We start from the raw sequence: 144179 nt of genomic DNA, 5'->3' as shown, positions 1-144179 counted from the left end.
GAGCAGCACTGGATCACAAACGATAAGTTCCAATTTTTTTTCTTTTTAATTGCATGACAATTGTTTTTTTTTCTTTCTTTAATTATATAATTTGTTTTTATTATTTTATATATACATATATATATATATATATATATATATATATATATCATTTTTAATATTTCCTTTTTCTAATTAATAATAAACTATTTATTTTCTTTTATTCTAAACTTCTTTTATACATATATATATATATATATTATAATATTTATTTATTTATTATATTTATATATTTTTTTAATTACACATTTATTTAATACTTATTATTTTTATTTAATCCATATTTAAATCTTTAAAAAGGTATAATTATTTTATTACACTCCAAATATCATAGAAAATTATATTTGCTCTCGATTTAATTTTTTGATACCGATTTAATTAATTAGGTCAGGAGACCAGTAATTAATTAAATCATTCGTGTTTTCTTGTTTAAATTCGAACCCTAATCAGGGTTCATGAGAACATTCCAATACACTGATATATTTCTTTTTTTTTCTGTGCCTTTTCAGGATTGTCTTTCCAGGTGCCTTCCTCTGCCTTGTCTCTTTTCAGGGTCGACCTTAAAGCGTCCTATCAACCATATCAGATCAAATCCGAGCTAAGTACCCTTACTTATTTAATTATTTTTATATATGCCTATTTATTCTTTCTTTTAGGGTCAATCCCGTTCGCCTCTGAATTAGTAATACACTCACGCCTTATTTGTTTCTTTGCTCAGAGTCGATGCTTCTGGCAAACCTTGCCCTCAACCCTGTCAGGCAAATGCCAAGCTAAGTACCTTATCTCTATTTCTACTTTTAATTTATTATTCTATTTTCTTTGTGGTTAATGAAATTTGCCTTCGAACTTAACAATGCACTCACCCCCTTTTTTATTGTTTGCCATGTTTCTTTCTTTCCAGGGTTCGCCAATTGCCAAAGCTCGAATAGTCGGTAACCCTAAAACCTCGACCCTATTCAATTATTACTTGTTCAGACCTATTATTTTATATCCGCTGGTTACAAATCCCCTCTCCTCCGCTGGTTTCATTTTCCCCTTCCCTTTATTGCTTTATATTATTACGTACTGCGTGGTTAGTAAAATAGGGAGTGGCAACCTTAAACTGACTTAGAATAATTAATTAAAAGATAAATATCCGAATTGAATCACGTGATTGATGCACACACGCACGCTTTTTGGGTAACCCTCTCTGTTGCCTGTTGCCTGTTGCCTTGTTGCCTGTTGCCTTTGTGTTTTTGCAGAATAAGCCACGTCCCTCGAATTCGAGGATACCTCAGCCATGTTGCCTCGATAAAAAGGTCACGACCCTAATGATGCTGCCTTCGATACACAAATGACCTCGACCCTCGGATGTTGCCTACGGAAAAAGGCTGAGGTATCTTCTTGCTGCCTACGAAAAGGCTTATTCTGATCCTTACCTTAGACTACCTGCCCTTCTATGGCATGGGACAGTCTTATGGCAAAGGATGCTTCGATGACCCTTCGACCCCCAAACGAAAGGCTTCCTGCCCTCTTATGGCAAGGATAGACCCTTTCATTCTGAAAGGCAAAAAGAGACCTATCATCTGAGTTTAAGGTAATTGCCCCTAATTGCCTTGCAATGCTCAAACCTTTTTATTATATTCTTTCTCATAATTTTTCAAAAGGGCAACGCTTATTCACAAGCTAAAGTCCCTATCTCTTTCATCTACATTTTCTAAACAAACGAGCAAGCAAAGCAATTAAGAGCCCATGGAAAACCATGGATGCAAAGGGTGCCTTACACCTTCCCTTTGCATAAATTACCCCCCGAACTCAGTTATCTTTAAAAAGGTTTTTTTTCTGTTTCTTTTTGCCTTTCCGAATATTGTTTGGATAAAATAAAAGTCGGTGGCGACTCTTGCTTACCGCGACATTCCGATTAATAAAAGTCAGTTCACCGTATTACACATATGAATATGTCTCCCCCTGAGATTAACAATCTCCCCCTGAGATAAATAATCTCCCCCTGAAATAAATACTCGAAGAACTTTAATAAAAGACTTCCCTGATTATTTCGGTAGAGACGATCATATAAGCTTCTGTCTTTAGAGAATTCATAGCTTCTGACTTCTGCTTCCATAGGACAGCTTCAGAACTAGAATTTCTTTAGATCCCTAGAACACTCACAGCTTCTGATTCCTGCTTCCATCTAGGACAGCTTCAGAACTTGAATTTCTTTGATCTTCTGAACATTCACAGCTTCTGATTTCTGCTTCCATTCAGGACAGCTTCAGAACTTGAATTTCTTTGATCTTCTGAACATTCACAGCTTCTGATTTCTGCTTCCATTTAGGACAGCTTCAGAACTTGAGTTTTCTGGATCTTTAGAACATTCATAGCTTTGAATTTCTGCTTCCCTCGGATAGCTTCAGAGCTTGAATTTCTACCAACATCTCTTCATGCTAGATTTGTATCAGAACATTGTTGAATGTACCAGAGCATCATCAGAGCATCTCTACATCCTGAAATGTTACAGAACAAAAACTAAACGACAAAAGTCAGCATGAACGAGTCAGAACATAAAATGTATATTCGAACACATTATATGTATCAGAGCTATAACATTATATGTATCAGAGCCATATAGGCTAAAATAATGTATCAGAGCAAATAGAATTTTGTCAAAGTAAATAGACAAATATAGATCAAATTCTATTATCAGTGCTTCTGATTTCTGAAGCTTGATAGCACTCAGCTTGCTTCAGTTTCCATGGTTTTGCTTCTGTGTTTGCTTTGAAGATTCTCTTCACTTCTTTATACCTGCAAAACACTTAAACCATATAGAACTTGCAGTTCTTGTTAGTGAATGTGTGGGAGCTTTACCCAGCAACTGATAGATTAATCAAATCATTTATCATTTATCTTCTCCCCCTTTTTGTCATAACATCAAAAAGAATATTTCAAAAGATTCAGATGCATAAAACGACAAATAAAATCACTGGAATGTAAAACAAGGAAAGTTTTTCATTGATAATTAAAAAGGATTACAAAAGGTTCCTATGTTTAACAAGATGAGAAACATTCCTAGCAAATACATAAAAAGTCATCCCAAGAGGAAATGACTACAAAAATTAAAAACAGCACCCTAGCAGGACACGCTCTGTGTCAATCCATCAAGAATCCCTGTGGACTCTTGTCTTCCAGACTAGAACCTCCACTGTAGGAGAGATCCAAGTGACCAAAGAGGAAGAGAGGGACAGTTCACAGACAGAGAGCTAATGTTGCAAACGGGGCTTTCCCTTAACATAGAAGTTAAGAATATCATTCTTAACCTCCTCCCATAACTCAAGAAAGTCTTCTGTCTTTGGGTGAAAGTTGATAACAACATCAAAGAAGAGGTCTGACTTGAGAGGTATTAGGAGAGCCATCCCGAGATATGCAGAGATCTGTCGCCTTTGAGTCATAGATCTTCAACAGGCTTAGGGTGAACGCTAGGTTTGAGCTAGGATTTTAAAAAACGTTTGAACAGGAGACGAAAACGGAAAAGAGAGAGAGAAAAACTTGATGAGGAATGCAAAGAGATAGAGAAAGATGAGAAGAGTTTGAAGAGTATTTAAAAGAAAATAAAATGAAACGAATGATGAATAGCATTTAATGTTACGTGACGTGAGGAGAGGTAATAAAGACGAATGAGGTGACTAGCACAGTTACCTATGGTCGGCGTCCCTTCAACTGCACGCACGCTTATCCATGAATAGTAACGACAGGTTTACCATCCCGAGATAAAACGTTACAGCTGTTTTGCTTTAAAAGAGGTTCTGAATCAACTTAGACAATGAAACGTTAGTAATAACCGAATCATAATTTCTAAAAGATTTCAATCAGAACTTCTTAAAAAAAAATAATCCATTTTCATTTCAGAAGATACTCATACATAAGAACTTCTCATCTTCTCATTCTAGGCATAAATCCATACTGATGTTCTTCAGAATGAACTTAAACCTATCTTCAGCCAGGGGTTTTGTAAAGATATCAGCCCATTGATGGTCTGTATCAACAAAGTTTAAAGATATAACACCCTTCTGAACATAGTCTCTTATGAAATGATGTTTAATCTCAATATGTTTAGCTTTTGAATGAAGAATAGGATTCTTAGATAAACATATAGCAGAAGTATTATCACAGAATATAGGAATGTTACTCTCAAATATCTGATAATCTTCTAACTGACTCTTCATCCAGAGCATCTGTGTACTACAACCAGCAGCAGCGACATATTCTGCTTCTGTTGTTGATAGAGCAATAGTTGCTTGCTTCTTGCTATACCAAGAGATCAAATGACTTCCAAGAAATTGGCAACTTCCTGAAGTACTTTTTCTTTCAATTCTGTCTCCAGCATAGTCAGCATCGCAGAATCCTACTAAGTTGTATTCTTTAGATTTTCTGTAAACTAAGCCAACATTAGTAGTACCTTTCAGATACCTTAGAATTCTCTTAACAGCAGTTAAATGAGATTCTCTAGGATCTGATTGGAATCTATCACACAAACAAACACTGAACAGAATGTCAGGTCTAGAAGCAGTCAGATATAGAAGAGATCCAATCATACCTCTGTATAACTTCTGATCTACCTTCTTACTTACCTCATCCTTACCTAAGATGCATGTTGGATGCATAGGAGTTTTGGCTTCTTTGCAGTCTAGAAGATTAAACTTCTTCAGAAGTTCCTTCACATACTTGGTTTGGTGAACATACGTTCCTTCTGATGTTTGATTTATTTGTATTCCAAGGAAATACTTGAGTTCTCCCATCATGCTCATTTCAAACTCAGCCTGCATAGACTCAGCAAACTCCTTTCCAAGTGTAGCATTAGATGTTCCAAAAATAATATCATCTACATATATTTGACAAATTAAAATATCCCTTTTAAAGGTTTTACAAAAGAGAGTAGTGTCCACTTTTCCTCTAGTGAAACCATTATCCAGAAGGAAAGAACTTAAGCGTTCATACCAAGCTCTGGGAGCCTGTTTCAATCCATACAATGATTTCTTAAGTTTAAAAACATGATTAGGAGACATAGAGTCTTCAAAACCAGGAGGTTGATGAACATAAACTTCTTCATCTATATAACCATTTAAGAAGGCACTCTTAACATCCATCTGATAAAGAGTGATGTTATGTTGAGTGGCAAATGAAATTAATAGACGAATAGATTCTAACCTGGCCACTGGTGCAAAGGTTTCTGTATAATCAATCCCTTCTTGCTGACTATAACCCTGAGCCACCAGTCTGGCTTTGTTCCTTACCACTTCACCTTTCTCACTGAGCTTGTTTCTGAAGACCCATTTTGTACCAATTATATTGAATCCATCTGGTCTAGGAACAAGATCCCAAACATCATTCCTTGTAAACTGATTCAGTTCTTCTTGCATAGCAATTATCCAGTCTGGATCTTCTAGAGCATGATCAACAGAAGTTGGCTCGATCAAGGATACAAGACCTAATTGACAGTCTGCATTGTTCTTAAGGAATGCTCTTGTTCTGATTGGATCATCCTTCTTTCCAAGAATGACATCTTCTGAATGACCAGAGATGAGTCTGGATGATCTTCTGACAGATGGTTCTTCATAAATGCTTAGATCCTCCAGAGAAGCTGATACTTGATCTTCAGATTCTTTGCTTCTGAGAAGCTCTGCTTCTGATGCGTTGCTTCTTGGCTCATCAACTTCTGATATATCAATATCACAATCTGCAAAATTATCAAACTGCTTTGGTTTTTCAGAACCAAGCTTATCATCAAACCTGATATTGATTGATTCTTCTACAATCAATGTTTCAGTATTGTATACTCTGTAGCCTTTTGAGCGTTCAGAATATCCAAGAAGGAAACATTTTTGTGCTTTGGAATCAAACTTACCAAGATGATCTTTAGTGTTCAGAATAAAGCATACACATCCAAAAGGATGGAAATATGAAATGTTGGGCTTTCTATTCTTCCACAATTCATAAGGAGTCTTATTTAGAATAGGTCTGATAGAGATTCTATTCTGAATATAGCATGCAGTGTTTATTGCTTCTGCCCAGAAATGCTTAGCCATATTGGTTTCATTGATCATGGTTCTGGCCATTTCTTGCAGAGTCCTATTCTTTCGTTCTACAACCCCATTTTGTTGTGGAGTTCTAGGACAAGAGAAATCATGGGCAATACCATTTTCTTTGAAGAATTCTTCAAAGGATCTGTTCTCAAATTCACCACCATGATCACTTCTGACCTTTATGATTTTACACTCTTTTTCAGATTGAATCTGAATGCAGAAATCAAAGAACACTGAATGAGTCTCATCCTTGTGTTTTAAGAATTTTACCCATGTCCAGCGGCTATAATCATCTACGATGACTAATCCATATTTCTTTCCTCTGACAGATGCTGTTTTGACTGGGCCAAACAGATCAATGTGCAAGAGTTCTAATGGCCTTGAGGTAGAAACAACATTCTTGGACTTGAATGCAGGTTTGGAGAACTTGCCCTTCTGACATGCTTCACAAAGAGCATCTGATTTGAATTTCAGATTAGGGAGTCCTCTGACCAGATTCAGTTTGTTAATCTGAGAAATCTTTCTCAAACTAGCATGACCTAATCTTCTGTGCCAGACCCACTGCTCTTCAGAAACAGACATAAGACAAGTCACCTTCTGACTCATAAGATCTTGCAGATCTGTCTTATAAATGTTGTTCTTCCTCTTGCCTGTAAATAGGATTGAGCCATCCTTCTGATTTACAGCCTTGCAAGACTCTTGATTAAAGATTATATCATAACCATTGTCACTCAATTGACTGATAGATAAGAGGTTATGTGTTAATCCTTCTACAAGAAGTACATTAGAAATGGAAGGAGAGTTACCAGACTTTATAGTTCCAGAGCCAATTATCTTGCCCTTCTGATCTCCTCCAAACTTGACTTCTCCTCCAGACTTAAGCACCAGGTCTTGGAACATAGACCTTCTTCCTGTCATGTGTCGCGAGCATCCAGAGTCCAGGTACCATGACATGTTGTGCTTTGTCCTTTTTGCAGTCAAGGATATCTGCAATAGGAATAATCTTATCCTTAGGTACCCACATTTTCTTGGGTCCTTTCTTGTTAGATTTTCTCAAGTTCTGATTGAACTTGGGTTTAACATTGTAAGCAATAGGAGGAACAACATGATAATTCTTAATGTGAGTTTCATGATATTTCCTAGGTTGTGTCACATGCTTTTTGGTGTGTGTTATGTGAAAACTTTGAGCATGTGAAGTGTGCCTAATATCATGGGAGTGGCCATACTTGAACTGATCATACAATGGCTTGTATGTGAATTTCATTTCATCAACAGGTTCAAGTTTGTATGGGGTTTCACCCTCAAAACCAATGCCTACTCTTTTGTTTCCAGACACAGCATATATCATAGAAGCTAGCTGACTTCTGCCAATACTTCTAGATAAGAACTTCCTGAAACTTAAATCATATTCTTTCAGAATATGGTTTAGACTAGGAGTGGATTTTTCTGAATCAGAAGGAGATCCAACATTATTGGATAATTTTAAAAGTTTTTCTTTTAATTCAGAATTTTCCAACTCAAGCTTCTTTGTTTCAAATTCAAACAGCTTTTTCAGCTTTTTGTATTTGAGACTAATCTGAGACTTGAGTTCCAGAAGTTCAGTTAGACCGGAAACTAACTCATCTCTAGTAAGTTCAGAAAATACCTCTTCAGAATCTGATTCTGATGTAGATTCTGATCCGTCATCTTCTGTCGCCATCAGCGCACAGTTAGCCTGCTCATCTTCAGAGTCTGAATCATCTTCTGACTCATCCCAGGTTGCCATAAGACCTTTCTTCTTGTGAAACTTCTTCTTGGGATTTTCCTTCTGAAGATTTGGACATTCATTCTTGAAATGTCCAGGCTCATTGCATTCATAGCACATGACCTTCTTCTTGTCAAATCTTCTGTCATCAGAAGATTCTCCACGTTCAAATTTCTTTGAACTTCTGAAGCCTCTGAACTTCCTTTGCTTGGTCTTCCAGAGTTGATTTAGCCTTCTGGAGATCAGGGACAGTTCATCTTCTTCTTCAGATTCGGATTCTTCAGGATCTTCTTCTCTAGCCTGAAAAGCGTTAGTGCATTTCTTGATATTGGACTTTAATGCAATAGACTTACCTTTCTTTTGAGGCTCATTTGCGTCCAGCTCTATTTCATGACTTCTCAAGGCACTGATAATCTCTTCCAGAGAAACTTCATTCAGATTCTTTGCAATCTTGAATGCAGTCACCATAGGACCCCATCTTCTGGGTAAGCTTCTGATGATTTTCTTTACGTGATCAGCCTTGGTGTATCCCTTGTCAAGAACTCTCAATCCAGCAGTAAGAGTTTGAAATCTTGAAAACATCTTTTCAATGTCTTCATCATCCTCCATCTTGAAGGCTTCATACTTCTGGATTAAAGCTAGAGCTTTAGTCTCCTTGACTTGAGCATTTCCTTCATGAGTCATTTTCAAGGACTCATATATGTCATAGACCGTTTCCCTGTTAGATATCTTCTCATACTCAGCATGAGAGATAGCATTCAGCAAAACAGTTCTGCATTTATGATGATTCCTGAAAAGCTTTTTCTGATCATCATCCATTTCTTGCCTTGTCAGCTTTACACCTCTGGCATTTACTGGATGTTTGTAACCATCCATCAGAAGATCCCATAGATCACCATCTAGACCCAGAAAGTAACTTTCCAGTTTATCTTTCCAGTATTCAAAGTTTTCACCATCAAATACCGGCGGTCTAGTATAACCATTGTTACCGTTGTATTGCTCAGCAGAGCCAGATGTAGATGCAGGTGTAGACTTTTCACTTTCATCAACCATCTTTTACTGAAGCGTTTTTCTCTTCTTGAATCTTTTCTAAACACGGTTAAGTTCTTGCACCTTAGAACCGGCGCTCTGATGCCAATTGAAGGATAGAAAAACACTTAGAAAGGGGGGGTTTGAATAAGTGTAGCTTTAAAAACTTGACAGATAAAAATAAATTGCACAGTTATTTTTATCCTGGTTCGTTGTTAACTAAACTACTCCAGTCCACCCCCGCAGAGATGATTTACCTCAACTGAGGATTTAATCCACTAATCGCACGGATTACAATGGTTTTCCACTTAGTCAGCAACTAAGTCTTCCAGAGTCTACTGATCACACACTGATCACTCCAGGAACACTGCTTAGATACCCTCTAAGACTTTTCTAGAGTCTACTGATCCACACGATCACTCTAGTTACAATCTGCTTAGTTCACTCCTAAGACTTCCTAGAGTATTCTGATCCACACGATCACTCTAGTTCCTTACAACTTAATGTAATCAATTCTAAGAGTATTACAATTGCTTCTTAAAAGCGTTAATCACAAACTGTGATATTTCTCTTAACGTTTAAGCTTAATCTCACTAAAATATTACAAAAGCAATGTAGTGAGCTTTGATGAAGATGAAGATTCTGAGTTTAGATTTGAACAGAGTTTCAGCAAGTTGAATATGAGTTGTTTTGGTGCAGAATCGTTAACCTTGCTTCTCATCAGAACTTCATATTTATAGGCGTTGGAGAAGATGACCGTTGAATGCATTTAATGCTTTGCGTGTTCCGTACAGCATCGCATTTAATGTTATACGCTTTTGTCAACTACCTCGAGCCTTGTTCACGCTGTGTCTACTGACGTAGCCTTTAGTAGCTTTTAACGTTCCTTTTGTCAGTCAGCGTAGCTTGCCACTTGTACTTTCTTCTGATCTGATGTTTGTGAATACAACGTTTGAATATCATCAGAGTCAAACAGCTTGGTGCATAGCATCTTCTGATCTTCTGACCTTGAAGTGCTTCTGAGCGTGATACCATCAGAACTTCAGTGCTTCTGTTCTCTTGTTCTTCTGATGCTTCCATAGACCCATGTTCTGATTCTGCTTCGACCATCTTCTGATGTCTTGCCAGACCATGTTCTGATGTTGCATGCTGAACCATTTGAGACAAAGCTTCTGAGCGCTGAATTATGCATACTCTTTATATATTTCCTGAAAGGGAAATTGCATTGAATTAGAGTACCATATTATCTTAAGCAAAATTCATATTATTGTTATCATCAAAACTAAGATAATTGATCAGAACAAATCTTGTTCTAACAGTTGTTAGAATCAAATGAAATAGAACTTGGAAACACACAAGAATACAACAGTCTCTTCGCACAAACCAAAAAAATTGCACAAATAAAACATCCATGTGTTTCTAAATTTCAGATTCAAATAGAAAAAAACATGACTGCAAGTGAAAAAAACTCAAAATAAAGAAGAATTCGTAACCTACCTTCGAAGATTCTGACGAAGAATTCAACTCCGATACGGTCTCAGGTAGTTTGATCCTCTTTCCGGTGGTGAAACGATGGAGAAGATTGTGTGGTTGGGTTTGACTATTGGAGAAGAGTGTGTGGACGGCGAGACTAGGGTTTGACGGCTCGGCGAAAAAGAGAAATCAGTGTCAGAGAGAAGGTTTGGAGGCAAGATGAAAAGTTCAACGGAAGAGATAAGGTTTTTGGAGGCAACATGAAAATTTCCCCCAATGTTGTGCGCCAAAAACGAAAAGTGTTTGTTTTTTATTTTTTATTTTATTAACTTGAACTATAGCGTTTAGTAATAAGTGCTAACATTGGGATCTAAAATTATAGCGTTTCTTAAAAAGTGCTATTTAAATGAAGAAAAAAAAAAGGTGAATACTATTAATAGCATTTTAAGAAAAGTGTTATCTTAGTATGCATTATTAATAGCGTTTTGTAGAAAGCGCTATCTTATTGAAGTTTAATAATAGCGTTTTTTTCACAAAGTGCTATCAAAATCACATTGTTTGCATTTTATAATAGCGCCCGACCATAAAGTGCTATCATAAATCTGTTTGTCTCCTTTTTAATAGCACTTTCTTTAAAAGTGCTATTAAATTAGGCGATACAAAATATCAATTTTGGCGTAGTGGTTATAAGCCCTTGCCCATTTTTACCGTGGAATATTGTCTATCCACTTTAAAGCTTCTATGTTTGTTCTTCGTATTTTGTTACAATAGTAATTGAATGTCGCATCGCTCAACACATATCATGTATTTAAAATATTAACAAAGATAAAAATATGAATAAAGTGGTATAACTATTAGTAGTAAGGGGAAATTTAGATTATTACCCATATTAACAAGTTTTTTTTTTGTATAGTTTCTTGTCTTTAATCTCACACCTGAAGTTCTTCACAATGTGTCTAATGCAGTAGACATGAGATGATGGGGGATATTTCCATCCATTTTCAAGATCATTATATGCACTCTTAATCTATTCATGCATGTATGATATTAAACATAGACTGACTTGAGGTGTGACATGCATTCTCACATTCTTAAGAAAGAAACTCCAAGCAACCTTTGTCTCACCTTTAACTAATGCGAAAGCTATTGGGAAAATTGTCTGGCTAAAAAGTATATTAGAACAATTAAAACTAAACCCATCACCTCGTTTCAACAACAAACTCGTTACACCCAACAGCTAAAACAAAGTACTACTACCAACAATCACAATAATAAACCTCACTTCGGCCACCCCTACAATACACTCCAATTCCTGAACCTAACTTCAAATACTCAAACCCCCAACCCCTACAACAAAAATTTACCATTTCATTCTATCAACACACTTCAACATTAAACCCTGAAAAACGTTTATTACCCTCCAATTCAACAGACTATACCAAACACCTTCACATAACCAACATCTTTAGGTAATAAATTTGAACTTACAGAAGAACAACTTATGAATTTGCTTGAATTTTACATTCATGATTTAGATGGTATGGATATAATAGGCGATACGTCACATCAAAATCAAGATCTATCTTCTGACTCTACTACATCTCCTCCAAAGCCGTAACCTAAAGAATTAGACAAAAGGAAGCGTAAACAAAAACGTACAAAATATGCTATAAACAATCATTTTAATGATTAATCTGTATTTTTTCTTTAAATATAAATTTCACCATTATTAATATGAGTGTTTTTGATATTTTTTATTTTGTTTGATGATTAAAATTTAAAAATATTTTAAATAATAATTCTTTAAAAAAATAGTAAAAAATAGATTAATTTTAAAATAATTATTCAAAAAATTATTATATTATTAAAATAATTTATTAATTAATATATTAATTAAAAACCTAATTTAAATTATTAAATTAAGAAAACAAAGAAAAAAAAACCTGGGCCAAGAGATGGTTGAGGGTCTTCATCACAATACCCCTTAGGGTACCCTCGGCCAATGAGTGTCTGGGTGTTTCAAAAAAGTGAGCCATACTATTTTATTTTTTTTTACAAATAAGGCATAATGGACATTTTATTTCAATAGTAGGACACTGTTGGCAAAACCCCCCATTTAGCCTATAATTTTCTGTTAGACATCATTCCTCTCTTGCTTATTCTTCATTCCTTTCTATATGAATCACTTTCCACATTTCCTCTTAGGCCATGTGATGCGGTTATTAATTCATCATATTCTGTCTCATTCTCGTAAGTAATTTCCTCGATTACTAGCACAATAATTTCTTGAGTTACATCACCCCTATCATTCATAACACATTACCTCCACAAGCTGTTGGGTTTCAACTTCACCAATAAGTACAAAGGGGGCTCTACCAATTCATAATTCCAGACAACTTTATGAGGTTCGTTCAAAATTGCATCAAGCGACTTTAAATTTTAGACTCAATTAGAGATGAAAAATGCCGCCATGAAAGACCTTATTGGTCTATTTAAACATAAATCAAAATATTGATTTAAATATGTTCAAAAGATATTGGATTTTAAGTAGGATGAACGGCCAATAAGACTTTTGAATGGACCATAATCAAGCCTAAGCCTTATTTTTTTACAGGCCAGGATTATGTTTGTATTCGGAATGAGGTAGATAAACCTTGAGTTCGATGACTAGGGACCTCTAGCTAATTTAAATAGAGATAAAATTGGGATACATCTTGATTATTTTATTCCTTCCATAAATGCATTGTGAGGGAGAATTTAGATAGTATTCATGCAAGATTTAGGCTAGCCAATGTTAAGCTGCCAACTCAACTCCTCTTAACTGAATTTGTGGCACCTCTTGTAGCATAGTCTTCTAGATCATTTGGCATGATGATCTTTCTTTTGGACTTTCATCTTTCCTCATTATAGCCCACTTCAACTATATTTTCTTTTCCACTGTGATCTAAAATAAGTCTCAAGAATGCCACAAATCTCCTTCTCAAATAAGCCTCCTCTTGGGACAGATCGTCACGAAGATAGACATAAGTCCTGACCTTAACTAGGAAATTGTTTTGATGTCTGAATTTTGGAAACCTCTTTAAATATTTCGAGTGCCCATAAAATTGGACGTCACCTATACTCTCATGAGCAACCTTTGAGAGAGGAATAACCAAGAAGTACCATTCTTTTTAAATTCTTCAAACTATTAGAATAGACCTCGAACATCTTTTGAAATTGCCTAATAGAAAGAAAGCCTTAACCCTGGGCCTAGTCGGTCGATCGAAGTTTGAAGTTGAAGAGGTGGAAAAATAGTGTCAAGGTCGATGCACTTTTTGTTACAACAAGATTTGATTTTGCAAAAATAATTTTGAGTTTTGATGATAATAATGAGTATGTTTATATGAACAATTTTGGTACTTTATTGTTTGTTATTTTGATTATTTAACAAACAGGTTCTGAATCGGATGAAAGGCGCTGCCAAACCATCAAAAGAAACCAATTTCCGCTTCTGTGCTACACAAGTTCTGATGAACAGTAGCAAACCACTTCAGAAGGCTCTGAAGTTGTGACTTTGATACGCTATCAAAGAAACAGTCCAGGTGCTGAAGACTTATGTTTGTGAAGATAAATGGTACTGAAGACCAAGTGCTGAAGACTCTGAAGACGAAGTTCTGAAGAGTCTGAAGACTTGAAGTTCTGATGACCAAGGCTTATTTTCTTTCTTCTAACTCATGCTCATCAGAAGCCTCTAAATTCCAAGAAGAAAAGAAGATAGCGTTAACGTAGTACATGATACATAGTACAATCGAATGTTTCGCTCCACTACCACGAAAGGACGCACGCGTCGCCGATCTTGTCCCCCACTTTGATTCAAGCTGCCAGCTTTCTGGAAATTCCAGAAATACCCTCCAACAGATATATTATTTTATTGGCTATAAATAGGCTTGAAGTCCAAAGGAAAAGACTGCTAATTCACGTTCTTACAACACTATTCATAAACTTTCCTTAGTCTATTGTTCTTGAAATACTGTTTACTATCAGCTTGTGTAGAAGCAAATCTTTTGTAAGCAAATCCTTTTCAAACTGTTATTTCCTGATTTATTTGTCCCTTAAGGAACAATCAAACAACAGTTTGAAAATGACGTCCAATGTTTCCTGATCTACCCAGACAAATAAATTATCCTCTCATGTAGTTCAGGTTTCCCGATGAGTGTGACGGTCCATTACACGATTATCGCTTGCACACAAAAACGAACGAAATAAAGTATAAGCACGAGATTGAGATTCCAACCACTACATTACTTCATTGTCTATGAGGTCACAATCAGAAGAATGACGATAAGCTCTAATGTAAGTATGAGTTTTGCATTCTTGCTTTAAAGTCATCTGCAACAATTAGGCTCATCAAATGGCAAGACATGCAAAATTAAACCCTAGCAACCTCCTTGAGATCGAGGCTACCAACCATCCTTCCAACTTTATCCGCAATTCCTTCCTTCAAATCTTCCATAACCATTTCTTTGAGAAAACCTAGTAAAAGGGAAACAAATAAGAAGAGAAAGATACTTTAGTCGTTACTTTAAAATATGTGATCTTGGTAAATCACACGAATAAAGGCCACCAGAAAGATGTCGCAAAAACGTCAAAACAGTATTCAGCAAAGAGTGTTTACCAAAACTAGAAGCGGCTACAGAAAAGCAAAGAAAGAGTTTCCAAAGTGGTGAAAAAGGGAAAAGGTTACCATAGAACCACACACACACACACACACACACACACACACACACACACACACACACACACACACACACACACACACACACACACACACACACACATATATATATATATGGTGAATTTGTCACACGATCAACATTGGATAGCATCGAAAAGAACAGCATCGCCACCAACAATCATGATCTCGTCTCGATTTACTCAAACACTTTAAGTACCCTAAAAAAGAGGGACATTGTCACTGTCTAGCCTAGAAACATATGTTAAGTTCCCACGAAACATGGTAGTTACGAGAAGAGAATTCAATGTGCTTGTTCACAATGCAACTAAGTTCTCCCAAAATAATTCATGCTTCCCCAACGGAATACCAGTTGAAAAATCGAAGGACGATCAACGGTAGCCTGGACAACACAACCTTGCTTTAACAAGTAGCAACAAGGGCTTGAAAGACAATATTGTTTTGGGTAGTTCACAATGCCTGTGAACAAAGGCCCAATCACAGACCCAATATGAAAGGTGCAAACAACAATTAGGAACAAGTATGACCTCACCCAAGCACGGAGCATTGGATCCCAACTACGATATTTGTCTCACCGTGTAATCCAAGCGAATGGAGTTCCACACAACACGTCAGATTGAATAGGAACAATTTTAACTGTTTGCCCTATATAAGTTCCACACACGCCATCTTTTTCATATTCACTCTAAATTGCTTGTCAAATACTTCACTAACTTAGACATCAAAATATTAACTTTACAAATTCACCATATTCTGCCGTATCAAAAGCATTCACCACCACACAGAAAGATCTCGTTTCCTAGTTCCATAACAACCTTTAAGATACACTTATGTGTGTAAAAAAATATATGCTCTCAAATCTCAATACAAAACAATTCATCTTTTACAATATTTTCATATTGTTTGTGAAAATTTTAAATTAACCGAACTTATTCAAACTACCATATATAATCAATTACATGTTTGGATTAAATTATTTAGTTAGTTATCCAAAAGACCAAAACTAAACTGAACAGAATATTATTTTTGTCTTTAATTTGAATGACTTACACACACAGACACACTCATAATTTCAACCCATCTACCAACTGTCGCGTAGTTAGCCAGTGTTGGGACAGGTGGAAGAGATCAATTATCTTATATTAAAAAGAGATCAATTATCTTATATTAAAATTTTAAATTTGTAGGACAAACTTTAGTGGACTAATATACAATTGAATTGTAATGAGTAAGAATCTTAACTTTGCTGTTCTAGTCAAACTCAGACATATTTAAATGTCTCACTCTCACACATCTTCATATAGTATGTTTCAAACTTTTACTTTTGCAGGGTTTATTAAAGCAGACCTATAAGTAGCATGAAATTCACGTTCCAATATATCATGTGGATGCTGAATTTTATAATTTATATTTTGAACCAACCGACAAGTAGAGTAACAAGTGTGTCAGATTGAGTTGGAATCAGTGGTTAATACAAAGGAAATAGTACATAATTGATAATCAATAATACAGACACATTAACAACAGTTTAAGAGATATGTGTTCTGGTTTCTAACCATAGTAATGGATATTTGCTAGACATTAACCGTTACACATTAAGGTTCAACAACAATAATAATAAATTAATTAGGCTTATAATATGGTGTGGAAAACATAACATAACATATTAATACCACTTGATGACACCAACATATTTGCTTGCCCTCAAGTGAAAGGAACCAATGCTGTGTTGAAGTTGTTGTTCATGTTGTTAGCTTCTTTTGATGATGATGAGGTATAAGGTGCTTTGCTACGGACCCTTTATTGAATAATTTAACACAAATGGAATCAATAAAAAAAATAACAACATTTGGAAATTGTAAACTGAATTCAAACATGACATACATACCTGATCCTTCTCTTCTCAAAAAAACTTTGAAGTGACTGTCTTCGTGCTAATGGAAACTCTGAACACAAAACATTTACATTTTTATCATATTCATCAATGTAATATGCTATATTTATGAAACACAGACACCGGAAACACCATATCTTCACAAGTGTCGGTGTTGGTTTCAGACATGGATACTGACATATTTTTTTCGGAGGTGTTGGAATTACAGAGTAATATATAGTTCTCTTTAATAATATAATGAAGGAGTTAGTACCTTGCATCCTGCAAATGGAACTCTTGTCAGCAGCAGGGAAACAGACTGATGGAGGAGAAGGCAAATTGTTAGAAGTTCCTTGTGGGGAAGAAGGGGTGGCACTGGTAAAGAGTGAAGTGAATGGAATTCCACTTTTCAATTCAGAAGACTTGGCAGTGGTAGCAGCCATCATCAATATTTCTTGCACCTGTTGTTGATAAGTATAGAATAAACAAATGAGTTGTGTTAAAACCATGACACATGATGTGAACTAATGAAGGTAGGTGCTTGAATGAAATCTTCTAATAAGTATTTACCTTTTCTGCAGGAATTCCATCATATACACACATGCTTCCATTATAGTAGATGGCAAATTGACCTTTTGCATTCAGTCCAGATGATGACATTGGCCTGAAGAGCAACAAGGGGAAAAACACATAAGTTTCACATTTGTTGGTATGATAGTTTTGTTGTATGATTCTGGGTCGTTTTTTAGGGCATACAAGACAGACTGTGCCAATGAATTCATAGGATTCAAAAGCAGAATGCCACATAGGTCTAAAATTTGTCTCAGTTAAAATGTGCTTAATAGGTCCTCTTAAAATATTGTCTCAGTTAAATCGCGTTTGAATACAGCCTCTATTTATTTTGCGTTAAACTACAGCTAAGTTACACAGGATTTCCAAAAACTTGAGATGGGCTCTGATGACTAAATATCTGATAGCAACAACTCTCTCAGATCTGATTTGGTGAATTCAAAACATGTTTCCAAGTTGAAACTAAATATTTTTCATAGCCTAGAGCATAAATAATCTAAAACCACAAATTCCAAAGAACTGATCATTTCTCAGCTATCATTCAAACACTAGATCACTATAACCCTTTCCCCCAAAACAGAAGGATTAAAACCAAAAACACACACAAGATATGACATGAGTTTATAGAAGAATTACCAGTTAGCAGAAAAATTCTTGACAGAGGCAGCATCACTGACACTGTTAATGACAAGATTAGTGATACTATCAGTATTAGCCATGGCTGAGAATGAACTCAAGAAGATAATTCAACACTTAGTGAGAGGTATTTGAAAGGTGAGAATGTACTTGCAACTCATTGAAGAGTAAGAGGCTGTAATTGGTTGTGTTATTGTTGTGGTGGACCCTTCTTCTATGCAATTGAAACATGATTTATCTATTGTTTCTTAATAAACACATGTTTTTTGTGCTTATATTCTTTACCTTATTCAATGTTCTGTCTTTAAAAAGGGTAGTTGATTGTTGATTTTTTGGTTTCTTCTATTATGTTACATCCTAAGGAAAGTTCTACTTTGACCTTGAGGATTATTAATATTTTCATTCAGTTTTGTAAAGTAAGAGTATAGTATGTGGTTCAAGTTTGTCTTTTAGTTAGCAAAAACTAATCTGAACTTCAGAAGCATTATTTTTTGGATATGCTGCTGGTGCTTTTTAGTTACTCTTATTTTTTTAATATATGGTTTAAAAGCAAGCTTATGAGATATAGAATTTGTTACTATTTTAAAGCAAAAAAAAATGAAAATTTCTTTAGCCACCTTCCTATGGGGTCACCCCCAGCGAAAATCCGAAAATACCCCTGCTTCGGAAATGAACTTCCGAAGCGCTTTTTTTTTAAAAAAATTTCCATAATTCGGAAGTGCATCTCCGAAAACACCTCATGGGGGGTGTCTTCGGAGATGAACTTCCGAAAACACCTCATGGGGGTGAATTCGGATGTTCATTTCCGAATTATGCAGAAAATGTGTTTTTTTTATGTTTTTTCTTAAACAGTCTCGCATTTTAATTAAACGCAAACGGCAAATAAAATAAGCGACATATAAACAGAAAATACTAATATGATAAATAAAATCCAAAAACACTGTGCGAAAGATACAATCCGAAATCAAAACAAAACAAAACAAAACACGTCAAACAAAACAAAAACACGTTATTCTGCCCGACGAGCGTTACAAAATACACATCAAACAAAAGAAAAACACATTATTCTGCCCGACGAGCGAACTCCTCCGAATGAAGATACTGATACCAATCCTCATCCCACTCAGTCTCAGAACCATCAGCATCAACCACGACTCTCACGCCAGATAGTTGAGCTTGAGCATCCGGGCCCCGGGCCCCCTGGGAACGAGAAGTAGAGTCGGTCGAAACCTTCTTCTTCTCCTTCACCTCCTTCACTCCGCGAGAGCACGAAGTAGAGCCGGTCGAAACCTTCTTCTTCTCCTTCACCTCCTTTTTTCCCTTAGCGCCACCCATTCCTGCGTAAAAATGAAGAAAGAAAGGTTCATGAGACCTCCTTTTATAAAAGAAGAAAGGGGACAAAAACGCTTGGGAAACGGACAAGTCATTAAAGAACAAAGGAGGTGAAGCAGAACGCATGCACACAAACTTCAAAGAAACAGGCACAATAAACAAAGGCGTTAAAAATAAAGTACTTGCAAATTAAAACGGACACTCCCTACCCTGTGTAGCTGACGCAGTCTGGGTCTCCCTACCCTGTCTGATGCGTGTTGGTTGGTTGCTTGACATGTTCCTGTAAACAATTGAAATCGATTAATATGCGAGACAAAATAAAAAACTAAAAAATTTTGAACTTCTGATACAATTCGGAAGTTCATTTCCGAAAACTGGGATGGAGGTGTTTTCGGAAATGAACTTCCGAAACATCCCTGCGATGGGGTTTTCTGAAACTTCCATGGCAGACCCCAAAATCAAACATAAAACCAATTCAAAAAGCTTCTAAACAACCTAAATACTACTAACAACCAGTCCATATATCATTTATGCAATTGAAACCCTAAATAACATGCATTTGAATAATGAATCTAACAAATTTAAAACTTACAAATTGAGTGATTTGTGGGCTTTTGAATGTTGTATAGCAATGTGATTGGAGCCTTGATGCAGCCTTGGAAGTGTGTTTGCACAAATTTTCGTCTTTGCTTGTTTTTTATTTGAGTTAGGGTAAATGAATGGGGGAGGGGGTGTTTTAATAAATCTGCAGAACGCGCAGTATTTCGGAAGTTCACTTCCGAAATGCTGTTTTCGGATATGAACTTCCGAAATAAGACAATTTTTTCAAAAAAAAAGGCGTTTTCAGAGATGCATCTCCGAAAACACCTTTTTCTTGCATTTCGAAAATGCATTTCCGAAGTCAGGGGTAGTATGGGGTTTTCACCAGAGGTGGACTAGAAGGTAGGGAGGTTGGCAAAGAAATTCTCAAAAAAATTAGGATGATTGCTAAAATAAACTAACAGTTATAAGTACGTATGCAAATTATACTTCATACAAAATATTTAATTTATAATAAATAGAGTTATCATAAAAAATAATTAATGTAATTTAAAAATACTTTAAAATAATTATGAGTTTGGAGTGACTTGAAATCATAAATAATAAGTTATGTAGTCTATCTTACATGTGAGTGGGATTGGCAAAAGTTGTGTTTGTGGTTGTCGGAATCGATAGTGCATAAAATCAAAGCTCTTCCACCAAGTCTAGATTATGGTGAGGATGAGTTCACTATTGCAGGGTCAAAAAATGAGACATATTCGGTTAAGGACTTGTATGTCAATATGATAAAGATAAAGGAAGCAGTCGTGGTTATATGATGGTGGAAGATTTGGAACCTGAAAGTGCAAAAGAGAATAAAAAAATTTGTTTGGTTGTTGGCGCATGATCGTCTCTTGACGAATTTTCAAAAAAGTAGAAGATGGATAGGTAGTGCGGAGTATAAGTTGTGTGGTTGTGTGTATGAATAAACTCTTCGTGTGTTTAGAGATTGTCCCAAAGCTATTCAGGTGTGAAAGAACGTTTTTTCGACCAATTTTTAGTGGGAATTATTTAATATGGATCTTGATAATTTGATAGAGCTAAACCTGAATGAAAATAATGAGTGGAGTAAATATTTGGCTGTTGATTGTCATAGCATGTGGATGCGTTGGATAGTTGGTTCTCAATGGATGTGGCGCAATAGGGAGGAACATGAAGATCAATATCAAGGGTCATATTACTCGGGAATTTATGTTCAACAAAGAGTGGAAGAGTGTGATAATGTGTTACGAAATAATAAAATGACTTTGAATATAGAGAAAACATAAATCATGATAGGTTGGAAACCTCATAGGGGAATTGAGTTAAGCTTAATACAGATGTGGGGAGTAAAGAAAATGAGTCATCTGGCTGCGGGGGAATAATTCAGGATATGACTAAAAAGTGTCAATGTGGCTTTTCAAAAAATGGAGAAATGTGAAGTGCTTCCGGGCGGAACTTTGAGTATTTATGAAGGGCTAACCATGACCCCAGAGATTAGGCATGATGAAAGTGGAGCTGAATGTGGACTCTATTATAATTGTCAAAATGTTGGAGTCTGGAAAAAATACGGACACCGATGATTATTCTTTGCTTAAGAAAATTTATCACCTCATGATGTTGCATGAGAAAGTGAAAGTAACCCATTCATTTTGAGAAGTTAATCAGTATGCGAATGTGTTAGCAAAAGCTGGAGTTGCAAGAGGAAATGGTCTAGTTTTCCATGATGATATTCCAAATTGCATAGGCATTTAGCCACGGATGGAAGGGGTACTTTGTACCAAAGAATTGGTCCTTTGTAGTTTTTTTTCTTTTCATTTGAGATTCGGTCTTTGTAACAAAAAAAAGTAAATTTTAATGTATTCAATTGCAATCAATCATGAGCATAATTCTTAAATAATTGATAAATTATTCAAATTTAATTCCTGATAAGCAACAAATAGTAAATTTCAACTAATTCATATTTTTTTCACAATAAATTCATCTTTATTTCCGGTGTGGTTCACACATTAGTATAATAAAATATTTATGTAGTATGCTAGTATAACAAAAAAAAACTATTTAACCGTTATGGACCAACCAAAGGCCCAAAAAGCCCAGGCCCAACGTCGATTCACTCCAAATGATTTAAGGTATAAAAGTTACCACACGAGATATTTAAGGTACACTATTCTAATATCCATTTTACTACTCTCATCTTGAATTCTGAAGCGACTTGGGTGTTGGAGTGCTAACCTTGTAGGTCCATTCCACGCCACCGTAGCAGATATCAACATTACCAAGTCAAGATCATTCACTATTAAAATACACCTAGTTATAGTTCTGAAGAATTTGACTTCTAATTCCTGTGAAATCTCACAGATACATCATCTTCGCTCTGAAGCTAGATCTATATCGGAAGCATAAAAAATGGTTGTGGTATCTCCGTTCATCGCACCAAAGAATTTTGTTGAATCTTTCGATCCTATTCTTGCCTTAATTAGAGTCTATCAATAAGATCTACAACACCATAACATCCAACCTAGATCCTCTACGGGAGTGCCTCTTCCAAGTGGAAATTGATGCCATACCTCAAATTGAGGATCAATTAGAAATAGGTTTCCTAGATCGTGACAAGATAAACCGAGCTTCAAACGCCAATTTTCCACAAATCTTAATGATCGCCTTCCCTAATTTTGCTCTGACAGGATTCCTTGTAGATGACAGAAGTTCTTGCAATGTTCTATATGCTGACGTTGTAGAACAATTAGGCCTCCACCAATCATATTTGAATAAGTATTACAAAAGAGATCTAATAGCCTTTAATAGTTACTCGCCCTTGCAGAAATACAAATCTGACATTGTCGTTGGGAGAAGGAATAGGCGAGAACAAGGTAATGATAAGTTCCAATTTGTAGTTTTTTTTGTATAGTTTTGTGACACTTATCGACTCTTTTGTGTTAATATCCTTTGAATAAAACTCAACTTGTGTAGATTACTAAATATTGTGTATAATTGTGTTTTTGTGTAGTTAGTGTACCGTTTGATAGATTTTCTTCTCTTTTGTAGGTATTGGTGCACGTCTGGAGCATTGAGCAATAAAGTGTCAAAGACACAACTTCAAATGCATAATTTTTAGAAATAAAATTATGTGAAGTGGGTTAAGCCCGCTTAGCCGGGTCACGCTAAGCCCATCTTGTAGCCCGCTACAAGAAAATTTTCCTTGGCAGGGGTTGTGTCCTTTAGCCCTCTTAGCAGGGTCCCTTGTATAAAATCAGATATTTTTGCTTAAGGCAATTTGATCAATAATAAATGAAGGCCCTCCTAGCCCACTTAGCATGATGTGCTGTATTTTGTTTTTGTGTAAATAGATTCTTTCATAGTTTTAGGTTATGTTTTGGGGTGTTTTTGTTCCTAATTCATCAGCCAACATTCTTTGGTAGGATTAGCAAAAAAAAAAACAACACTTGGGTCTTGCATATGGATGACTCAGAGGTGGATTTCTCATTAACCGGTGTCGACAATCCGCGAGATTGGTTTTCCTCTCTTCCTCTCTATGTATTTCTCTTTTGTTGGGTTTCTTTGTATATTTATTTTGAACATATGTATATTTGTAAATCATGGTGTTGTATAAAGCTTGATTTACAAATCAATCTCGATGTCTTTCTTAATCTTTTTGCATTTATGTTTGGATTTGTATTGTTGTAGAAATAGACCTCAAAAATCTTGATTAAGGATGGATATCTGTTAATTTCTAGATTTTAGAGTTAGGTTTAGAGCTAACAATCACTTGTGCATCGAAGCTTAATACTTTTGTGTTGTTGTTTAACATCGCCGACACGAGAATACGGTTGTTCTCGCAACTTTGTGTTAGTCATAACCTTAGTTGTGATACCTCTCGTATGTGTTGCATAAATGGACACTGATGTGAGAGATACGTGATGATTTTTACGAGTATTGTAGGTTGAGTACAGCTGATCGATAAGCTTAAGTTTGTGACGAGTAGTTTATATTCATGCCTGATAAGTTTTCTCTTTGAAGAATGTATTTATTTACCTATTAATACCTTTTACTTTAAACCCATTTTAACCTAAGCTCAGAATCGCGAAAAAAGTTGAACCACGTTTGTTCCCTCACACCGGTCCCTGTGGATACGATAAAACCCCGAATACTTCCAATCTTTTATTTGCCACATTACAGCGCTAACAGGTAACCCCCAACTTCTTGGAAATTTCGTGTAGGAGCGCCTTCAGTAGTATCCTGGGGAAATCCTTTCTAGCAAAATTAGATGTAGTGGCATCCCCACCCCACCTAAAATTAGCGTGCCAAGACAGTGAAGGGAAGTCGATCATGATCCCTATTCCCTACCGACCTCGAAAATGTGAAACATATCAAAATAACCCTTAAGGACCTCCTCGATTCATCGACAGTGACAGAGAAAGACTTGGGGAAGATGGAATGACGAAGTCTCTGAATGCCACCTTTCTGCAAAGGTCATCAGCATCCCATTATTTATCGTGTGGAACCCGACCTGACAGAGGTCCTTCAGCCCAGAAGCTGAGAGGACATCCTTGAACCACGCCTCGTCAGGCTGCATTAGAGCTGCAATCTTCCGCCCATGGTTGTAGAACTTCTGGGTATTCCTATTCTGGAATTTTCCAAAAAAAGGTTGTTAATAATAAGCAAAGTTACAAAAAATTAATCAGAAATTGAAGAAAAAAAGTAATAAGTAATAACCAAAGAAAATTAACTCCTCGTCCTAAATATGCCTAGCTGAATGATCTGCATACTCGATCAACAGGGATGCATCTATAGGACCCTCCGGGTACTAGACAGGCTCCGGAACCTCATCATCCTCGTGCAACTCAAGAGGTGGCACCGGAGATCCTGCATCGGCCATCACTAGCACAGGCACAGGAGTAAAAGAACTGTCCCAACGACGTCTGCGAGCGGAGGGCGTCTGTGAGGAACCCTCACCATCATCTCGAGGCCTCCATGATGAAGTAGTAGTCGAGGCCTCCGTGATGAAGTAGTAGTCATGGAAGGCCCCTCAACAAGACTCCACTCCTGCTGGAACAGGTGTAGCAGGTACATGTGTAGGAACGACAGCTCCATCCGTAACTAGTGACACTACTTGCATCCGTGCACGTCGCATGGAGGTATGTTGTATAATCCTCCCAGATATAATGCGGTATGGACGGCCGGCCATAATATCTGCATTGTATTACAAATAAAATCGAGTGAGATACAATTTAGTTATAACTAAAAAAGAAAAATAAATAAATTAACCTCCGTAGATGCACATACGAAAATCTACCGTAGATGCATCTACGGAACAACCTAACATTTCAAAAATTTGGGTTTGTTTCGTAGGTGCATCTACGGAACGACCTAACATTTCATATGTTCCGTAAATGCATCTACAGAAGGTTCTGCAACTTCAGGAACGCAAAAATGGCGTAAGTCACTATTCACCTATTTGGAAGAGAAAAAAAATCAATTTTCACCCTATAATCAGTTTGTTCTACACATCAAACACTACCTACATTGTCTCTAAATTATGTTCCTAAACCTAACGAATGATTTCTACATCTAAAAATCTACTAAAACTCTATTACAAGAAAACTAAAAAATAACTCGAAAACTCAAAACCTTATCGATTAAATTGAGTTTTGAAGATGTTGGAATGTGTTGATTGTTGACGTCGATGTTCACTGCCAAACTCGAGAATAAACAACAGAGTTTGGTGGAAGTTTGATTTTTGATGTTGAGAGAGATTGAGAGTTTAAAAATATGAAAAGTGAAGAATGAGGGAGGAGAAGAGTCTGACGCGAATATAACATCAAATGCTTTCATAGATGTATCTCATGAAGTTTTTCGCAGGTGCATCTACAGAACAAAACAACTTTAAACAAAAAAAATATTTCAGAAGTACATTTACAAAAACAAGAGACATTTTAGACAATTCGTATGATGCATGAGAGACACGTAGGGTGGAGTAACATATTCTCTATAAGTTTTATAGTGGTGTATGGGTTGGTAGATGTCACGTCTTCTTGAATCCTTGTACCATATACGTTTTTTCGGAATGAGGGGTTGAAATTGAAACATTTTTCTAGGAAATATGGAAGGGTGTATAAGAAAAAATAGGTTGTATTATTAAAATTTCCCTATTGTCCACATTTGACCCAAAATAACAAAATTAAAAAATTATTATTAATTAATTAATATTACTATTTGTATTATCTATTTTATTTATTTTTTGACAAATTTATTGGAAGATCACAATCTCCAACAGCAACTTCTCCATTGAAGCAAGAACAGATCCTTCGCACTCGGTGACGAATTGATGAACAAAAACCATTGAAAATTCGCAAGAGCAAAAGAACAAACCCTAATTTTGCTGAAAACCGAAAATGTCAGCAGAAGCTCCTCCTTTCCAAGAAGCAGCAAGATGCGTTGTCTGCAGTTGCAGTTTCAACACCTTCAGAAGACGGGTAGATAGATACCTCCATTTCTCTTACACGCCTTGCATGTTTTTCAATTCCAATTTCACAGTTTTCATTTTCTAGCATCATATTAAATTCACACACTCTGCTCTATGTTTATCAATTTGGGGATCTTCATAAATAGATGATAACTGGTTTTGTGTGGTGTGTATGCAGCATCACTGCCGGTGTTGTGGGAGAACATTGTGCAATGAACATTCATCGGATCAAATGGTATGGCGTTTAGTTTCTTCTGTTTTGAGTATTAGTGGAAGTATATAATGCTTGATGAACTTTGTCGAGTAATGTTTTTCTATGCAGGCTTTACCTCAATTTGGCATTTACTCGAATGTCCGTGTATGTGCTGATTGTTTCAACAATTCGCGGTAAATTACTTCCTCATAAACTTTGTATCTTGTTTTTTTTTTTTTTTCAATTACATTACTTCAGAGATATAAAAAGGGTGGAAATTTAGTTTGTTGTTGAGTTTAAGGTAGCTGTAATTCTCAGTGTCTTGTGAACTTCCGTTTAAAAGAAATTAGGAACTTACTAGCAATTGGAGAAAGGAAAAAATAGCGCGGACTTGTGAAGTATTAGTTGTACGGTGGTTGTGTAAGATCGGATTCAATGCATTTCTTATGTAAATAGTTCCAGAGACTTGTTAAGTGTCCTTTTAAAATACAGGTGAGGTCATCCATCATGATATTTCTTCCTATTTGGTTGCATGGAAAAGAATCAAACCAGTGGAATTAAACACTCCTTGGTCTATAAGACTGGGTTTGGTGCCATGTGAGCTATCAGCTCAATGGCTAGTTAATCTTGATGTTTTAGATTATTTTTATCTTGAAAATGCTCTCAAGCATTTCAGCACAAAGTAGTCATTTCCAGATAGTGGCACAGAGCAGCCGATCCCAAAAGTGGGATAGCGGGATCGCGTCTTGTAGGATAACTGCTATATTTGATCATTTTTTTTGACAAATCACATATAATAGTTATAAACATGTATTTAATGTAAAATTAAAGAAATGACTCAACTCATAAAATTCATAAATCAAAGCACACATGACTCTTGAAGTGCATAAACGACTATGAAGGAAGGTTAAGGTTGAGTCTCAACTCAAATTTGATTGGAAAACCCAAAATTACTCTTAAAACATTGAAAATTTAAGGGGTAATTTCGGTTTTTTAGAGGAGAAAAGGATTGCGGGCCAGAAACCGCTCCGGATTGAGAACCACTGTGCTCCGCTGTTCAATATTTACCCTGTAGAGGCCGCTGCCCGCTATAGTGTTCTGCACCGCTCCACTATAGCAGGATAACACCGCTATTGGCCGCTATTGACTACTCTGTTTCAGCGGTAATATTTTGTGTCTTTTCCGGTGAAGAAGGTAATTTCAATTTAAGCTATATGCAAGAGTTATGTGGATTTAATTTTATACTAGAAGAATTTCATTTTTCCATAAAAAACGAATACTGGCGGTGTATGTGCTGATTGTTTCAACAAGCCGTGATTAATTACTCCCTCATAAAATTTGTAGCTCCCTATTATTTTTCAATTATCATTTGAAGACGAAACTGGGTATTTTTCTTTGCATGCTAAAAGGCAAAAGCACATTTGTTAAGGCAATATGTCTTTAGGATTCTGTATAGCTGTTCAACATCATGAGCAACTGATAGTTAAATTTTATTTGTCCACCTTGTTTGGTGGAGTTTGTGATACTTTTAACCATAAATGTCAGAAGTTGTTATTGGAATTTCTTTCTGGTATACAATGTATAGGACCAGTACACTATTGTGATTGAGTAAGGAGTGGTACTCTACTGAGATCAGGCCAAAGTCTTCGCCCCGAGATAGTTTTAAGAAGAACCTAATAACAAAGTCTTCTTCCTATTTGTTTACATGGGAGGCCATGCAGACCTAAAAAAATGATCAAATCCGTGGAACTAAGCACATCTTGGTCTATAGTTTGGGTTCAATGCCATGTGACTATCAGCTCAATAGCTAGCTGCCCTTAGTATTCTAGTTATTTTTGTCTTGAAAATGTTCTCAAACATTTTGATATGGACTTGAGTATTGTGGGGTGCCCAAGTCCCACATCGAGATGTATGGGATACTCGATGGAGTACTTAAGTGGTTTGGTTTTTCCCCCTTGATAGGTAGCTTTTAAGAGTGGGTTTGCCAAGTGCCTAGATGCTTATCAACGGGTATCAAAGCTGGCTGTTGGTGGCCTCAAAAGGGCTACCTATGGAGGGGATGTCCAAAAACGGCTGAGTAAAGCGCCGTAGAATGCCAACCGCCAGAATGTTGGCTCCTAGGGGCAGTGCTATGATAAGGACTTGGATAATATGGGGTGCCCAGGTCCCACATCGAGAGCAGTATGCGATGCTTGGTGGAGCATATATGTGGCTTGGTTCTTCCCCCTTGATAGCTAGCTTTTAAGGGTGGGTTCCCAAGTACTTAGATACTTATCACATTCAGTGGTAATATTTTTTTTTTTTTTTCTGATGAAGAAAGTATTTTCATTTTAAACTAAATGCAAGAGTTGTAATGATTTAATTTGATATAAGAAGAATTTCATAAAGACATGGATGAATTTAGAGGATAATAAACCAAAACATAAGAGGCTTAATTGTAAGAGTGAACAAAAGAACAATCAAAGGAGCAAAGCTACCCAATCCCTCAACATATTTATTTGGTAAAATTGAAATTCCCTTTGAAAGACCGTCTACTTTATACTAAGTAGAAGCTGCTCATCTAATCTTACAAAAGTTACATGATTGATGCTATATTTTTATTAATAATTCAGCTGCTATATGCGTTTCTTGAGAAACTATCAAATTGTTATTCCTCTTACAATTTTGGACTGCAGTTACATATCAAAACCCCTCATCCATTCAACATGAAGCCCGTCTCATTTCTTGACATTAGAATTTCGTTTAAAACTATAACAACAATATACTATTTTCTTTCATCTTTATGTAATGATATCATTATTTTCTACATGAGATCAATATTATTTAGGAAACACTTATACATTACATAATTTATTTGGCACAGATCTGGGAAGAGTGTACCACAAGCTTCTTCAGATGGAGTAAACAGCATAACAAATGCAGTTTCTGAATTAGATATCGACGCAAATGTTGATTCAAAAAGAACACCTATTGCAGATAATAAGCTTGCGCCGGGTGTTAAAGAGTGTAAGTGTGGAATGCCGCTTTGCATTTGTGAAGCTCCTGCCACTTCCTCTGATGCACTCCCCCAGGAGGTGATAATTCTTTTTGTCTTCAGATACTTTTTTTTTTTACTGAAATCCACAAACTCATTATTTTTCTATTTTTCATTCTCTGTGACAGAAGAAATTCACCCCAGTTGTTACAGCTCCATCAAATCCTAAACCCAAGAAGACAGATAATGTTTCAAAAAATAAAAGTTCCACTTCCACGAACAAGTTTAGGTAGGGACTGATTGACAGATATTATTTTTGTGGTAATATCAGTAATATACATGTTTTGAATCAATTTTGGTACACAGTTGAGGGTTACAATATGTAGTTTGCATCTCTGGGTAATAATAATTCTCCAGCCCGGGTATAAAATAACTGGTAAGGTGGAGTAAAAGAAAGGATTATAAGAAAGGAATTTCTTCTGTTGAAAGCTTGAAATCACATTCTCATTTCCTTAACACGTGTTGTTCCGACACAATAACAAGTTTTACAAGCTCATTAGTCCTAGTAGAAAAAGAGCACTTCCCTAGAAGTGAAGTTGACTTTCCAATTGACAAGAAATATAAAAGTTGTTGCATTTTATAAATTTCTTGGTTGAGATGGTAATGAGGAAAGTTTAGCATTTCGATGTCTCATCCGCTGAAGTCTATACTTTGAAAAAAAACATTTCCCATGAAAATAAGGAGGGGATTTCTGTCTGAATGTTCTGGAATTGTGCTCCAGCCAAAATACCCTGGGTAGTTGGTCGATTGTGTTATAGTTTTATTCTTTCTTGTTGTGAACAAGAGAAATAAAGTGACATCTTTGTCATAAAAACATGATTTTTTTAGTATGCAAAATTTTCTTTTGGATGTTGAATAGTTATAAAGCAATTATCTCATCTCACTATGTCTAATGTCACAATTGCATACTCACAACTTAATTATGCTCTTGATTACTTTATGATATCATTATTTGATAGTTTATGATGTTAAATTTGCAGTTCTACGTTTAACCTCGGTAATGTATCTGCTAGTACCTCCAACAAACCCCAGGTGGATTATGAAGTTAATGGAGAGGTAAATGTTTTTTACTGTGTAGATTTTTTAATTTCTTATATGGCATCACTTAGCTGTTGCGACTTGCATGTCATATGTGAATTTGATGTGATGTTCTCAGGGTTTACGAGAAGCAATAAAAAATGGTGACATTGCTGCTGTAAAAAAACTTCTTAAGGAGGTATTTTTCTTTCAAATGATGCACCTTTATAGTTTTCTGTTTTGAGGGAAGTACTATTCATGAATTCTATATGTGCAGGGTGTGGATGCAAATTACAGAGATAAGCAAGGACTATCTTTATTGCATTTGGTATCTCTCTTACTCTTCTGCAAGCTTGTTTGTACTCATTCCTATGCAAGCATGTAATGTAATTCTGTTTATCTTAATCATATAGTGGAAACTAATTCTGATATTCTCTATAGGCTGCAGTGTTCAATCAAACTGATATAGTTTTCATTCTCATGGATTCGGGGGCAAGCCTGGAGTATAAAAATGCACAAGGTAATTAATACTTTCCTTTTCCTAAAAATCAGCCGATTACAGTTTCAACCTGATTCTCTACAGTGTTTTGAAAGTAATAATAGGCAATATTTTTCTTGAATGAATACAAACCCTAACTCGCTGCTACTTGCTTATTCAGGAGAAACACCTTTAGATTGTGCTCCTGTCACACTTCAATATAAAATGCGACAGAAAATTGAAGAAAGAAGATCTATGGACCAAAGGAATTGAATACCGGCATTTAAGTTCTGATAGGGCTCTGTGACTAAAAGTAAAATGAAACTCTGCTACACTATAATGCGACAGAACTGGAGTTCTATTCATCTCTTTCTGACTGAATATGCAAACCTATGTAAGACACATCTTAGAATTTATCCAGATTAAATTTAATCTGTTTGCTGTATGACATATAATGCATTTTTCTGAATGCATCTGTGTTGTTGACCTATATTATCTTTTCTATGTACCACTCTACTTTTTATATGGGTAATTTGATCTAGTATTACTTCTAACACCCCCCTCCACACCTTATGGATGGTATTAGGGTTTAGTGAAACAAAGTTTGAATCAAAAGTGGTTTTTGTGTGTGCATACCCTTAGTATTTGGAAGTAGCATGGAATCTGAGTCTGAGTCAGATGTAGTTATTTAAGGAAACAAAGCTTTTAGAATTCTCATTTTCTCTGTATACAACAAGTAAATTCTAGATCCCGTTTAAGCAAAACCAAACTTTTGCATACGTCGGTAATAAAAAGTGTGTTTGAAAACTTTTTCAATTTCTTTTACCTTCAATTGCAAGTAATGAGTCATAGTTGACTGTGTGATCATTTTCCATCACATGCACCCCACCACTTATACGCTACCCATTCCTCCTTGTCACGTTCATCGTACTTCTTACCCAAAATATGTTAATGTTAGTGTATATATGTTGGATCTGACTAGGATGTTAGGAATCAACACATGCAAATGGGTCCTTATGACGTTTCATGATCTTGTATAAAAAAAGTTGTTTGATTTGGTAAGCAAGAGAATGAAACCTTTATCTCCCCACCTAACAAAAATTGCATCATTTCCAACAACTGTATCCTACATAAATCATAATCAATCTCTTAATTGAGGATTACCAATAGTTTACTAACACGATAATACTTTATTAAAACATGTTTTTATTAAAGGTGATGAAACGGTCAATCACAGACCTCTAGGGATGCTCATGGACGGTTTTTATCCATAACCGATCCATATCCATATATTATCCATTTGGTATAACCGGATTTTAAAACCAATTTTCATAACCGGATTTATATTTTCAAAACCGGTTATAAACCGGTTATATCCATGACCAAATTTTATAACCGGTTTTAAATTTAAAAATTTCATTTTTCAAATTTAATTTTAAATTAAGTTATTAAAATATTATTTTTTTTGGAAAATCGACTTTTCATATTTTTTAAAGACCCGATTTTTCAAAAAAACTCGAATTTTTCGTTTTTTCAAAATACTCGATTTTTTGTTTTTACGGAAAAAAACTCGATTTTTTTCGTGTTTCCAAAAAAAACTCAATTTTTTCGTGTTTCCGAAAAAACTCGATTTTTTTTATTTTTTTCAGAAAAAACTCGTTCTTTCATATTTCTGAAAAACTCAATTATTCGTGTTTCCGAAAACTCAATTTTTCATTTCTTTTTCGAAAAAAACTCGATTTATCATTTATTTTAAAAAAACTCAATTTTTTTCGTATTTCCAAAAAACTGAATTTATTCGTATTTTCAAACAACTCGATTTTTTCGTATTTCCGAAAAACTCAATTTTTCAAAAAAACTCGATTTTTTGTATTTCCGAAAAACTCGTTTTTTTGGTATTTTCAGAAAATTCGATTTTTTCGAACTTTCGAAAAACTCGATTTTTCATTTTTATGTTTTTTTTTCTTTCTGCAAAATATTTTAAAAATTTATATTTTTTTGTGATTTAAAAATAATAGACCAATTAAATTTTTATGTTGGATATGGATATCCAAAATATGGATTTGGTTAAAACCATATTAATAATATATCCAAAATATGGATTTGGTTAAAACCATATTGATAATTAACCGGTTTTTAATAACCGGTTATGGATATGGATATGGATAAATCCAATAACCGGTTTATTTGAACATCCCTACAGACCTCCATTACAATAATGTTTCAAGTGGTTTATCAGTGACCTTGCGTGGATTTGATGTATTAAAATATGATTATGTATTACGTATATGCTTTTTTAATTCATTGAGAATATAAATATATACAAGTTGAAATAAAGAAGACATCAATAATGGAATAAAAAGATCCATTATCAAATCTTGTGATACAACTGTACTAGCTGTAATGAGCTATATTTGATAAAAATATTCGATTCATGCGTCAATCTTTTTCTTTACACTGGCCTCTCACTCACATTGTAACTGTTCACACGCGGAAGAGTCTTGAGGACTAATCGTTTACTTTTTATTCTTAATTTAGAAGGACGGTGGATAATCATTTAATTAATGGAATCCATATTTGGATACTTTTAACACCAACTTATTAATCATTTAATTAGTCGTGTTTTTAAATGTTACTAATCACAGTTATATGCATATAGCTTATGGTCAATGATGTTAATTTGCTTGCATGCTTTCATCACAATTGTTAGTTACATTAGTGAGATATAAATAATGAGTGATGCTATTTAGTACGAAAAAAGTTGAACAAGAAACACAAGAATGTACATGTGTCATTAATTTAGTGGATAATTTTTAATTTATTATAAATTAAATTTCCTTTTTAATAGGGATCATGGGGTGGTTGTGATAAAGAATGGTTGAGATTTATTCTTGTTTTTCTTATTTTCACTTTTTCTTACTATTAAGCATTTTCCATAAATAATACATCCCTTCACGGTGATTAGCAAGAAGACGTGTGCACGACACTCTCAGTAGGTGTTTATTGCAAGTTAAATCTAGTTTGTAAATTTGGAAAACGCTTATACTCCTTAAAGCAAACAAGCTGAAAGTGGTATGAAAAATTCACCACCCTTTTGTTTAGGGTATTACTTTTTTCACCGTTAGTGAGAAAAACCTAAATTTAACGTTACATTTCATCATTAAGTGATGGTTGAAGATGTTTCAACATCTTTAAAATATCTTCGGACGATCTCGCAATCTTCACATCCAGCTCGATCGGACATTTTGTTCCATAACGATAAAAGGTATTTCACATAACAGTTAATCTTCATTCGTCATCAACTCAAACTTGATGAATTATATCTTCCCCTCATTGTCAATTGAAGATGAACGATAATAGAGCTTCACAACTCTTTGATTGGTTGAGTACATATTCTCTAGTATGGATTTTAGATCGACAAGACGAGTGATCTCTGTGAATTTCAATTCAAGAAGGAATTTCTCGCCGTTGAAGTAGACAAAAACGAGATATACATATTGAGATATTATGTATATGTTTGTGCTAACAAGATGAGGGACACTCGTATTTATACAAGTTTTAGTCCAATATGAACCTTAGAAACTCAATCTCGTCTCCGAGGATATTCTGGAGATGTATTTTCGGATACACTGTTTCATTTACTAAAATTAGGGTGTATACAAAAATGTATTGAAAAAACTCCTGTTGGCATTTTTTTAAAATGGAGTGCGTCTGAAAATGTATTTTTGAATTCACCAGTAACTGTTCACACATAATTTGTTTTAGAAATAGAACCTGTTACGAAACACAACAATTTAGAAAAAAATTAGAAAAGTGAAATATAAATTAAAATGTGTACAATTTACATCGTTAATATCAATCCAACATTACATACAAAACATGTGTTACCAATTAAATACATTATTAGATAAAAATTAAAATGAATACAAACATGTGGCACCACCTAAAATTATATCTATGGGTGGCCCTGCCTTTGACTTTTTCTTATTTGATTCTCTTTCAATCTCGCTCAACTTGGTGAATTTCTCCATCCTATCCAAAAAATTATTCGACCAAGTTTCAGTTTCCTTTGTGAAATGAGTTGTTCACTCTAATGATGTCCGTTGTATAGAGCATCCCAATTTCACATAAGCTTGAAGAAAATGTAGTGCTTTTGAAAGTCATCAACTACACATAATGCATTCCATTGGACTTTGAGGTCGGACACTCCAAAGTGGGAAAATGTTTTTGAGAAGCCTTATCTTATCCAATCAATACACACCCTAATACAAGGAATAAGAGATTCATGAATTGTATTGAAATGTTTTTTTCCCGTATAGCATTGTGTATGATTCTTTATGTGCCTTCAACTCTTTGATAAGTTGTTTGTGGACAAGTGTATGATTTTTCTCTCCTTTATCGAGCAAAGCTTAAACAATGCGATAATCGTAGTTACCGTAACCATTAACATCTACAATTCGTTCAATGTATTTGTGCATAAAACCAATATCTCTTTAATGTGTATCCTTTTTAATAAAGGTGGTGATAGAGATGGTTTGCTAATGCGAGCTCCCTTCAATGTTTTTTTATTATTTATTTTGAATTTGGAGAATCTGTAAAAAGTTTGTCAACATGTTTAAAATATGAAAGAGACCACATCATTGAATTGTCACTCAATGTTAGTTTTACCTTCTTATAAGCACCCTTTTCTTTACAGGTTGCAAGAGTGATTTCAAATTTATGGTTTCTAGACATGAAATCTTTTAAAGATGCTCTTTGATGCGGAGTTTCATGTTATCACCAACTTTCAAAAATCTCTCTTGAATCACTTACCATTAAGTCAAGATAGATGATATATATGAGTTACCATCTTTCATCACACTATCATCATCAAACTGAGGCCTTTTTTAGTGGGTGCAATCCTTATCTAATTATATGGGACTATCAAGTTTCACCTTCTACAACTATACTTTGAGCTACCTGAACCTACTTTCTCAACTCGTTTGGCTTCGTGATAAATAAAATTCAATCCTGCTCGAGATATATTGACCACCAAGTGTGAATAAAGATTTTCGTCTCTAAATATGTGTTCTAACACGGCAATGTTGCGACCAAATGATGTTTGTATCTCATTATGTTAACTTTGAATCATTTGGTTCACAAAGTCTCAATCTCTACATAAATCACATTTACTATTTCACAACCAATTCTTCAATGTAGCATTACCAGACTCAACTATATTTGTTGTTGTATTTCCAAAGTGTCTAACCTGACTGTTTCAAACACATAGAATTTTCTCTTTCACGTGTTCTAGAATTGTACTTTCAACATATTTCAAAAATCCAAATATTTGTCATACACCCTCCTAAAATGTACTACAGATTCAACATATAACTCTTCCGTAGAAGAACTTAATATAACATTCTAAGCATTCATTATACTTTTCAATATCACACTAGCCTTGACCAATTTTCCATCTTCCCCCTTTAATTTTTTGGTCTCTACCACAGGCTTAAGTCTACTTCTTACATTGTGTTATGTGATACCTACAAAGTAATGCATATGATGTAGAAAATACTTTTGCAATTGAATTCATTAGTGCAGTATCGCGATCGGTGACAATGACCTTTGGAGTGTTTTCTTGGTCCTTAAACACAGTCTGAAACACTTCTAAAGTTCAAGTAACATTCTCCTTCTTTTCACTATCCAAAAATGCAAACCCAGTCAAAAAAGCATTTTACGTAGAAGTAACACTAACAACTTTTATTAGTGAAAACATGTACTTGTTGATCTTATATGTTGAATCAATAATGTGTACATTGAGAAATGTGTTGAACTACTTTGTGAAATTAGGATGACTTCAAAATATATCTCGAACGGTTTCTCCATCCTCGTACATTTTGTTCCTAAATACATAATGATTATCATCCAAAAGCTTTAAAAATTATTCCATTTCAGTTCTATCCCCCCTCTTATCGCTTTGTTGTTTCGGATACGAACATTGTATACTTGCTTGATATTTGAGATAGTTTGAGGTATTTTCCATTTCAAAGTTGCTAGTATATTTTTGGCCCAAACCATGTTCAATGTCATGTTAGAAAAAATTTCATTCTATTCAGCCTTAAGGCGACATGCAATGGGATGGGCGGCTAACTTATGACACATATCAAGATCATGTATACCACAAAATATATTGAATCTTCATGTATTATTCGCCATAAAGTGTCTGCGCAACATAAAAGGACACTCAAATTTCCTTGAACCATTGTCATCTTGTTTCAACCTCCAAAAAGAATTTGTATACATGTCACTTATTTCGCATCTCAGTGTCACAAATGTTTGTCTTCTATATAAACCATTATCTGACTTATCGATTACAACGCCGAATTCTGACAACCTCCATATGGACCCATTAGAGCATATTATAACGAACAACAAACTCGTGTTTATTTGTAATTTGTTTAGCAACATCTACCTTATCATCAACCGGTTTGAAATTCGTAGACACAATAGTTTTGAGGATAACATCAAGGTGCACCATATCGAAGGCCAATCATAACAGAAAATATTCAAAAACTGAATTCAACTCTGAAATAATATAGAAGTACAATTTTGTATGACATTCAACGAAAATTCGAAAATGTATTTCTGGACACAACGTTCGTTTTTTTAGACGGAAAATAGATTAATGAAAGTAATGAGGCATGAAATACATATACATTACCTTAAATTGCATCTTCTTTTGCTCCTTTTGATGTGAAAAAACAGATAAATGTTATTTTAAAGTATAAAAGTTGATTGAGAGGAATGAGATTTTGGTAGGATTTGAAGAAGAAATGGTGGTATGATCATGAATGAAGCAAACATGCAAGGTGATGTTTTATTAAATTTTCCCCTTGACAATTCCATAAATGCACTACCGGAATACTCACTGAGTTGAAAAACATATGCAAGGTGGTATTTTTTTCCAAATTCTCGCTTGACAAATACAAAAATGTATTTTCGTATTTGTCACCGAATTGTTAAATTAACAAAATCATTGAAAGAGTTTATTTTGAGATACACTTCCGAACTAGTTGTTGAGAAAATAGTGGTGTGTCTCACTTATAACGTGTTTTGATGTCTCAATGAGTTGTAAAATAAAAAAAATTATTGTAAATTATTATTGGGGTTTGTCTGAAGACAAACTTTTGAATTTAGGAGGAGCATTTTTCAAATTTTCATATGGTAGTTCTCCATCACTAACTATGGGAGAAGCAATATCCTTATTTAGGGTAACAAACGGCCATGTCCACTTTGTTTAACTCGCGTCACAAAAAATAGAGTAAATATAATTAATAGTATATACTTAAAATTTTAACACGCCTTACAAAAAATTAAGGAGACATGGCGAGTATGTAAATTTTGTACCCCTAAATTAGTTTATAAAATAAAAAATAAATTTAAATATAAAATTACATTTGAAATTACTAAAAGATATAAATCTTACTTTCAAACTAAAATATATTTTAAATGCAAAATCAATTCAATCACACACTCAAATTAAATCAATTTTGAGTACCTAGTCTAGGTTGGTTCTTAACTACCGACGTAAAATAATACTATAAAAAAATTAAAGAAAAAATCTTTAAAAAAAAAAAGGAAATAAAACTACTATTTGAAAAGGAAAAACAGGAAAGAACATAGAAGATAGTATAAGATAATGAAAGTAAAAAAGCAAAGGCAAATGAAAAAGAAAAGGCAAACTAGTTGCCTCCAGTCCTCCACCACACACCCCCACCCTACACAAAATTTCCTTTATAACCAACCCACACACCCCATTCCAACTTCCCCCCTCTCCCTCAAACCCTAATCCCCTTTCTCAATATGACTTTCTCCACCGAACAACCCTCCTCCAATTTCACCCTAACCCAATCCATATACGAAGCAGCCTTAATCCTCGCACTTCTCAGATGGATCCTATGTTTCCTTTTCAAAACAATCAAAAACAGAAACACACCCCAACAACAAAAACATCAACAATGTTGTCAAATGTTACCGTTAACAAGCTTTGGCGAAATCATAGAAAGACATCCGGAGACAGAAGATTCTAGTACTACTACATGTGCTGTTTGTTTGAACAAAATGAAAATGGAAGATGAGGTTAGAGAGTTGATGAACTGTTGCCATGTGTTTCATAGAGAATGTATTGATAAATGGTTGGAACATGGGTACGAGAATAATGATAGTTGGAATCAGACTTGTCCGCTTTGTAGAGCTCCTTTGATTAGTGCCGAGGCGGTATCTTCGGAGGTTTTGAGGGATTGTGTTTCTCCTAATCAACCTAGTTGGGCTGTTGAGAGACTTCTTTATCTCTTTGGTGATGATCTTTTGCCTTGTTAATTGGTGATTAGTTGGTGATTATTGTAAGATGATGGTAGATTAGGGAAATTCATTATTTGTTGGGTCTTGTTCTTCATAAATTTCTTAGCTCAAGAAAATTATTCTCTTTTGTTGGTAGTAGATATGTTAAGACACAAAATTTGTATGTATAGTTTATGATTATGTTTGTATCTATGTACTATATGTATATCTTGTTCACATTTGATCATATATAAAATATTACTACTTCTGATTATTCCATTTCAGTTTATGATGATTATTCTGTTTTTTTTTTTTTTCTGAATAAAGCAAATGATTCATTTCTTGAGGCTTGAGTAAGATTACAGTACAATTGTATAGGCATAAAAAAAACATAACTGAGATAGCAACCAAGATAAGGAACCATTGATTGTAAAAAAAAAAAAAAGTTAAGAACCATTTTTTAGTCAAATTTATCATTAACTCATGTCACAGAATTAACTTAAAAATATCAGTGTGATTTTACATAATACCGTTAATGTATTTTTTTTTTTTTGATATACTAAAAAATCACTATTTATTGATGATAGGTGATAAAACTTGTCTTTGATGTTTGACCATATAAACACAAGCATGTACAAAATTGTCAGCATAAACAAAGGAATTAGCAATTTCTTGACAGAATACTAGAATACTGAGTGAGACATTTGAACAGTCAGTGATGTTCAAAAAAATTCCAGTGGATGTTTTTGACTTTGTTAACTTTTTCTAGTAGCACACTTTCATAGTGAAATACAAAGTATTGAAAACTAAAATTACTAGTAGTGGTGTTAGATTCAGCCACATTGCTCACTGATGCTATTTGAAGCATTGATCCTTTGCGTGTTCGAGAAATTCACAATGAGCAATTGAGCATACATAGATTTGAATTCTTGGAATTAGAATTGGTTTGTACCGCAAAAGCCAACTGATGATCAAATGACATCTTGAGGATTTCCAGCACTTCTTTTGTGTTTCTTCTTGTAAAACTAGAGCCAAAACACAATTTACTGATGATAAATGATAAAAGGTGCATGCTGAGAATTTAACCCCTAACATGACTATAGGGTTTATGAAATCCCATAAGAAAAATCAAGGAATATTCGGATTGAAGGTGGTCGATAAAAACTTGCTCGCCTCCACAATTGCAGTTATAAATTGAGCAAAAATCATCAAATTCTTTCCATTTCACTTTAGAGTAGTAATTGCCAACTATGATACTGCTTTGATTGTAAGACATGAATATCTCGTTTCAACTGAAAAACACAATGAGACAATAATATTGTTGTTGCCAAGCCAACGCGGAAAAGAGGATCATTTTAATTCGTGGCCGGTAGCTATCCATCAAGAAAACAAAATTTGTTCATCTTGATCGCACGACAACATGAGTTGAAAATTTTACCAAGGAATGAGAAACAAAGGTTAAGTAGGGTTAATGAGTTGAAAATTTTACCAAGGAATGAGAAACAAACAAAGGTTAAGTAGGGTTAATCGTTGTGATGGATGAAATAGGATTCATCATGATTGTCTTCAGCTCCCATGGATGCAATGAGCAATCAAGAAAGGGAGCAGGAGAGAAGGAGATTGAAAATCGTTAACTGCATTTCAAGCTCTTATACTATAGAATTTCTTACAAGAATACACAACGGAAAGTCATTAACTAATTAATTTAACACTAATAAATTAACAAACTTTTTTTAACTAACAATCCTAATGAACTTCTAATGTAAGACAGAAATTCACTAACAAAAATATCTAAAGGTTCATGCATATTTCATTATCATTGGTCTTTTTGACAAGATATGCATGCTTAGTATTCTAAATTCACATACCTATAATTTTAGGAAAATTCTTTGCCCACCTCCCAACCTTCTAGGTCACCTCTGGTGAAAAACCACATATACCTCTGACTTCGAAAATGCATTTCCGAAATGCAAAAAAAAAAGTGTTTTCGGAGATGCATCTCCGAAAGCGTTTTTTTTTTAAAAAAATTTGTCTTATTTCAGAAATGCATTTCCGAAAACAACATTTCGGAAGTTCATTTCCGAAATATTGCGCGTTTTGCAGATTAAGCAAAACAACCCCCCTCCCCCATTCATTTACCCTAATTCAACATCAAACACAACCCTGAAGAGAAATTTTATGCAAACACTTCCAAGGCTACATCAAAGGCTCCAATAACCTTGCTATACTACATTCAAAAGCCCTCCAATCTCTTCAATCGGTAAGCATTTCGAGTTTTAGATCTATGATTAAAATTCATATTAGGGTGTTTACAAATAGTAAAAAAATGTATTAGGTTAGGTTGTTACTGATATTTAGGGTGTTTAGAATGATTAAACATAGTTTTGAAGTTTGTTTTTGGGGTCTACCATGGAAGTTGCAGAAAACTTCCTCGCAGGGGTGTTTCAGAAGTTCATTTCCGAAAACACCTCCATTCCCAGTTTCGGAAATGAACTTCCGAATTGTATCAGAAGTGCAATTTTTTTTAGTTCTTTATGTTGTCTCGCATATTAATCGATTTCAATTGTTTTCAGGAACATGTCAGACAACCAAGCACGCATCAGACAGGGTAGAGAGACCCAGACTGCGTCGGCTAGACGCGAGCGGGCGGCGGCGCAGCTGGCGTCGACACAGGGACGGGGGCAGGGCCGGGGACGACGTGTGCGAGTTCCTGTGGAGATGGACGAGGGTACCTCTACATCTGGATCGAGGAGTCGTCTGGCTCGGGTATCTTCTTCCCTCCAGCGAGAGGAGGAGGAGGAGGAGGTGGCAGTGTTATACCACGAGGCGGAGGAGGTACCAGATGTTGACCTTCCACTCGGGGAGGAGGATGAGCAGGAGAAGGGCTACCCGGGAGGGCCCAGTGACACTTCCGTGATGCATACCTACCGCGAGCACGTCGCTCGGCGTATCTGGGAGGGAGAGGTATTTTTTATAATTTGCCCGACTACATTATTTAACGTTTATAATTTAGACGTTTATTCAATATTTTCTTAACGGTCTATTTAACATACTTTTTATTTGTTTTTTTTGTAACAAGAGAGAGAGCCGTTGAAAATGGTGAACCACGCCCGGAAGGTTTTCAGTCTGTTTAAACCGACTGTCGAGTGGTTTAACGACGCGGTGAGAGCTTCAGGGCTTAGTGGGCTCTGCATGACGGGGTATTCCACCATCAGCCACGGCATGCAGGGGGGCTTTGTGGAGCGGTGGCACAAGGAGACGTCTTCTTTCCACTTACCGGTTGGGGAGATGACGATCACCTTGCATGATGTGCAGTGTCTTCTCCACCTGCCGATCAGGGGGGCGCTGTTGCACCACTCCCGGATCCAGAGGATCGAAGCCAGTGAGTGGATGGCGCTCTATTTGGGTATGGATCCCGAAGTTGCTCACTTTGAGTGCATCACGACCTGTGGGCCTCATATCAGGTTCACCACACTAAGCACTTATTTCGAGCACCACCTGGTGGCGGCGGCCGAAGCCGAGGATGCGGGTGACAACCTATTTACACATTATCATCGTGGTTGCGCTCTCTGGTGCTGGTACATGCATGTGGTAGGCGCTGCGATCTTTGTGGACAAGAGTGCGAGGTAAGTCGACGTGACCTACCTCCGCTACTTCATGGACTTGACCACCGTTCACCAGTGGAACTAGGGGGCAGCTACTCTGGCATACCTATACCAGAAGCTGAATGAAGCCTCCAACTGGAGGACGAGGCAGTTGACCGGATCCTGCACACTACTTACGGTAAGTTTCATTTTAATTGTTCCGTATTTATGTATGTTTCATATTTATTTTTAATACATTATCGTGTTTGTGTTTCAGAGCTGGATCATCTCTTACTTCTCCCACATCCACGGCTTCCACATTGATCCTGATTACGATGATGCCATGCCCAGGGCCGCCAGATATGTTCTCCATAGGGGGAACAATGCAGTGGGTACCTGGACCGCACGATGCATGATGACGTCACTTGGAGGCCATTCAGCGACTACACTCATATTGTCCCCTTTGACGGCATATCTTTATATTCTGGCTGGTTGGCATGCGGGACCAGCACCATGGTTCGGTATCTCCATGAGCGGTGCATGCGTCAGTTCGGATTTGTGCAGATGATACCCAGGTCACCTTTTGAGGCTGCTCCCGACACAGTGACCCGAGTGCAACTCACTGCCATATTTGAGGATTGGGAGCATCATGTGGTACCGGAGGAGTATCGTCGCATTTGGGTCACCCAGGACTGGCACAGTGTGGAGGGATACGTCACATGGTTCTATCGGGTGTCACATCTTCTGCTGACACCCGACGCTCCCGGCGCTCCTAGGCCAGCACATGAGGAGATCCTGGAGAACCAGCGGGCCGAGGATGACCACGCCATTGATCTCCTGCCGATCTGCCAGCGGATAGAGATGCTTGGGCGGGACGCGTTGGATCGAGGTGTCGTTCATCAGGGCGGTCCAGAGGCAGTCGCCGTGATAGAGATGATCGTCACTGATGTGGGCCGTGCGGCGGCATACAGGCGGCAGAGGAGGTCCTAGGGAGAGAGGGTTAGGCATACCCAGTAGTGGTCGGGTTTTTTTTGTTTTTGTTTTCGGATTGTATCTTTCTTTCGCACATTATTATTATTTGGATTTGGATCGGCTTGTATATATTACTATTTTTATCATATTAGTAATTTCTGTTTATATGTCGCTTATTTTATTTGTCGTCTTCCTTTAATTAAAAATACGAGACTGTTTTCAAAAAACATAAAAAAAAAACACAGTTTCTGCATAATTTGGAAGTTCATTTCCGAAACCCCCCAAAATCTGAAAAAAAGGTGTTTTCGAAAATGCATCTCTGAAAACACCCCCATTTGGTGTTTTCGGAGATGCACTTCCGAAGTCTGAAAAATTTTTAAAAAAAAAATACTTCGGAAATGAATTTCCGAAGTAGGGGTAAAGTGGGGTTTTCGCTGGGAGTAACCCCATAGAGAGGTGGGTAAAGAAATTTTCTAATTTTATTATATGTAAACTATTCATATTATTCATATGACGTGAAAAAAATTCTCTAACCCAATTGAAACAAAGCTTTTTTCCATCTACTTTTGGTTAAAGACAAAGAAATTGCTGAACAAGAGTACACTATTGGGATAATCAAAGTGCACAAATTAGACATGCACTAAATCATATTTATCAACATATATATTAGTTCAAACCATAGCCATCCATAAAAAGATAGGTCATTTGGTTTTAAGTTTTAACGATCGTTGGCCAAACTTTCCAACGAAATGTTATATTAATAATTAATTAACCATGTTTATTTCTTGTATAGTCTTCAACTTTATTTGTAACAACGTCATATACATCCTTTGTCTATATACATCATCTCCACTAATTAATTATTAATTAACCTCTCACTGAAGATGGAGAGAAAACGAGAGAGTTGCACATTTAGAAGTGATGAGAATCAAAATTTTATTTAGTAATTTAATTGATATAGGATATATTGGTTGGTTACTTAGTTATATAGCAATTGTCATTTAACCAAATCTCTATCATACTTAACAAACTTCATAGCTTTTAAATTTTAATAAACAAATAAGTGATTATGTCCAACCGCAACCACTCTAGATATACCTGACACCCTATATATTACGTGTTTTTTTACCGTTATATTTTTGTTTAAATTATTTAATTTCAACAAGTATGAGTTTTTATCGAAAATTTCAAAACTACATTGAAATTTTAGAAAAATATCAAAAATTTCAAAGTTTCCGGTAAAAACTCTTATATTTTTTACTAGAAATTTAAAAATGTATCTTTATACCAAATTTTTTTAAAATTTCAATAAAATTCATACCGGCAATTTAAAACTGAACTACTAAAAATTTGGTCTATTACCGGAAATTGATAGAAACTCAAATTCAAGAGGGGAAAAAATTATATTATTAATAGAAAAACAATACTTATTATAGAAGATAGACACTTGAAATCCCATAGCAAAGCTCCTTAGATAAGAGACAATTCTCTCTACTCAAATCATTATGGTTCTTAATTGAATAATTCCCAATGCATTCTCCCTTGTTATCCATATTCTTAATATAATTATAATTTTTCTCTAACCAACTAGCCACATCAGCAAATATGCATTCCTCTATTTGACAAATTTGTTAGGCTTATGCCTAAACCAAGTACCTAACAATACCCATCACTTGAAAACAACATTGACCTCAAGGTTGAGATATTGCATCTCTTGCTGTCAAATATTTCCTCGACACAAAAACTTGCCTCTGTCAAATACAAAGTTTAGCAACCCATGAAGCCCCTCTTTCCTTCCTTACAGATCATAGCTTGAAGGAATCCGTGTGTGCGAATCCACGTTTGGCGGTTTCAGTGGGGTCGGAGTTTGACGAGAACCGCTTGGATTATTTGAATCTCGTTAGTCACCACATGAAGGTGGCCCAATAACAAACGCATGCCCTTTTTTTCCTTACATCTAATTCTTTTTTCCGTTAAACATTGCTTTTGTTCCTTGTTTTCGGTAATCCAGTTCTATCATTTTATCAACAATCTCTTGGGAGTCAGATTCATCTTTTGTATAACCTTTTGCTTATCGTTCAACACTGAAGTTCATATCCTCTAGATTAATTCATCGTGTGTTTCTGTCACCTTCCACAGTTTCGGCTTTGATTCTTGATTTTGCACCATTTGTGCTCCAAATTCTCTAATCATAGCCATAGAAAATGAATTCCAATCACCATTTGGATTCTCTTCACACCTATAATAAAACCATATCATCACTCTTTCATATTCATTGCTCATGAATGCCCACTATAACTTATCATCATAATGAATTTTGTTCTTCTCAAAGAACTTTTCAGCCGCATAGATCCAACCAACAAGATTTGTCCCCATAAAATATCTTAATTCCCTATTCACAGTCCAAACGTCCACCATTGCTGGTTCTCCATGTAGTTATCTGGCAATTTTCAGTAGTTTCCGACAGTTATACGAAAGTTTTTGACAGTTTCGTGCAGTTATACAAAAGTTTCCAGCAATTATTCGACTGTTTCAAGTAGATTTCGGCAGTTATCCGGTAGTTTTTGATAGTTTCCGGCAATTTTCTAAGTAGTTTCCGATAATTTTCAACAGTTATCCAGTTTTAGAAATTCACTAGCTCCCGCTTGAGATCCGGTAGGTCAGACCAATGATAGAAACTCAAATTCAGAAAGAAAAGAACGTGTATCGTTAATGGAAAAACAGTCATGATTATAGAAGATAGGCCCCATCAATCCCAAAGCAAAGCTCCTCAGAGAAGAGACAATTATATCTCTTTCCAAACCATTATGGTTCTTAACTAGTTGATTGAATCGTGAGTGCACTTGGCTCTGTGGAAGAGAATTTATTTTTCTCATTTGTTTGAGGAGTAAGTATATAAAGGTCAGCATTGGAGCATGGGAAATGGCACACATGATATCTTAGCTTTGTGGGCTATAAACTAGTGGAAGGCATAATGGTTTACTTCAGGTTATTTGATGGGTTTATGAACCATCTACTGCTTAACTAAAGGGGTTTTGAGAATATAAGAGAAAACAGACAATGTCTAAAAAGATGCCAGAACATTGTTCAGGACTTGTGTCCCTCAATATCAACAAGGGAATATTGTGGACAGTGCAATCAAGAACATGTCAGAAGTGTGTAAAACGTGTTTGAGGATGCACATTTATTGGAACCAGCGTTTCATGAGAACCGGTCCAAAGTCAATAAAGCCATACAAATTGACTTGGACAGTGCACGGTTTTCTTAAAGAGGCATCTCTCTCAAATAACATGTTTCTTTAACCATAACCATTGTTACTTTCCAGGATCGATATTTCCTAAGTAACTTCCCAGCTATTTAAAGAGGTCGTACCTTCTCTTTTCTTATTATATATCGTTATTTTTGCCAATGGCATTTGTTCGGGTATGGGTGAGTATTGTCTGGGTATGGGTCTGTGATGGAGTCCTTTGTTAATTTTTGGCTTAATAGGGGAGAGAAAATATGGTCAGGGGTTTGGTTATGTGACTGTTTTTCCTCTTATGTCTGTCTTTCTTGGGTTACAAAGATGTCAAATAAGATGTTTCATCATGAGTCTTGTTTGTGGTTATGTCTTGTGATCTGGGTTATGAACAAAGTTGTGTCCTATTCTGAATTACATAGGTCGATTGGTGGATGCTGATTAAGTTTCCTCTTATGCTTCTTAAGGGGTCTCTTATGCCACTTAAGGGGTCGCTTATGCCGTGTGGAAGAGTTATCCATCAGTAGGGAAAATTGGATACTTTCATCAATGGCAAACATTGTTTTCCACATTGAGGGGGAGTGACAGTTATCCTCTTCCTCATGTACAGGAAATGACTTCAGGACTTTCTACTCCTTTCCTGAGGTTGTTGTTCTGTGGTGTGTGGAAAATGGACCTCATTCAAGAAATTGAATCACTTCATCCTCATACTCTTTACTTAATCTACTGACTCTCATCCAACTACGGTCCATAATTACATACAATTTTTGAAAGTAAAATCAAAATGAATACTCCAAAATAATACAACAATAACAATAAACAACAATTACAATACCTCAAATACAACACTATACTATACCATAATTTTCAAAAACCATGACAATAATAACAACAACAACGATTACAAATATATCAACAACAACATGGAAAGAGTTTTACATACCCGAAACATGATGAGAGAAACAAAGAAAAGTATTGGCTTGAGGTTCAAGTTTCCTTCCTCTTTGGAGAAGATGGTATTTCAGTTTGTTAGGTAGAGAAAATGGCGTTTCAGCTCGTTAGGTGGAGAAAAATGGTGTTTCGTTTCCTAGGGCGTAAAAAGTGAATGAAACTTAACATTCTGTTGAGGGAGTAAAATATTGTTTAGAGTTTACATGTCGGTTTTCAGAAAAAACGAGAGAATATAACCGAGGTAAAAGCTGCCTTCAATTTAATTAAATAAAATATTAATCAACATTTAATGTCGGTTTTCTACAAATCCGAGGGATAACATTTATAAAGTAAAGGCGAAATTTTGGTTTTAAATAAAACATAAATTTACAGGAGTTGGGAATCAAAACTCAAACCCAAAACTACACATCCTATAGGTTTTCTACAAAATCGAGGGATAAGACTAAACTTTAAAAAAATAAAATGACGCGTTTTCGGTCATTAGACCTTGAATTTTCATTGTCTAAGGTGAAAACTTTGTCATGAAATATATTATTTGTAGTAGTGTTTGATGCATAAACTAATAATGAGTCAAGACAAAATACATCATAAGGAACTAGACAAAAACATTAATTCTTGTCCCTCACTAAATCATGATTCATAAATATAATTTTCATTATTTAATATTTTAAAAAACATCAAAATATAATTTTTTGTCCTAGACACAAATTATAAAAAAAACATCAAAATATAATTTTTAATCTCTCTATTTAATATCTTGATTCATAAATATAATTTTTATTATTTAATATTTTAATTTATAAATAATATTAATATTTATATATCACTAAATATTATTATAATAAAAATGATATTATTGTTGTCAGGTACATCGACATATCAAACAAAGTAGAACAAAAATATGGCGAGGCTAACATGTGCGCTTATGTTAAGCATACTATAATTAAAAAAAACTAAATGTAATTAAATGTAAGGGTTAAATAAGTTTTTTTGTCCCTATAAATATTGCAGTTTCATTTTTAGTCCCTCATGAGTTTTGGCAACGGTTTTAGCTGGTTTTGGTAACAATTTTTTTGTAAAAACCGTTGCCTAAAGACAAGAAGAGACTAAAAATGAAAACTGCAATATTTATAGAGACCAACAACTTATTTAACCCTAAATGTAATAAAGTTATATTTAAAATTTCGATAGATTGAATGTGTTTCAAAAAAATATTTTTATAAATATATTATTAATTTGTGCCCTTACGACACATATTAGTTTTTTCCTAAAAAGTTTATATGTCTTTATCCTTTTTGTCTCCATTCTCATTATTTAATATTTTTATTTATAAATAATAATACTTTATATATAAAAAAGATATCATAGTAAAAATTATATTATTTTGTGTGAGACATAAACATATCGAACATAATAACATATATATTTTTCATTTTTTAGTATTTAATAATTTAATTCATAAATATTAATAATTTAAATATTAATAAAAAATATTATAATAAAATTTATATTATTTTATCAGATATATATACACATATAAAATAATATAGAAAAAAATTATTATCGATCATCAAACACTATACAAGATAAAATTGTTGTCTTGCACGATTCTGTCAAGTATTTCTTATGTTACAGTGATTTAATTTTAAAAACTTAAATTAATATATTTTTTTAATTTTTAATTGATTTTTATATTTTAAATTATGTATTATAAAAATAATGACTATTTTTTTTATTTTAATAATTTCTTAATACAATCCAAAATAAAAATAAAAATTTACACTTAAGAAATACGATAAGATAGATAATATTAAAATTAATTTATCTTATATCATAAATTACTGAATTGAAATTGAATAGAATAAATTTATCCTATTTTTGCACACTAAATTAGCTCTAAATTAATTTGTCTTTTTCTTTTACAAAACTAAATTTATTTATTCATTAGAGAAAAAGACAAAATATTATTGCACAGAAGTCCCTTTCTCTTCCAATATTGAATTTTCTTCCAAAACATCAGAATAGCTTAAACACTGGGTAAAAACAATTTTAGACACACAGATCTAAACCTTCAATTTTCTCATTTTAATCTTCTTCCATTTCTCAGATCTCTTTCACTTTCTTCACTCCCAATTCCGATTTCCGCTTCTCTCTCTTCCTCCGCGGCATCCAATTCTCCTCGCCGTCGGAAAAGTCAGAGTGATCTCGTTTCAATTTCTCATGATCCCGATTCACCTCCATTTCTTTGAATTCCGTTTCCGAATTCGACACCGTCGTTGATCTGAGTGTAATTGGTTTCAATTAAGTGATACGAAAATGGCTGGAGGTGCTGCCGGAGGTTTTGTTACTCGAGCATTCGATTCTATGCTCAAGGAATGTTCCGGCAAGAAGTTTCCCGAACTTCAGAAAGCTATCAATAATTATACAGGTCTGTTTCTCAATTCTCTAACCCTAGATCGCTATCGATTTTCATTGCTTTCTTGTTGTTTTGATCTGCATTTGATTGTTTTTGTTTTTCTGCTGAAGTTTCTGCTGAAATAAGATAAGATAATTAATAGCTTCACTGTTCAATTTCTTGTATTGATCTTCAAGTTCATCTAGTTATTAATATATATCACTCATAGTCTCATTGTATATGTTTAATGCTTCAGACATCACCAAAGAGGCTAGCCAGAGAAAGCAGAGTGCAGCCAGTCAAGCTGCACCCTCACCTGAAACTGCAAGGTAAAATGCTTAACATAATAAGCATGACATTGTCGCGTTTCAAATATTTGTACGAGAAGTTTTCTTTTGTTGAGTTGAGTGAAAATGAATGATGACAATGGGTGGATACTTTTAATTTTGACATTTGAATTATTTTGATTTGTACTAGTGTGAGTGAAACTGGAGATGGAGTAGCGACTAGTTCAGAAACTGATCAGTCACAGAAGGCTGAGCAGGTTTCCAATGCCGCTGATCAGGGTAGCAGGCCTTATAGTGGAAATATTATTGAACTACTATCTAAAGCGGGGAATACACTTGAAGGAAGTGATGCAGAGCTTGTTTTAAATCCACTTCGTCTTGCCGTTGAAACAAAAAACTTGAAAATCCTAGAGCCTGCATTAGATTGTATCCATGTATGTGCATGCTTTCTTCATTCTGATCTATATAAGTTGTTCAATTAGTACTTAGAGCAACTATGATGTGAAATTTTACTAAATTGGTAACATGTTGTTTACTCCGTGTAATTACTGTTAATACAGAAACTTATTGCATATGACCATTTAGAGGGAGATCCTGGATTAGAAGGCGGTAAAAATGTTCCATTGTTTACCGACATTCTAAACATGGTTTGTAGTTGTATTGACAATTCATCACCTGACAGGTATGCAAATCACTATGTATGGGCAACACCGACTATAACATATGTTTCTTGTCATACTTATTTATTTTTGAAAATCAACTTGCAGTACTATTCTCCAAGTGCTGAAGGTGCTTCTTACGGCTGTGGCTTCTTCAAAATTCAGAGGTATGTGTATTATGATAGAAATGATTTGATTCTTTTGTTATGCATGTTTGCTGATATCATACGAGCATGCAACCTGTGTTCATATAATATATACATTTCTGTATTGGGTATCTTGCAAACTTGTTTTGTGATAAATCAACACAATTTCTATACCTGCAAATGATTAATATGATGTCTATTTTTGAATGATGTTTTGGCAAAAGGAGTTTAATTTACATGTTTGGGTATTATATCTTTCAAATTTCAATGTTTATGACAATTTCATTCTCAAACATTCCAGAGTGGAAATGCAATGATAACAAAAATTAGTTTCAGCACAATGTATCCACTAGTGTAATTTATCTAAAGAAATAAATAAGAGAAGTTTATTAGTTGTAGAAGTAGTAACATGTTGTGCTAGTGTAATTTATCAAAAGAAATAAGGAAGAGAATTTTCTAATTAGATTTAAATAAACTGACACTGACAATGCAAGTGACTTCTATATAGACATATATTTCACCATTTTGTCATTGTGTAAAGAGGTTTTAGAAGTAGTAATATGATGTGCAAGACGGTTAAATGTGATTGGACGTCTGTTTTACACTGTAATTAGATAGTTAGTCTCAGAATTTGGGTTGGGCCTACCTCAACCCTACAAAATCGGCTTGTAGGGTGAGGATTGCCCCTACTTATAAACACAACACATGCCATATCTCTAAGCAAAGCGAGACTAAATCCACCCCTTCAAAGCCAACACAATGAAGATGGTGGGGGATGCAATGAAGCAAGCCAAAGTGCCGCAATTAAGGCGACTAGGGACGGACTGCAATTAAGGTGGAAGGTCAACACACCCCCTCACACTTGGGCCTTAAATGAGCCCGAAGCGTAGACGATGCGGGAATCCTAACAGTGGAGTTAGGATAGGCTCTGATACCATCTCAGAATTTGGGCCTAACTCAACCCTACAAAACCAGCTTGGAGGGTGAGGATTGCCCCCACTTATAAACACAATACATGCCATATCTCTAAGCAATGTGGGACTAAATCCACCCCTTCAAAGCCAACGCAATGAATGTGGTGGGGGCTGCAATGAAGCAAGCCAAAGTGCTGCACTTAAGGCGACTAGGGGCAGACCGCAATTAAGGCGGAAAGTCCAGTAGTTAGTTATTAAACAATTATAATTCTGTGAAATTTGAGGGTTAGACCTTAGAGTATTGATTCTTCACAAATTTATTGTACAAATTTATTATAATTCTGCATGCATTTGTTGGTTGTGTTTGTGCTATCTTTATACCCTGTCTGTCTGTGTACTAATTTACTTAGGCGCTGTGTTTAGAGAATCATCTTTTGCTACCAGAGGATAATTATTTTATTCTATTGTTCTCTGTCTGTTTTTACTCTCTTTGTTTTTAACAGGCTTATATATTTTTCTCTCTTCCTTTTTATCGTAATATTTGATTTCTCATTTATGTTGTTCAGTACATGGCGAGCCTTTGCTGGCAGTCATCAGAGTTTGCTATAATATTGCTCTAAATAGGTATTAATCATTTCTATTTTGTCTTCGGGGATTGTTATTATCAATATATAACACTGAGGTTCATTGTTTGGATTTGTAGCAAGTCCCCGATAAACCAAGCAACATCAAAGGCAATGCTAACCCAGATGATCAGCATCGTTTTCAGGAGAATGGAAACTGATCTGGTGGGTCTTTCTAAATTGGTTTGTATAGAGGAGATTTGGGTTTTTTACTTTTTATTGAGTTTTTTCCAGTTGAGTCTTGAGCAATTTGACTTATTACTTTTGCAGTAAATTCTTATAGAAATGCCTGTTAAATTTTCAGGTTGAAACTTCATCTGTTTCTGGTGGACATACAATTACAAAGGCAGCCTCAGTGGAGAATTTAACAAAACCTGATGAAACTTCTGTGGGAGACTCAAATGAAAAAGATATGACTTTAGGTGATGCACTCAGTCAAGCCAAAGATGCATCTCTAACATCTCTCGAGGAACTTCAAAATCTTGCTGGGGGAGCTGATATCAAGGTTAATCGATTATTTAGTTTTGTATAGTCCAGTTCCAGTATAAAACTTCCTTATTATAACAAGATTGTATTGTCTTTTGTAGGGCCTAGAAGCTGTATTGGATAAGGCTGTGCATACTGAAGATGGTAAAAAAATAACACGGTATGAATATGAATAATAATTTGTCACATCCATTGTATTGTTTACTTCAACGGATGCTAAACTGTTAGTCTTACTTCTGTCAAGTGGGATTGATTTGGAGAGCATGAGTATAGCACAACACGATGCTTTGTTGGTATTCCGCACTCTTTGCAAGGTCGGTTCACTCTGAAACAATAGCTTTGTAGTTAATTTCATGTGAACGCCACTTATTGTCCATACATTAAATCTGCCAGATGGGTATGAAGGAAGATAGTGATGAAGTTACAACCAAGACTAGGATACTGTCTCTTGAGCTTCTGCAGGTTATACACTGATTTCAGCTTCTGTTACTTGTTAGCTATTAGGTGCAGTGCAGCATAATAATTGGAATATTTGTTACTTGTAGTCATTATTTGCGTGATTGTGAGCCAATTAACTGGTCTATTATTTTGTGTGGTAGACTTGGTTAGTGGTCCTCACATCCAAATTGATCCAAATAAAAATCGCAAACCGAAAAAAATAGAAAACCTCCAAAAACCATATTTTATTGAATGCTTTTGGATTTCTTTGTGAAGACTGTTCAGATCCTTTTTTGAAATCAAAACCCTAAGTCTTAATACTTATTTATTTTATTATAAGTGTAAGATAAGGAATTAGTAGAATACTACTTATTGGAGTACTATACTTTTGTTTTACTATTTATATGTTTCAAACATGATATATCATTGCTACTTCATAATGCTAATTTTTAGAATCTTACTATGGAAGTGTAGTTCTGTATCGGCAAAAACCAAATGAACCGATCAAATCTAAACAACATTCAATTGGATAACATTTTATTTAAGGAAACAATCCAAGCCGAATAATTGCTATCTTCTGGACATATGATTTTATTATGGAAGTGTAGTTTTGTATGCCTGTGGTTGGACCAAGGTTGTCAAAATCGGGATCTTGCATAAGATCAAGAGGGGATGGTAAGATCGTAAAATATAAGATCATAACTAAGATTGGAAGATCCTACTTGATTATTTTTGTAAGATTGAGAGGGGGTAGCAAGATCGCAAAACATAAGATCCTAACAAAAATCGTAAGATACTACTTAAACGGAAAATAATGCTACATATTTGAAGTATTTCTACATGATATTTTCGTAGGCAAGTGTATTCGTGGAAAAATGGACGGTGCCAAACCAAAATTGTTGCACATTTGTATCTTGTCATCCTTCTCGGGTTGTAATGGTGGTGGCCGAAAAATGGCCGATTGTGGCCGGAATTGGCCAATCGCACATAATTATTGGTTTTACTATTTTTGTTCACAACCTGACTACCACACACGATTCTACTTAAGATCTAGATCGTTGGGGGTGAGTGAGATCGTATAATCGTAAGATTTTAAGATTTAGATTGTGATTTTGATAACCCTGGGTTGGACTACTCTAAACCACTTCAAGGAGGTGTTATTATTACACATTCCATGTGGCTAGTGGTTATATATCATTGGCTTCTGCAATGGGATATGGTTCTGTTGGATCATGGATGAAATGGCCCGTTGTATCAAATATCCATTTCTCGTAGGAGCAAGAGTGACAAAAATAATGTTGTTCAATCGAGCTTTGTTCGTTTGAGGAGTTACTATCTTGACTATTCAAAATTACACTTTTGTTTTTGTTTCAGGGTTTGTTGGAAGGAGTTAGCCACTCATTTACGAAGAACTTCAATTTTATTGACTCAGTGAAGGCATATCTTTCATATGCGTTGTTACGAGCTTCAGTTTCACAATCCCCTGTCATATTTCAGGTTTTGTAGTGCTGGATTTATCTTTTATGCAGGCATTTAAGGAAACATATGTACAATTTTCAATATCAATCTTCTTTCATGGCAGTATGCAACAGGGATATTCTTGGTGCTGTTACTGCGATTCAGGGAGAGTCTAAAAGTATGCAAGTCATTTTACAGATTTAACAGAAGCTTCTTTTTGGAGAAACATTGTTAAGTTGACGTGTCTTGTTTCTACACTACTCTGTTGTTTTCAGGGTGAAATCGGCATCTTCTTTCCACTGATAGTTCTTAGACCTCTGGATGGTTTAGAATTTTCTGTCAACCAAAAACTCAGTGTTCTTCGGTATACATTCTTTTCAGTTGATTAGAAATTTCATGTGCTGTGGATACAAAATTCTGCCAATGAGCCTTATTGCTAGTTGTTTGTCATTCTTTTTCCATTTTATCTTTTGAGTTTTTTTTAAACAGTACTATTTATGACACCCTGAAAGGCTGAAACCATGCTATACAAATTTGACTGGGAAATATTCTGCTCAATTAACTACAAGATATATTCCTTTGATACTATTAAATTATTAATAGGTAGTTTGTTATTAAAACATAAGGAATACCATCAAGCACTTTCATTAGGATCTTATTTACAAGCTGGGGATAAATGAATAATAGATATCAATTTACCAATATGCGTGAGAGTTTTATTATTGTATTTAGTACAATTTTAGTAATTTTTTCTCTTTTTCCTCTACAGATTTGTTGCTTTATTTCCTTTATTAGAAATTTTCTTCCTGTAGTATAGCTCTATTCTAGATTCTAGAAATGTAATTATCCGCATGAGTGTATGTAATGTAAATCATTTCTGCAATTCAAACCAAGAAATAACATGAATTGAGAAATTACACAAAGTGATTCTTTCAAGTTTGTTAATTTGGTTTACTGGGGTTTGCAGGATGTTAGAGAAAGTATGCAAGGATCCACAAATGCTTGTTGACATCTTTGTGAATTACGACTGTGATCTTGAGGCGCCAAACTTGTTTGAACGAATGGTATAAGCTGACATTGATTTTTATGATATTGTAGACTGTATTTAAATTAGTTAAGTCCTCTTTGGCAAATATTATTAGTTTGATCTCCATCATCTGCCAATTTAATGAATAGGTTACAACTCTGTCCAAAATAGCTCAAGGGATTCAAAATACTGATCCAAATTCGCTTGCTGCTTCTCAAACAGCTTCAGTTAAAGGTTCATCACTTCAAGTAGGTAGCTGTTGCCTTTTTCATTGAAAATCAATAATTCATTGATGACTTTTTGATAGTGTTGCGGGTTGACTTCATTATCTTTATCTTTACAGGGTCTTGTGAGTGTTCTTAAATCACTGGTTGATTGGGAACAATCACATAGGGAATTGGAAAAGTTCAAGAATAATAAGCAAGAAGGGGCTTCGGGTGAAGATTCTTTTGAAATAAGATCCAGGGAGGATACAACTAGTGAGTTTGAGAAGGCCAAGGCTCATAAGTCGACATTGGAGGCTGCCATTGCTGAGGTAACAGATCATATGTTCTTTTAGTTTCATATATTTAAAGTAAAATTTGTTTTAACCTTTCCTAGCGTAATGATCAAATTATAATCATGGACTGACTTATGGTTTTAATAATCTCTTAGTTCAACAGGAAACCGAACAAAGCAGTGGAATATCTAATTTCAAATAAGTTGGTGGAAAACACACCTGCCTCTGTTGCTCAATTTTTGAAAAACACCCCCACTTTGGATAAGGTTGTATTTGTCATCTAAAGCAATTTTGTTTTTGATCTTTAACTACATTCAAGTTTGGTATGTAATATAAAAATGTTGGTTGTTTTCAGGCTACAATTGGTGACTATTTAGGTCAACATGAAGAGTTTCCCCTAGCTGTGATGCACGCTTATGTAGATTCCATGAAGTTTTCTGGAATGAAATTTGATACCGCTATCAGGGAGTTTCTTAAAGGATTTCGACTTCCTGGGGAAGCTCAAAAGATAGATCGAATCATGGAAAAGTTTGCAGAAAGGTAATGGTTATTTTGTATGTCCTAGTTGCCTTTGATTCACATTACCTTGGCAGGTTTTTGTCTGTCTTTAGAATTATGATTGAGCATATGGATATATGTACCATATGCATAACTAAGTGCTGAATTTTGATTGATAGTATGCGTGTTATTATGCTATCATAGTTATTACTATTGAGAAGCCAAATTTAAGCTTTATCAACATGTATATTTTATTTATCCTTGGTCCAAGTCAATTATTAATTTCGTTGAACTTGAACCGTGTATGGAAGAAAGTTTTTTTGACTTGTCCATAGTATTCCTCTTAATTTGGGATTAGGACATGTCTGTGTTTTTTTTTATCTTAGATGTAAGAATATGGTTGATTTTCAATCAAAATGATCGGCATATATTTGATGAACAGTATATTTTATGCTTATAGTTTCTGCACATAATTCTTTGTACACATCATAGCCATTCTAATGTACTGATAATTATGCCTTTTTGTCCTAATAGCAATGTCTTTTGTGTATGTTGTCTATGTCAGATACTGTGCAGACAACCCCGGTCTCTTTAAAAATGCAGATACAGCATATGTTCTTGCATATGCTGTTATTATGTTGAATACTGATGCTCATAACCCAATGGTGTGGCCTAAGATGTCCAGATCAGATTTTGTTCGAATGAATGCTAAGGATGATCCTGATGAATGCGCGCCTAAAGAACTTCTAGAAGAGATCTACGATTCCATTGTCAAAGAAGAGATTAAAATGAAAGATGACCCATCTATTATCGGAAAAAGCAGCAGACAAAAGTCAGAAGGTGAAGAAGGACGTCTTGTCAGTATTCTTAACCTGGCACTCCCCAAAAGAAAGTCATCAGAAGATGCTAAGTCTGAAAGTGAGGCTATCATTAAAAAAACACAAGCTATTTTCAGGAATAAAGGAGTGAAAAGAGGAGTTTTCTACACTGCTCAGCAGATTGAACTTGTAAGGCCCATGGTAGATGCTGTTGGGTGGCCGTTGCTGGCTACTTTCTCTGTAACTATGGAGGAAGGTGATAATAAGCCTCGTGTTATTCTGTTGATGGAGGGCTTTAAAGCTGGCATACATATTACATATGTGCTCGGAATGGATACCATGCGTTATGCATTTTTAACATCTCTGGTCAGGTATGATATTTTCCCACATCATCTGTTGACCCACATCGTCAAAGAATGTTACTTTTACAATTAATGAATCATTTACTTTTATTCTTTTTTAATATTCTACAAAGTATTGTGCCTTCTGCATGAAAATACATCATGGAAAATTGATGTTTGACACTGTCAACTTGACTATGTTCAATTATTATTTTTGTTGACAACTCAGGTTTACTTTCTTGCATGCCCCCAAGGAAATGCGTAGTAAAAATGTGGAAGCTTTACGGACACTATTAGTTCTTTGTGACTCAGACATGAATGCCCTTCAAGACACATGGAATGCAGTTCTGGAATGTGTTTCTCGCCTTGAATTTATAACAACAAATCCTGCAATTTCTGCCACTGTCATGCATGGGTCAAATCAAATCTCCAAGGATGCTGTTGTGCAGTCTCTCAAAGAATTAGCTGGGAAACCGGCTGAACAAGTGTTCATGAATAGTGTTAAACTACCCAGTGATTCAATTGTAGAATTCTTCACTGCACTCTGTGGCGTATCTGCCGAGGAACTAAAGCAAACTCCAGCTCGTGTTTTCAGCTTGCAAAAGCTTGTTGAAATTAGTTATTACAACATGGCTCGTATACGTATGGTATATCTTTTATCAAATAAAATTGCTCATATTTGCTTCACAATTTGATGTTTCTTATCTTATAAATTGCTTTTGGTGGGTTTTAAATATGAATCAAAGACTCGGACACTGTCAAAACGGCTAATGTAAAAAACATATGGCACAGACCCCGCCGCACATATATTTATTTATTATAATTATATGAAATATTAATATTAATATTATTGTTAAAAGATTTAAATTGAGCAATTTATTTATTAAAAAATTATAAAACGATATATAATATAGTATTTGACCTTTGTTTATCCATCTACTAAAGAAAATGCTAAAAGCATTGTTATCAAATTTAATGTCTCTAACTAGCAGCTCTGACAGCTCGCAGCTCTGACAGCTCTAGTTATGTTTTTCAGGTATGGGCTAGAATCTGGTCTGTTCTGGCAAATCATTTTATATCAGCTGGGAGTCATCATGATGAGAAAATTGCCATGTATGCAATAGATTCTTTAAGACAACTTGGTATGAAGTATCTGGAGCGTGCTGAACTGGCCAATTTCACTTTTCAAAATGATATTCTCAAACCATTTGTTGTTCTTATGCGGAATAGTCAAAGTGAATCCAAAAGGAGGTTAATTGTTGATTGCATTGTTCAGGTCTAGTGGGCATTAACTTTGACTCTCCTTTAACTTGTGTCAATATCATTGGATATATTTACTAAAATTCAGTTAACTGTTGCCCATTGCAGATGATAAAATCTAAGGTTGGAAGCATAAAGTCTGGATGGCGTAGTGTTTTTATGATCTTTACAGCTGCTGCAGATGATGAATTGGAATCAATTGTTGAGAGTGCATTTGAGAATGTTGAACAGGGTAGGAATAAGTTTCTTTGATCTTATCATTTCAATTTTTGTTGCAATTATGGTGTATCTAACACATTGACTTTTTACAGTCATTTTAGAACACTTTGATCAAGTAGTGGGAGACTGCTTCATGGATTGTGTGAATTGCCTCATCAGGTTTGCTAACAATAAAACTTCCCATCGGATAAGTTTGAAGGCTATTGCACTCCTGCGGATCTGCGAGGACCGTCTTGCAGAGGTTTGTTGGATTATTAGTTGGAAATTGCATTTTTACAATAGAAGATTGTGTTTTTTTCTTCTCGAGATTCTGTAAATTAATATAATGGGTCCTACCCTTTCCTAGACCCCACTGCTGTGAGTTTTTATAACCACAGCCATTATGTTTAACATGCTAACCCTTGACTGAGATATATGTTTGTAATATGTTATACAATCCCATATCTTTCCCTTTATATATGAGATCTTAAAGTTGGGAGATGACAAAATGTTGGAAGCTAAACTGTTTTTTTCTTTAAAACTCAAAGCTTAAAAGATAAACTTTGGCTTTGATATTGCTCGTTCTCTAAGAAATTTCATTTGTTTGTTAAGGGTCTTATTCCTGGAGGTGCTTTAATGCCCGTTGATGCTAATTCGGATGCAACTTTGGATGTGACTGAGCATTATTGGTTCCCGATGCTGGCTGGTTTATCTGATCTAACATCGGATCAAAGACCAGAGGTCAGAAGTTGCGCACTTGAAGTCTTGTTTGATTTGTTGGATGAAAGAGGTAGCAAGTTCTCTTCATCATTTTGGGAGAGTATTTTCCATCGAGTTCTATTTCCCATTTTCGATCATGTGAGACATGCTGGAAAAGAAGGTTTTGTTTCAAGTGATGATGATTGGTTTCGTGAAACAAGCATACATTCCCTTCAGCTGCTGTGCAACCTTTTCAACACATTCTATAAGGTAAAATAAAGATCTAAAGCAATATATTTTTTCTAATCTTTAACTTTGATTTCTGATTGGTCTAGTAACCTAACATTAGTATATGTGACAAGGTATATGACAGCTGCCAGGATCTATCGTGAAATTTTGCACAAAACTTAAGTACCACCTACAAGATTGAAATATAACTGGGGACAACATTGAATTTTCTTCTAAACTTCAATATCTTGCAATAAATTCCGTTGTTTCATGCAACACGGAGACGCCGATTAAAATATTTTGAAGAAAATTTGGATTTGTCCCGCAAGTTTAGATTTTTAAGCTTTTGTTAGTATAGTTTGTGATTCTAAAAGTGGCTTGGCTAAAATCTTGTGACCCCTCTCTGCCCATGTGGGCTGAGCTGTCCTTTTAGTGACTCTAGTGGTTGAATATTGATTGTTTTCCATAGCTCTTGTTCAATACTGATGTTTCTCGATTGCCTTTGTTGACAAGAGGACAACTTGTCGCTGTTGCGCTGGGCGTGACGAAAAAACTGCAGAGAAGATGAGAGGAAAAGACAAAAAGGCCCTTGTTTTTTATCTCAAAAAGATATAAGTGCTCTCGCCTTTTAGTCATTTTGAAATGTTTAGGGTTTTTGACTTCACAACCTTTCCCCTCTTCCCTTTCGTGACCTCTTCTCTCCTCTGTGAGACTGCAATCTTTCTTCTACTCTGCAACCGTTGCTGCCATACGATTCTGGCCATACCTTCTTATGTTCTCTGCCCTACCAGTTTAATGTGGGAACATCAATAGTTTAATGTTTGATACATGCCAGTTTTTTAATTAAGTTTTTTTTGTATTGGGAAAGGTCCAAGTCCCACGTTGAAAAAAGAACCAAAGATAAGGCTTGGAAAGAGTTTATAAAGAATAGGTGATCTCACCGTACAAGTTGGTTTTGTAAGAATGAGTTTAGCCCAATTGAAGACCTAAGATGGTATCGTAGCCTATTATCAAGCCATCTTACCATATTATCGATATACCTAACCAAATAGTTTTGGGTGTGAGAAGGGTGCATTGGAAAAGCTCAAGCCCCACATTGAACATAGATAAAGCTTAAAATGAGTTCATAAAGAAAATATACCCTTCACCTTGCTAGTTAGTTTTGTAAGGATAAGTTAGGTCAAATATGAAAAGAAAGTTTTGAAAGAATGATTTTGTATAAAATGATAAAAGAGCGTTTATCATTTACCATATTTTTAATTTTCGGAATACTATAACAATATAGATTATATTTGAATAATTTGTATAAGCCTTCCAAACCCCTCCTCCAATACAATTTTTTAGTTCTTTCAAATTAGAGGGATTTTGGTTTTTAAATAAAAAATTCCCCTAAATCCCTCTATTCTTCCCTTTTTTAAAAGCTCTCCCCTCCAAACTCTCCAACAAAGTCTTAAGTTTCTTGGATTTGATGCATCTATTTTCTACATTTCTTTAATCAAGTTATATGGATTTTGGAAATTTATTTACCTAATCATTGTTAAAATTTCAAAGAGTATTCACGGGGAATTTCGCTTACAGGAGGTTTGTTTTATGCTGCCACCATTGCTGAGTTTGCTGTTAGATTGTGCCAAAAAGACAGATCAAACGGTGGTCTCAATTTCACTTGGTGCGCTGGTGCATCTCATAGAAGTTGGTGGTCATCAATTCAGTGATAGCGACTGGGATATGCTACTTAAAAGCATAAGGTAAAATCCTCCCCCCACCCCCCTTTCAGTTTTCTGAAATTCATTGTAGTTATTATTATGGTATTAACAAAACTACTTTTCTTGAATATTATTCTCCAGAGATGCATCATACACAACACAACCTCTAGAGCTGCTTAATGCTTTGAGCTTTGAAAATGTGAGAAATCACGGAGGCATTATTAGAGATTCCGAGGCCAATGGAGGTGACAGTGTAACCATAAAGTCTATTGACAATGAGGCAGTGGGTGACCACCAACTTGATGCCAATAATAACGGGAAATTATCCCCTCTTGCATCCTCGAATGCAAATGCCGATGGAGTTGAAGGTTCAGTTTCACAGACAAATGTAGATCAGTCTGAAGGTTAGAGTTCTAAAGTTTTAAGTTGATTGCATGTTTAAGCATGCTCCTTTCTCTAGTAGGATAACCGAGAAGCAGTATCAATTATCAAAATAAATCATAAAAGTCAAATGGCAGATTGTAATTTCTAACACCTCAATGGTTGGACTTTTGAACTTATGATGAAAGAAAAATGAAGTGGGAGCTCTGCATTAATTGAAACTGGAGAATAAGTGAATGTCACCGGGGAAACTAAGAAGATTTATAATTGTTTCAGGTCTTCCATCTCCATCAGGAAGAACTCCCAAAGCTGCAGATGAGGGAGGCCTTCAACGGAGTCAAACCTTAGGTCAACGGATTATGGGAAATATGATGGAGAATATCTTCCTTCGAAATCTTACTTCAAAATCGAAAAATCCTATTTCAGATGCTTCTCCACCATCTTCTCCAGTTAGGGTATTATGCTGTCTTATAGTGGCAATATAAAGGCCTGTTTGGTTTTAGAAAACATTTTCTGTTCAATTATAATATAAAAAGCCACATTGTTTTTACTTCATTTCTTGTTTTTTATTGTTATCATTGTTTCATACTTCAAAACTTCAAAACAAAGAGAAAACTGAACAAAAACTGAAGCCAAACAGGCCCTAAAGTTTTTTTCTTTTTTGTGGATAATTGCAAGAATACATTCCTTATTTTACTCTATTTTAGGTTGCTGATACTGTAGAGCCTGATACCAAAGATGAGGAGGAGAGTCCGTTGCTTGTAACTGTCAGGGGAAAATGCATTACACAATTATTGCTTCTTGGTGCAATTGATGGTATTCAGGTTTGTATACTCAGTTTTCTGTGATTAGTATCTTATTTTCAGGTTTCTCTAAGTTCATGTATGTAAGTGAAAAAAGATAGGTAATCTGGGTTGGCTTTGCAGCCAACTATTGTTTTTGCTCAGCCTTCTCCCTCTCTTATAAATGGCCTTAGAAAGGCTAGAGTGCAAGGAAATGGGGGAGAGTGTAGTTTGAATCCCATCTGTTTAATTTTACTAAGGAATGTCTGCTTGAGTTGGCTTTGCAGCCAATTATTTTTTTTGCTCAGCCTTCCCCCTCTCTTATAAATGCCCTAGAAAGGCTAGAGTGCAAGGAAATGAGGGAGAGTGGAGTTTGAAACCCGTCTGTTTAATTTTACTAGGGGATGTCTGCACTCTGCAGGGAAAGTTTTAGAACCCAACTCCTAGCTGTAGCATCGATATTTTTTTTTTTTTTTAATGAGAGTTTGATGGTTAGATGAAAGTTCTTATCCATTGCAATCTATGAAGCTCGGACACCTCTAGGAGGAGTAGGCGTTTCTTGGTGTCTGACACTTGTATGACACCCGTATGACACATGTCGGAAAAATCAAACAAATGTCCCAAAAAAACATTTTTTCTTTGCTTCAGCACTTTTTGATTCAATGTCCGTTCAGACAAATTTTTAAAAATATTGTTTTTTTCTTTGCTTCAACACATGTTATACATTATTTTGGACAATTCTCAGTTCTCACGCATCTAAAAAGATTGAACATGTATTGAATCAATGTTATCAATAAAAGGTTAAAGACATTAAGTTTGATTAGAATATTTTTAACTTTTTTTGATAATAGATGGATAAATGAAGATCAAATACTATCATAGGTGTAGTTGTGTCGGTGTTCTATGTTTTTGTCATTATCGGTGTCGGAGTGTTGTGTCGTGTCCTGGTGTCCGTGTTGGAATCTGTGCTTCATAGGTTGCAATTGCAATGATTATTGTCACTGTTCTGTGTTATCAGTTAGCGTGTCAAAGATATCTAGCTTCACTTATTAGCATTATATTATTTGCAACTGTTGGTATGATTGTTGCAGATTCAACTTATCTAAAACAACCTCTATAAATCTCTTCTCTGTAATCAAATCAGTAGATTTTTCTCATTTTCAATCACTTCCTATTTCTCACTTAGAATCTAATAGTTAGTAATGGAGATAGGGAGATTCAAACGATTCTCTAAAATTTTTTTTCCTAACTATTTGCAGAAGAAATATTGGACAAAGTTAAAAGCACCTCAGAAGATTGCTATAATGGACATTTTGCTGTCTTTGTTGGAGTTTGCTGCTTCATATAACTCATCTACAAATCTAAGAACTCGCATGCACCAAATTCCTGATGAAAGGTAGTAAAAAGCTTGATATGTATTTGATTCTTTTAATTAATCAATCTTGGAATTTCTCCTCTTCTTGAATGGAGGACTTGAGCATCAACAAATTATTATTGGACAGGCCACCAATAAATCTTCTTCGGCAAGAATTAGCCGGTACTGGCGTATATTTGGACGTCTTACAAAAAGCAACTTATGGGTTTGAAGCAAACAAAGAAAATGAGTTTGAAGAAAACAAAGAAAAATCTCTAGATTCTGATAAACTTCAAGATGCTGATTCTACTACACCAGACAGTAGCTCAAGTATTACTCAGCAGTTGGATGCTGAAGAAAAATTAGAAAGGGTAGCTGAGGAGAAACTGGTGTCTTTCTGTGAACAGGTGCTCAGAGAGGCATCTGAACTCCAGTCTAGTACTGGAGAAACAACTAATATGGATATTCATCGTGTCTTGGAGTTGCGTGCTCCTATCATTATTAAGGTACAGACTTATCCAGCAAGATAGTATGTGAAAGTTTTAGGAGGGAGTTGTCATGTCATATTTGTAAATTAATTGGGTGGTTGTGCCACATTCTTGGTTTTCTGTGCCCTTTTTGTGTTTCTTTTTTTATTATTAGTTATTATTATTATTATTATTATTATTATTATTATTATTATATTTCTTTTTTTTTTCCAAATGCTTTGGATACTAATACTATACTCTTTCCATCTAACTTCTTTTTTATTACTGGTTTCTTTTTCTATAAAAAAAAACCAAAGGGATTTTTAGCTTAGTGTTTTTACTTTCTTACGTTACCATTCAATTGGAAAAACTCATTACGGCTTATGTTTTCTGTTCATCCCTGTGTTGATAAAACTGTTTGTTATCCTTGCTATTTTAGGTGCTTCAAAGTATGTGCTTAATGAACAATAAGATCTTCAGAAGACATCTAAGAGAATTATATCCTTTGCTAACAAGACTAGTTTGCTGTGAACAGGTAATTTCTTGTTTATTCAACATTTCAGGGCTAAATTTAGTTGAAAATTTTGCCTGCGTAATGACTGCTTGAGATATAAGGAAATGATAGCTACCGCATACTTCTTCCGGTCTTAATTATAATAAAAAAAAACTTACTTTCACTAATTATTGGTCATCTCCTCACAATATCAAATACTTAATAGTATGAGAATATTTTTGGAACAAAGGCATTAAGAACTATCCAATGTTCCATCAGTTTATTTTTTTCGATGTACTTTCTGGAAAAACATTAAACATTTTTTAAACTTTTAGTTGGAAAAGTAGCTTTTGCGATTCTCCAGCTGCTGCTCTATGCATGTCTTCCATTGGTCATGTGATTTCAATAGTTAAGAATATTGGTTTTGTATGTACATATTTGGTACATTCATTGGTTAATATTTAAGGCAATTGTATAATACATATCTTTGGTGGCACATATACTGCATGCAACCCCTCCTAGCCGGAAAAGACTATTATTGCTCTACCAACTACTTATTGGAATTGGTAGATGGTCAACAACTTAACACGGACACAAGTCTAGATATTAAACCCAGCCATAGACCCAGGGACGGACCCAAAATTTTTATTATGTGGGGGCGATACAAATAAGTTAACGGTGTATTTAACATAAATCTCTTAAATTTTTTTTAGATATGAATGATAAAGAATAAGACAATCTTTAAATTTTTATTAAGGGTATATAATAAATAAACTCATAAATTTATATTATTATAATAATAAAAAATAATAAGAAAATGTATATAATAATATTTGAGATATAATAAAATATTAAATACAATTATATAAATTAGTGTATTGATAAAACACTTAACTGCATGACTAACTGTTATTTCAAAAATCAATATATATCGGATCTTGGTGGGATAAATATTTACAAAATTCTTACATATACTGACTTTTATAATTGTGGTTGTAATAGTGTTTAATATATTAGACATACTGCTAATGGTAATGAAATTTTAGTGGGGGCAGGGGCCTACACCTAGGTGTATGTAGGTCCGTCTCTGCATAGACCGGACCTGTATTTAGGTTTTACAGCTGCTACCCCTCTAGCATCATATTGTCAACCTTTCTTTGTAATATTTTAGTAGAATTTGTTTATCTGGATGTGCATCTCCATTGGAAAAAGGAAAATGCTAACCAATGTTGTAACAGTCCTCGCACCACCGGCAAAGGTTTCAGAAACATTTTTTTTTTTGGAATAGCAATTTTTTAAATGATCATTGCATTTAATATCATATTTTCAATACAGTTTCTATTTCTTGATTCTTTTAGAATAATTACGTAGTGAACCGTCTGGATGTACTGCTTTTATATGCCAAAGATCATTTAGTAGTATTTCATACATAAATTATATATGTTAATTAATTACATTACTAACTTTTCTTAATATACGTAAAAAGCGTCAAGGACTCCTATAAATAGTGACAGAGAGAGTAGTTTTTTCCAGTTGAAGTGATTAATACCAATAGGCAATAGCCACTAATAATTCGAGATATTGGATTCTAAATATATCGTGCTCACTTTTTTTTGGGGAGTGGGTGTTTGAAAAGAGCCTTCTCTGATGAACTGATAATCCTTTGTTTTGATCAGATGGATGTTCGGGGAGCTCTTGGTGATTTATTCCAAGCACAGTTGAAAGCTCTTTTACCATAACTATCTGGTAATTCTGCTTTTAGGATACTCAAACAAATTCTTCAGCACATTGCAGATGTCAATTTTAGGTGGCTTGGAAAGAAGAAAGATTATAGTCTCTTGTATTAATCATTTAATGAATATTTTGTGCTGGCACTAACAGTTTTGTAGAAAGTCAATAGAAATATGATTTTGGTTTCATCCTCGCCGTGACGTGCAATTACTCGCTTGCCCTTAACTCCATTTGCTTGTGCATTATTTGGAATAGCTGAAGGTTTGAGTGAGGTTTTCAATCAGGCATTTGTTGTATGATAATAGCCGTGTACCATGTGAAACCCTTGTGTGTTTCATTAGGAGAAATTTCAAATATTTGTCAATTATCACATATTCATAGTGTATACAACACAGGGTAGCTTTGCCTCTATTTTTCCTTTGTCTTACTTTTTATGACATTTTCAATCATACCATTAAATTATCTTACTCACGCACCTTGTAAGTTTGTGATATAAGCATTTTCTATTGAATAGACCTCGGTGACGCAGAATCAAGACTGAGTTTATGACTTGTAGAAAAAATGTCCATTCTATATTATACTGTCATTCTTTGCAATTTATGTTTTTCATTTTTTGATCTATGTACTGTACAGATCATGAGTTCTAAGATATATTATGGGAAGACTAACAAAGCTGATGAGAAAAATGTTCATGGAAATGTAGGCTGAATTCTTAGGTAATATTTTAGGCTGAATTGATATCTAAAAGAATTGGCTAGTGTATAATTTTAGAGGTTTAATTAGTGATTTATTTTGTCCAAAAGAAGTTGGGGTTTTTTTATTTGATCACGTCTATAAGGAAATTCGACTTGACATTACGAGGAAATCAACTTATTCTCAAAATTTATCTAATAACTGAATTAAAATTTTAATGAGTAGATGAAGTTCGCATTGATAATATTGTTTTAAGATATAAATAAGTGTTGACTATTCTGTTATAAAGATTTAATTATTAAAATTTTTACTGATACTTTTTTTATTCAACTGGTATAATAAACACTTGGGATACAGTATTATGATCCAATAAAATAAATCTATTTTCTTTAAAATTTAAGGTTTATTAGTCATCACTATAAGGATGAATTAAAAAAATTGCTTTAAACAAATATAAAGATTTTTATTTATAGATTTTCTAAAAAATTGAAGCTAATGTCCATATGTTTGCTATTATATCCAAGTGTCCTCACTTGAGTCGTTTATATATATATATATATATATATATATATATATATATATATATATATATATATATATATATATATATATATATATATTAAAATCCTAATGGAGTAAGAAGCAATTGAAAATAAAATAAACATCTGAATTTTGAGCTGCCTTTTAGTTTGATTCTACCTTTCTTTGCTGCATCGTTTTCCCTCTCCTACAACATACGCATTTTCAAGTACAATAAAAAAAAAAAACAAGATTATGCCTTGGTGTCATCAAACGGGTTTTGGAATCAAGTGCTTGGTTGAGTTTTCATGCAATTCTTTACGTAACTTTCTACTAAGAAAAAGGACCTTATTTTTTTTTCAATCTTTTTTTATTCAAGAATCATCATCTTCATATACATGGGTGAATGTTGGGACATATAGAACTCAAGGAAAAAAAACAATATGGAATTCCATTTCCAACGTTGTTTTAGTACATACTTTTTATTGGCATTTTGTATACTAAGCCAAAGTTTCACAATAGGCACCCTTGGTTTTGCTTGTAACTGGGGAACCATTACATCACATCCTCTTCCAGCTCAAATACTTGTGAAGCTTATGAGGGACAATGGAATCAACAAAGTGAAGCTGTTTGAAGCTGATCCCATGGCATTGAAAGCTCTTGGAAATTCTGGCATTCAGGTCATGGTTGGCATACCTAATGACCTCTTGGACACAATTGGTAGCAATGTTAATGCTGCTATCGCATGGGTCGACCAAAATGTTTCCACTTACATATCCAAAAATGGCGTCGATATAAGGTACTAATATATTTCGTCTATCTCAGTTGCAATCTATTTTATTCATTAAATAATTGATGTATCTGGTCTATACTGATGTTTCAGTCTATAGTGATGTTTCTGATGTATCTGACCAGATACATAGGTATAGACCAATGAACTAAAAAAGTCATTTTTGTTGCATGCAAATGAAAAATTCAGTTGTAACAAACCAACATTATGTAAAATTCACAGGTATGTTGCAGTAGGTAATGAAGCTTTTCTAAAAACTTACAATGGAAGATTTGTGCAATCGACATTTCCAGCCATAAAAAACATTCAAGCAGCCCTTATAAAAGCAGGCCTAGGAAGACAAGTTAAAGTGACAACCCCTCTAAATGCTGATGTCTACCAAAGCGACACCGGTCTTCCGTCCGGTGGAATTTTCAGACCAGACATTCAAACTCAAATGATGTCAATAATCAAATTCCTCAACCAAAACAATGGCCCTCTCACCTTCAACATCTACCCTTTCCTAAGCCTCGACGCCGATCCTAATTTCCCTAAAGAATTCGCTTTCTTCGACGGTTCAGCTGCCCCTGTAGTCGACGGTTCAATAAGTTACACAAACGTTTTCGATGCGAATTTCGACACACTCATTTCAGCTCTCGAAAAAAACGGTTTCGGCTCAATGAATGTCATCATTGGAGAAGTTGGTTGGCCAACAGATGGAAACTCAAATGCAAATATAAAAAGTGCTCAAAGATTCAACCAAGGACTAGTCAATAGAATAGTGAAAAAACAAGGCACACCTAAAAGACCAACCCCACCTGAAATCTACATGTTTTCCCTTCTAGATGAAGATCTTAAAAGCATAGACCCTGGCCCATTTGAAAGACATTGGGGAATTTTCAACTTTGATGGATCCATGAAATACCCTTTGAATCTTGGAGGTGGAAAATCACTTGTTGGTGCAAAAGGTGTTAGATATTTGACCAAACAATGGTGTGTTGTTTCATCACAAGCTAATGTTATGGATCCTAATTTTGCACAAAGTGTGAGCAAGGCTTGTACTTATGCTGATTGTACATCACTTGCTCCTGGCTCTTCTTGTAGTGGCTTGGACACAAAGGGTAATGCTTCCTATGCTTTTAATATGTATTATCAAACGTTGGATCAGAGGAAAGATTCTTGTAACTTTAGTGGTTTGTCTGTTATTACCAACATTGACCCTTCACCTTCTCAAGGTAGATGCCATTTTGAGATCATGATTGATATTGGGAAACATGAAACTAAGTCCACCACTTCTTCTTCTGCTGCAACAAAATTTGGATTTGAGTACATGATGGTCATGTTGGTATCAAGCTTCAATATCATCGATTTATTTCTATTTATGTAGTTTTATTTGATTTGTACATAGTGGGTGTGCCATGTTCATCACTCAGAGAGTCGATTTTTTTATTTTTATTTTTTTGGTTTTATTTATCTCTAGCATGACATAAATAAATAAATATATGGTTGAGCTCAATTATTATTTCGAGTGACTCAAATTTTAATCCTAAGTTCAAATTGTGATAATGTTATCTCAACTTGTTTTGGTTTGTTGTTTGGTATTGTCAAAATATGAAATTATTGCAATCAAGTGTGTATAAGATTAACCACTTACTTTTGTAATTGTTGGTACACAAGGTTGAAGATGAAGATAAAAATGAATATGAATATGAAAGAAGAGAGAGAAAAGAAAAAATGTAACAAACTCTTAATTGTAAAAATACAGTTATGATTTCACGGTAACAAACTTGTTTAAGTACATAAAAATTAAACTGCCATGTAGACACAACTAAAAATATGTTAGGTTAGGCTAACAGTTAAGAACAACTTCTAGAAAAGCTTCTAATTATCAACTTCACTGGCTATAACTTCTGACTAACAACCTCAAAAGCTTATCACTCTAACAACAACTTTTGAATATGAATTACTTCTAACACCATCCTTTAATTCATATTCAGCTAATTAAACTCTATAACACTAATTCCATCCCTCAAGTGGATAAAATGTTCAGCCTTTATAGCTTTAGTCGGAACATCAACAAGTTGTTTCTGAGTGCCACAGTGTACAACTTCTAGCACTCCATTCTGAAATCTGATTCCTTAGAAAATGATACTTTGTGCCAATGTGCTTGTTTCTTCAATGCAACACCGGATTCTTGGTAAGACTTATAGCTGATTTGTTGCCAATCAACAACCTCGTAGGCTTGCTCACCTTAATCTTTGGATCTTGCAATAAGTTCATAAGCAGAACAACTTGACACACAGACAAAGTACATACAATGTACTCAGCTTCACAGGTTGACAAGGCAACCATAGGTTGCTTCTTGGAGCACCAAGAAATGAGACTTCCTTGATACTTGAAGAAATATCGAAAACTACTTATTTTTTCAACTCTGTCTTCCACACCAATCCGAGTCTGAATATCATATTATCTCTGAATCAGATTTAGCACTAGAAAGGAATAAAACTCCATACCTCAGATTCCCCTTAATATACCTTAGTATCCTGACATCAGCTTGGAAATGTGACCACTTCGAATTGTATATATATATATATATATATATATATATATATATATATATATATATATATATATATATATATATATTGCATCGAGCCAACCAACTGTTTAAAAATTGTAGCATCTACATCATCACCCTCAGCATCAGAATCCAACTTGTGATTCGTCTCAGCAGGTGTGATTGCAGTCTTGAATCAATAAGCATACCATAATAAACACATTAAAAATCAACAAAATCAAAAATCAACAACTGAGAAAATCTTATGTATTAGAAGAGAAGCTCACTCATTTTATAAAAATAACTCAAAGAAACTTCGAAGCTACCAAGGTAAATCAACAGACATCAAACAAGAATCGTGAATCATCCATTAGAAACTTGGAAACATAGATTAAACAACTCTTAAGATAGATGATTGCTCAATATAATGTAGGATTTATTGGAAACACTCTCGATAATCCTAATTTATTGGAAACACTCTCGATAATCCTAAGAATGAAAGTTGCAATGCTATTAGTTTGAGAAGTAGGATGATATTCACAATGGCGGGCATTAAACGTCAGGAGATGAAGTCATATGAGGAGGTTGAGAGAGAAGTAGAAGCCAAAACAATTGAAAATTAGAATTAAGAACAATAACATGATTGCCGTCATCAAAACACGGGAGATTGGTGAACCAAATAAGTGTGGAAGAACAATAACTTTTATTTGTAGATTTTTGATGATGATAATATAATTAAGAACAATTATATACAACCATGACCATATGAAGCAAAACTAAATAAATCATCATATGCACCAGAGTCAACAAGGTAGACCACATAGACCTCAAGTCTAAATGATCATTTGCACTAGAGTCAACATGTTTAACCAAATGATCATATATACCTAGATAAAAGAATTGATTATATTCCCATAAAGCGTGCCTAAGTTCACAAGTTTGACCTTCTATACCAAGGATAAAGCAATCATCTACATGTCAAGACAAAATAATCATCTTTACCTAGACAGACGTGATCATCTTTACTCAACACAGATGACCACATATGCCTAGATGATGGTCTGATCAACTCTTATCAATTGATGATGACGTGTTGTGATATATCACCATAGAGAAGAGGATCTCTAAACAATCACATTATAATAGCTTTGTGAATAAAAGGACAAGTACAAGGAATGAATAGATAAGGCTCTGTATAAATAATACAATTCCAATGACTCCATTTCTAATGATCAAGTGATTTCTAAGGAAACTTGGCCAACAATTCAAATTTTTTAAGTCTTATATAAAAGACTGTTGGACTTGAGACTTCACACATAAGAGGGGGGATGGCTGTTGAATTATGTGGTTTGTAAAAATGTGGTTTTGAAAAATTTTGAAAAATAAAATCCGAGTTTAAAAAACATTTTTGAAAAGCTTAGCAACGGAAAATAAAAAGGCAGAAAATAAATTGAAAAATATTAAAGAGTTAAGGGAAGAAGAAGAAAATCAAGAATTATACAGGTTCACTCAAAAATAACTTAGTCACGTCCCCAAGAACTGATCTTGAGAGTTTCCAATAAACATCAAGAGTTTTTAGTAGGAAAGACTCACGAACCCCCTTATACAAATAAATGATGGTTGGTCTTCAACCAAATAATATAAGACGATAGATATGGGCATTTATGTCTTTTCTTCAGAATAAACTTAGGAGTGATGTGGTCAATCTTCCTTCCCAATGGTGGATTGAAGCAATTAGTCTTCAAGTTCCTAAACCTTTGAGCTCAAAACTTGGTTTTACACGGGATAACCAATGACCTGTGAGCTTTAACCTATCTTGGTTTTAATATTGGGCTGATCAAGAATTTAGGAGATTTTATCACGGGCTGATCTCCAACCTAAACTAGGACTGAATCACACAATCTTAGACCAAAACTTTTTACGGGTTTAGCATCTAACCTAAACAAATCCCTAAATAGATAATATTTAACCAAGGTGTATGCAAAAGATTTCCTTATACTCTTTCCAAAATTACAAATATATCCTCACTCTTAAAACGACTTTTCTCACAAAAGCACTTAAGCTAAAACATTAGTGAGAAAAAGTTAAAGAAAAGTTTAAAGAGAGAGAGAGAGTGAGAGAAGAAAGTGTTAAAACTTTTGGATAAATTTAAATGAGAAAAACGATCACTATTCATAAGCCAGAGATTGTCTAAAAAAGAACATTCAATTAAATGCATTTTAAGGCAATCTAATAAATTAGAGCATATTCATAACCGATTAGATATTTGAAAAATAATTGGTTAAGTTTATAAAAGAAAAAAATATATATTTAGCCATTGCACATAATCAAAACGCTATCTTAATCTCTTGTGACTCGTTTTTGAGCTAATCTAATCGATTAGACAAATGTTCAAATCAATTAAATAAGTCAAAGTTTTACTTTTTGCAATTTTGATTGCTCCCAGTTCATCAAACACAAATGTTTTATACAATTGTTTGATATTAGTGTTTTATTTTAAAATTATAAAGAGTAAAAGTGAATTTTAATTAAAATAATAAGAATAAAAGTGAAAGAAAAATGATAAATTATAAACTAAAAAATAAAACGCTATTTGAATAACGTTTAGAAAATAAATTATAAATTATAATAAAAAATTATAATTCATGATAAAAAATAATTTTCAAACAATTTTTTTATATAAGTTAAAAAAATGACATGTGTCAATTAGAACCAAAATTAAAAAATATTTAAAAACGCGTTACAAAGACAAAGATCAATTTAATGGTTCTCAAATTTGAAGTACATTAGCCAATTTTTGTTGTAAAAAAAGAGAGCGAAATCGTAATGATGCCTTAATTTCAACATGAACAAACAAAATATTTAATTTCACGTTTCGAATGATTTCAAATTATTTTAGGTGTACAATTAATTTTGATTTGTACAAGCAATTATTTTTTATAAATTTATTGAATAATTGATATATTTGATCTCAAATATAGAACAAATATATTAGTTATTTTATAGTTTTTTTTACTTATATTAAAACTAAAACTTTTAATTGTAAGGAAATATTTGGTTCTACCTTTAGAGCACTAAAACTTTCAATTGTAAGGAAATATTTGGTTCTACCTTTAGAGCATTAAAATTGATTTTCAATGTTTCAATAATTTTTGACATATTAGCTTAGGATTTGAGATTTGACTTTGTATCTAATTTGTTGTAATGTAAAATTATAGTTCATAGTTTTTGAATTTAAATATAATTTTACAAAAAAAACTAATAATTTAAAAAAAATGTATTTAAATATAAATTTCTTTATATTTAATTTATTTTTAATCATAATAAATTTGACACAATCAATTTATTCCCTAAAACCAAACACTCTCTAAAAAAGTAGAGAAATTCTTTGGCCACCTCCCTATCTTCTAGTCCACCTCTGGTGAAAACCCCATTATACCCCTGACTTCGGAAATGAACTTCCGAAATGCATGAAAAAGGTGTTTTCGGAAGTTCATCTTCGAAAGCGCCTTTTTTTTTGAAAAAAATGTCTTATTTCGGAAGTTCATTTCCGAAACTACAATTTCGGAAATGAACTTCCGAAATAAAACGCGTTCTGCAGATTAAGCAGAACTCTCCCCCTCCCCCAAATCATTTACCCTAATCATCATCAAACACTTCCATAGGCGAAATTTCTGCAGAAGCAAGTGTGAAGTAGCCAAACTCTTCTTCGAAACTCAACCAAACTCACCATTAAACACTAATTGGTAAGTTTATCATTGTTTTTTCAAGTTTTAGATCTATTTGATTAAACTATATTAGGGTGTTTAGAATCTGAAAAAATGACATTAAGATAGCTTAGTACTGATATTAGGATGTTTAGTAGGCAAAAAAATGGATTTGGTTTAGGTTTTTGGGTCTGCCATGGGAGGTTGCAGAGAAGCTCTGCGTGGGGGTGTTTCGGAAGTTCATTTCCGAAAACACCTCCATCCCAGTTTTCGGAAATGAACTTCCGAACTGTACCAGAAGTTCATTTTTTTTTTGTTTTTTCATTTGTCTCGCATATTAATCGATTTCGATTGTTTACAGGATCATGTCAGACCAGCCAGCACGCATCAGACAGGGGAGAGAGTCCCAGACTGCGTCGGCTAGACGCGAGCGGGCGGCGGCGCATCTGGCGTCGACCCAGGGACGGGGGTAGGGACGGGGACGCCGTGTCCGCGTTCCACAGGACTTGGTGGAGAGTTCATCTGCTTCAGGCTCTAGGAGTAGGCTGGCTCGGGTATCTTCTTCCCGCCAGCGAGAGGAGGAGGATGAGGATGAGGAGGAGGAGGAGGTCATACCGGATGTTGACCCTCCAGTCGGGGAGGAGGAGGAGCAGGAGGAGCAGGAGGTGGATAGCTTTCCGGGAGGGCCTTTTGACACTTCCCTGCTGATTCACTACCAGGATCACGTCGCTCGGCGGATCTGGGAGGGAGAGGTTTTTTTTTTTAACTTAGCCGTTTATTTGTCACCATTTTTTATAATTTTACCGTTTATTTCTCGCTTATTTGTTTTTTTTTTAGCAGGAGAGAGAGCCATTGAAAATGGTGAACCACTCCAGGAAGATTTTCGGTCTGTTTAAACCAGCAGCTCAGTGGTTTAACGACCACGTGTGAGGTTCAGGGCTTAGCGGGCTCTGCATGACCGGGTACACCACCATCAGCACCGGCATGCAGGGGGCATTTGTGGAGCGCTGGCACAAGGAGACGTCATCTTTCCACCTGCCGGTTGGGGAGATGACGATCACCTTGCACGACGTGCAGTGTCTTCTCCACCTGCCGATTAGGGGGCCGCTGTTGCACCACTCCCGAATCCAGAGGGTCGAGGCCATCGAGTGGATGACGCTCTATCTGGGCATGGAGGAGGAGGTTGCTCACTTTGAGTGCGCCACGACATCTGGGCCTCATATCCGGTTCACCACACTGAAGACTTATTTTGAGCACCATCTGGACGCGGCTGCCGAGGCCGAGGCTGCGGGTGACGAGCTGTTCACACAGTATCACCGCGGCTGCGCTCTTCGGTGCTGGTACATGCATGTGGTAGGCGCTGCATGCTTTGTGGACAAGAGCGCCAGGTACGTCGACGTGACCTACCTCCGCTATTTCATGGACCTGGATACCGTTCACCAGTGGAACTGGGGGGCAGCTACTCTGGCATATCTCTACCAGAAGCTGAATGAGGCCTCCAACTGGAGGACGAGGCAGCTGGTCGGATCCTGCACTCTGCTTACGGTACGTTTGATTTTAACACATTCTCGTATTTATTTATTTATTTATGTTTCGTATTTATTTTTAATACATTATCGTATTTGTGTTTCAGAGCTGGATCATCTCCTACTTCTCCCGCATCCACGGCTTCCACATCGATCCTGCGTACGTTGACGCCATGCCCAGGGCCGCCAGATACGCCCTCCAGAGGGGGAACGATGCGGTGGGACCATACCGCCTGTACCTGGACCGCACGATGCACGACGACGTCACCTGGAGGCCGTTCGCCGACTATGCTCAGGTTGTCCCCTTCGACGGGGTTGCTCTATATTCAGGCTGGTTGGCATGCGGGACCGGCATCATGGTCCGGTATCTCCCGGAGCGGTGCATGCGGCAGTTTGGGTTCGTGCAGATCATACCCAGGTCACCCTTCGAGGCTGCTCCTGACACAGTGACCAGAGTGCAGCTCACTGCCATATGGGAGGAGTGGCAGCATCATGTGGTACCGGAGGAGTACCGTCGCATGCGGGTCACCCAGGACTGGCACAGTGTGGAGGGGTACGTCACATGGTTCTACCGGGTGTCCCATCCTCTCTTGAGACCCGACGTTCCCGGCGCTCCTAGGCCAGCACACGAGGAGATCCTGGAGAACCGGCAGGCGGAGGATGACCACGCCATTGATCTCCTTCCGATCTACCAGCGGATAGAGATGCTTGGGCGGGACGCGTTGCATCGAGGTGTCATTCATCAGGGCGGACCAGAGGCAGTCGCCGTGATGGAGATCATCGTCACTGATGCGGGCCGTGCGGCGGGGTACAGGCGGCAGAGGAGGGCCCAGGGTGAGCGGGTTAGGCACACCCAGTAGTGGTGGGGTTTATTCATTTTTTGATTTTGGATTGTATATTTAGCACACTATTTTTATTTATTTCGGTTTGTATATAATATTTTCATATTAGTATTTTTTTTTGTTTATTTATCATATTAGTGTTTTCAGTCTATCTATTGTTTATTTTATTTGCCGGTAACGTTTAATTAAAATGCGGTTGCGTTTAAGAAAAAACATAAAAAAAACACAGTTTCTGCATAATTCGGAAATGAACTTCCGAATTCACCCCCCATGAGGTGTTTTCGGATGTTCATCTCCGAACGCACCCCCCATGAGGTGTTTTCGGAGATGAACTTCCGAATCAAGGAAATTTTTTTAAAAAAAAAGCGCTTCGGAAGTTCATTTCCGAAGCAGGGGTAGTTTGGGAATTTCGCTGGGGGTGACCCCCCATAGGGAGGTGGGTAAAGAAATTTTCAAAAAGTATTTGACAACACTTTTATAAAATATATTCAAATATAAATTAATTTACATACAAATCAATCTTGAGTAAAATTAACTTTATAACAATAATGTTATATATTAACTCAATTCAATTAAATTGTTTTGAGCATACTTTTTATTTATTTGAGTTTTCAAATAAGAGGGATATTCTTACATACTTTAAAAATAAGTTATTAAAATTATTCTATAATCAAATGACTAAAAATAATTTATAATTAGATAAGGAGAGCAAAAAGCAAATTTGTCATATGATAATTAACTATTTATTATTTATAATTATTAAACTAAAAAAAATTAATAATCAAAAAGATATTAAAGTAAGAATATTTCTTCTTCTCATTTTTTATATGTTTATTGACTAAGTAATATATTTGAGTATTAAAATTGATTCTGTATTTTATAAATTGATTTTGAATTTTTTTTCTTCTTCTTTTGCACTGATTCCGACTTATATAATAGATTGACTAATCTGGCTCGTACTACGGAGGCACGTGTATTGACCATGTTTTTGCTAGGAGTCGAACTCGATATTCCCCGAATATCGTCATTTGCAGAGACTTGTTTGCCACTCGAACCCAAACACTTGGTTGACAATTTTTTATTTATCTCAAATAGATTTGACTTTGCATCTAGCATTAACTATAATTCAAAATTATGATTTGTAAATTTAATTTTTATATGAAATTTATACTCTAATTCATTTTGATATAAATGTATTTAGACATAAAATCACTTTATATTCAACTTACTCTTAATCATAATATTATATAACCTATTCATTCTCCAAAATCAAATACACACTAAAATATTTTGACATTGAACTTTGTTTTTCAAATCGCTTTTATAAAATATATTAAAGTATAAGTTATTTTACATACAAATTATTTTTAAATAAAATTAACTTTATAAAATTAGATCACTAAAATATTAGAAAAAAATACTTTATAATTAGAAAAAAAAAACTTTATGATACTAATTAATTCAAAATTAATTTTTGCTTTCCAAATACACACTATGACTAGAAAAAAAATTAATGATACTAATTAATTCAAAATTAATTTTTGTTATCCAAATACACATTATGATTAGGAAAAAAAAATACTTTATGATTAGAAAAAAAATACTTTATGATTAGAAAAAAAATACTTTATGATGCTAATTAATTCAAAATTAATTTGCGCATTTCGATGCATCTCATAATGAAACCTTATTAACTGTTTCACAGTGTTGTGTCAGTAACAAAACAAACCTCTACTTCAAGCAATCCCAATTTTTTCTGATCCATTTTCCTTTTTCAAATTTCCGCAAATTCTTCTCAAAATTTTCATCTTTTCCGTAATTATTCATTCGATCCAATCCAACCCATTACATTAAGATTCGATTCCACCCAATCAGATCAATTTTCATTTCTAGGGTTTTAATCGGTTGCGTTATTGGACAACACACTTTTTCCGCAAAATGATTGGTTTTTGATCATTGCATTGTTCAATCAAATCTTTCTGGAATTGATTCCGTTTGAAAAAGAATATAAAAATTATTTTTTTTTTTCTGGGATTTATCTATTCAATTTAATTTTCCCCTTTTTGATTTATGATTGTGATGCATGAATCTCGTTGCAAGATTCTAGTGTCATTATGTTTAGATTAAAGAAAAGTGAAAACTTTGCACGGTTTTTGTATCAGAAAACTCTGCACAATATGGCTTATTCAATAGGCTATGATCCTTGTTCCCATTTGAGCAAGGTTTGTGCTAATAATGTTTTTGGGGTTAGTAGAAGAATTGGATTTGGAAGAAAAGGCTGTGGCTTTTATACTAGTAATAGATTCTTTGTGAGCGCTAATGCGAGGTCTCGTGGCTTTGCGTCGGATTTGGAAAAAGGGAGTTCTGTTGGTGGTGATGCTACTCTTGTTAAGGTTGACCATGGAGGACTAAATGGAAGTCCTGACATGCCTCGTTTCCGGGATCGACGTTTGTCTGAGAAAGTTGTTGTTGCTGTTGATGTGGATGAGGGTATGTAGGCAAGAAATTCCATATGCATGTGCCACCTTTTTATTTTATGGCATGTCTTCAATACTTTATGATTTGATTTTTCTCTATATGTAAAATGAAGATCCTATCAGAATCTTGAATATATGTTCTAGTTTCAATGTATATTTTATAATAGCTTATCATTCTGCTCTCATGGTAGTGATTACTCTAATATTGTTGCTCTTAGAGAAGGAATCAATGTTTTATTAATGGAGCGTCAAGATTAGATTCTCATTAGATATATCCTTTCCCTTTTGTTTGTGTTTAAGTAATTTTGAATTTTCATCACCAGGTGTATACATGAATAATTGATAATCGTCTATTTTTAGTACGATGTATACCCTTGAATCAGTTTTTTTTCTTCTTCTCTTGATTCTCGCTCCATTGTTAAAACTGGCTAGTTACATAATTGAATTCTAAGATTATCCACATATGTTGTCTGATGTGCACTTTTTTTCCCACTATTTTTATGCAGTATTGGGAAACTTTGTGTCGGCTCTCAACAAGTATATTGCAGATCAATATTCATCAAATTATTCAGTTTCTGAATATCATGTGTACGAATTCTTTAAGGTATCTTTGTTAGCTGGTTTGGCAATTTCATGTTTTAATTATAAGTGATTGAGTTTTACCAATTTTTGCTAATATCAAACAATGTCGATGGGCAAGAGCTTGTATATTGTTGTTCAATGGTGCTTCAGAGAAAACCCCGGCACAGGAATTTCAGTCAATGACCATTGAACATTAGTCAGGAACCAAACATTCTATTATAATCTTGCCTCTTGCTGAAGAGAACCACTTTCTCTATAAATGGAATTCTGTTTAACTCGTAATTCAAATCCTTGTTGGCTTTCATAGGGTTTCCATATTTTATGCATTCATCTTCTCTGTGACCACTTACATGCTTATTGTTTTAAGCTGCACTGCACCTTATTTTCTGAAGTAGGTGTATGTGGCTTGTATATTACTTGTAGTCCATTGCATTATTGTGAATTTGTGTATGTTTGAATGTGGAGCCTGATGCAACCCTCATTTCTGTTACAGATATGGAACTGTTCGCGTGATGAAGGTAAACTGTTTATTCATCAAACTCTATTTCATTTTAGAACAATTGTGCTACTCCATTCCTTGTTTGATTTTTACAAAGTTCATTGATTGAAGTGTCTCTTTTTTGAAATCTGGATGATCTTTCTTGAAATTGTATTCCCTATAAATCTATGTTAAAAAAAAAATCAAATTTTAAAGTTTGGTTTTCATGAATGAGGAAAGCTCTATTTTGTAGTACGTATCCTGATGTTGGTCTTATGATCGGTACAAATTCTTTAAACCATTCAACCTAGTGTTTTCAATGCTGAGGATTCACAAATTTTTTGCAGTCTCCTGAAAATTCAATGCTAGTGGGTAAAAACCCTTAGCAAACAAAAATAAGGAATAAACTTCAAAAGCATTTTGGTTGTTCAAAGGATTTATCTTCTTTAAAATAAGCCCCCACGTTACAAGAAAACCAAGACATCTCAATTGTCTATGGGAAAAAAAAATTAACAATGATGTTTTTATGCATCAACGTTTGATTTCTCACCAATAGTGGTGACGTCTAACCATATTCTTTAGAGTGAGTTTTGCCTAATTCTTGTTCAATAGGGTCAAGTAGTGCAATAATTTTATGTAGGAGCTAGGAATTTTTGCGTAGTAAAATAATTTTATGCTTCCAGATGACTAATGGACTGATTGGTTTGAAATCTATATCTTTTTCTGCAGCTGATATTCGCGTTCACGAGTTTTTTAAGACTCCATATTTCAAGTCAGGGATTCACCCTCTCCCAGGTGCTCAGATGGCAGTTCAAAAGTTATCAAGATTTTTTAACCTATCAGTTGTAACGTATGATTTTGGTATATTGGACTTTCATCAACATATAGACGAATTTTGTCACAATCAACTAACCGGGTCTCTTCTATTATATGTTCAGGTCTCGGCAGAATGTAATTAAGGATCACACAATTGAATGGATAGAGAAGAATTTCCCAGGACTGTTTCATGAGATTCACTTCGGTAATCACTTTGCGCTCGATGGAATATCAAGACCAAAATCAGAGATTTGTAGGTGCGTCTTGATCCTCTTCATCTGCATTTCAAATTATGATTTCTCTATGATTTGGTTTTATGACAATGCTTATGTCGCTCAGAAGATAAGTTCAAATAAGTCAATGCAAACAAATTCTTACTGTAGTTGGTGTTCAAATTATGATTTTTATTATTTAAAGATGCAAACTTTCTGTTTCTTATTCACAGGTCTTTAAATGCCAAGGTTCTTATCGATGATAACCCGCGGTATGCCATAGAGTGTGCTGATGTCGGAATTAAAGTCCTACTTTTTGATTATGAAAACTCGTATCCTTGGTCCAAGAACAAGTTAGTTGATGAGCATCCTTTGGTGACCAAAGTTAAGAACTGGAAAGAAGTGGAACAACAATTGATGTCACTGATAGCTTCAAAATAGTCTACAACAAATGCTGGACTAGTTCATGTTTTTGAAATGTCTTAACATATATATTCTTGAAGTTGCTGCAAGAAGATGACTAGCTAGAGGAATGAATGACACATTCATATTCTTTTCCCATTTTGAGCAGCATTAATGAAGATTGGAACAAGTTGTTCACTATGGTGGATATTCTATTGATTTTATTACTTTATTGATTACTAGGCAAGTGGAACCTAAATGATGAATTTACAAGTGGAACCTGAATGTTATGGTTGCACCATGTAATGACTCAAACATTGATAAAATAATAATGTATGACATTTGATATACTTTTTGATATGGTTTATATATGTGTTTTGGTACACTTGCATTGTGAAGCTTGGTGATCAAATCAAACATAAATGTTTTTGTTTTGTCAAGTCCTATTTTATTTTCGACAAATCAAACAGACCTTAGGACTCGAAAGGGGTTTGGAAGAGTCAAATGAGACTCTAATTCCATCCCTTGGGCATGCACCGATAACTTTAATGCGATCATAGGTGCTCATGAGTATAGAGGGACTCATTCCCCTGCAAAAACTGGAAGATTTTCTTCAATGGTCAGACTCCAACAGCCTCATCCACATCCCAACCAAAGGAAGCAAGTTCACTTGTTACTCATATTTTTGCTTGGATTTCTAAAATTATTTTTTGTGTACATTTTTTACAAATTAAATTGATCAAATATTCTATTTAAAACTTCTTAGTTAAATTTTTTATTTATCAAATTCTTTTCTGAAAAACATTGCTGATATAGAATTCTCTTATTGCATTGCTGATATATAATGGTAGTTCTGATTCAATAAATATACAGCAATTATTATAGCCGAAATTATTTACATGATCTACACATCAAACACCATACAAATTACTCATTCTTCTCTATCAACTTGATGCCATAAGCTTGTATAATATCCAAAGCTGCAAACACCACAAACCAAAAATAAGCATTTACGAAATCAATTGCCACAATATGCAATTTACTGATAACAAAATCTGTTAACAATCGAGTTCATTCAATCACCTGGAGTGTATACTTCTGGTATAATAGGCCTTAAGACACCTCTTGTCTGAATTTTATTTGTCAGTAAGAGCTGAAAAACAAAGATGCTACAAATTCAGTAACAGTATTCACTTTGAATAGTACAGTAAAGAGACCAAATTCAGAGGAAAAGTACCAGAGCTCCAACAGCAGCTGGAATACCAACAGTAAGGGCCATGGCAGTAGTGGTTTTTCCATCATAAGTCTTCCCAAATTCAAGCAAAGTAGCTCTATGCTTCTCTGTAACTTGTTTGTCTGGGAATTCTATCTCCACTTCATGGTGCAAAAGCACCATATCCTGCTTACAAATCAGATATAAACTCTATGCACCAGATATTATATTTGTATGAACTTAGAAGTCTATATGAATTTGTATTAATATACCTTTTCTGTGCCGGAGTAGGATAGTCTCTCCTCCATGCGGAAACATGCAACATCAAAAGCACTTTGGCAGGAAGTAGGGATTTCTGTTTGATCAAAAAGTCCTAAAAATCTACACGAGAGAGAATGCTTTCACGTTAAGACAATGATTTTACGATAATAATACTAATAATAAGAGGGTGTTAAATGGACTACATGATTGTTTTTGCTGTCATCATTGCAGATCTTTGATCGTTGCTGTGTCCTAATGTTAATATTCTTTTTGTGATGTCCTCTTCTCCTATTACCGCTCCGTTTAGATCTTCATGATCGATTTTCATTTTCAGTAGGTCGAACGTGAATTTTCTAAAGGTTGGTCTCTCCTCATTCTTTAGAATTGGATGAGCTTCGTTGTTGAATAAGCCAATCCTAGAAAGTGTCCCCATGATTTCACCAAACCCTGTACAAGGAGTTAATCAAAATAAGTTCCTTATAGATTCACCAAATATGGACTAATGTAGTAGATTAAAGAGCTTTTCGCAAAGGTTAGAAGTATGTAAGATAGAAACCATGCCTTCATAACGGAGGGTTCCACGAAAGATAGTTGATGCTTCAGATCCTATTCCATATAAATCTCCATAAAGTAAAGAGTTGCGGTTAGGAAGACATTCCAAAGCAAAAGCAGGAAAGTCCGGTATCCTTAGTTTTGTAGCAGAATCATAAAGATTGTCCCCTGTCGAATAAACAAGAGCTATGCAATGAGCTTATGAATGCTTCAATCAAATGTAACACATGAGGACGATAATCGTTGTTTTCATGGCATTTTATTCCAATTTATTGAAAGCTTACCATCAATATGAACTGTTTCACCGTGGTCTTTGTATGTGGCAGGATTGCGCCCAGCTCGGATGGCCCCTACAGGATTCCAGCTGAATTTATATGCCAATGGATTGTTAGCAGCTTCAGGAGATGGAAGTCCACCACAGTAAGAAGTGAAAGACTTTATTTTCCCTTTCTGCATATGTGCCTCGTCGATCATCTTCATTGCCATCATGTGATCTGGATCATCAACCAATTACAAACTTATTACTAGATCCGTTTTGATTGGAAATGCGTCAAGTTTTTCCAGATTATACTTTTCAGAAGAATTGTTAATATGTTATAAATATCAGATTAGCTCATACCAATCCCTGGGTCCAAGCCCATCTCGCCAAGAATTGTTATACCAGCAACTTTTGCTTTATCATCTAGCATTGACATGGAGCTATCAACATAGCTTGCAGTGACCAGATGTTTTTTCAACTGCATCGAGAATTTAGAAACATATTCATTACTATTCTTGATATTCCAAAAGTCGAGACGGTGCTATAGATGTTTAAGTACTGCAAAGTACCTCAATGCAAGCATTTGCTACGATAACGTGACAACTAGGGGGCAACAAACTTATAACAACGTCCACCTGCAAAAACGGAAAATTTAAACATAAGATATGGCTGTAAACAAAATCCTAAGAATACAAAAAAAAAGAACAATGCTTCTAAACGACGATTGTACCTGTGAAACATGCTTAAAAAGACTGGCACTATCCATCACATCAAGCTGAATTCCTGCTACATTTGGAATTCCTTCAACAGTCTGCAGGTACAAAAATCAAATATCATTCATAAGATTCGAACGAAAATACCAGTTCTGCTTCTATAAAAGAACTATTGTAAAATAAAATATTTTGGTTAAAGTACCTGCTCCGCGTCCTTCAGGTACAAAGATCCTACGGTGACATCAACATCAATTTGATCATCAAAATCATCTTCCAGCAATGTTTTATACCACTGGCTGGATCCAAATGACGATAACATTTCGGCCGCTGGCTGACAGACTCGACCAGCGCCAAGAATCAAAACTGCAGCCTTCTTTTTCGGCTCAGATTCCTTCATGCCGCCGTTCTCTTGAACTTTACCAAGCTTAAGTGAAATTTTATTCGAAAATCTGTTGTTTTTAGTTGGATTAGCAAGAGTGGTTAAAGAATCAATGATTTGATCCAGAACAGCCTTATCATCCGCACCAACCTATCGAAAACACAGCATGTTGTTAGTATTAATCATTAGAAGCTCACCATGTCGATACAAAAATCATTATCATAATTTTCATTTAAAAAAGACTAGAAAACAAAAGAGTATGAAGACTAATGGTCGGTCCCATACCGAATTTGTCTCGGCCCATAATGCCCATGCTTGAATTGTCCTTATCCCTTATTAAAATGATAAGTAAAAATTCTAGTTTGAAATAAATATATGAGTACTTACTTCGAGTTCCGAGTATGATATAGCATCAACACTCTGGCCCACATGACAGTTAACCAAGTGGAAGGAGCCTCCTGCCGTTTCAATAATATCAAGGGCCTCGTTTATCAGAAACTGATCAAATAAGTGACCGCTCAGAGATACCTGACATTGATATTCACCGATCATGATCAGAAGATTAAATTATCAAATATCAGGATGAATAATAATATTGAAACTGATGAACGCACCGAAGTGTTGTATCTGCTCTTGTTAGATAAAGAATTTGCTGAGTTTTCTGATACATCCCTACAAGTCAATTTAAGAGGTTTATGTAAGTGGGAAAATAACAAGTACTATATAAAAGAGTCACCGAATAATGAAAAGTAGATAAGAACATACTCAGAATCGGACTTCCGCATACGAGGTATATAATCATATAAGGAGGTTAGGACACCTCCATTGACTATGCAAGCTCTTTTTAAGTGAGCAGGCAAGTTTGTAATGTCTGTGGCAGAAGCCAAATTTGTGACGAATTGCGACAGCACGTTTCCAAAATATTGTGAAGCCTAGTCATGATAAAATCAAACTCAATCATCTTCGAAAGCTGTTATAGCGTTATCTTATCCAATGATGAGAAGACACTTACCTCTTTTGCGAATTCTGTTGGAAGAATGTCAACAGCTAAACATATCACTCCATTCCCGTCCATGTCCTCGTGGTAGGAATCCGTTACTGCATCATATCTAACAACAATTTTAATTAAACCTCACAATCATCCATTGCATGCAATAGGTCATTTTCTATGGTTTAGAAAAAATGAATAACTTCTTCAAACAAGTGACATGGTGTATACCTGAAGAAAGGTGAATCGATTGATGTACTGCGGTTAACAAACTCAAGTGAACCGCCTATATCACATGTTATGTCAGCTATTCCAACAAGTGGACATTCCTTTCTCATCAAGTCTTGAATCTGCGTAGTGCTCAACAATGGTGGAAACCTTTTCTCCCAATACATGCAATTCACTAACATTGCCATTTCAAGCAACATTTCAGACCAAAATGTATGAAAATCAAAATTACTTATATATTTAGTAAGCATGAATGAACCTACCAATAACCGATGCGTATGGTGCTATTTTTTCATGGAAAATCGGATTATAATGTTCAGGGTGCGCATAGTAGTCTACCTGAAATAGCCGTATCAGGTTAACATATCAGATACAAATCTTACGCAGAGAGGGATTTTTAGTTGGTAAGATTCCAAAACTAAAGGTCAAGATCGACGGACTCACTTTGTCGAACACTTTCATGGGATCTTCCGGTTCAACCATGTCTTGAGCAGTCACAACACAGCCATAAACTTGGAAAATTCTTTTTGATCCATGCCTTGCTTTATTTGTCTCCTAAGTACATAATGTGGCAAAGTTCAGGACACATGTTTGCATCTCAAAAGTAACAATAACACATCATTTTCAAGATTCAATCAGTTATTATTATAGTCAAATTTAAAATCTAGTTTCATCTATTTCATGCTGAAAAGTTACCATCTTATGTAGTTCGCTTAGTCTAGATGGATCCACAAAAGTATGAGGAAGAAGCTTAAATATCTCCTGTGCTCCAGAGCAAACTACAACAAAGGAAGAATTTCAGTTTGATGGCGTATTAAGTATCAGTGTCATGTCTAGTGTCTCTGTAAGTGATTTATTGACAATGCAACGACTACAAAGCAATGTATTTGGCTATTAGCATACCATTTCCCGAACCAGTAAAGACAAAAACAAGAGGACAAATCCCCAATGGCAATCCCCGATTTGCTATTTCTTCACCAACAGAAATAACTGCCGCCTTCGCAGCAGCCAAGGATGGATACATGTATGATGATCCAAGTGACAGAAAAGGTGTTGAATATCCAAGACTCAAATATCCTGTTTCATACATAAACAACAACAAATCAAAACTCGAAAATCATTCATCATCACTAGATAATCGAAATTAAAACCGGATTAGAAATTCTCTTACGCTGTCCTAATCCGCGCAAGAAATCAATCATTCCAGCTCTACCAGCAAAATTTCCAAATGCAAGTAGCCTCTTCCCATTTTCCCCAACAATCAATTCATAGTCATACAATGATGCTCTCTCAGCAAGAATCTACAACAAGATTAAACAAGTTAGAAGCCACAGCAAGAAGAAACCACAAATAATCATGTTTGAAACACGCACACACGCGTGCACACCCGGAAACACACCTTATCCAACAAAGGCATATTTTCTTTCTGTGCTTTATGAGTATGTGAAAAGAAAGCATAAGCTCTATCAGGCAATATCATCTCCAACTGCATCATCATCATCATCACCATCATCATCATCATCATCATCATCATAATCATATACATTACATAGACTGATATAAGATTAAATAATAAAATTTATACAGAAATATAAGACAAACAGACAACAAGCTGCGCTGCTAGTACGAAGAAAGAATTGTACCGTTGGTTGTTTGATGCCAAGAATGAGGCCACAAGGTGACAAATCATTTGAAATTTCACAACCAACTTCTTCATAAAGAACATCATGATGAATCCTCTTAGTAGAAGGCTGAACAATAATCCTGGAAACACCACGATGAAGTAATCGAGCACAGTGTGAAGGAGTCAAAGGTGTTCTTCTCTCCCATTTATTAACAGTTTCTGATAATATCCCAACAACACCGTTCCCAAACATTCTTCTACAACCTCTCTGAAATCAACGTCAATACTCAAAGATTTTTCTGGTATATATTAACTGATCATATCATATATCATATCATATCATGAATAATTATATAAAAACACAGACAGACAGCACTATATGGCGAAAAGAACAACACGTGATTGTTGTGATAAGGTAGTTGTTTTTGTTTTTGTTTATTTGTTTGATAATAGTGTTGGTTATAATAGTATATGATAATGTTTATGAGTGATCAATGATGTTGAAGATGATAACAACGGTGACGTGTAAGTAACAAGAGATGAATATGATAAGTGCATAGTTAGGAAAGAGCTTAGAATGGAAATTGTTACGTAAGTATACACTAAATTTGACACAAATTGGATAAGTATAAATGTATATAATGAGTTGTGATGACGTGAGGTTACAATAGTTTGTTTGGTTTGAGACTATGAGTTGTGTTAAGGTATAAAAGTTGTTCACGTATAGCCGCTGCCTAATTATGGTGCTGACACGTGAAAAAACATGTTATTATAGTCATAGGCTCTGTTTGGTAAGCCATCTTTTCGAGCTTATAGCTTATGTCTTATGTCTTATAAGCTCATATGATAATTTAGACCCGTTTGGTAACGGTCTTTTCATCACGAGCTTATAGCTTATTTTACTAGCTTATAGCTTATTTTTCAGACGCTATTTCAAATAGCGTTTTAGCTTATGTCTTATAGCTTATCATTTTTTCTTCCTTTTTTATCCTTATTATTTTAATTAAAATCCATTTTTAACCCTTATAATTTATTTTAATTTAAAATAAAATAAATATATATTAAATATCTTTTATGTCATTTTACATTTATAAGTTAATTGAACCGCTAATTTTACCAAACACTTCAATTAACTTATAAGTTATCAGTCTCAACTATCCGCTATAAGCTATAAGTCATCAGTCATCAGCCATCAGTCATAAGCTATAAGCTATCAGTTAGCTTATCAGTCAACCGCTATTTTTACCAAACAGACCCATAGTCATATAATGTTTTTATTTTTTTATGAAAATTTGGAAATTCAATTTGTTCAAAAGCAATGCACCCAATATGCTATATTATATTGTAAAAATAGGCGTTTGATAGAGAAATAGATTGGAAATAGGTGTTTTTTAATCGATAAATAAGTGTAATATGGATAAGGATTGTCTCTCGTGACTGTTTCACTTGATGAAATAATGTGAAGATCTTGGTCATTAAATTATTTTTAAATATTTTTATTGTATTTAATTGGAAAAAAATGAATGGATCAGATTACACTGTATATAAATAGCCAATTTTTTTTTCCATCTTTGTGTAGTCAAACACATGTCTGAAAATTTAAAACTATTTTCAAAAATATTTGACAATGAACGTATATGAATTATTTATTTTTGTTAAAAATATATGGAGATGGATCTGCGAATATTTCTGAAGTGTATTTGGAGATGTATCTCCAAAAATATCTCTTAATCAATTTTTCCAGCGTTTTTCAATGAGAATTATCATTTATCCATTTAGTAAAAGTTTTGTATATGTATCTTTGAATATTTATGAGGTGATTTCGGATATGCATATCCGAAACTTCCCTACTTGAAGTGTGGGCAGTAATATTTTCAAGTTTGTCTTTTTTTTAATCACGCATTTGATTCAACAATTAAAATCTCAAAATAGGGTAAGACATTAATAATTAAAAAAATATGTCATAATATTACAAATATAGTTTTAAGTCGGGAAAATACTGGTAAAACATCCGAAAATACATAGAAGACATAACCTACTGCTTATGCCTAATCCTAACCATGGCTCCTTCTCTGTTGTTAGTAACCCAAAGCATTCCATGTCTTAATAAGAATGGAACGTGTTGGCGCAACCGCATCATCACCACCTCTCTAAAAAAGCACAGAGTGTATGCCCTCTCTCGTAATCCACATAATATTTCGACAAATAGGCAACACATCAACGACATGATCATCCCTGACCTGCTCATTCTCTAGGATCTCCTCATGAGCAAGCCTAAGTGGACATCCAAGAGTGTCTGGTGTTATGACAAAGTGTGACACATAATAGAACCAAGTCATGTAACCATCCACATACTACCACTGACGAGGGACTGGCATACTCTGATTCTCCTCTGATACCAGATGACTCTCGTAATTCGCGAGTATGTCATCAAGATCTCTGCAGACGTTGCAGATAAGAGCAGCCACCAAGGGGGCTCTCAGAATGATCTGCACATATTCAAACTGACGTATGCATCGCTACGGTAGTTACCTGTACATCAAAGAGCTCCCACATGGCAGCCATTCGAAGTAATAAGAAATTAGTCAAAGAGAACAGTGTCTTGGTGAGGCATATGGTGTCTAGTCGATGTCATCATGCTGACTCCTATCAAAATACATACGGAATGATCGCACAACATCATTTCCTCTACATGGGCAATAAAGGCAAGCACATGGGTAACCCTCAACATACGTTAACACACGATCAAACCCATGTATACGGTGAAAGTAGTATAGGATCCATCCTTGAAAATGGATAAAAAAACATCAGTAACAAGTGTAAAAAAATTGAATTTAAAATTAATAGTGGCTATGGAAATTATCGCCGGCAGGGTGCAGGAGCATATGTCATTTGCTTTGTCGTCCAAAGAGAAGCTTCGCCAACCTAGCTTGGATTCCAAACCAAACATGCGCCCCCCCAGTTTCACTCGTGAATGGATCCAAGTCGATGAAATACTTAAGGTATGTCACATCTACGTAGGTTGGCCTCCTGTTCTTGGTTGGAACATCCATGTTTGTGGGCCTTAACACGTTTGATCCTAGAATGGTTAAGTAATTTCCCCCTGACGGGAAGGTGTAGAAGTCAAGCAACGTCATCTAGTGTAATCGTCATCTCGCCAATGAGGGAGTAGAAAGATGATGTTTCTTTATGCCATCTTTTAGCAAATTCCCCTTGCATGCCATGGATGTTGGTTGCGTACCCGGAAATACACAAACAGGCAAGACCAGAGTATCTGATGACACTTTGGAACCACTCATCATAGGGCTGATAAAGATTGTGAATCACTTTGCAAGTCTTCGATGTGGGGGATCGCAAGAGTGGACCTGAAAAGTTAATACTTTAACACTCAAGTCAGCTATGAAGTCCAAAAAGGGATAGAGTAAAGTATGGAAAGTATTTGTGTACCTTACGTTTTACGCATGTAGAAATATTTATACCACTGGATCCAATAGTTGTTGGGTCTCTCTAGAATAATAAATTGGCCTCTCATCATTGGGCCTTTAATCGGTAAAAAAAAGGTTATTGTGAAGCGTTGAACGTGAAGTCTTCTATAATTTGTGTTAGTCTAATATTGTCAAATTGTCTGTGGGCGAGACACGACATGTCCGACTAAAGGGAGTGGGGAACAAACACATCAAATACTTTTCTCACCATTGGGGCACTTCATGTGGAATTTAAAAATGTGCCCCAAGGCTTATTGGTCAGGGCGTCGCACTTCACCTAGAGTATTTGAGTGTACTTAAGTGTCGTGGTATTTCTGAGATGTGATATGACAAACATACTTTTCATACTTTACTCTATCCTTTTTTAGCTCCTCAACTGATTTGAACGTTGGAGGGTAAACCTCGTAAGTCTATACCCTGACCTATTTAAGCTTGCCTTAAGATGACCTATTTAATAGAAAGGCTAGGATTAAACTTTTTTAAAATCCTATTTAAATAAATATGACAGACTTAGACTATTAAAGAAATCCATAAAGCCTTATAAGTCAGACGACCTATATATACATATCTATTAAAAAAAAGGCTAAATAGTATATAAAACACCGTGTTTGAAAAATATAATAAATGAACTATTTGAAAGAATTATCTAAAATGAGCTTATAAATAGACTTTTAGAACAAATCAATTTTTTAAGAAGGTTAGGCCAAGTAAGAAAAAAGAGTTTATAATAAATCATAAATTAGGCTTAAGCTCTAAAGACCTACTCTGGCTAGGCCTACTCCCATCTCTACTCGTGATCTTCCACATCAGAGACTTTCAATACCAAATAAGAAGTGCAACAAGTGAGTAATTTATATAATAAAGGTCACGGGTAAATCACGCAACTGTAGAGACTAATCCTCCGGATTAGAGATGACTACAATAGACAACACAACTCCCTCTCAAAAAAAGTTAACATTGTTGTGTACTTATGAATGAGTTCGAATGCAAGACCTTTGGTTAAAGTGTAAGAGATTTCTTTTCATCTTATCCAAATATTTTTTTATATATTATTTTAAACTTTTTATTAATAATATTGTTAATTTTTTTCATTTCTTAACTTTTTTTATAAAAAAATTGAATGCAAAACAATTTTTTATAAATTTTTTTGAACTTGTGTTTTTAAATACAAGTTTGAAAAATCCCAAATGCATGTATATAACCTCTTGTTCATATACTCAACATATATTATCATCATTTCTGGACCATTCCATGTGAAAGGTCTGTATGATGCATGTCTAGAAATTTCAGTTTTGAACCGAGACAAAACACAGTTTTAGAATTGGCTTAATTATATATGCCATGTTTTTCATAATATATGATGGTGACTAAAGCAACAAAGAAATAAAATAGATAGAACCAATATGACTTTTGAATATTATAAGCTTGTGTTAAGAGGAAAGGGAAATATTAAAAATAATTACATATATATCTTACAAAGAATAGTACTTATATACTAAAAGTAATATTAATAATAATTACTCTCTCCATCTTATTTATAAAATTCCTTAACACTTTTTACATGCATGTGGATAATATTATATATAATTACTATTAAAATATCTTTTGGGTATAATGTATTTAATGTTTTATTTTTATATTTCAAGGCTACTTGATAGTATTGATATAAAATATATTTCAATTGAGAGGTATTACTTGAATTACATGAGTGTAAGTTGTTGATTAAGAATTTTTGACAGTAGTATTGATTTATATTTAAGTTATTGATTTTTATAAATCAATAACTTTTAAAAAAAAATCTTAAAAAAATATGAATATATATTTTATTAAAGACAAATTTTTTTGACAGGATTAAAAGACAATTTTATATAACTAAAGATGGAGAAAATATAAATTTTTTCATGAAAAAGTCATCTGTTACCATTAAACCAAGGGTTGTATTAAATTATATTTATTGAAATTATTAAATTAAAGTGCTTTGAATAAGAATGACCTCTAATATTATTTTTGATGATAACAAGTGATAAAAGAATAATATTATTCTCTAGTGTATTTTTCTATATAAAATATGAAATTTAATAAGAAAATATATTATAATAGATCATGAAAAAACACACGCTAAATCTTTAGACGTGTGTGAAAAGTAAGGGTGGTAAAACGGGCCGTCCGCTCCCGCCAAAAAATAACCGGGGCGGGCAAGCCTTCCAAGTAAAATTGGCATAAAAATCATACTCGTCCCGCCAAGATGGCGGGTGGGTAGGCGGCGGGCTTGCCATGCCTATTTTTTATTTATATATATTTTTTAATTGATTAATAGGCTTTTTTTTACCTTTAAATTAAAATTTTTATTTATTTTTTAAAACAATTTTTTATAAAAGCATCTTTTTAATAAATTTGACTTAAAAAAATAATACATATATTTACAAATAAATGTATAAATTAAAACTATCAAGAATTGGAATTACTAGAATTAACTAAAAAATGGCGGATTTAAGGCAAGACGAACTGAACGAATAGACGCGGCGGGTTTTGGCGGGCGACGGGTTTCGGCGGGGCGGGCTTCGGTGGGCTGCGGGCTCAAAATTCCAACCCAACCGCCAATTTTTGGTATCTTAAAACATATCTTAAAAAGTATTATTAGAAGGTGAGAAAAATATAATAAATATGGATTTGAATTATGTTGATCAATTTAAATTTTTATTTGATGTTTTAATTGAAGTACAAACAAATCACAAATGCTAAAATAATTAAGATATAAGGAAATAGAGATTAGCACAAAAAGTTTTTTCTGATTCATCCTCTTAATTCGAGGCTACATCTAGTTTTCATACTTAAAGACTTTTGCTATAATCGAATTGATTACAAGGATCACTGAGATATCTCTTCATCCTACTGACCTAGAGGGAATCTCCGAACATCTTTTCTGACCCTAAATCGCCATATATATATATATATATATATATATATATATATATATATATATATATATATATATATATATATATATATATAGATAGATAGATAGATAGATAGATAGATAGATAGATAGATAGATAGATAGATAGATAGATAGATAGAGAGAGAGAGAGAGATGACGTGTGATATAAGAATGAAATTATTATATGAGAACATGAGAATGAATATGAACCATTGGATTTTAAAATAAATGGTGGAGATTATGTGTCATTTCTTTTTTCCCTCCTCTATTATTAAAATAACTTGATGGAGGAGAGAGAAAGAAAAGACTTATATATAATCTCCATCATTTATTTTTAAATCTAATGGTTCCAGATTCATTCTCATGTTCTCATATATATATATATATATATATATATATATATATATATATATATATATATATATATATATATATATATATATATAACTTCTGACCTTATGTGATCACTGCTCTAAAAAGGATTGATGAGAATCATGGAATGACCCAGAGGAAGTTCTCACTTCATAGTCACTCCCTAAATTGACGATATTATTGATCATCCTAACTAAAAGGACACTACAACAAAACTTCGTTTTAGCGTCGGGCAAAAACCCTCGCTAACGGTCCAAAAACTGATGCTAATAGGTGCTAGCATTGGTGTCGTGGTGGACACTCCAAATCTAGAAGCTAACAATAGTGTGCAGCCGACGCTATTGTTTGTGTCGGCTTTCACAAACAGTAAGGTGACACTAATTAATGGCAGGGCCGATCCTGACATTTTAGAGGCCCAGGGCAAATATAAAAAATAACCTTTAAAAAAATGAACAATTAATTAAAAGATTTAGTTATAAATAATACTAAAATTTATTAATTTTTTAATATATTATTATAAATAAATTTAATAATTTATCTTTTTAAAACAAAACTATCAATAATTTAAATTAAGTTTGTCTACTATTTTTTTCTTTTCTCAGTATTAAGAGAGTGAAAATTGTTAGTAATAATTACATAGAGATAATTCTTTTTAGTTGTTTTTTCTTTGATAAACTGTCAAAAGAATTTACAATTAATGTAGTATTATGAGAAAAGTTAAATTAATTAAAAAAATTATAAAATCTTATAAATATTGTGTTAGGTTAGATTAATTTAAATTAAGTTATTTTAAACTTATAATTTAATTTATTATCCATTCGTAAGAATTAATTAAAAATAGGCAAAATACCCTTTTTGGTCCCTTAAGTATATCCCAAGGTACATTCTGGTCCCTTATCTTTAAAAAGTGTCAAAGTGGTCCTTTAATTGTTCAAAAACGTCCACGTTAGTCCTTTCCGTCCATTTTTCTCAAACGGCGTCAATTTTTGATTGGGTGGCATCTGACGTGGCACTGCAAGCACACGTGGCACACGTGGCATCTGTTTGTCATCAAAGGTAATCAAAATTTCCAAAAACATTTCAAAATTTTACCCTTCACTAAGATTCGAACCGTGTGCACGTTGGTTGCAACACAACTTATTTACCACTACACCTCTTCAATTTTTGTAATTTTATTTACAAATGAGACATATATTTACTGTTAATCTTTGTCTTCTTCATTTTTATTTTACCCTCTGGATTTGATTCTTATACAAGCCCTGATTTCTTCGATCTCTCTCCATCTCTATGGATTCAGTTTCTTCCATCTTTAATTCCTTTGAATGCTTATATTTGTTCATTATACATGAGTGCCTACTTGTGTTTTCTTTATGCATCTTGCTGTGTTTGTTCGATATATGGATTTATGATTTCTTCCCTCTCCCAAACTCAAATCCAAATATACAAATCTAAATCCCTAAAATCATTGGAAAAAACAAAAGATGAAAAGTTATGACTTTTCCTATTCATTTTGATTTATTTCTTTTTATTTTCATTCATTCCATTCTTTTATGTTACTACTTTCTCTCCTATTGATTTCCATTTTATTTCCATTTTCTTTCACAATTTTATTTAATTTGAAACTTTTTTTATTAGAAAAGAGAATATCCATCATTAAGACTATAGGATAGAAAAACATAACATCTTGCTTCAGTTTAATTCAACCACTGAAACGCTAAAGAGTCCTTCCTTCTCTTTTCAGAACAAAAACGACATCCATGGCAGTAGCGCTTTTTCATCTAGCATGTTCAGTGGCCACTGATTCTCTTGACACTTTTCTCAAACCCTTTCCTCCTTTTTAGCGGCAAGACATGTATAGGGAAGAAACTTGATTTTTCTTAGAATTGTGAAGTCTGGGCATTTCGAATCAATTTTTTAATTTGGATTTGATTTATGGAGAAATTGTTTTAAATAACATGTAGTTTCTCTCTTAATTTTTGTATTTTATTTGAAGTGAATTAATTTATGAATCTTGATTTTCTTACTCCAAAGATGTAAGCTATTGCTTACGGTCTTGACAAGAAGGCGACAAGTGTTGGTGAGAAGAATGTGTTAATCCAGATTTAACAATTTGGGGTTTTAGGGTTTATGATTTTCAAACCCAGATTTAAAAACTCAGGCTGATGAAAGTATATTTTTTCAGTCAGAAATATAAATGAAGAAGACAAAGATTAACAGTAAATATATGTCTCATTTGTAAATAAAATTACAAAAGTTGAAGAGGTGTAGTGGTAAATAAGTTGTGTTGCAACAAACGTGTACACGGTTCGAATCCTAGTGAAGGGTAAAATTTTCAAATGTTTTTGGAAATTTTGATTACCTTTGATGACAAGCAGATGCCACGTGTACAAACATGTGCCACGTCAGATGCCACCCAATCAACAATTGACGCCGTTTGAGAAAAATGGACGGAAAGGACTAACGTGGACGCTTTTGAACAATTAAAGGACCACTTTGACACTTTTTAAAGATAAGGGACCAGAATGTACCTTGGGATATACTTAAGGGACCAAAAAGGGTATTTTGCCTTAAAAATAATATCAATATCCAATTTTTAAAATTTATTATTATAAATAAAATTTAACACCACTAATCATTATATAATTATATGATAATAAAATTTATATAAAAGAAATAAAATCAAGGTAAACTTTTCAATTTGGTAATATACCCAAACTTTTAAATCAGTGGCTTGGTAATAATTAAAAACATAACAGCTACAGGCAAGGCTCGAACCGGAGACAAAATCTATGAGTCAGAGCCTTCTAACCGTTACGCCATATACACTACACAAATGCTATGAACACTCTTTTTTTAACACTCTCTCAAACACTCACTCTCTTATTGGTTGAAACATATGTGGGACCTACATCTTTATGTGGGACCTATTTTCAAAGTGAGGGACTCACACATGTTTCAACCAATAAGAAAGTGAGTGTTTGAGAGAGTGTTGAAAAGAGGGTGTTGCTAGCACTCCTCTGTTCAGAATACAATGTGTTAAGATACGAAAGACTAAGAGGCATTTGAATAAACCGTGTGTTTTGTAAAGCACTACGGAGACTTTATTATATATAGAGAGATTACAGCTAATTACATAATATAGTCGATGTGGGACTATTCTATATACAAATATTCTTAACACTATATTTACAAATATCAACACTCCCCCTCAAGCTTGAGCATATAAGTCAAATGCACCAAGCTTGCCACATATATAATTAGTTCTGGGACTTCGCAGGGATTTTGTAAACACATCTGCTAATTGATCATTGGAGTTGACAAAACTTGTAACAATTTCGCCTGATTCAATCTTCTCTCTGACAAAGTGACAGTCTATCTCAATATGTTTAGTTCTTTCATGGAAGACTGGATTTGAAGCAATGTGCAATGCAGCTTGATTATCACAAATAAGTGTCATTGATCTTGCTTCTTCAATTTGAAGTTCTTTGAGTAACTGTTTTAACCAAATGAGTTCGCATGTTGCCAATGCCATGGCCCTATACTCTGCCTCGGCACTTGATCTTGCAACTACATTTTGTTTCTTACTTTTCCAGGATATAAGGTTTCCTCCAACAAGTACACAATACCCAGAAGTGGATCGTCTATCAATGGGTGACCCTGCCCAATCAGCATCAGAGTATCCAACTATCTGAGTATGTCCTTTATCTTCATACACGAGACCTTTTCCTGGAGCACACTTGATGTATCTCAGAATCCGGACAACAGCATCCATGTGTTCTTGGCAAGGAGAATTTAAGAATTGGCTTACCACACTAACTGCAAAAGAGATGTCCGGACGAGTGACTGTGAGATAATTCAACTTTCCAACCAATCTCCTATACCTACCTGGATCAGATAGAGGCTCCCCCTGATTGGGTAGCAATTTGACACTTGGATCCATAGGAGTATCAGCTGGTTTAGCGTTCAACAACCCTGTTTCTTGCAAAATATCCATAGCATATTTCCGCTGGGATATCACCAAGCCATCTTTAGATTGGGCCACCTCAATTCCCAAGAAATAACGGAGTTTACCAAGATCTTTTGTTTGAAATTGATTCGAGAGATGTTGTTTCAACTGGAGTATTCCTTGATGATCACTGCCAGTTATCACAATATCATCCACATATACAATAAGATAGATACACCCTTGGGCAGAGTGACGATAAAACACAGAGTGATCAGCTTCACTACGGACCATACTAAACTGTTGTACTACAGTGCTGAATCTGCCAAACCAAGCTCTCGGAGACTGCTTAAGACCATAAAGAGACCTGTGTAACCTACAAACCATTTGTGAGGACTCCCCCTGAGCAACAAACCCAGGTGGTTTCTCCATATATACTTCCTCTTCAAGATCACCATGTAAAAAGGCATTTTTGATGTCAAGTTGATGAAGAGGCCAATGTCGAATGGCTGCAATGGCTAGAAGAAGTCGAACAGATGCCATCTTTGCTACAGGCGAAAAAGTATCACTATAATCCAACCCAAAAATCTGAGTGTATCCTTTGGCTACCAAACGAGCTTTAAAACGATCAATCTTACCATCTGGACCAACCTTCACTGTGTAAAGCCAACGACAACCTACTAACGATTTCCCAGGGGGTAGATGAACCAGTTCCCAAGTACCACTGCTTTGAAGAGCACACATTTCGTCAATCATTGCTTGCCTCCACTCAGGGTGAGATAATGCTTCACCTGGAGTGTTAGGAATAGAAACAGAAGACAAAGAAGACAAGCAAGTATACTGCAAAGGAGAAAGACGATGATAACATAAATCAATATAATGTGGAGAAGGATTTCGTGTTTGACGTATACCTTTTCGAAGAGCAATCGGAAGATCGGACTCAGGTTGCGGGATCGGATCCGGTGATGGCGAAGGCGTCGGAGGAGAGTCTGCAATGACCTCAGGGACAGGTACTGCCTCAGGAATAGGTACGACAGAAGTGGGTTGGCGACGCTGATATGTTTGAAATGGGCGAGTAGTGGGAGGGTCAACCGTAAGGCTTGAATGGTGGGGGATAAGGGGAAATGAGACTTCCGGAAGAGGTGTAGGAGTACTTTCCTGAAGGGGTTCCGGAGTTACTTGGCTGGACTCGAAGTATGGAATTGACTCGAAGAAGGTAACATCGGCCGATACGAGGTATCGTTGTAGAGTATGTGAGTAGCAACGATATCCCTTTTGGGATCGATGATAACCAAGAAAGATACACTTTAGTGATCGAGCTGATAGTTTATCAAGACCAGGGGAGAGATTGTGTACAAAACACGTAGACCCGAAAACTCGAGGAGGAACTGGGTGAAGAGGAGAGTTTGGAAACAGGATTGAGTGAGGGATTTTATTATTAAGGACAGATGAGGGCATGCGATTAATGAGGTAACATGCCGTGAGCACCGCATCCCCCCAAAACCGGAGAGGAACATTACCATGGAGAAGTAGGGTCCGAGTGGTTTCTACGAGATGCCGATTTTTACGTTCGGCTACCCCATTTTGTTGAGGTGTATGGGGACAAGATGTTTGGTGCAGAATACCATTGGATGACATAAAAATTTGAAATTGTTGAGATAAATATTCGCGTGCATTGTCACTTCTTAAGGTACGGATAGACAAGCCAAATTGGGTTCTTATTTCTTGATAAAATTTTTCAAAAATAGAAAACAATTCTGATCTGTTCTTCATTAAAAATAGCCACGTGCAACGTGAAAAATCATCAATAAAAGTGACAAAATACCTAGACCCAAAAGTAGACTCAGTACGCGAAGGACCCCAAACATCGGAGTGAACTAAAGCAAAAGGGGACGCAGCCCGTTTATTGACTCGATTGGGAAAGTGACTACGAGTATGTTTCCCTAACTGACAAGACTCACAATGTAAACTAGATAATTTAGATAAGCTGGACACCATCTTTTGGAGCTTGGGGAGACCTGGATGACCTAACTGCGCATGTATAATGAGTGGAGAATCTGTGGCAGAGCATGTGGTGGATGACGCAGAGAAGTAGTAAAGGCCTTGAGACTCACATCCGACGCCAATCGTCTTCCCCGAACTCCGATCCTGCAAAGTAACAGCACTATTAGTAAAGGTGATAGAACAATTAAGGGCACGAGTTAAACGACTGACTGACAGTAAATTAAACGGACAATTAGGTACATATAGGACAGAAGTAACAGAGAGAGATGGTAGGATTTGAACAGTACCAATCCCTTGGGATTGGGTTTTAGAACCATTTGCGGCGGTTATACTAGGTAAGAAACCAGAGGTAGAGATGGAAGAGAAAAAACCTTTATTACCGGTAACATGATCAGACGCACCAGAATCGAGGACCCAAGGACCAAGAGGAGATGATTGAGAGAGGCAAACAGATGAATTACCAATGTGTGCAACCGAAGCCGTGGAACCAGAGTTCTGATTAGTCTTACACCACCTGAGAAAATCGTCGTAGCTTGGCGTAGGATTTTGAAGTGAAGGTGAAGTCTGCATAGTATCGGGATAATCAATTTGAGCTGTATTTACCTGACGTGGAGGTCTGCCATGAAGCTTCCAGCAACGGTCGATAGTATGCCCAAGCCGATTACAATGGTCACACTTGGGACGTGGTTTGGAGTTGGATGACCCTCCTCGAAGGCGATTGTGATTGTTTCCAAGAGATGCAAGGGCAGCAGTGTCACCTGGTGTTGGAGCAGGAGAAACCGGACCAAACTCATGAGGTGTAGCCAAGCGCAACAGTTGTTCACTAACTGTATCATAGCTAGGAACAATAGTACCTGATAAAATCTGGTTACGAACGGATTCGAGTTCTGATGGTAGTCCTTTAAGTGCCATGACCATGAAATATTTACTCTGCTGTTCGGCATGAGCTGTTTCATCTTTTGCGTAAGGCATGAGGGTTTCATAACTGGCTTTCAAGGCATCAAGCTTACTCAGATAAGCTTGCACATCCATATTTTCCAACGTCAGTGTGTTGAGTTTGTGGATGACACTGTATAGAGAGTGAACGTCGTTGGAAAAGACTTTCTTGGCCTTTTCCCATACCTCATAACAAGTGGAGTAGGCTTGGTACTGAGCTTGGAGGTAAGGTGCTATGGAAAACCACAACACAGTACATAGAGAGGCATCAGTTTTCTTCCATTTAGCGAGTTTGTCGGTTGCAACGGCAGACAATTTTGTGGTTAGGTGCTCTTCAAATCCCTGACCGTGAAACCACATATCGACAGCACGAGCCCATATGTTATAGTTTGCTGATCCGGTTAGTTTTTCACATGGGATTAGCGGAACTTTAGTAAACGAGTCTCCCATAGCTTCAAGTTAACAAGAACGGGGCTGTTTGTACTGGAGGGTAGATTTTTGCGAGTCGGAAGAATAAACCGAGAGCGGATCTGCGATCAGAGAACAAAGCTGAGCAAAAAAAAAAAAATTTTTTTTTGATGAACAGTACCGCGCCGGTGAACAGTACCGATCGATGAACAGTACACACGATGAACAGTACCGCGCCGGTGAACAGTACGCGCGATGAACAGTACCGAAAAAGTTGCCGAAAAAAAAAAAAAAAGAGGCAAACCGGAGTGATGACACGGTTTGCAGAAGGAAATTTCTCACCGGAAGACAGTAGGTCAACCGGGTAAAACACGGCGAAGAATTTCCTCTTAGTAGGCTCTAGATACCATGTTAAGATACGAAAGACTAAGAGGCATTTGAATAAACCGTGTGTTTTGTAAAGCACTACGGAGACTTTATTATATATAGAGAGATTACAGCTAATTACATAATATAGTCGATGTGGGACTATTCTATATACAAATATTCTTAACACTATATTTACAAATATCAACACAATGTATATAATACTTTTTTCTTTACAATTTCTAAAGCCTACAAATAAATATTTGAGGCCCCTCATTTTTTGAGGCCGTGGGCTGTGGGCCTGTTTGCCCAGGCCCAGGGCCGGCCCTGCTAAAAATAAAGCTTGAAGTAGAAGAATACATGGTTAAAGAAATTGATGAAACATGAGGAGTGAAGAAAGGCGAAAGCTTTAAGTGAAACTCTGGATCACTTATAGTGATGTTCTCTATAAAATGGAACGAAAGTGTTTCTCTAGAAAAGTGACTAAAAACTTGAAAGCTTTAATGGTTGCGAAAGCTTCCAAATATTCACCTCATCTTATTTATAAAAAATGTCAACTGAAGGATCAAGACCAACTATGAACATATCACAAGATCAAACTATAATTCCATGCTGAAAAATACGCCAAACTCAAGTGCACTCAAGCACGTTATAAACTGTGTCACACCCTAGTTAGTCATGTCATCGCAGGTGTCAGAAATGGGTGATGAATCGTCTCAGTGATTAAAATGTATTAAATGTTCCTGTCCCCATTACTTTTAAAAAAATTGATCCCAAGTGATTTAGTCTTACTTCACACCGGACTACGATATAAAGGCTGATCAATGATACTTAAGGCTTACCTCAGCTTCTTTAGTGCCCGATAAAGCTTTGGAGACAAATATTCTACCAAAGGCCCATTCCATCAAAGACCCATTTTATTTGACCCAAATATAAAGACAATTCATATGTGATGAGAAAGTACACAATCTATGATCTCTTATTTCACTTCACACATCTTGAACTTGAACTGACTTGGGTATTGGAGTGTTAACCATGCAGGTCCACCCTACGCCACCGTAAAAGAGATCAAAGTCACCGTCCAAAATCAACAATTGTTAACCTCTCATGTTTCTGGTTCCTTTGTGAAGCTAAAACATCTATTTTTGGTCCCCGAACGGAACAACACCTAAATCATAAACATAAAATTTTCACAATTAAAATCACATATTTCAATGAGTAAAAATTCACATATTTCAAATTTTTTCATAAAACAACGTTTTGCCTCTGAGATTTGTTGGAAATTACCAAATTTTTACAAGTAGCGTTTTCCACTCAACGATAGTGTTTTTACAAAACTTCTTATTATACTACCTGATTTTTCACATAAATCATGCATTTTTACCATTTTTTTTTAAATAGACGATATCAAATTTATGAGTTTATGCCATATTTTTAGGAATATCCGATATAAACCGATTTTTGATGCATTTTTACTGCAATTTTATAAAAGTTCAATATAAACACAATGAGTTTTTACTAGATTTTTTAAAAATAGCGATAAAAAAATGCATACTCCATACCTGATATTTATAATTTATCAGTAAAAATCCATACAACATACTAGTTTTTTGAAATTACAGGTAATTTTAGAATTTCCGTTACTGAATTTTTAACAAATATGGTATATGTAGAGGCGTGGTCGGATTTTTTAAAATCCTATAGGCTGATAGTGTTTTTTAATTTCTGTTGTGTTTAATGAGGGTAAGAGGAAGAGATGGAAGAATTATAGCTAGATTAAGCGAGATGATGGAGACAATCATCTACGGACTAGGGCGGGTAGAGTAGTTCCCACCAATTCTCATAAAAGGAGGATCGAGTAGTCTCGCAAACCACATACTCTTCCAGCTTAGAGGAGGTAGAGTTGGTCGGTCCAAAGATCATGATGATGAGCCAGATGCTGCTATTACTTATGACGTTGAGCCAAAGGTGATTATTCAGGATGAAACAAAGGTGTCGATTTAGACTACTATAGAGGTTCATGTTTAGGCTGATACGATGAAGGGTTTCCTGGAGGCCCCTCTAACCCTACCTTAAACACCTTATGCAGACCAAAGGGTGCATCAAGAGTTCGATGAGACTACCTTTCTTATTCAGGTTATCTGTGACTGGAGAGTGTTGTTGCTGCATATTTACCTGAGAGATATTCCTACAGTAGTCCATGCTATACCCTTTAGGGACAATGATGGATGGTCTAGATCTAACATTGTGAGACGTGCTCGAGCTATTAGAGAAAAATGTAGTATAAATGTCTTTTCCTTAATTGTGTATGAATGGTTATTTAGAGTGATACTTAAGAGTACCACACTTTCGCATCATCCCACCTGTTGAGTCTAGAGATGATATTGGACCTTCACATGATGGAGGACAATCAGATAACATGCCACTGCCTCCACCTGGTTTGACTGACCAATTATAGATGTAGATGATAACACATTTTTCATATATGGGTTTGGCAAACCTAAATGGTGAAATCTATGTTGGGTTATTGTAGATAGCACACATTTCCATGGTAGACCAATTTAGATTTTATATGCTTGTTCATTATTTGGCGTCTCTATGACATTATTTTGGGTTGTTTTGACTATTTATGTTGTATTGAATTATTTTACTTTGTCCAGACTTTAACTTAATATTGCATTACTTTAAATTAGAATTATATTACCATAACATGAACATAACTTAATATAACTCAACATTACTTAACTCAACATAACATAACTTGACATAACATAACATGATATACCATGAATATAGCATGAACATGACTTAACCATTGATAGATGGTTCAATATGTTTCATCATTTTAGGAATATCATAATTAGATCTTGCAAGCTTCATATCCATTTCAATTGGACCATTTGTTGTGTAGTAGTGAAGTGTACTCCACATAACTATTAGATCTTCACCCGTCTTGAGCTCAAACTTACTGAACCTAATTTTCCCTTGAATATCAATCATTGGTGAATGGTACTTGATCTTAAACGACTTTCAATTGTCTGGGTAGTACAAGAGATTACCTAGATTGGATGTTAGATTTAAAAGAGGGGTGTCCTCTGTGACTCTAAATTCAAATGGAGGACTCTCGATGTTGAATTAAGCAAATACGAAATACTAAAATTGAGACATTGAGATGTGTTTTTGTTAGAAACATATGAGGCATATTTATACACATTTTAAATTATTATGGACCATACAAAAGTGTTGGTGCAATCCCGACCATACAAAAGTGTCGATGAAATCACAATCCTTAAAAATATCAATACAATCACAACCCAACAACAATATTATCTTGACTTCATGACTTATTTTTCCAAATGCCTTATATGTCCCGCATATGTGGTTTCTAAAACTCTTGCACCTTCATTACAATTTTCTCTCCAACGGTCAATAACCAGAGGCAATGAACAATTGGGTTTCAACATCACTTGAACCAATGTCTACACGTGGACATAGATAGAGATATCACAAGTGGGAAGAATGTGATATTAATGTTTCCAGACAACGAGACCAATATTACACAATATCTAAAAGCAATAGGATAACCTAGGTCGGCAATTGTCATCCCTTTCTCACAATCTTGAACATCCAAACTAGAGATTCACAATGAACTCCTAACTTTCGAGACTGTGTCATAGAACATATTGGAATACAAATGAATATTTTGATAAACTTTACTATATAGCTATGTCCAAACTAATAACCAGAAAGCTTCAACCCATCCAAGTAAATCTCCAATAGTGCGGAAACCATAATTTCAATCACCCTTCATATTTATAATTTCTTAAATGTAGTCGTGCAAGAAAATAGGAAACTGAGACAAGTAAAAATGTCTTGAAGACTTTCTAGATGATTGACTTAATAAAGCTTTACTAGAGCATCACTTGGACGTTTGACTTTCATGTAAGGCATCACCATACTTCCAATGTGAAGGATCATACTGTACATCATTCTCTTGTCCCCTTTTACTCTTCTTAACTCCCTTTTTTGGATTGTACTTCACTAGTGACAGAAACATATATACGATGCTCTAATTGCACCTATTTGTAGCTTCAACTTGGTGTTGACTACATTCTAGCATCTGCATAAATCTCCTAGACTAGGATGCAAGTTTTTTTGAGTCTCCAATGAGAAAACCTTATCCTATAAAACGACATTAAATAAAATTCATAAATTATTTGGTTAAAATTTTCATAGTAATATTAAACTCTTAATGTTCTAAAATGTACCTGTTTGTTGTCGTGATTCCTAAATGAGTGACTTGGTTAGTCCATGCAGCAACAAGCTTTTCTTTATACGGTGTCGACCATGTTTGGTGCACATAATCAACAAATTAAGGAATATTATCACACACTATCTCAAAATGTTGTAAGTGTTGCTCCAATTCCAACACCCTATTTTAATACATGACTTTGTTCCATAAATGCATAACATGCAGCTATCTATTTTCCTCGACGTACTCCTTGCACTTCGAACCAACATTTTTTGAAATATGAAATACAAACCAGAGGTGGAATGAGGATGGGAACATAAATTCAATGAAATTCATCAAATCAAGTTCCCGATCCGTCACTATGACCTTGAGAAGCAACTTCTCGAATGTGAACAACTCTTTCAACTTCTCCAATGCCCATGTAATATTTTCCTCCCTTTCATATTCCAAGAAGGCAAACCCATCCAAAAAAGTCAATTTGTTTGAAATAGTGCCAACAATCTCAAGTATTGGGAGATGGTACCTATTATTTTTGTACGTACAATCAATGATCAAGACAAAAATGAAACATCTTCAGCAACTTCACAAAATCAAGATGTGTCCAGAATATATCAGCAATAACATTTGATTCCTCCTTGTTCTGGTCCAACACATGTACTTATAATTTTGAATTAGAGTAAAAAAATGTTGGACTTCTACGTATGGACCTCTGATGATAGACAATATGTCAATCTTGCCTTATACACCTGATGCATAGTCGTTAGATTATCAACACCACTATCTCTCAATGCAACCATTATGAACCTAATATGTCATGACCCTCACAAAATGTCTTTCATCGGGTTTTAGACGACCTAATATGTCATGACCCTCTAAATCTTAACTAAAACATGGTTGTGAATACCATATCTAATAGGTATGTTCCAACCGCTACCGCTTGTCACATATCTAAACTTAAATGGGGTATTTAACTCTTCTACTACAAGTGACTTTCAACTTAAATGGGGCATTTAACTCTTTTATTATTTTTCTACATACAGTCAAAGATCAAAACAAAATGAAACATATTCAATAGTTTCACAGACTGTGCTAATGATACCACTTCGGTCCAGGAGGGAAATATCTATCAATTAAATATATAATGAATTACTCATAGATTCACTAACTTGATTAAAGTTTCAAAAATTTATATAAAATATGTAAATAACATATAGCAAGTCAGTGGTGAAGAAATGTGTAATGTAGGAGAATCATCCATCTTAGGCGCATTTATGGAGACCATCATATATAACTACCCGACTTTTTTTTTTAAAATTCTGATAAAACAAAACTACACACCAGATATTTTAAAAAAATTCGATAAAGAATCACTCCATATTTTTTAAATAACCGATGAAAATGCATATTTTTCCTTTGGATTAGTAAAAAATTACTAGACTTTTTAATAACATTACTGGTAATTTTTTTGTTTACAAATTTTTTGAGAGTAAAACATTTGCAAAACTATAAATTTTGAAGGAGGTAAATAATGAAAAGAGGTATCTTTGCCATTAGGGAATCATGTGGGGTGCCTGGTAAATTTCTCATAGTAAAATAACGATCCATATTTTTTTAGCATAGGTTGAGCACTAAAATAACAAGCTCAAAACAATCAGGCATTTTGAAAAAAGTCTACCTAGCACTCCCACACATAAAACTCGCACCCCCATATACTTCAATAATGCCAAAACTCCCCATATAATTATTTACCTCTTTAAAAATTTATAGTTTGTACAAAAATTTTAATCTAAAAAGACCAATAAGATGAAAAAAAATTGTAATGTTATTAAAAACCTATTTTACCGAATTTTAAATTTTTTTTGTGAGTTTTTATCTATTTTTTGAAATATCTTGTGCGTGGTTTCAGTTTACTTCAAATTTCAAAAATCCAGTATACCGGATATTTTCCAACCCCTAAAAAATCTGGTAGTTATATAAGCATGCTCTCCTTATATGCGCCCAATATGTATGGTTCTTTTACAAGTTTTATCCAATTCTTCACCACTAACTTAGTATATTTTACTTACATGATATATATGACCTTTTGAAAATTTTAATATAGTTATGAGAGTAATTCATTATATGTTTTAGTTGACATATATTTCACTACTGGACTAAAATGTTATCGTGGGCATAATTTATTGGGAGGCAACATGGTATTATTATTTTTATTGTTTGTTATGATACAAAAAATAGACAAAGAGGAAGGAAAGACAAATTGATTATGGATTGTGAGAGGGAATGAAACTACAAGAGCCAAAAATAGTTGAAAGTCAATTGTAGTAGAAGAGTTAAGTGCCCATTTAATTTGAGATCTATGTCAAGCGGTAGCTGTTGGAACATACCAGTTAGATATGGTATTCACAACCATGATCTAGCTAAGGATTTAGATAGTAATGACATGATAACCCGTCTAAAACCCTACGAAAGAGAGTTTATGAATGACACTCCATTTTACTCGAGATTGCTCGACTCCGTCTCAAGACATTGTGTACAACACATTACGAAGGAGTTGAAAAGATTAAAAAGTGTTGGTGCTGACAAATTCGTATATGGATGTTTCATTAGGACAACATTGGGTTACCTTGAGCGTGTGAACTTGCAAGTCTTCAAATACAAGACTATCTAGTGAAGTTGAAAACAACTTGTCCATTGCATCCCTCACCGACCGCTAGAGGCAGAGATGTAGTGAAAATGCAATACCATGAGAGACAACATATGTGGAATGTATAAGGCATTGGGAAGAAGAAGTCACAAAGCCAACATAATTTGGATTGTATTGATATTGTTGTATAGTTAGGATTCTATTAATATTTTTGTAGGATTGTGATTGGACCGACACTTTTGTATGTTAGGTTATGTTAAGTTATGTTCATCATCCGTCTCCGCTAGAGCTTTTTGTAATATGGCTCTCGCTCAATCCATGTAATCACTTTGCTATCTCTCTCTTCTCCTTACTAAACAAAAAAAAAACCAATTCAATTTAAAAACATTTTTAGCCTAACACCCTTACATATACCGAATTTTCAAAATATTCAGTAACAATAACTCTAACCTTACCAAAAATTTTAAAACATAAATAGTTATATGCATTTTTTTACCGACAAATTTGAGAAATCTGATAAAAAATAATATTTGTACCAAATTTTTAGGAAAATGCAATAAAAATACACAAATGTTTCAATATCCTGGATATTCCGAAAAAATTCGATATAACACCATAAATTTGATATTTGATAATTTCAAAAAAAGAATTATGACAATACATGATTTATGTGAAATATTCCATATTCTAGCAAAAATAAAATGATTAAAACACATAAATTGGATGAAAAACGCTACTTGTAAAAATATAATATTCTTCTGCAAATTTCCATGTCAAAATGTTATTTTTTTCAAAAAAAAACCTAAATAAATAATTTTTATGATATAAATGTATTGTGATCAAATTGCTAGTTATGTGAGAGTGTTAGATTTAAGTGTGGGGGTGCCAAATAGATTTTTCCATTTTTGGCCCTACTCATTTTAAGCGTATAAAATAATTGGGCTGGGCTAATGATACCCGTTGTGTTTTGGATCAGTCACTATTAATACCTCTATTGTTTAAGAAAACAAATACTAATATTTATAAAAACTTTAAGAATTGTTATTAAAAATATATTTAAATATGTAAACTAATTCTTGTGGAAAGACTTAAACTTTTTGCTGCCTTTTCAATGTGTTAAACATAGAGCATCCCGCAAAGATAAGGAATATTATTCAATTTAATAAAGTGCTTTCTTTATTTTTATACATTTTTTTCTAAAAAAGGCAAATAGTTACATTTAAAAAAAGATGTTGTTATTAGAAGTGTAAAATTTTAATCAATTAAAATTACAGTCGTAAAACGTCTTAAGAATTTTTTTTGTTACACAATACAGAAAGTTTTAGATGTGCTTCGATGTCATTTTATAAAAATTGTTGAAGCTAAATCAAATTTTAAATTTAATTTAAATTCAAATCAAATAGAACCAAAATGTATATTTATATTTTAATATTTTTTTCTTTTTTATATTACATATGCATTTTATTAAAGTGTTTTTTTAATCAATGAAAATTTGATTTATTCAAAAAATTATATGTACAAGGCGCTAGATCGTGCGATCCAGCCCCACAACTCCAAAAAAACAAAGGAAACTATACCGACCCAAATAGGTAACCTCAAACCCCTATATCATAAGATTTGCTAGATGTTTTCTTCGGTTCCTATTTATCCAACTTCTACAAACAGTACAATCAATAATCTTTTCATCTATTTTGCTATTATTCACATCCTTTCTAAAAATTCTATCATTTCTATACTTCCAAATGGAATAGATAGTTTTCGTAGCTGCACCCTTCAAGAGCATTGCCCTCAAACCTTTTCCTTTGCAATTTTGTGTCAGCCAAATCAATTCCTCATGCCATTCACACGACTTATGCTGCACCTGCACCAAATTAAGTATATTCAGCCATATCCCCTTCAATTTCTGACAATAAAAATAATGTGATAACATGTTTCAACTTTCGCACAAAACACACATTTGTCATCCTCCAGCATGTCCATTTTACACATTCTATCTTTAGTTGCTAGTCTCCCATTGCAGGCTAACAATAAAACAAATTGGGCTCTAGGTCGGGCCAAATTATTGTAGAACAAGGTTCTCCAACTCACCTTATTGCCATTACTATGCATAAACAAGTGTATATATATATATATATATATATATATATATATATATATATATATATATATATATATATTTCATCTTAAACTTGCCCTACACCAGATTCGGCACCATTTGATAAGTATCTCTTTGACTCAAGATTTTCTTTAAGATCCATGAGTAACTCTCTTTGATGAGAGCATTCATTATGTTACTAGCTTCAATGTAGTAGGTATGAATCCATTTAATCCACAAGTTGCCAGACTTGCTGCATAGATTCCACATAAGCTTTAATAGGTTTACCTGATTCCAAATATCCAGATCTATAATATTCAACCCTTCTATTGGCTTTGGACTACATACCTTCCTCCAGGCAACAAGTGATTTTCTAGTAATATCTTTGCTTCCTGTCCACATAAAACTCCTACATATTGCATTTATTTTATGCAACACAAACATGGGCAGTGAGAGACACTGCATCCAGAAGTTAATAGTGGCAAAAATCACCCTTTGCATTAATTGTACTCTGCCTGCATAGGACAATATAGCAGAGCTCCAATGATTCACTCTATCCACAATTTTGTCAATCAACACCAGGTAGTGTTTTTAGCCAGCTTTTTACTAGTCATTGGTATTCCCAAATACCTAAAAGGGAGTGCACTTTCTCTATACCCAGTAAGTTACAGGATTTCTTCTTTGAGACCTTGCTCTACTGCTCCAAAATAGATGTGGCACTTACTAGGATTTTCCTTTAGTCCAGTTGAATTTGAAAATTTCATGAAACTTTTCATCATATGCTCAACGGAAATTGTATCTCCTATAGCAAACATTAGTAGATCATCTGAAAAACATAAGCTAGGTATTCTCAATTTTTCATATTTTGTATGGTAATTAAAATCACGTATCTTGTCTAACTGCTTCATGATTCTGGTGAAGTATTCCATGACAAGCACAAATAGCAGGGGGAGATGGGATCTCCATGCCTGATACCCCTTCTAGCTCTCATAATACTTGTATAGCTTGCATTCACATTGAATCTGTAGGTCACACTCTTCACAGCAATCATGATCTACACAATGAATTTGTTAGAAAACCCAAACTTCTTTAAAATCTACTCAAGAGCATGGCAATCAACCATATCATATGCTTTTCTGTAGGTCTGCCTGCAACATACACTTGAAAGTGTTGTTCTTTCTCTCATAACTCCTAATTAGTTTGAAAGCAAATAAGACATGATCATGGAGATGCTGCCCAGGGACAAATGCAACTTGATTCCTGTCAACAATGCATCCGATTACTTTACCCAGCATGTGGGTGAAGATTTTAAAGATTACCTTGTATATGGTTGTGCAACAAGAGATAAGTTGATAGTCTTTAGCAGCTTTTGCCTCATCATTCTTTGGGATAAGGGATACCACTGTTCAGTTGAGGGCTTTATATAATCTATTATGCAGAAAGGAATATTGCACAACTTCTTTCACATTCTTTCCCATAATTCTCCAAGCTTCCTTACAAAAATCCTAACCCATAACCTTCAATGCCAAGTGTCTTATTCTCTCCTATTTCCTTTATGGCCTTTATGATTTCCATGTCAGTTACAGGTGCAGTGAGTGACTCCCTCTGAGCATGATTCAATTGGACTTCATCTCTCAAAGCAAGGATATCTACTCCATTTAGCCTATTTTTATCATCACCCATCAAAGCACCATAAATGCCATTATCTCTTGTTCAATCTCCTTCAGACTGTGAGCCATAGTCCCATCTCTCCTCTGTAGGTGTCTAATACTTTTCTGTTTTTGCCTAGCTCTTATAGAGGCATGGAAATAGCCATTATTCTCATCCCCTAATCTAAGCCAGTCTATCTTGGCTTTTTGTCTCAAATCATATTCTTCCATCTCATTACAATTTATTATTTTAATTTATTATTTTTTTATAATATTTTATAAGTTTCAAACATAAATCATTAACTTCATTCCATACATTATACTTAAAAATCAAACATATTGTTTTATTGTATTTTTATAATATTATTATTAATTAAAAAAAATTCTAACTTAAGAATTTGAAAATAAAAAATAAATTGTATTAGATTTGATTGGTTAAATCATTTTTTTTAAAATTATAATTTAAAACTAAATCAAATTGCATATAATTTTTTGTCTCAAAACTGATAGGAGGTGTAATTAGATATTTTAATTAGTAATATAATTATATTAGTTGTTATTTTATTTTTAATGTTGTTGAATTAAAATTTTACTAGTATTTGGACCTTTAAGTTTATTATCTATTAAAAATATTATATATATTATAATCTCACTAAGACATTAGGGATTAAAATGAATGAAATAATATATTGAATTAGATGAGTATAGTTGGTTCATTATTTAATTTTAGATATCAATATATATTTTTATAATATAGTTTAAACAATTGTTAAAATATATAAATTTAATAATTTTTTAAAATTAAAATTAAAATTTAATATCAAAAGATTATTTTCAATATTGCGAGCAATAAATACCTATGTTGGCATTTTTTAAAGATTAATTGTATGTTTTTTTTCACAAAATTTTTATTCACTTCTAAACATGCTAGAAAACAAATCAAAAGAGGATGACTAAATCAAATAATAAATATGTGTGGGTGGAGCTTCATTCAAGTTCATTTTAAAGTGTATAACTTACACAAATGCTCTATTTTTATTTTATATAGATTTTTCCTAAGTGCCCGTTTGAAAGTATTGTGAGTTTTTAATGGTTGATTTTAAAAATCATTTTCAAAACTAAAATTTATTTGATAAAGATGGAGTTAATTTAGTTTTTACTTAACATTTTTAATTTTTAGCTAAAACCCAAAATCAAAGAAATAGGTTTTTAATTAATTTTTTGTTTTTGAGAATTTTATATCTTTAGGTGAGAGTTAAATGTGTGCTTGCTATGATCTGGTTGTGTTGTCTAATTAATTCGAAATTTTTGGGATGATATAATTTTTTCTGATTCATCGACAAATCCGAAAGATATGGAAGAAAAGCACATTTTGATAGCTTAAAATTTCTATATTGTTAGATCTATGACCAACTCTTGCACTTTGTTAGAACCCTAGTTTGAACCAGTGAATTGTAAATCTTTGACCCAATTCTTGTAATGAAGTGTTTGTGGTGCTTCTTCTTGAGAGCCATATTTCTAGGTTTTTTCTTCACCCACCTCCTAACCTTCTTATCCACCCCTGGTGAATTTATCACAATACCCTTTGTTTCGAAAGTTCATTTTCGAAACTGTACTTTTTTTCTTAAAAAAGGTGTTTTCGGAAATGTATCTCCGAAAACGTGTTTTTTTTAATATAAAATATTGATTTCGGAGATGCATCTCCGAAATAAAGTTACTTTTCAGAAAATGTGGTGTTTCGGAAGTTCATCTCCGAACGCACCCCCCTTGGAGAATTCGGAAATGAACCTCCGAAAATATGTCTGGACAGTATAAAATGAAAAACAACAACAATTCGCTTTATTTAATCGGGTGAAGATTACAACGATAATATTACATAAAATTAAAGTTACATATTGTTGAACACGGGTAGGTGGGGATGAGAGAGTGGTGGGGAGAAAAAAAGGCTTCCAAATTTCAAAAGGTTTTTTTATTCTTTTAATAAAAATACGTACTACTGTAAGTAACAAATGACGGAGGAGGTGTAACCGGGGCCGGAACATATGACAGAGGAGGTGGATGTCCGGAGGAAGAAGAACCGGAGGTACGTCCACCGCGAGACAAAGGAGCCAATCAATGTAAGCTATAGTTTATCATTATCATCAGGGGACGTCATTACAAAAAATTGGGAAAAAATCTTATTATTTTTAATCTTGATTTTTTAGAAATGACGTCCCCAGATGATAATGATAAACTATAGCTTACATTGATTGGCTCCTTTGTCTCGCGGTGGACGTACCTCCGGTTCTTCTTTCTCCGAACATCCACTTCCTCCGTCATATGTTCCGACCCCGGTTACCACTTCCAAAAACTAACATGATAAATCCAATACAAAAACACTGCGATACAATCCGAAATCAGAACAAAACAAAACAAAACACGTCAAACAAAACAAAAACATGTTATTCTGCCCGACGAGCGTTACAAAATACACATCAAACAAAATAAAAACACGTTATTCTTCCCGACGAGCGAACTCCTCCGAATGAAGATAATTATACCAATCCTCATCCCACTCAGTATCAGAACCATCAGCGTTGATCACGCCTGAAGGCTGAGCGCCTGAGCCTGCACGTCCGAGCCATGGACCCCCAGGGGACGAGAAGCAGAACCAGTCAAAAGCTTCTTCTTCTCCTTCACCTCCTTCACCTCCTTCACCTCCTTCACCTCTTTCACCTCCTTCTTTGAAGAACCCTTTCTTCCCTTAGCGCCCTCTTTAGAAGACGTAGTCCTGCGTGCTGGTTGGTTGCCTGACATGTTCCTGTAAACAATTGAAAACGATTAATATGCATAGACAAAATAAAAAACAAAAAAATTTGAACTTCTGATACATTTCAGAAGTTCATTTCCGAAAACTAGGATGGAGGTGTTTTCGGAAATGAACTTCCGAAACACCCCTGCGATGGAGTTTTCTGCAACTTCCATGACAGACCCCTAAACCAAACTTCAAACCAAATCAAAATGCTTCTAAACAACCTAAATACTACTAACAACCTAACCATATATCATTTATGCAATTAAAACCCTAAATAACATGCATTTCAATAATAGATCTAAAAATTTCAAAACTTACAAAGTGTTAGGATTGAGGGCTTTTGAATGTTGTTTAGCAGTGTGATTGGAGCCTTGATGCAGCTTTGGAATTCTGTTTGCACGAATTTTCGCCTTTGCCACTTTTTGTTTTGATTTAGGGTAAATGATTGGGGGAGGGGGAGTGTTTTGATAAATCTGCAGAAATCGCAGTATTTCGGAAGTGCACTTCCGAAGTATGTAAATTTTTTCAAAAAAAGACGCTTTCGGAAATGAACTTCCGAAGCAGGGGTATTTTGGAATTTTCGCTGGGGGTGACCCCCATAGGGAGGTGGCCAAAGAAATTTTCTATTTCTATTGGTGGTAGTTTAAATATATTGAGATCTAACGTATGCCTTCTCGATGGCAAGTTTCATTACTAATTTTTTGAGTCGTAATTGGTTTTTTCCACTTTCTTTATTGGGTTAACCCTTTTATTTGTTTAAATATATTATTTGATGTTTTATTCTTATCAACTTGGTATTTTTCGTGCTATCTATTTAATAGTCTTTCGTGTTTGGTGGAATATTTTTGTACCTTCGAACACCATTCCCGCCACCGCCTACCACCCGCCTAACCACTACTAAAACCACTATACAGACCACCACCGACCATCATTACGACCACCACAAACCATCACCCTACTACTACCTCTGTTCAACATTTTATTCACATATGATCTTTAATCTAACCCCACTTTAACCATCTCCAACCATCATTAGTACTTTGCTCACCACCAACAACCATTTTAACCATCTCCAACCATCACTAGTACTCTGCTCACCGCCAACCACCACATTTACCTCCGTTGATCATCAATCTAACCACAAATTATCTCCTCTAACTATCACTCTAACAACTAATTCAACTATCATAAATTATCATTGATTTCCACCCCAAATCAATATTCTGATAACAACTCACCCATCACTCCGACGATCAAGAATCATCACTTTGACCACTACAAGAAAAATGGGTTACAACGACGTGATGCCGTCGCTACGTGAAAACCACGTCGCTAAACATTTAAAATTAAAAAGAAAATTAAAATTAGATTTTCACGTAATATTTCCATGTGAAAACCATGTCGCTTAAAAAAGACCCTGCCACGTGATTTTCACGCCACTAAACATTTAAAATTTTAAAAAATAAAAATCAAGTTTTCACGTGGAGGATTTTTAAATTTGGGGAAAAACGTTGTGACGTAAAAAACATGTCGCTAAGCAGTTTTGAAAAAAGAAAACAAAAGAAAGGGGATGACTACTTTCTCTCTCACTCTCACAAAAACAAAACCTCTCTTTTCTCTTTTCTGTTCATCACCTTCCACCATCTTCTTCCTCTCTTTCATCACCTTCCACCATCTTCTTCCTCTCTTTCTCGTGTTTCCATCTTTCCTTCATCAAACAACTTTTCCCTCTCTTCTTTATCATAACCGAACAATAACAACAACAAAAACATTTTTTTCTTCTCTTTCAAATCCATCGCTCTCTTTTCTCATCAAACAACTACTTACAAAAATCAAAACAAAATCATAATTTTATTCTTCCCAAAGCAAAACCAAATTGACAAAATCAATTTCATTCAAGTTAGGTCTTTGACATTCCTCAAAATCATGAAGTTTGAAGTATAAAAATAGTCTTTGATGAATATTGTAATGTGGGTCGAGGAAATCTCTTTGGGTTGAAGGCTTTTGTTTCGATTACCTTCGATGAGAAGTTGTCGACGGTGCCAATAATTGTGTGGCTAGTACTTATAGATGGTGGTGGTTAATGGAAGAGAGAACGATCATATGGCGGTGGTGGTTTCTGCTCCTATCCGTATCTACTTATTGTCACGAAAAAAAATAAAATTTAAATGACATAGTCAATATCATATATATATTAGGAAGATCCTAAAGTCCCACATTGGTTGGAGATAGAGCATTGAAAGAGTATATATAAAGGGACGCTCCTCACCTTACCAACCGGTTTTATAAGGATGAGTTAGGTCAAAACTCTAATATGGTATCAGAGCCTATCGATCGGACCATGGACCGCCCACCGTTAATATCCACGCACCAAGCCCAAAAAAAAAAATGCTGGGCGTGAGGGGGTGTATTAGGAAGATCCTAAAGTCCCACATTGATTGGAGATAGAACATTAAAAGAGTATATATAGAGGGACACTCCTCACCTTACTAACCGATTTTGTAAGGATGACATAGTCAATATCACTATTAGACTCAAAAATATATTACTAGTTTGTGGTGGAAAGATGAAAATTTAATATTATAGACTGTCATGGGAGGTTAAAGTGTTCTATCACTCTACATTGATATGGTAATATACCCCAAAATCAAAATTGCCAAAAATCTTTATAAACAACCACATCAATAACTCCAAAAGTTAATTTCTTAAAAAAAGCACACAAACAAATGCATTTATCATCTTCAAAATCCAAGTCCAAAGGCCAAGTCAAATTATCCCATTAATTTTGATTTGAGAATCTAAATTCTTGACTATACAAAAGAGAAAGCCTCAACCACAACACATGGTGTGGATCCACAAATAGACCATAGACCTTCAATTACGCGTTTTATTTTTCCATATTAATTCCTTTTAATCCTATTATTACCATTCTTTTTCTCTTTATACTTTAAGCATATATAATATTTATGATCTTAATAATTTTTATAAAGCAAAATGAAACAAGAACATGCTAGCTGTAAACGCGTTTTTGTTTTAATGGCATCAGAACTTATCTAAAGTAAGTCATTTTGTGGCTTTATTGCTTTTATTTGGAACCTTTTATATTTATCATATCATATTAATTAATTGATTAATTAATTAATTAATTTACTCTAATGAGATTAAGCTTCAAATTTTCGATGTTGATGTTTCTCTAATACTATATCATATAAGAGAAAATGGATGATACACTGACAGTGTATAAAAGTTTTACACTGTCAAACAACCACAACCATGAATCAGGATAAAACAGACTTTAATTTTTAAAAAATTTATATGATATGACAAAACGATTTGTTTCTATTGGATTACAGTGTAAAATTTTTTTACACTGTCAGTGCACTACCTTTAACCTCATCATATAATAAATGAAATGAGTTAATGCATGTTACTTAAGTCAGAACTAGTTAGCTAAGTTTAGTTAACATAATCTTTTGTTAGTAAATAGCAATTTGGCATTTAATTTATTGTCGGTTAAGTAACTCTACAAATGGTTTCAAACCAATTTTTTTTTTCTTTTATAAGTGTAATGTTTGGAAATGTTTGCAAATTAAAATGGTTTGTCTTAATGCTCCACTTTTTAGGAAAAAATAATCTCGTGATTTGGAGTTGGTTGAAAAGTAAATAAAATAATTAAAAAGTAAATTAGTCAAGATTTGAAGATGATAATTACTTTAATAATGTGGCAAACATTTTTTTTTTCTTTTTCTTTCTTTTTTCTTCTATGGACGGCAGGTTTTTTTTCCAAGACTGTGACATGTTATGACCTTTACAAAACATGCCCATGCAGGATTTTGTAATCATGCAATGCAACTTTTTCTTTAATTTTCTAAAAAAAATCAACAATTGCTAATTTCTTTATAGTTACTTTTTTGGAGATTTACTTTATAAATTTAGCAAAGTTCTTTTCATATTCTCCTCCTCCTGTAACTACTATCCTAATATTAATACGTGGAAAAGATATAATGTATGCTGCTACTACTTAAATTCAAGTTTATAATGATAGATAGTGGTGGTTTATCAAAAAAAAAATTATAGATAAATTTGTAAGAGATCCGTGCTCCCGCGCGAATAATTTAATTATGATATTGTATATATAACTAAAAAATGTACTAATTTAAAATCTTCAAATAATAATCATGAAATAAAAAGATAACAAAATATTTGCTTAATTATAGGTAAACATGTAATAGACCTGTGCTCCCGCGCGAGTAATTTAATTATGATATTGTGTAAATAACTAAAAAATATAGTAATTTAGAATCTTCAAATAATAATTAAAAATAACAAAATATTTGATAATGTGATAACAGATGAATGAGTCTTAATGTCATAACACTTAGATAGTATCATATACAAATGTAAAATTTCATATATAAATGTAAAATTTAAAATGATTTACTTTTTTTAAAATGAACAATAATCATATAGATTTATTATAATAAATAATCATACATAAAGAAGAAAAGATATAATTGTGAGATGGAGAAAAAATTAATATTTTAAAATAAATACTTTATCTCTTAAATTAAAATAATGATTCATTAAACTAAAATAAATCTTAGTTTATAATATGAAGAATACCTTTTTAGAATAATATATGATTGTCTTATTAATTACCTGTGAAATAAATACATTTTTAATGTTATTAAAATTAAAAAAATACATTATACTATCATGCAATTGATATGGTATAAAATTATTTAAATACAAATAAATTTAAAATGAATTACTTAATTATTAAATAATTATACAAAGAAAAAAATTGACCCATGAGACATAAAGAGAATAATTTGTTTTTTAACATTTGAAAAAATAAATAAAATATGTATTCCGTTGATAGTGATCCGTAAAATACAGCCTAATAACATTTAAATTTATTTAACTAGGTAATAAACCCGTGCAACGCACGGGATTAATTAGAATGTATTTAAATTAATTTTTTATGATAGGAAAATAAATTATTTTGGTTTACTTGATTTTCTATAATTTATTTTTTTGATAAATAGTTGTATATGATTTGAATATAATTATTTATAATAAAATGATGATTTTGATATGTATAATTACGAAAATGAATTTTATTATTTGTTGGAGAAATAAAAATAAAAATTATGGCTTGAGAAAAACGTGCATATTTTTTATGATTAAATTAGCTTTACATGTATATGATTAAGGATTTGCTTGCTGCTATAATAAAAGAAGAAAAAATTGTATTCGATATTAAAATAGTGAGGACAAATGATAACAAAAGTGGTCTAAGAGGCGGAAACAAAAATAATAATGTTAAAATGTATTTTTTTTAATTTTTTTTAATTTTTTTTTTTGGAAAAATTATAATGATTAGAACATTCTTTTTCATTGATATATGAAAAAATAATTCATTTAAAAATATTTTTTTTGAAATTTATAGTTCATTCAACCTCGAGAATTCTCCTAATGCTATGAGAATTTAAATTGATTTAGGCAACCATAAAATTAAAATATAAAATATAAAATTATTTGATTATAGAAAATAATGTGTTAAAAAATGTCTGATAATATATTATTAAAGTGTCTATTGTAATATGCAATTATAATGGTTAAAAATATATAGGAGAATTGTAATAGACAAATGTATTTCTAAATAATTTATATTTATAATCTATAATAGTATTAATCTTATGACCAATCATTTTTATTCAAAAAAATGAGAAAATGATTTGAGTATTAAATAATAAAATAAAATATAACTCAATTAAAAAATATTTAAAAATTGAGTGAATGGAATTGATTATTATATATTATTAAAATAAAATATATTATATTATTTATAAAAAAAGTGTATTCAATTAAAATCATATCAAATAAATAACTTTTAGTCTCTCTATTGGTACTAAATATATATGATTATTATTAGTGAATTTATTTGCTGTTTTATAGCATAGTAGATACACTTAAGAATATCAAAATTATAAATTTAAAAGTTAGTATAATTTTCTTTCTATAAATTTAATAATAATATAAGAGTGTATAGAATATTAAAAAAACGGCTGTGAGATTTTTTAATTAATATTTTTTTAAAATAATATAATATTGAATCAATATTTTCAAAATAGTCATAATTTAGAGTAAAAGGTTTTTTAATACAATTTCATAATATATGAAACATGTTCAATAATATCAATTTAAAAAGTGAATAAAAATCTCTCAAATAATTTAATAATATAAGCATGTTTACTACTATTAATTTACTATAGTATAATAGAAATTATTAATATGCATAATATCTTTCTTTTTTTGTCATCAATTCTTTATTTGTTGATGATCTAAATCTCCCATAACATCACTTAGATCTCCATAGTCGATTTGAACAAAGAGTTGCATCCGAATAAAAAGTAGACAAATATTGTTTTAGCTTACACAATTTGAAGCTAAATAGTGTTAGTATTTGATATAATTTTTATTGACGTGATACATAGTTCATCCATATATGTATTAAAGAAATAAATATGAAGTAATAATTATCTTTAATCTATGTGTCTTTGATTCTCAATTAGATTTACTTCAATAATAAACTCAGTTACATCTGATCAACAAAAACATATAATATATTTTACATGAAAATATAATAATTGAATATGAGATTTAATAATAAGATAAACTTACTTACAAACTTACCTTTAATTAAAACACACTAATTTAAAAAACATTAAGAGAAAAAAAAAAAAAAAACAACTTACATGTTGAAGTTGTATCATTAGCATACATGATAAAAAAATCATATAAAATGGTGAGTTTGTGAAATGTGTAGCAGACAATGCATATGAAGATGAGATTAAGTACGGTTATATATGTGAGGAGGAATGCAAAGAGACATGGAATTTTATTAGTGTTTTATTATATGATCATTAATGTTATGACTTATCATTTTCTATTTATGATATGAGAAATTAAACTGAATATTTTGTGAGAATTAAAGTTATAAAATTTGAAACGGACAATTAAATGAATAGTTAAAGAAAAATAAAATAAAATAGTGAATGTCAATTAAAAGATAGAAGAGATATTTTTCTTTCAAACAATATTTTTTATCCTATTTTTTACTCGAGAGATATTTTTTGATGGGGTATAGATGAATATAAACTTTATATTATACTATCTAAATTTAGCTATAAAAACTTTAATGTAAAAGTTTCGTAAATTTATAAGTCTCTATCATAATATTTTTTAATCTTAATTTTTCGCTTATATTCATTCACAAAAACAAACAACAAATGGTACTCCCTCCGTCCCAAAATAAGTGTCGCATTTGATAAAATTATTCGTCCCAAAATTAGTGTCGCTTTAAGTTTCCAATGCAATTTTAATTTTTATCTTCCAATTATGCCCTCTAATTAATACTCTTAAATTATTATTCTCTCACTTTACATTTATGATCATTCAAATACATCAATAATAAACAGGGATAGTTTTGTAAAAACACTATTCTCTCTATTTCATTTATTACACTTTCTTAATCTGTGTGAAATGACCAAATATGACATATATTATGGGACGGAGGGAGTAGAATATTTTACATAAAAAGATGCTAAAACTGCTAACCAGTGCCCCAGGGGCACTGGATAAGGAGTATTAAATGAGCATTAAAATAAGAGCATTAAATATATCTAATTATTATGTTGCTTCAAATTAATTTATTCATTCAATTTCTCTTTTATATGCAACATAATTTATACACGTGAAAATAAATGAATTTGAGGTTCAAATATTGAAACTTCATTTCAATGAGAATTTCATTTACCAAAAACAAAATAAGCAAAATTAAAACTCATAAAAAATTAACAATAAAATGTTGCAAAAACAAAAAATAATAACTAAAAAACACATAAAAATTCATATTCAATTTAAATATTCAAATATTTTGATAAATTTTAAAAAATATATAAAGAAAACACTTTATCCACTGTATATTCTTTAAACTAAATATGAAAACAAATAGTAGTGTTTTTTGAAAATAAAAATTACTAGGCATTGAAAATAAAATGTGCAGAAACAATAAGTAGCAATAAATAAAAATTGAATGTAATAATCGCAACGTATCAATTTTTTTTTTATGGTTTAGAAAATTTAAATCTTTTGTCTTAAATAATACAATTAATAAAGTCTTTTTTAAAGATTATTAATGAATTCAAAAAACTAATTAATGATCCTTGACGAATGCCCCGGGGCACTCATTAGCATTGTCCATAAATAAAAACTAAAAATAATAAGTAGAATAAATGAAATTATAAATGTGAGAAGTTACAAAAATGTAGGAAGTTTGAAACAAGCAATTTAATGAAAAGTTAAGGAAGAAAATAAAAAAAAAAAAAACGAATGTCTATTAAGAAATATAGGGGATTTTTAATAATCATATTTTTTTATCCTATTATTTACTTGAGATATATTTTGATGGGATATAGATAAATATAAATTTTATATGGTAATATCAAAATTTAGCTATGAAAATTATATTATAAAAATATCATAAATTTATAAAAGTGTTTGTCATAATAAATTTAAATCTTAATTTTTCTATTCTTTATTGACAAAAGAAAAAACATGTGGTAGAATATTTTACATTAGAATGTACTAAGAAAAGACCTCTATAAATAAAAATTAAAAAAAATAATTAGAAGAAATGATTTTAGAAATATGAGAATTAAAGGGATAAGATAAAATTTTAAAATAATGCTAATAATTGGAGACAGTGAGAATTTTTTTGTGACATAAATGTGTTAATTTAAAGTGATAAAATCAAAATTAATTTTTTATTTAATATATATATATATATATATATATATATATATATATATATATATATATATATATATATATATATATATATATATATATATATATATATATATATATATATATATATATATATATATATATATATATATATAGGGAGCGTATCCTGTGAGAACTGATATCTATTGTAAGAAACGAGAACTATCCATATCAAACTTCAGATTAAATTAACGTTCAAGATTTAAAAATTCCAAATAAAGTTCACCATAGCGAATTATTTACTATTATGCTTGTATTTAAAAATTCCATAAAAAGAGATGCTTACCTAAAATATTCTTATTTCATGATTAAATCTTTATTAAAATATTTATTATAATTATAATTAACATTTAGTTAGGACATTATAAAGGACAAAATATAATTCAAATTTATCTAAATAATTTATTTAAATTTAAAATTATCTAAACTTTAAATATTTTCAGAACTAAAAAAAATCCAAAAAAATAATATTAGTTATATAATAATCCTAAGTATAAATTGTTTACTCATCTTTCTAGTGAAAAAATTATGTTATTTAAATATCCATAAACAATTTACTCTTAAAAAATAATTTAATTAAAAAAACTATTTTAGGTATCTTGAATTTTATAGTTATAATTAATATTAAGTTACAATATTATGAAGATAAAATATAAGTCAAATTTATCCAAAAAATTTATTTAAAATTAAAGTTATCTAAACTTTAAATATTTTCAAAACTAAAATAAAAATTCAGAAAAATAATATTAATTATATAATAATCAAAAGCATAAATTATTTACTCATCTTTCTAGTGAAAAAATTATATTTAAAAAAATATGTTATATAAATTTCGATAAAAATCTTAACTCATTAAAATTAATTTAATTTTAAAAAGCTATTTTACTGTTGTATCTTGAATTTTATAGAATTATATTTTCCATAATTTATTTTGGTAAATAAGTGGTTGTAGACTTAATTTTAAATAATATTTGATGGTGAAGTTATTATTGCAGTATTTAGGGGAAAATTATACCCCGTACCCCTACATTTATCCCAATACCCCTACAATTTTAAAAAAATCCCAATTTTGTCCTTATTAAATTTTTAACTTTTCTTTTTTATTTTTTTTCAATTTTACTGAACCGGATAACCCAGGGGTGGGTGTTCCGGTTCTTTTTTTTTTCAATTTTACTGAACCGGATATCCCAGGGGTGGGTGTTCCGGTTCCTTTTTTTTCAATTTAATTCCTCTATTTCACAACCGAGAAAACTTTCTGTTCCTCACTCATCTCTCTGCTTAAAACAATAGAAACAATGCCTCATACCTCTCCCCTCAGGTTCGATCTCTCGGCTAACAAACAACAACAACGTTTCTATCAAACCCAACGTTAAACAACAAGCAAGACTAAAGCCGAATCGACACACACTTACAAAGTTCAAACTTCAAACAACAATAACGCTGTTTAATAAAGCAATCCAAACAGGCCCACACACTTGTAAGGCTATTGCGGTTCAGGAAGAAACAACAACAACTTCTCTTAAAATTGAAAAAAAAGAACCGGAACACCCACCCCTGGGATATCCGGTTCAGTAAAATTGAAAAAAAAAAAGAACCGGAACACCCACCCCTGGGTTATCCGGTTCAGTAAAATTGAAAAAAAAAATAAAAAAGAAAAGTTAAAAATTTAATAAGGACAAAATTGGGATTTTTTTAAAATTGTAGGGGTATTGGGATAAATGTAGGGGTACGGGGTATAATTTTCTATTTAGGGGTGTTCAAAACCCAACCGGCCCAATAGAAAACTGCAAAACCGAACCAAACCAAATCGAAACCGCAAAAAACCACATTTGGTTCGGATGTGTTTGGGGCATTTTTTAACAAACTGCGCGGTTCGGTTCGATTTGCGGTTTGTATTATACAAATCGAACCTAACCGAACCAAACCGCGTTATGTTACAATCTCCCAAACTTCAATTAACTTATATCCAACCCAAACTCAAACCTATTATGCCTTAGCCTTAGGGGTGTTCAAAACCCAACCGGCCCAATAGAAAACCGCAAAACCGAACCAAACCAAATCGAAACCACAAAAAACCACATTTGGTTCGGATGTGTTTGGGGCATTTTTTAACAAACCGCGCGGTTCGGTTCAATTTGCGGTTTGTATTATACAAATCGAACCTAACCGAACCAAACCGCGTTATGTTACAATCTCCCAAACTTCAATTAACTTATATCCAACCCAAACTCAAACCTATTATGCCTTAGCCTTACGATTACAGATGATTTTCTCTTTCTTACAATTAAGGTTTCAGTTTAAGTATTCTCAAATCTCTCCTAGCGGTATTGCACATTCTTCTCATCTTCTTTTCCAAATACATATCACATATTCTTTTCTAGTCTTTCATCTCTTAAATTCTTTCTTTTTTATCTTATTATTTTTAGGAAATTTCTTTACCCACCTCCCTACTTTCTTGGTCACCTCCGGTGAAAAACCCAAAATACCCCTAACTTCGGAAATGCATTTCCGAAATGTTTTTTTTTTAAATTTGTCTTAAAAAGGTGTTTTCGGAGATGCATTTCCGAAAAACACCCCTTTTTGGGTTTTCGGAGATGCATTTCCGTTCGGATGCATATCCAAAATATTCCAAGACCAAATTGGTCTGGGAATGTTTCGGATATACACTTCCGAAAGAATTCAATAATTATTAAAAAATTAAAATCAAGGTGAATCAATACAATTAATAGGTATAAAATCAAGGTGAATCAATAAATAAAATGAATGTGAATCAATAAAATCAAGGTGAATCAAAATTTCCTAAACAATTTTAAAGTTAAAAATTATTTTACTAACTTATATAAATCAAAAACATTTTAATTTCATAAGTAAATTTTGAATTATATATAATTAAATATAAAATTTATTCATTAAATAAAATTAAGACAATTTTTTTTAATTTTTTTAAACTAAATAAAAAATTATAACTCATTTTTAATTATGAATCAGAATAGAAATATATAAATATATAATAATCATTAATTTTGTAAGTAAAATATATAAATATGTAATATATAAATATATAATAATTATTATAAATTAAAACACTCATTTTTTAATTTTTATAATTATTATATAAATATATAAATATATTTATAATTAATATATAATAATTATTATATAAATATATAATAATTTTTATAAATATATAATAATAATTATTATTATTATATAAATATATAAATATATAAATTAAAACACTCATTTTTTTAAATTTTTTGTGAATATATAAATATATAATAATTATTATAAATATATAAATATATAAATAAAAAATTATAACTCATTTTGTAGATAAAATTATTTTAATTTTTTTAATTAAAATTATTTTAAATTTTAAAATATGAATCAGAATAGAAATATATAATAATTATTATTCATAACTCATAAATTATATCAAAATATATAATTATTATTATTTATTACTCATAAATTATATCAAATTTATGATATGTGAATTAATTAATATCCCAAAATTTTTAATTTTTGGGATTTTTAATTTTTTTTCTTTTCGGAGATGCATCTCCGAATTAATCAAAATCCCAATTTTTGGGATTTTTTCGGAAGTGCACTTCCGAAATCTGGAAAAATTTAGAAAAAAAAATTTCGAAAATGTATTTCCGAAACAGGGTAAAATGGGGTTTTCGCTGAGGGAGGTGGGTAAAGAAAAAACATTATTTTTATTCTATTGTTCTCTCTTCCAATTACGTTTTTAATGTTCCTCTTCTTATCTAATCGCATCTCTTCTGCTCTTTCTTTTTCATCTTCTCTAATATTTCATCTCCTAATTTTTTCTATTTCATTATAATGTTTTTGATGTTATTTTATGCTACTATTTAAAATTTTTTATTCCAATTTTATCTAATATTATTTTTGTATATTAAATAAAAAGTTGTTATCCAAATATGATGATTTTTTTGTTATTTGATAATGCATAAATGACTAAATTTAAAATTATGTTGTCATCAATATGTATATGTACGACTCAATAAATTTTTGTAAAAAAAAACCGAACCAACCGAACTGCATATTTTTTCCTCTTGCGGTTCGGATGATTTTTTACGTCAAAACCGCCTAAACTGCACCGCGAACACCCCTAGCAGTAACTTAGCGTGAGATATATATTGGCCTTTGTTAATTTTAAATAATTATTAAAATAAAATTATTTTTTAATCATTGATTATTCAGATAATAAACTATGTTTTTGTTATAAATTTGTACTTAATAATCTTTATTATTTGTTGTGATGATTAAATTATTATTAAAATATTAAAAGTTTTATTTGCTTTTAAAATTAATTCTGGAACAATTTATTTAATAAAATAAATTGTAAGTAAATATAATTTTATAAAATGTGAAATACAACGTTATAATAATTAATTTTTTAAAAGAAATTTAAATAACATAATTTAATTTTAAAATAATTTTAATACTAGGAAGAGGAGTAAATAATTTAAGATTTTGATTATTTTAAAATTAGTATTATTTTTCCAATTTCATTTAGTCATTAAATTTTTTATAGTTTAGATAATTTTAATTTTAATTAAAAAATATTTAATACATTTAAATATTTTTATAATCATATTCTAACTAAATATTAAGTATGTATGTAAAAAATATTTTAACAATATTTTTATAACAATTTAACTATAAAATATATGTATTTTTGGTAAGAATATTGTTTGATGGAGTTTTTAAATAATAAGCATAGTAGTAAATAATTCAGTAGGTGGATCTTTATATATAATTTTTAAATCTTGAACGTTAATTAAATCTGACGTTTGATATGGATAGTTCTCGTTTTTCATAATAGATATCAGTTCTCACCGGATACGCTCCATATATATATATATATATATATATATATATATATATATATATATATATATATATATATATATATATATATATATATATATATATATATATATATATAGGGCATATCATATGAGAATGACATATTTATATGAGAATATGAGAATGAATCCGAACCATTGGATTTTAAAATAAATGGTGGAGATCATGAGTGAATTTTTTTTCTCTCTCCTACTTCATTTATTTCAAGATACAGGAGAAAGAAAAAAAAGAGTCACTCATAATCTCCACCATTTATTTTAAAATTCAATGGTTCAGATTCATTCTCACATTCTCATATAAATATGTCATTCTCATATGATATGCATATATATATATATATATATATATATATATATATATATATATATATATATATATATATATATAAAATAGAAAAATTAAATCATTTTTGAAAAATAATTTGTTGATAAATTCGAAGTCTTCAATATTTTTAATTAATAATGTCTTCTTCATTCATTTTATTAAGACTCTTTAATGCATTTAATGATACTTCTAAATGTTGTATCTCAAGTTTTAGATTTTTTTTGCTTATTTAGGTATTTTTCAACTCCATTTATCTTGCTTAAATGACTTTAGAACTATCCATTATCGTAAGTACTGAAACCTAGCCAAATAGAAAAATAGAAATATAAGGACTCTTTTTTTCCTTTATTTTTGTTTAAGTAACTCTATGCTCTACACTCCTTTTCTTCTTGCAGATCACTTAACAATTTAACGTTGTTGAAGCTCACCGTAACATATTTAGTGAATCTAATATCTCGCCTTAGGTCATGAAAATTTGATGTAGATAACAAATGTGTATAAAACTCTAATGACAACAATATTTTTCACTAGTCAATATTTACGATGTAAAGCAAAACATTGCAATCATTGATCTTGTTAATGTGATCTTCAACGATGGGTGTTATTGTGTTAACTGATAGTAAAGAAAAAAAGTGGTGAGTTTTAAAGTCAATTCAATAAAAAAAAAAAAAGAGAGTTGAGAGTCTTGATATTTTATTTTGCTCTTTTTAGGTATTTATGTTAAGAGAAGAATTCTAAATATATTTAATTGAATTGTAAGAATTGAAGTTGAAAAGCACTTTTTTTAAGCAAAAAAGGAAGATATCATTAAACAAAAAAGAGATTACAAAGGAACACAAGGGGGGACCAAGCCTAAATCCCAATTTGACAAAGCCTAATTCTAGGTGTACCCAACTTGTCTAACAAGTAATCTCTAGAGATATCTTCATGAACAAAATTAAATAATTTAAAAGACATGCACTTTAATCCAACATTAGCCAAGGAATCAGCACAAAAATTGGCTTCTCTATATATGTGTGTTACCAAGAAATCAATGTTGATCGAATAATTCCAACACACTAGCCAACGAGAACGAAACTTCCAAGGCACCAAAGCACGGTTTCTAAAAGCATTAACCACATACAAGCAATCTGTTTCTAACCAGAGTTTGTTAATGTTTCTTCTTTTAGCTTCCTCAAGAGCCAATATAGCAGCAAAAAGCTCCGCAACTTCAGGAGACTCATTGCCTAAAAAATCACAAAAGCTAACAACATGATTAGCATTATGGTCACGAAACAATCCACCACACGCAACCAATCTAGGATTTCCCAACACCACTCCATCAATATTGCATTTCATCCAACCAACAGTAGGAGGAGACCAAAGAACTTCCAAAGTAGCAGTTTGAGCCTTAGATTTAATCTGGATTCCAAACCTCTTGAGCAGAGAAAAACTTGCCATTGAAGAGTTAGAGACCCTTTTTAAATTGTTACCAACCAGCTTAGCACGAGCAGCCACAAAAGTCACTAAAGATTTCCAGCAGGGAGGTTTGTTGTTTTTATTCCTGACAGACCAAATTTGATTAACAATGCAAGCTATGCAAGCATGGATCACTGCCCGAGATTGAGGAGACCAAGGCTGGTCTAAGACATCCCAACAGTCTTCAATATTATTAATCACCAGGTTCATTTGAAAATGATTTGCAAACCACCTCCAAATATGGCAAGCAAAATTACATTCAAAAAACAGATGCAGAGTTGATTCACTACAAGAATTGCAAAGACTGCATAAAGATGGGAAAGAGAAACCTCTAGCTCTGAGATTTTTATCAGTAGGCAATATGTTATGAATCAATCTCCAAATAATCATAGAGTGAGCAGGAGGAGTATCGAGATCCCAAACACAAGAATTCCAGAAAGCAATGGGTCTAGGTTTGGCAATGGAGAGGTAGGCTTCTCTTAAGGCGAGGAGACCATTCTTAGTACTTTTCCAAATGTAAAGATCTTCAATGTCTTCATCAGGAAGAGACACTCCTTCAATCAACTTCAAAAGATTGGGAAAAGCAAGCTGAATGTTATTCTTTAAGGACCAAGCATTATTGCTCCACCAATCACTAACCTTTGTTTTGAGAGCAAAGTGATACTTCTCTTGAATATTGAAAGTTTTGGCAAGAGGCTCACCTAACTAGTTATCTAACCAGAAATTCACCTTCTTGACATTCCCTATGCTCCACAAACAATTTTCCAAAACTTCATTAAGAGTATCCTTTATGCCATGCCAAATAGAGGATTTAATTGCATACTTTATGATTTTTCCATTTCTCATAACTCTGGCCTTCAGCAGACTAGCCCAGCTTTGAGTGTCATTCATAAAGTTCCAACCAAGATGTAAGTTTGTTCATGATTATAAGTTTTCAGGGACAGAATACCAAGGCCACCCTCACTTTGCTTTTTACAACAAACCTTCCAAGCCACAGTGACTGTTTTCCTTTTATCCAAGCTGCCAGACCAAATAAAGTTTCTCATCCAGGTTTCCAGCATCTTGACTGTGCTTCCAGGCCAACTATAAATGGAAAGACAATGAATGAGCATGCTAAGAATTGTAGCTTTCACCAGTTGCACCCTGCCTGCCATAGAAAGGATCTTTGCTTTCCAAGTAGCAAGCTTAAGTCTTATATTATCTGCAATAGGGAGAAAATAACAGGCCTTAGGTCTTCCAAAAAATGAAGGCACTCCAAGATATATGAAGGGGGAAAAGCTTTGGTGAATCCTATGATTTCAGCCAAAGTATCATGTCTACTGGAGCTCATTCCCCCTGCATATATTAAGGATTTAGATAAATTGTAAAATTGACCCGAAAAGTTCCCATAATCATTAAGAAGGTCAGAGATAGAATTTAAAGATTTTATGTCACCCCTGCAAAAGATCACGATATCATCAGCAAAGAGGGTGTGAGAGGGAATCCTACTAACTTTATTAGCTCTAATCAGATTAATAGTGTTAGTATTGACAAGGTTTGTTATGCTACGACTCAAGACATCTTCAGCTATGCAAAAAAGAAGAGGAGACAAAGGGTCACCCTGCCTCACACCATTATTGCACTTGAAGTAGCCTATAAACTTACCATTGAAACCTATAGACATACAAGCAGGATGAAGGATGAAGGATGACTTTAATCCAGTTACATAATTTATCATTAAAACCAAAGCTAGTAAGAGTTTGTATGAGAAAACTCCAATTGAGAGTATCACAGGCTTTAGCTATATCAATTTTAAGAGCAATATTGCCACTAAAGCTTTTGTTGTTTAAAATGTTAATAGCTTCAGAGGTAAGGCAGATTCCATCTCTTATGTTCCTACCAGCCACAAAGCCCTTTTGCTCATTAGAAATCAGAAAAGGAAGAATGGAAGATAATCTATCAGCTAAAATTTTAGTTATAATTTTGAATTTAAAATTAGCCAAAGCAATAGACCTAAATTGGCCAATGCTATTATCTTCCTTGCATTTAGGAATAAGGACAAGACTGTTAGCATTATAGTTAGGCAGCAACCAACTTTGTGTGAAGAACTGAAGAACAGCAGCTATTACATCCACTTTGATTAAGTCCCAATACTTATGGTAGAATATGCCCCCAAAACCATCTGGCCCAGGGGCAGAGTCTGCCTTAAGATTCTTAACAACTTTATAAATCTCATCATCACTAGGCAGCATGGTTAATTTAGCATTTATATCATCAGTCACTAAATAAGGAATAACTTTTCTTATCATATCACTTTCCTGCAACACAAAATTATGATTAAACAAATTGGAGCAATGATCAACAATGTGTTTTTCTAAAGTGCTTTGATCAGAGACAACCATGTCATTATTAACCAAAGAGATAATAAGACTAGTTTTTCTTCTAATCTTAGCATAGGTATGAAAATATTTAGTGTTTCTATCACCATGGGTTTGCCATTTAACTCTAGACTTTTCTCTCCAAAACTCCTCCTCCATGCCTAAAGTTTCCTCCTCCTGGAGCCTGTCAGAGTAACCATTAGAGGCTATATCCTTTTGGATATTGTTAAGATCATTCTCAGCCATCTTAACTTTTTTGTTGACATCACCAAAAGAATTTTTGTTCCAATTCTCGAGTTTACATTTAAGAAGCTTAAGCTTTTGGTCAAGAACAAACATAGGACAACCATAGAATTTAGTTTTCCAAACCTCCTCAATGATTTTATGAATGTCATCATTAATGGTCCACGTATTAAGAAACTTAAACTGAGATTTAAAATTAGCCTTATCAAGATTAATGGAGTAGAGGAGAGGATAATGGTCTGACTTGACTTTGGGGAGAGTATGGCAAATGGCAAACCTACACTTATCCAACAGAGTCATGTTACAAACAACTCTATCTAGTCTTTTCTCAGTCCTATATCTGCCCCTCCTCCCATTACACCAGGTGAAAGGGTTACCAAGAGTAGGGAGATGAATCAGATTGTTAGAATCAGACCAATTATAGAAATCAGCTATAGGGACCTTAGATGGAATGTGATGACCTTTGTATTCATCCATACTTATGATAGCATTGTAATCACCTATAAAGGACCAGGGGATATTTGTCACAACATTATTGAGCTTATGCCAAGGACTTCTCCTAATTATGTAATTAGTAGAGGCATATATAACAGAAAAACCATACTCTATGCCATCACAAACAGTTTTGAAAGAGACCTGTTGCTCATCAGCATCAATAACTATAGGGTCAATATTAATATTACAAAGACACCAGATATTAGGTAAAAGATTAGTTCTGCAATTTAAAGCAAACATTTTTAGACTCAACCCAGAAAGCCAATTTTTGGGGAAGATATCAAAATTCATCCAAGGCTCAGCAATGAAGACAAAGCCAGGTGAGTTTTGAGTGATCAACTTCTTGAGGGAAACTCTAGAAGCATTATTGGCTATGCCTCTAATATTCCAGAAGAGACAATTCATTGAGACACATTTGGAAGACTAAGCACCCGCCTAGTATAATCTAGTGTTAAGCTCTTTCTATTTTTCCTTCTCTTCGAAGTTACCAATTTGAAATCTTTTTCCTGAAGCAGGTCCACTCCATTATCATCCAGCTTATCAGCTTCAGCCATATTAGCCCAAGATTCTTGAAGAAAAGCACTTAGATTAGACATTCAATAACTAAACGTTTTACTAAATATGTTAAAAAGCGAATAAGAATTTAGCAATCAAGAACAAAGAGTTATACTCTAAGAGTTATAATAAATAAAATAAAATATTTATAACTATAAGGAACTAATTAACTAAAAAACCCTCTCTAAAAACTTTGTTATTCTTGCAGTGACTTCGTCTTCCTCCGCAAACCCCTTTGAACGAGCGTCTTTGTTTCCCCTTTGTTCCGATGTTTTTACCTACTTTCTAGTGGGTCTCCTTCTCCCCGTCTTCTTCTCGCCCTGAGTTTTTCGTTCTTTCCTCCATTATCTTTGCTATCCTTGTGGATCTTTCTCTTGTGCCTTTTAGCTGTTTGTGGTTTTTCCCCCTATGGTCTCTTCTTCCCCTAGTGTGTATCCCTCTTTCCCTCCTTCTGCGCCTATGGTATTGGTGCTCCTTTCCTCCGTCTGCGTTCTTCTTCTCCATTATGGAAGAAATCACTACCCCTAACAACTAACTGACAACTACCAAGAAACAACTCCGATATGATGACTACTAGCAACAATCACAAACCACCTTAACTTCAGATCCTTACAAATAAAACAAGTCAATATCAGAACAAGGCTGAATCAAGCACAACAAGAAATGAAGATAGTGTCTCTGCAGATGATGAAGACCTTGAATTTTTCATTTGGGATGATGATGATATCAAACCAGATTTTAAAGAAAACAACAATGTCATTCTAGGAAATTTCCTCCTGGAGAAACCCATACACAAAAAATCCCTTCTCTCGGGACTAGCCAACATGTGGTGTGAACCATAAGGGCTAAAGATCTCTGAGCTAGAAATTGGCCTCCTCATAATTTTCATGGAAAACCCCATGGATGTCAAAAGAATCCTCAAACACAACCCCTGGATTTTCAAAAACATATGACTGTCATTGAGGCCATATAACTTGGATTACTCTACACAAAATCTTGCCTTTAACAACATTCCTATTTGGATCCAACTATGAGGAGTCCCCCCTAAGATCAAAATCAAGCAAATGGGGGAACGAATATGAGCCAAACAGGGTCTTGTGCTAGAATCCAACCTATAACAGTACCCTAACAAGGAGACAATCCTGAAAATCAAGGTCGAAATAAATGTTATTATACCTATAAACCAGGCATTCACATAGGAAACACCAAGTGTCATACCCCAAAATTTGCCCTCCTATATTCAGTCAAAGGTTCCTCAATCGCCCAAGACCATTCATAGCTCTATCAGATAAAGCACCTCCTAATTCAGGATATCGAGAGCTAGGGTTTTCACTTCATCAAAAGAATTTGAACCTCTAATACCAATGGACCTAAGATGTGAATCTCAAACTTGTTTATGGGCTTTATGATGACTCTTAAAATAATTATTTTATTTTTATAATATTTATTTTTATTTATTTGAATTTTAATTCATATAAATATGGATAAATCATATATAAAATCGGAATAATTTGTTTTAAATCTAAAATTTGATTTTTCACACCCATAACATGAATAAAATTTCTAAACCAATTTTCATAGGCAAAATACCCTTTTTGGTCCCCTATGTTAACCTCGGGGTTCATTTTGGTCCCTTAACTTCAAAAAGTGTCATATTGGTCTCTTAACTCTTCAAAAGGTGTCATTTTAGTCCTTTTTGTCATATTAGCGACTGATTTAGCGACCGATTTTTGAGTTTTTCCGTCGCTAATGTGACAAAAAAGACTAAAATGACACCTTTTGAAGAGTTAAGGGACCAATATGACACTTTTTGAAGTTAAGGGACCAAAATGAACCCCGAGGTTAACATAAGGGACCAAAAAGAGTATTTTGCCATTTTCATATGTTGTGACTGTTATTTATTTGGATTTCTATTCAATTAAATTTTAAGTAAAAATTTTAAATACAAAAGAATGGTGCATGGCTTAAAGACTTGGATTGCTATCATATTGGAAGCCCATTAGTAACCCTAATGCAATCACATATATACTGATAACATATGCAAACGAAGAGGGGGGGCCGAAAAATATCTGAGAGAGGAATTCTGATTTTTTCCATTGACTCTATGACTGTTCTAATTCGCACGGGGACGCCGTCTTGAATTCACCAAGTCACAACCATCCTTGTACATATTACCAACAATTCCACAACAAAGCATCACAACCTGTAATATTCATCAGATTGCATACATTCAATTAAAGGAAAAAAGAAGATTCAAGAGTGATGAGTGGAGTCACGATTCGCTGACTATCACACACCCTCCGAACAACAACATCATCACCGCCACGCATCCGCGATGTCAGCCCCTGGCTGAACAATACAGCGCCGCAAGCCACCTCCCCTTTAACGCAACCGCCGAACAACATTACCGGGACAGCCGCGATCAACTCCCTATCACGAGGTCACCCCTTCAACTTCGATGTCGCCGACGGCTTCGTTCATCATAGCATCAACCATTGTAAATGGCTTCTCTGGATTTTTTTTATGGGTGTTACTGTTGATAGACATGGTGGTTCTAGAATCTATTATGTTTTTTCTGCTGATTGTGTGGAGAAAAGCAATTAGGGAGAAAAAGCAGATCTGAGAGTTAGGAAGAAGACAGGCTGGGCCACGCGCGTTTCTTTTAATTCCAAGTTTCAGTTTTGATTATGTAAATTTCGTATCCATGACATATCGACTAACAACACGCAGCTCACATGGTAACTCCCTTCTTCAATTCACCCCAATTGCCTGGGTTCGATTCCAGGCTAAGACATGTATTTTTTACACTATAACTATCATGCAATCCACTGCGCATTGGCTATAAGAGCATTCGGCGCACCCTCACGTGGTGACCGTAGGATCATCGTATAGCATGATCCAACGTGGCTGGAAGCACAGGTGCATCACGGGTCTCATCAAGCTGATCACATTCAATAAAATCCTGGTTCTTTTCTATACACTTCTATTTTCTTATTTTTACTTATTTGTTTTTTTTGGTTAAAGTTTAATAATTTTTATTGTATATAATAACTTTGACTAAAAATTAGATTATAATATAAACTAGAATTAGAATTAGAATTAGGATTAGGATTTTTTTTCGACTTTTTCTTCAAATTATTCGATTTAATTTATTCTAATTTTAATTACAAAAAAAACCACAACAAACCCTAGAAAGGTCATATATATATTAGGATTCGCCCAATCCCATTAATTACCTGGCTAAGGTTTTAGGATTCAATTTATTATTCGTTCCGACTAAATCTATTGGTCGCGATGGTTAATAATCGATTAATTTAATTAATCAAATCCTATAAATTAAAATACATAATATTTGGCTAAAGGGTTTCAACCATCTTATTGGTTATGATGATTAGCATACCTTATCAATTTGTTATTATTTGTAATCGTATTAATCGGTTATGAGAGGTAACAGTATAAAAATACAAATTCATAAAATAATAAAATACGTTAATCCATTATTAATGATAATCGAATCAATCGATTTGAATTGGTAATGGTGCAAACCTCCTAATCTTTTAACTATGGTGATCAAACCTATTGATCATTGCGGTTAATAGTGCCATATCAAATCAGGGTTGTACGCCCAAAACACTTAAAATACATCAAATCACAAACCACGGATTTTCATCTCTTCAATTCTGCGATGTTCAAACTACGATAAGGTAATTCAAAGTACCTTCGAACTTCGCATTTCAAAAACAATTTCAAATCAATTTCAAACCACAAATTCTAATTCTAAGGCGTACAACCCTGTCCCCGAACTACGTTGACTCTGATCCTCCCTAAGGAGGTACGTAGGCACTTGGCAACAAGGCGAGTCCCCTTCCTCCAAATCTTAATCATGTCTTTAACCCTATTAACTGTTTGTCACCTTTCTTTATAAACCTTGCCATAAACTTTTATCTTTGAATGTTAGCCTTTAGGAAAGGGTTGAGGGTGCCTAACACCTTCCCTTGACCTGAATATAGTAACTTACCCTGAATCTCACATCTGCGTAGGGTTTCCTATTCGCCCTTCAGAATAGGTGGCGACTCTCTAAGTTAAATTTTTAGGCAGGTTGCTACACCAAGGAAGGAACAAATTGGATTGAGCTCCAATACAAGAAACTACCCATTGATAAGTGTCAAATGTTAGTTATTATTAGTAGTATTTTGTGGTACTTCTTAGCTTGATTCTTTGGATTCAATATTTTTATTTCTATTGCATCTTTTGGGATATATAAAATTGCTGTTAAACCTAAGTGTGGGAGTTAACTTTGAGACCAAAAGGGGACATGAATCGCCTTACGAGTCTCACTGATAACTCCACTCGGAGTGGGTTGGGTATTTGGAAAGGTCCGAAACGAAGCTTGACTTTGTGGAGGGCTGGACTGGATACTTAGCTGATCTCTCCGAGAACCTATCCCAAAAATTCGAACCTCATGGATAAAATGAGTTGTTCTAAAATCCGAAGAGACAAAAAGTCTCGGAGGCTACGAACGACCCCATGAGACCTTCTAGAACACTCCCAAAAAAAAAAAGGGTTGTTGAATGCAGTAGAGGGCAAGCAACAGAAAAGATTTGGAAATATTGATCCGGGATTTATCGTCCACAGAGATGGAGAGATGCCATTCAATAGTTTCTATGGTTTCGAGCTCGGGATTGAATGAGCAAAAAGTAAACAAAGATATAGACAGGAAAAGAATAAACACATTCTTAGAAGAGAAATAACTTATCAGGAATGTAAATATATTCACTCTTCACAAACATACACTTACCAACCCGTTATACTCAACCTACGATACTCATCTATGTCATCACGTATCTCTCACATAAGCGTCCATCTCTGGAGCACAAACGAGATCATCTCACAACTAAGGTTATCTCTAACGCAAAGTCACGAGAACATCCGTATTCTCGCGTCGGCGATCTCTCGCGCGTCGCTCAAACACAAAAGCATTAAAAACAGATACAAACAGTGAATGCTAGCTCTAAATCTATCTCTAGAGTTCAGAACCAACAGATTATCATCCTAGATAAAGATTCAAGCAGTTTATCTCTAAAGCAACTCAAATCTTCAGCACAGAGCAAAAATCCAGAACAATATCAACACAGATTCGTAAAGCAAGTTAAATATAACATTATAATCGGTAAATATACATAAGATTCGAGTAACTATACAAACAAACCCAACACAAAGAAATACACAAAGAATAGAGAAGATAAACCAAACATCTCGCGGGTTGTCACCTCCGGTTGATGAGAAATCCACCTCCGATCTTCCAAGTGCATGACCCAGTGTTGTTTTCTAAGCTAATCCTAATCTAAGAATGAAAATGATGGAGTTGGAACCAAAAACTCTCCAAAACCATCACCTAGAAATGTTACAAATGAAGAAATATAAAGACAATTTCTGCTACGGCCGCTTAGCGGCCAAATCTCGCTTAGCGGGCTACACGTATTCACAAAATATCTACAACAGTAAACAGGCCTCCGCTCAGCGGCCAGACCCGCCGCTTAGCGGCCAGGGAAATTTGGTTCGCCCCTGGAAAGCGCGCTTACACGCTGCTCAGCGGCGCTCTCTGCACAAAACTTGCTTATTTGATCCAAAATCGCGCAATCGGAGCCGTGCCTTCGACACTTTATTCCTCGAGGCTCCAATAAGCATGAATGCCTATAAAAACAAAGGAAAAACTATTAAATGGTATATAAAACATATGAAAACTAAATAATGTGAATATATACACAAAAGTGGGGATTTTATTACAAAAACGGAATGAATAGAATCGATAAGTGCCACAATTATATACTCAAAATAACAACATTTTGGCACTTATCAAACTCTCCCCAACTTAAAACTTTGTTTGTCCTCAAACAATGTCAAATAAATCAAAGAATCAAAAGTAATAAACCAAAGAATTGTGAATCAACAAGTTTTGAAAACCAAAAACAAATGTATGGCTCAATACAAAAATGTATAAACAAAGTAAATACTTACCACTATACTACAACGACAACATGTAAACGAAACGAATCCTAAGCACAAAAAGCATACAAAACATTCTAACACAATACATGCTATCTCATGAATCACACCTAGCAAAATTTCATCAATGAATGAAAAACACACAAAGGTGAAGGACTTTTAACACTCATCCAACAATCTTGCAAACAAAAGATTAAATTATGCATTCATCCAAAAATCACATTGAAGATATAAAAGCAAGAATCACAAGGACTTTTAAAGGTTGTAATGTGGCTTGGTTAAGAAACAAGGGATATGTCCTAAGGCTAATCGAAACAAAAACTTGCCTAAACCTAAGGGAGTGATCAATCCACAAAGTTCTAAGCAACAAAATCTCGATTAAACTTCTTCCTTAACCACAAGTTTCTCAAACCAATCACAATACTTATTAGCACAATTATTAGCTTCTCTTTTCTTTTTCTTTTTCAAAACTTTTTCTCCTTTTTTTTCTTTTATTTTCTTTCTTTTTCACATTTTTTTTCTTTTTCTTTTTTTCAACCTCATAGCAACAACCAAATAAGTACATAATCATTCTTCTCCCCAACTTGAATTCAACCACATCATCATGTGAATACTCCCTACTCTCTAAGGCAAGGTAAAAATTCAAAACAAAAATCATGGTTGAGGGTTCAAGAAAACAAAGAATCAATCATCCATGCAAAAATGAGAACTAAACACTCAATGATAAGCATTTAGCAAAAACAACATGGACATTGACAAAAAGGCTCAAAAGGGTTAACAAATGATCACACACTCACAAGGTGAATTAACTATTTGGTTATGGTGGTTGTGCTCAAAATGAAACAAAATGCCTTGATCCTTTTCATGCTTTCATAAAATCAACATAAACAAAAGATTAAGCATAATAAAATCCAGTTAAAACAAAGATCGTGGCCTCCAACATATGTAAACAATGGAAAGCTTCCTCACATTTATGGTTTGGGAACTAAAGTGATTCAATCAACAAGCAAGTAATGCAAAAGAATGAATTGTATGGTAATTGTACAAATGAAAAGTTTCCTAAACGTGTTATGCTATAGAAAGCGATAAATGAGTACCTTGAATGATACAACTTCAAAAACAATATC

General features: G+C 33.9%; 8 protein-coding genes across 9 annotated transcripts; 6 read left to right on the top strand and 2 right to left on the bottom strand.

The window, feature by feature from the left end:
• Positions 1-16541: 16541 nt before the first annotated feature.
• Positions 16542-18341, bottom strand: LOC131602036 (protein TIFY 3-like). The gene is made up of 5 exons (XM_058873986.1): positions 18153-18341; positions 17517-17610; positions 17221-17407; positions 16962-17019; positions 16542-16871 (listed from the first exon to the last, which is right to left on the bottom strand). Exons 1-5 carry the CDS (start codon positions 18233-18235, stop codon positions 16778-16780), a joined length of 516 nt encoding a protein of 171 aa, XP_058729969.1. The 5' UTR covers positions 18236-18341; the 3' UTR covers positions 16542-16777.
• Positions 18342-26281: 7940 nt separating this feature from the next.
• Positions 26282-31753, top strand: LOC131630153 (uncharacterized). 2 transcript variants are annotated; one of them, XM_058900951.1, is made up of 10 exons: positions 26282-26518; positions 26687-26743; positions 26831-26895; positions 29565-29775; positions 29867-29964; positions 30716-30791; positions 30892-30951; positions 31030-31080; positions 31194-31272; positions 31412-31753. In XM_058900951.1, exons 1-10 carry the CDS (start codon positions 26438-26440, stop codon positions 31501-31503), a joined length of 870 nt encoding a protein of 289 aa, XP_058756934.1. In that variant the 5' UTR covers positions 26282-26437; the 3' UTR covers positions 31504-31753. The 2 variants fall into 2 exon arrangements, with proteins under 2 accessions (XP_058756934.1, XP_058756929.1); XM_058900946.1 differs by having other exon boundaries at positions 26283-26518; positions 29864-29964.
• A 7198-nt stretch (positions 31754-38951) lies between these two features.
• Positions 38952-39820, top strand: LOC131602028 (E3 ubiquitin-protein ligase ATL4-like). Its single transcript, XM_058873975.1, has one exon. The coding sequence runs from the start codon at positions 39076-39078 to the stop codon at positions 39589-39591; it is 516 nt and encodes a 171-aa protein (XP_058729958.1). The 5' UTR covers positions 38952-39075; the 3' UTR covers positions 39592-39820.
• A 10467-nt stretch (positions 39821-50287) lies between these two features.
• Positions 50288-68593, top strand: LOC131630145 (brefeldin A-inhibited guanine nucleotide-exchange protein 5). Its single transcript, XM_058900938.1, has 33 exons — positions 50288-50725; positions 50949-51021; positions 51170-51413; positions 51540-51661; positions 51747-51805; positions 53265-53322; positions 53402-53486; positions 53626-53826; positions 53909-53967; positions 54052-54121; positions 54201-54269; positions 55620-55742; positions 55828-55881; positions 55979-56067; positions 56671-56767; positions 56880-56978; positions 57074-57265; positions 57385-57495; positions 57585-57769; positions 58293-58916; positions 59116-59533; positions 59923-60162; positions 60255-60378; positions 60458-60606; positions 60957-61313; positions 62850-63016; positions 63116-63378; positions 63632-63810; positions 64063-64179; positions 65397-65533; positions 65640-65997; positions 66398-66493; positions 68128-68593. The coding sequence occupies exons 1-33, from the start codon at positions 50614-50616 to the stop codon at positions 68188-68190; spliced, it is 5394 nt and encodes a 1797-aa protein (XP_058756921.1). The 5' UTR covers positions 50288-50613; the 3' UTR covers positions 68191-68593.
• A 956-nt stretch (positions 68594-69549) lies between these two features.
• Positions 69550-71709, top strand: LOC131602018 (glucan endo-1,3-beta-glucosidase 5-like). Its single transcript, XM_058873966.1, has 2 exons — positions 69550-70193; positions 70407-71709. The coding sequence occupies exons 1-2, from the start codon at positions 69838-69840 to the stop codon at positions 71548-71550; spliced, it is 1500 nt and encodes a 499-aa protein (XP_058729949.1). The 5' UTR covers positions 69550-69837; the 3' UTR covers positions 71551-71709.
• A 5862-nt stretch (positions 71710-77571) lies between these two features.
• LOC131602009 (protein MAINTENANCE OF MERISTEMS-like) lies at positions 77572-78944 on the top strand. Its single transcript, XM_058873955.1, has 2 exons — positions 77572-77972; positions 78061-78944. The coding sequence occupies exons 1-2, from the start codon at positions 77580-77582 to the stop codon at positions 78811-78813; spliced, it is 1146 nt and encodes a 381-aa protein (XP_058729938.1). The 5' UTR covers positions 77572-77579; the 3' UTR covers positions 78814-78944.
• Positions 78945-80479: 1535 nt separating this feature from the next.
• On the top strand, positions 80480-84129 carry LOC131630134 (uncharacterized). The gene is made up of 6 exons (XM_058900931.1): positions 80480-81285; positions 81779-81876; positions 82348-82372; positions 83062-83182; positions 83271-83405; positions 83594-84129. The coding sequence occupies exons 1-6, from the start codon at positions 80910-80912 to the stop codon at positions 83799-83801; spliced, it is 963 nt and encodes a 320-aa protein (XP_058756914.1). The 5' UTR covers positions 80480-80909; the 3' UTR covers positions 83802-84129.
• Positions 84130-84570: 441 nt separating this feature from the next.
• Positions 84571-90556, bottom strand: LOC131630128 (alpha-aminoadipic semialdehyde synthase). Its single transcript, XM_058900921.1, has 23 exons — positions 89999-90556; positions 89755-89841; positions 89527-89656; positions 89259-89432; positions 89052-89134; positions 88800-88910; positions 88619-88694; positions 88359-88530; positions 88152-88248; positions 87905-88071; positions 87754-87811; positions 87527-87667; positions 86963-87289; positions 86778-86858; positions 86617-86682; positions 86408-86525; positions 86073-86282; positions 85798-85956; positions 85440-85683; positions 85248-85356; positions 85000-85161; positions 84846-84915; positions 84571-84742 (listed from the first exon to the last, which is right to left on the bottom strand). The coding sequence occupies exons 1-23, from the start codon at positions 90230-90232 to the stop codon at positions 84690-84692; spliced, it is 3129 nt and encodes a 1042-aa protein (XP_058756904.1). The 5' UTR covers positions 90233-90556; the 3' UTR covers positions 84571-84689.
• Positions 90557-144179: the final 53623 nt, after the last annotated feature.

The sequence above is a fragment of the Vicia villosa genome, linkage group LG1 (assembly GCF_029867415.1).
Source record: "Vicia villosa cultivar HV-30 ecotype Madison, WI linkage group LG1, Vvil1.0, whole genome shotgun sequence".
Lineage (NCBI taxonomy): Eukaryota > Viridiplantae > Streptophyta > Magnoliopsida > Fabales > Fabaceae > Vicia > Vicia villosa.
This window is presented reverse-complemented; position numbering and strand designations above follow the sequence as displayed.

What these genes read in the sequence shown, in the direction of transcription:
- LOC131602036 (XM_058873986.1), bottom strand. Translation starts at nt 18,235, where the DNA reads ATGGCTAATACTGATAGTATCACTAATCTTGTCATTAACAGTGTCAGT. An exon ending in ATGGAATTCCTGCAGAAAAG is followed by an intron (nt 17,408 to 17,516) that starts GTAAATACTTAT and finishes TATCAACAACAG; the next exon opens with GTGCAAGAAATATTGATGAT. An exon ending in TTCCATTTGCAGGATGCAAG is followed by an intron (nt 17,020 to 17,220) that starts GTACTAACTCCT and finishes TTTTGTGTTCAG; the next exon opens with AGTTTCCATTAGCACGAAGA.
- LOC131630153 (XM_058900946.1), top strand. Translation starts at nt 26,438, where the DNA reads ATGTCAGCAGAAGCTCCTCCTTTCCAAGAAGCAGCAAGATGCGTTGTC. An exon ending in GATTGTTTCAACAATTCGCG is followed by an intron (nt 26,896 to 29,564) that starts GTAAATTACTTC and finishes TATTTGGCACAG; the next exon opens with ATCTGGGAAGAGTGTACCAC. An exon ending in TAAAAAAACTTCTTAAGGAG is followed by an intron (nt 30,952 to 31,029) that starts GTATTTTTCTTT and finishes CTATATGTGCAG; the next exon opens with GGTGTGGATGCAAATTACAG.
- LOC131602028 (XM_058873975.1), top strand. Translation starts at nt 39,076, where the DNA reads ATGACTTTCTCCACCGAACAACCCTCCTCCAATTTCACCCTAACCCAA.
- LOC131630145 (XM_058900938.1), top strand. Translation starts at nt 50,614, where the DNA reads ATGGCTGGAGGTGCTGCCGGAGGTTTTGTTACTCGAGCATTCGATTCT. An exon ending in TTAAAGGTTCATCACTTCAA is followed by an intron (nt 56,979 to 57,073) that starts GTAGGTAGCTGT and finishes TTATCTTTACAG; the next exon opens with GGTCTTGTGAGTGTTCTTAA. An exon ending in GCGAGGACCGTCTTGCAGAG is followed by an intron (nt 60,607 to 60,956) that starts GTTTGTTGGATT and finishes TTGTTTGTTAAG; the next exon opens with GGTCTTATTCCTGGAGGTGC.
- LOC131602018 (XM_058873966.1), top strand. Translation starts at nt 69,838, where the DNA reads ATGGAATTCCATTTCCAACGTTGTTTTAGTACATACTTTTTATTGGCA. An exon ending in AAAAATGGCGTCGATATAAG is followed by an intron (nt 70,194 to 70,406) that starts GTACTAATATAT and finishes TAAAATTCACAG; the next exon opens with GTATGTTGCAGTAGGTAATG.
- LOC131602009 (XM_058873955.1), top strand. Translation starts at nt 77,580, where the DNA reads ATGACGCTCTATCTGGGCATGGAGGAGGAGGTTGCTCACTTTGAGTGC. An exon ending in GATCCTGCACTCTGCTTACG is followed by an intron (nt 77,973 to 78,060) that starts GTACGTTTGATT and finishes TTTGTGTTTCAG; the next exon opens with AGCTGGATCATCTCCTACTT.
- LOC131630134 (XM_058900931.1), top strand. Translation starts at nt 80,910, where the DNA reads ATGTTTAGATTAAAGAAAAGTGAAAACTTTGCACGGTTTTTGTATCAG. An exon ending in ATGTGTACGAATTCTTTAAG is followed by an intron (nt 81,877 to 82,347) that starts GTATCTTTGTTA and finishes TTTCTGTTACAG; the next exon opens with ATATGGAACTGTTCGCGTGA. An exon ending in GAACTGTTCGCGTGATGAAG is followed by an intron (nt 82,373 to 83,061) that starts GTAAACTGTTTA and finishes CTTTTTCTGCAG; the next exon opens with CTGATATTCGCGTTCACGAG.
- LOC131630128 (XM_058900921.1), bottom strand. Translation starts at nt 90,232, where the DNA reads ATGTTTGGGAACGGTGTTGTTGGGATATTATCAGAAACTGTTAATAAA. An exon ending in TTGGCATCAAACAACCAACG is followed by an intron (nt 89,842 to 89,998) that starts GTACAATTCTTT and finishes ATGATGATGCAG; the next exon opens with TTGGAGATGATATTGCCTGA. An exon ending in GGGCTTGGACCCAGGGATTG is followed by an intron (nt 86,283 to 86,407) that starts GTATGAGCTAAT and finishes TTGATGATCCAG; the next exon opens with ATCACATGATGGCAATGAAG.